General features: G+C 40.3%; 5 protein-coding genes and 1 non-coding gene across 8 annotated transcripts; 4 read left to right on the top strand and 2 right to left on the bottom strand.

The window, feature by feature from the left end:
- The first annotated feature begins 7,472 nt into the window (after positions 1-7,472).
- Positions 7,473-25,391, top strand: col1a1b (collagen, type I, alpha 1b). The gene is made up of 51 exons (XM_063893141.1): positions 7,473-7,703; positions 9,260-9,448; positions 9,962-9,987; positions 10,183-10,212; positions 10,958-11,050; positions 11,539-11,607; positions 11,720-11,764; positions 11,965-12,018; positions 12,373-12,426; positions 12,617-12,670; positions 13,068-13,121; positions 13,207-13,260; positions 13,380-13,424; positions 13,539-13,592; positions 13,688-13,732; positions 13,887-13,940; positions 15,048-15,146; positions 15,259-15,303; positions 15,390-15,488; positions 15,609-15,662; positions 15,740-15,847; positions 16,126-16,179; positions 16,634-16,732; positions 17,046-17,099; positions 17,217-17,315; positions 17,534-17,587; positions 17,702-17,755; positions 17,849-17,902; positions 17,996-18,049; positions 18,162-18,206; positions 18,311-18,409; positions 19,141-19,248; positions 19,800-19,907; positions 20,230-20,283; positions 20,401-20,454; positions 20,573-20,680; positions 20,820-20,873; positions 20,968-21,021; positions 21,113-21,274; positions 21,363-21,470; positions 21,665-21,772; positions 21,887-21,940; positions 22,051-22,158; positions 22,256-22,309; positions 22,423-22,530; positions 22,663-22,716; positions 23,385-23,492; positions 23,576-23,858; positions 23,951-24,141; positions 24,242-24,484; positions 24,834-25,391. The coding sequence occupies exons 1-51, from the start codon at positions 7,622-7,624 to the stop codon at positions 24,978-24,980; spliced, it is 4,341 nt and encodes a 1,446-aa protein (XP_063749211.1). The 5' UTR covers positions 7,473-7,621; the 3' UTR covers positions 24,981-25,391.
- Positions 25,392-27,294: 1,903 nt separating this feature from the next.
- Positions 27,295-35,152, bottom strand: sgca (sarcoglycan, alpha). The gene is made up of 12 exons (XM_063893026.1): positions 35,060-35,152; positions 32,262-32,408; positions 31,886-32,014; positions 31,628-31,782; positions 30,461-30,527; positions 30,176-30,374; positions 29,934-30,102; positions 28,812-29,020; positions 28,564-28,590; positions 27,762-27,941; positions 27,611-27,637; positions 27,295-27,484 (listed from the first exon to the last, which is right to left on the bottom strand). Exons 2-12 carry the CDS (start codon positions 32,296-32,298, stop codon positions 27,478-27,480), a joined length of 1,206 nt encoding a protein of 401 aa, XP_063749096.1. The 5' UTR covers positions 32,299-32,408; positions 35,060-35,152; the 3' UTR covers positions 27,295-27,477.
- LOC134870701 (neurabin-2-like) lies at positions 35,126-56,803 on the top strand. The gene is made up of 11 exons (XM_063893025.1): positions 35,126-35,190; positions 35,436-36,970; positions 46,281-46,413; positions 48,555-48,675; positions 48,974-49,078; positions 51,636-51,768; positions 53,340-53,492; positions 53,602-53,655; positions 54,272-54,501; positions 54,583-54,679; positions 55,375-56,803. Exons 2-11 carry the CDS (start codon positions 35,549-35,551, stop codon positions 55,423-55,425), a joined length of 2,499 nt encoding a protein of 832 aa, XP_063749095.1. The 5' UTR covers positions 35,126-35,190; positions 35,436-35,548; the 3' UTR covers positions 55,426-56,803.
- Positions 56,794-61,527, bottom strand: prdm9 (PR domain containing 9). 3 transcript variants are annotated; one of them, XM_063893022.1, is made up of 7 exons: positions 61,400-61,527; positions 60,912-61,021; positions 60,739-60,831; positions 60,220-60,497; positions 60,061-60,128; positions 59,453-59,643; positions 56,794-59,309 (listed from the first exon to the last, which is right to left on the bottom strand). In XM_063893022.1, exons 2-7 carry the CDS (start codon positions 61,006-61,008, stop codon positions 57,295-57,297), a joined length of 2,742 nt encoding a protein of 913 aa, XP_063749092.1. In that variant the 5' UTR covers positions 61,009-61,021; positions 61,400-61,527; the 3' UTR covers positions 56,794-57,294. The 3 variants fall into 3 exon arrangements, with proteins under 3 accessions (XP_063749092.1, XP_063749093.1, XP_063749091.1); XM_063893023.1 differs by having other exon boundaries at positions 61,107-61,522; XM_063893021.1 differs by having other exon boundaries at positions 60,912-61,522.
- Positions 61,528-61,757: 230 nt separating this feature from the next.
- trnag-ccc (transfer RNA glycine (anticodon CCC)) lies at positions 61,758-61,828 on the top strand. Its single transcript has one exon. It is a non-coding gene; the product is annotated as a tRNA-Gly (tRNA).
- A 924-nt stretch (positions 61,829-62,752) lies between these two features.
- Positions 62,753-70,626, top strand: fbxw10 (F-box and WD repeat domain containing 10). Its single transcript, XM_063893698.1, has 14 exons — positions 62,753-63,266; positions 63,844-64,005; positions 64,736-64,866; positions 65,040-65,158; positions 65,240-65,347; positions 65,422-65,625; positions 65,727-65,848; positions 66,517-66,671; positions 66,769-66,911; positions 67,347-67,505; positions 67,588-67,856; positions 68,214-68,752; positions 69,882-70,022; positions 70,480-70,626. Exons 1-14 carry the CDS (start codon positions 62,753-62,755, stop codon positions 70,624-70,626), a joined length of 2,913 nt encoding a protein of 970 aa, XP_063749768.1.
- Positions 70,627-128,052: the final 57,426 nt, after the last annotated feature.

Here is a 128,052-nt window from a genome sequence, read left to right as displayed (position 1 = left end):
CTCCCTCAGTTTGAGGTTACCTGCTGTCTATTCTCTTTTTCTTGTTGGTTCTCTAAAGATTATAGAGCCTTAATATGGATACTAAAAATCCCACTTTCCCTTATCCTTCTTCTTTTGTTTGTCCTTTCTTTTTCCTCTCTTATACCGAGCTGTACCTCCTACTTTCCCCTGGTCTGCTCACATGTGAGCATCTCTGTAGGCCACAGTATTTATGAGGGCTTGCAGAGGGGGCGGCAGGCAGGCAGCTGGAGTAATGACATTTCCAGACAGGATCTCTGAGTTCATTTCCACCATCATTCCTTACAAACACACTTTGTGTCATAGTCAGAGTTTAGCCTGAAATCATGGTTTTTAGATGCTATTTGTAACATAAAAGTTTACATCTGGTGGTGCTGAGAAGGGAATCAAATACATAGCGTATTACTTAAGATCTGAAAAACAACGTTTTTGTAGCTTTTAATTGTAATTATGGCTTCAGAAGATTCTTTATGTAGTGGTTGATCCTACAACCTTAAGGCATACTGATTTCAGGTAATAAAAAAACTAAAAACAAGGGATGAAAGTGGTTAAAGCCCTGACTAACTTTACCAGATGTGGGGAAAGAATGGCATCAAGTCACCCTGAAGAGACTGCAGGTCAACTGGAAAATGTGTTCGGGGAGAAACGGGAAGAAAAGACACCAAATGCATTCACTTAATTTCTCTTCAAAATGACTCAGTAAACACCTCATTGAGAGGTGATAATACCAGAAATTCAAGTTCATGATTCAAAGTTATTCCTGACATGTATCTTATTTGGAGATAAATAGATGAAAACTTCATCATGCCACTTTTTCCTTTTTTTTTGGTCTTCCATCCAGAATAGAATATTCCATCCCAACAAAAATGTGCTAAATCCCTTCTCTCTGCATTGTAACACACAACAGTTTGAGCTAATGTGGCTGTGAAATATGACACCATAGGCACAGTGAGGCTCCTTGGCTTTTGTCTTTTGGTCTCTGACGGTGTGCTAACATGTAGATAATCGACATAAAAGTCGTCAGATGTGGGGACACTGAGGGTTTCCTATGATAATAAAATCAGTGCCATGTCTAAGTTGTTTGTTCTGGAGTGTGTGAACATGATCTTTGGTCATGTTTTACAATTGAATCTAAACTACAGAAAAGAATACTCTCTGTTACAAAGGACTTTATTCATGCAATACTAAAAGAACCCTTCAGATAAACTTCTCACTATCCGGTATGCTCCCTTTCTGCCTTTCCCTGTTTTTAGTGCCACGCTTGCCAGCAGTCTTGCACATTATCTGAAGTCAGGGAAGGATCCAGTCATATTTTCCATCCACTCTCTGTGTCTGACTGGATGTCTGTGCTGTTTGGAGAAAAGAGAGCAGGCAGGGAGAAAAGAGGGAGGGATGGAGAGCTGGATTTGGTGGGGGGGGGGGGGGGGGGGGCTGGGACTGTGGAGAAATCCAGATACAGAGACGAGAAGAAAACCAGACTAAGAAATAGAGAAAAAGGCCTTTGCTGAAGTTGTGTTTTTCAGATAGAGATGGCTAACAGAGAGCTGTGGAGCACGGCAAATATCAAGTCCTGAAAAAAAACATGTGCCTTAAAGAGGAAATAAGTCACCTTTTAATCAAAAGATGCATCAAGCTTGGCATTGGATTGGCTGACAAAGGACGTGGTAATGTGATGGTAGCTTGGGGGTTTTTTTTTTGCTCCCCACCATTTTCTCTCACGCCTCAAAGGGGAGGTGATGTGCCATAATGGGTGGAGCTCATGAGGGGCTGGATTTGTTAGGGAGTCTAGCTCTAGTTTTAATAAACAGTTGATATGATTTCAATAGTTTGGCATCCAGTAACCCTTAGTAATAAACTCCTTGAAGGAATTCTTTACCGTGGTACTTTTGATAGGATATTATTGTACTGTCGGATTCACAATGGATGGTTGTGCCAAAATGTGTTAGTTGATGTTACTGGGTCACCTGTATTTCTTATCAAATGTTTAAAAAAAAGTTGTAAGTGTGGAATCACAAACTTAAGTAGTAGTTTGACATTTTTGGAAGAATTGTTTCTTACCATTTCCATGTCTGTTGATGACATACAGTATGAAGCTAGATATCAGGATGCAGTTAGCTTAGCTTAGTTTAAAGCAAAAAGACTAAAAAAGTTAAGCTGAATTCCACTTCCACTATCTGACAAAAAACGTTTTAGTTAATTCAGGAAAAAATAACTGACCCTACAAACGTAATGGAAAATGCAGTTCTATTGTGTGTGAAGGTAAGAGACTTAATTCCCCCACATGACCCCCAATAAAACAATAACTTGTTGGTTTGTATCATATTGGAACCAGGTTCAACTTACGCTCCAGCCACCAATCTTCTGCTAGTGCAGGAAATGACTGTCATGAATGTAAATGATTGCTGTAGTGGTGAGAGTGGTGCTCAGGGCATGCACCAACCCCAACCTCCAGACTAAAGAGACAAAAGTCGGGCCTTTATGAGATGATTGCAGTTCACATAGGGCTCTGCCTGAAGTAACATTCAGAAGTGGGCTGAAGCCTTCACCCTGTAATTGAGCATTTACCCATAACGCCGCGTGGAAGTCTCTCTCTTTTTTTTTTACTGATGCTATACTGCTTTGAATGAACTTGAAATGTCTGGCCCAGAGCAGTAGGTTTTATTTTTCACAGAGACGACTGCTGTAGTCACACTAGTTATTTAGTCGTCTGTACACGTACACGGCAGGCTGTGAATGATCTCTGCTGGCGATCTGAATTTTAGCAAGTAAATTAACTCATATCAGGTTCATTAAATGAGCGTGGCAGTGCCTTGTCATGACTCAGGATAATGACTTTATTTTAAAGATTTTACTTGCGGTTTTCCATCACAATAGAAATTCAGACAGGACATAGTTAGGGAGAATGAAGGAGAGCAAGGGGAATGACATGCAATAAAGTTCCCTATATGGGATTGAACCATCACAGTATGGGATGCATCCTAACCACTGGGGTACCAGGACACCCCAATGGAAAGTTGCTTTTTAAGGGATTTAATTTGAAAACAGTTAAAAGTTTAATTTGAAAACACCTAAAATAGTGTGTGAACGTCTGAACTGATACAGTGTTTCACAAAATATTAAGCGTTTATTCTGTTATTGTAGTTGGCTTGTCACTATACAACTTCACCCACAGAATGATCTCTCTCCTGACAGATGTGATTGCATAAAAAGGATGAAGCAGAAATTCATTTCACCCTGATACTAAAGATACACTTATCATTTTGGAAAACTGGTTAAGATAAACATTATTACAGTTTTGTAATACACCTGAAAACAGCCATTTAGAATTTAAAGACACACCGTGCAGTGACTGATTTTATTTGCGATACTGTACAATTTTCCTCATCATACCCTGTAATCTGTCTGACGCAGGTGGGACTACAATGGGCTTCTAGTCAAACAAAGCAGGAAAAACCCATAATTGAAAATCACTTAAGAATATCATAATGGCCTGGAAAAGGGTTCAACAGTAAGTGATAGTAACCTTATCGCCAAAAGGCTACAACATAGTGTGTTAAAGTGACAGTTTAAAAAAACGAAAGAAATGATTAATGCACCTTAAATAAGATTTAAGAAACAATGAGCCATCACCAAGTGATATAAATAAGTGAGAGGGAGACAGAGAGATGGTTTGGCTTTGTTAGAGTTTGGAGCAGCAGAGGCTCAGAGACATACAAGTAGAAACACGTGGACAAGGCCAGGCAGATGCAACGTGTTGCTGGCTACAGCTCAGAGGCTTGCTGGGGAATGCACAGTTTTGGCCTTTTTAGTTACTGTGCAAGCACTGCCTCATCTCAATCCTGCATGTAAACCTACTGGTGCATAAGAAGCCTCCTCAAAATTGTGAGGTTTACAGCCGATTCCCTCATGTGAAGTGATCCAAATAGAGTCAGTTTAAGACATGTTGGAAATGAGCGCTAAATGAGGTTCTGCACCACTATTAACAAACCCGTTACCCTCTCAAAAGGCTTCTGTTAATTAATGCTTCTCCCAGGTGGGACTGTCAGGTTTCATTGTAGAAAACAGTGACTCATTCTCATTAAAAGGACAAAAGTTGTGAACATTTGCAGCATGAACTGTGAAGGCACCTTTCCCCAGATCCCGTTACATCTCATGCCCACATACTTCCACAAGCTGCATAGAGAGAACCCTGAAAAATGTCCTTGTAAACAAGTATAATGTCAATAAAGATCTTCTGATTCTGCCAATGACAAACTGAATTTCAAGCCTGCCCAGATATTACCTAAGCTGGTGATGATTAAAATTGTGGATTTGTTCTCTTAAGTAAATGAACCTGAAAGCTAAGATGTGTTGTTGCTAAAATATGCAAAATATCTTGTCCAACAGTTAGAAAACATGTAGCTCCAAGCAGGTTGGATATTTGAATGCAACTGAAAAGCTATAAACTCCTTCTGAGCGCTTCCACCCAAACCACCAGTCTGAACTCTGAGAGACTCGCCACAAAAAAATATATTATAGATTGCAGCAGCTCCAAACACCAGAAAATTACCAGTTCTATTTAAACACTGTCCTGTGAGCTTCGGCTTGATTTCAGTCATGGAAAGTCACTGAGAAAGTACTGCTCAAAGAACTGATTCATTTTGGGATCAAAGATTTATTTTAACTGCATTTTGTTCTACTTTCAGAAAAAGGATGACATTAAAGAGAATAAAACCAAAAGTGTTTTTATTGTGTGAGGAAATGTTTTGTTATTGTTGGTTTAAATCACAGAGACACAGCACAGGCACAAGTCTTATCACAGGGGTTTCCTCTTAGACCAACAACAGGACCCTGTGAAACAGGAGACCTGTGATAACTGTGTAACTTTAACAATTTACCCTCTCCTTACTCTTTTTTCTCTTATCCAAAGTCACTGAAATGGGTGTGTCTTATTTTGAAGATGCACTTGTGGCAGTTTATATCACTTTATTGCTGGATTATGCATGTCCTGAAAATCATGGCTTTTAACAATCTATTTCACTGCATCCCTGCAACAGCCATCATTGCCACACATTTATCCTGCAATTGCCAAAGTAAGACATCCATCAGTGTCTTCTTGTATATTCAAAGTCACCAACAAACATAGCATAGCAGCCTTACTTTTTAAAGGAAGTAAGAAGATACAGTTTGACAAAAATCTCTTACAATTTAAAATATATATATTGTTCATACATAGTTGTGCTGCTCTAGCAGTGTGTGTTGATTTTTACAATATCAGAAATTATTAGCATCCCCATGCTCAGAAAAGGTAATGCTCTTGCAGGCTACACAAGAGCATGACATACATTGTTTGCATATACTGTAACACCAACACCTAGCAGAAAATAGGGAGAACATAAGGAAAGAGTCACTGGAATGGACATGGACAGCTGTCAGTCTGTTTGGCATGTGCTTTAGGAGACATGCAGCTTTTTATAAGGAAAGGAACAGATGCCAAAATAAAACCTGTTTGCAAACAAAGTAACTAACCAAACAAAAATGCCTAGCAAACGATTCATTTTCCCTGCATCTGATTAATAAAGCTTCCATGAGAATTGCACCAATGGTAAATGGAATTTATAAATATGTTCTGGGTTATTTTGTGTTGCTTTTCTATCAGTAAGTGATAATAATTTGGGAAACATCCTTCCACTCATTGCTAGCATAGTGATAATTCAAACTAGCTAACATGAAGCTAGTATGTAGCGAGGACCTTGTAAACTTATTTTTTAATTAATTTTTTTAAAGAATTTTGATTCTTCCTTTAACCTGCTAGCATAAACATCGGAGTTAGTTTTGAAGATGTTTTGGGATATTTAAGGAACATTTACAATCAAAAGTCTTGATTATTTCGGAAAACATGATTCTTATTTCTATTACCAAAATGTCCTACTAACAAGACAAGCATTGTTAGCTAGTAGAACATTGTACCTACTCCTTTTCTTCCTTTTTACCATTGTCTTTATTTTTTCTCAAAAAAGTTTGAGAATTGTTTTCATTTTTTGGTGCAAAACAGGACAGTCATGGGGCTGACAATTCATTTCAAGATATTGTAAATGCATGATCACAGGGAAAGTTCAAACTGTACTATTTCTATAAACTCTTGGTTTTCTTTTTCTCAAAAGGAAACAATGTCTATTTCAGAATTTTAAAAATCCACTGAACCATAAAAACCAAAAAATGTCTATTCTACAAATGGCTTATTTCCACTGCTTGATCATAAGCCTAACGTGCATTTGTGCTCTTGATAATTGTCTGCGACTGTGAACAAGAGAGTTTGCATGTCACAAAAGAAAAAGACAACAGCAGAGCAATTGAAAGGTCGAACTGGGCCACACTGTAGTTGTAGAATTTGCAACGTGTCCACAGTTCAACCAGACTGCTTTGTGGATCTGCCACATTTTCTTCTCTCCCTCCTCCCTCCCTGTCTCTACCATCATGGGTTGGCCATGCCTCTTTTGGAAAAGGTGGATTTCAACACAGGTTGTTGTACCTAATGTGGTTATTTTGGATTCTGGATTACTGTTTACTTTTGTCTGAAACTGAAATGAAAACCCATATTTTCGACAACTTCATTTAATTTATATGAGCAGTAAAAATGGTAGAGAAAGGGTTGGGATGCATAATGGGGGGTGTGTGTGTGTGGGGGGGGAGGGTTAATTTCGACTTCATGCTTTTTCTTTAAACAAAGAAAACATGTACACCTTGGTACTATGTGTTCATATGTAAATGTGCAACGTTTAAACTGCAGTTCCTTGCAGGTGCTTGATAATTGTCATACTTATAATAACGAAACCAAGACTCCCTCACAAGAATCCTTAAGGGAAAAAAAACTCACAAAATATTGTACAGACAAAATAGTTAGTTAGTAACTTACATACATCTTCAAATTATTTGGTTATGTTTAGATTTACATCAGGTTTGCCCTGCGTGCGTAAATTGCGCACGAAATACACCATTCTAATCCCATCCATTCTTCTTTAAATAAACTGAGCCCTTGTCGTCTTCAATGGTATACACTTAAAGAAAAATCATTGGTATACAACTGAAAATCGATCCAATCTTCAGCTGCCTAGCATATCCGTAATACATGGAGGCCATAATGAAGTCTAAACTGCAAAACCATCCAGTGTCCAGTATGTTAAGTCAGATCAGCAACACAATGTCTCCGAAAAGACAAAACACCCCAAACAAAAGCCTCAATTAAGAAAGTCCATGAAGAAGCAGGAGATGGTAAAAACACGTCTGAACGGTGGTGAGCCGGCGCGTAAATGGTGAGTGTCCTGATCATCCACGTTTGAGCTGAAACGTGAACTTGTTTGACATGTTTTAAGACGGCCCCTCTCTCTGATGAAGGAGGGACTCTTGACTTGAACATGTACAAGTTATCTGGTGGCCCAGGACCTCCCCAAAAGTTTCTGGCATATAAAAGCCAAGCTAACTCATTTGTTTAGGCAGTAGGGAGTTTCTGCTAGGGTCGGGATTGGAGTTACGCACAAGGACCCTACCCTGTATGAGTGGTGTCTGAGGAGAAAAAAAGGATTCCCCCTGTGTCGCAAAGAATCTACATGTCTAATATTTAGACATGTTCAGCTTTGTGGATATTCGGTTAGCGCTGTTGCTCAGCGCCACAGTGCTTCTGGCGAGAGGACAAGGCGAGGATGATAGTAAGTATCACTTTCAAACATTGATTTGAGTTGATATGGGACTGTGGCACCCTGAGGATGTGGAGAGCTCGCAAGGATGCTGGAACTGAACTCCCTCGGTATAATACCTGACTCCAGTGCGCAGTGATTGTGAAAGTTGTTACACAGTGAGGCGCGCTTTTGGGAGATTTGGAACTTTTATAGAACTTTTATTTTATTTTTTGCTGCTCTCAGTGACGTGCAGATATATTCTCGCTTATGTGCGTCCGTGCACTGGAGCGCAAAACCTTATAGGAGCAGCTGCAGTATCTCCGATGGCAATGACAGGACATAACGTTCAAAGACAGCTTGAGAAGAGCAGAAGAATTCAATATTTACAAAAAATGGCAAATACATTGGAGGGCATGTTAATTGCATTTAGTTTGTAAAGAAGTTTCTGAAAACTTTGCATCCCAGTTCACAGAGATATGTCAGTAGATTCTACCACTTTATTTTAGTAGTTTAACGTTAAGCTTTAAAAGTGAGTAGATAAAGTTTTTTTTAATTGGAAACCAAACCTGATGGAGATTTTTTTTGTTGTTGTTGTTTTAAAGTTAAACTTTTGCACCACTTCTCCATAAAAGTGTCAGACTGAAATAGACAAGTTATTTTTCCAAGTTTATTCACAAAAATGGTTTGGTTCGCTGAAAAAAAAGACAATGGAAAAAATTGCCTCAGTCTGACGTCGACGGTGAAAAAAAGTCTAGACATCAATTAATCACCAAAGCAGGGCAGGGTGCGGAAGATCTGCTTTCGTAGTTAAACAGCTCCACTCAGTGGCGAACTGTGGAACTGTGCATCCACCTTCCAAAACTCGGTCATCCACCTCCAAAGCCCAACCACATCCAGCTTGAAATGTGAATAAGCAAAATATAGTTTTCCACTCAGTATTTGAGGAGAATCTTGTGCTTAATCTGATCAGTAATGTTTTCAAGGCACTTTAGCTACATTGGTTTAGTTGCAATACTAAGGCCTGTATTTTTACATTTACCAGGCCCAACACAACTTAGACCTTCACTGATATTATACTCATTCAGAGGCTCTATTTATGCTCTCAAATCAATCACTGGACACCACATTTCATTTTTTAGTTTACCTCATTAAGAGCCTTTTCCTATGACTTAATGGAGAAATTCTCTTGCAAAAACGACACACATAGAGCAATGGATTATAAAAATGTAACAAGGTTGCTGCCAAAAAAGGCAATATGCCTGAAGGCCCAAGCTTTAAGTTACAGTCTCTAATAAAGAGAACAATACCGGTCTCCAATTATTATACCATATCATTATAACTTCAATAATATGATGTTTTTAAGGCAGAGTTTGGTGTCTGATATAAGCCTTCTGGGGCACATCTGCCTCCCATATGATGCACACCCATGCAGGTGTAGCCATGGCGCAAATACACCTTACTAGCACATTGTGCACAATTCAGTTTTCCGATGTCATACTTAATTTGGGACATTTATTCAACACAATTTTTGCTCACTTTTTCGCTTGTCTAACCTCACCAATCTCATTGTGGCTTTCTCCTTTCAGGCTCATTTGGCAGCTGCACATTAGAAGGACAGTTGTACAATGACAAGGATGTATGGAAACCAGAGCCCTGCCAGATCTGCGTTTGCGATAGTGGCACCGTCATGTGCGATGAGGTGATCTGTGAGGACACATCCGACTGCACCGATCCCATCATCCCTGATGGAGAGTGCTGCCCTATCTGCCCCGATGGTACTTCACCTTCATCCTCCTCAACAATTCTGTGGTCAATTAGCTTTTTGGCGCCATCTAGTGCCTTTTTCCTCATCTCTGCCAACCGCTGGAAATGAGGCCCTAATGAGGCCTGCCTGTGCTTTAAAAGGATTTTAATTCAGAAAATAATCGCTTTGGATTTTACATTTTGTGCATTTCTTTTGCAATATACATTCCTTTGATGATGGATGTTACCTGCTCTGTTGCAAAATATGGCAATGTAAATGTAATTTACAATCATGCCATGCTGTGCAGTGTCACTGCAGGGTGAAAAATATGTGACATCACCCAAAGCAACATTTAAATCTCCGACCAGAGAGCATATCTAGAATCAAATGCTTTTGTTTAAGTGATTTTATGAAACGCTATATTTTAGCTCCCAGCCTGGACCTTAAACATTTACAACATATTGGGAATGTTAAAAGGTTTGAGTGTATCTCTCTTGAATGTTCAAGAGACATTGACATTTTTTTTTCTCTGTTGGTTCTGTAGAAACCGAGGACACATCTACACCTCAGGTATTTGTCCCTTAAACTTCGTTTTATATTTAAAAAATCATTTTAGTCCCCGACCCATATTTCACATTGGCATCTGTTTGTAGATGCTGGCATGGGTCAGTTAAGCTTGTCATTTGTGTTCTAGATGCATTTGTTTTTTACAGCCTGGATGAATCATTGCAGCATAGCCTGACTTCCCTTTTTCTATTTCTATAGCCAGGAAACCAGGGTCCCAAAGGAGACGAGGTAGGTTCCATTTTACTCTTACTGTCACAATGCAAGGGACTTTATCATCGCAAATGACAGCCGTGTGTTCTAGAGTTGCATATATTTCCCAGATGGACACACTGATTTTGCACAAGAAAACGTATAATTGATATTCTTGATTTTGATTCTTAGATGAATTTGACCCAATCTGAATGAATCGCTGTAAGAGTCAGTGTGTTGTATTATTTTGGCTTATTCAGTACAAATCATGCACCATTACTGCATGTGGATTATAAGGTTGATCAATTACTTAAACGTTAAAATAAACACCATGTTTTCTTACTCATTCCCAACAAACACAAAGCTTTCTATGACATGATTGCCAGTGATGACCTTTAATAATTAGGTCACAAGGTCAACAGGTCATCAAAAGTTGAAAGGTCACACAACAGAAACTGTATTGAGTTGAATAATATAATATTAAATAATGGAATGAGTAATTATTATTATTGCATAAAACTATTTTAAACATTTTTGATATATGGTTGAAAATCAGAATTTTGTTTTCAAGGGGAAACGATTATCACTTAAAAGATATTTGAACAAATCACAAGATTGAAACATTTTAAATTCTCAACATAGATAATTATTTCCTAGAAAAGACAGATCTATTTTGGTTATGAGAAATTATTTTCTCCTAGACAGGTTGATATTGAATTACATTGAAGAAAAAGGATAAATAAAGATTAGTGCTTACTGAGTGTGTCATCCTCTCTTTCTACAGGGTCCAGTTGGTCCTCCTGGCAACGATGGACTTGATGGACAGCCTGGTGTTCCCGGCCCTCCCGGCCCCCCTGGCCCCCCTGGCCTTGGCGGAGTAAGTGCCTCCATGTCACAACACCTAGGAAGTGTCAGATTGCGTTTTAAAGATGACTCGATCGTGTTTACAAATGAGATTCCACTTAAAACATATTCATTGTAGTCTATCCCTCCTTTTCATGCTGTAATCCATTATTTCTGTATCAGTTCCACCAATGATTTCAATTTGCTCGAGGAGAACATATCAGCAGGGGAGTGTATGTGCTTGAGAGCAACATCTCCTCCATGTTTGTTTCAGCACTGGCAGTGCAGACAGCTCCTTGATCCTAAGGTTTAAATGGACAATATCTAGTGTTGAACTGAACACTTTAGCATTAATGACATTTTAAAAAGGTGTTTTCTCCAATAGATCCATACTCCACTGCTAAAAATAGAAATCTTTATAGTGCATGGTATTCAAAGTAACTTTTCCGGTGTGATGTTTTTGTGCTATATTACCTCCAAATCTCAGATGCTAATTTCTCTCCTTCTCTTCTCCCCTTACAGAACCTCCGTCCTCAGATGAGCTATGTTGACCACTCCAAATCCAGCGGCCCACCTGTCCCTGGCCCCATGGTATGAAGGCCCTTTCTCAATGGAATTCCCTAAATCTAATCTAATCTAATCTCCTTTTTTGACAAAATAATCAAAATAATCTAATGAAATGTTTGTTCATCTTTATCAACAGGGTCCTATGGGTCCTCGTGGTCCTTCTGGATCCCCTGGCTCCTCTGTAAGTGTTACTTTATCAGTTCAGATGATCATTTTGACAATATACTTCCTAATATTGCATTAGCTTTAAGCCTAAACCTGGCCTGTTACTTGCATCCAGTTTTTCTCAGATCAGATATGTGACACTGCATCTAAGATAAATACGTAAAGCTAATTTAAAGAAGACGTTTGGTTGAGCCTGTTTTTTTTGTTGTCCTCCAGGGTCCTCAGGGTTTCAATGGTCCCCCAGGAGAGCCCGGTGAGCCCGGAGCTTCTGTGAGTATACAAAATGTTCTACAAAGAAAATTCTCTTGATTTGCCTAAACTCTTTCCCCTTTAATGATGTACTACACATTTTATTAGTTTTAAACTCAATGGGGACACCAAATAATCTGCAAGACCTTTTATAAACGACACAAATCATCGATTCCCTGTTACTTCCTGTGTTCCACTTCCTGGTGTATTCACTGACCCACTGACACACATTTGCACACATCACTTTTTTCTCTCAGATAAATCCCTCCCCAGCCCTTCTTCTTTCTGCTTAATGACATAATTGATATTTATATACTCACTTGAAATAGTCAACATTTATTTGGAGCTAATGCAGTCATTCGTTGTGGTTTTCAGGGTGCCATGGGTCCTCGTGGTCCCGCCGGACCCCTCGGAAAGAACGGAGATGATGTAAGTGATTTATTGATTTTTTACATCCCTTTCTTCTGTGCAGTTATATTCAGGTATAACCAAATCATTTTGATATATGTCATAAATACAACTTTGTAATTCAGTAACTGTGTAAAGGATACATTCATGGTCAATTAGAGGTGATACATTCACACAATGACGTGCACTAACCCTCTTTTGTCTTCAACAGGGTGAGCCCGGCAAAGCTGGTCGCCCCGGTGAGCGTGGAGCCGCTGGCCCTCAGGTGAGCAAAGAGTCCAACATTAATCATAATAAACTTTATTTATATAACACATGGTTAATAAAGGGGGTCATAGGCACCTAAAAGAACAAGACAAACAATTCAAATTAAGATCAAATTCAATGGAATAGAATGAAAAAATGAAAATTAAGACAATGAGAAAAACTCTTATTTAATGAACATTTGTTTTTAAAAGGGGACATGCAGGCATTTATGTAAAACCTGTTGGTAAGAATGTTTATGATAACACTTTTTTTTCAATGAGCCCTTTTTTAGTTTCATTTTAAAATATTTGGTTTGAAAACTCTATTAGCATTAAATTTAAGTTATCATCCATGTTACAGTTACATGCTGTTTCTAAAACATACCTATTAACATATCTCTTGTTTTTCTCTTCCAGGGTGCTCGTGGATTCCCCGGAACCGCTGGACTTCCCGGCATCAAGGGACACAGAGTGAGTTTAGAAGGACATTAAAAACAAAAAAATATAAAACATAATAAGTTGCAATAAGAGTGACTAACCCGGATGTTGTGCGCAGGGATTCAGCGGTCTGGATGGAGCTAAGGGAGACGGTGGACCCGCTGGCCCCAAGGTAAGAGAGCATGACGTGCAGAAACTCACTTAAGCTTAGGAATTTGATCATAAACAAACGATTCAATCACAAGATACAATTCTCTCACAGCTCATTCTTCCTTCTGAATTTGTCTACAGGGAGAGTCTGGTTCAGCTGGTGAGAACGGTATCCCCGGTGCCATGGTACGTTTTTCTCTCATGTCAATCAATTTATCAACAAATACCTGACTTTCACTTGTTGATATGTACAAAAAGAAGTTAAACTGTCATGCTAATGTTGTTGTTGTTTTTTTCTAGGGCGCTCGTGGTCTTCCTGGTGAGAGAGGTCGCCCTGGAGCTCCTGGACCTTCTGTAAGAAAGGCTATTCCTGTAATGCTGTTATAGTGGTTGATACAACATCTGAACGACTTTGATCTAATCTCCTCTTTCTTCTCCCTCATCTGCAGGGTGCTCGTGGTAATGATGGAAACACTGGTGCTGCTGGTCCCCCTGTAAGTATTATTTTAATCCTACTTGGAAAGGTGATATCACCCATGTAAAACTGTGTGGTGACATCAAAGCCTAGTGCCATATTGAAGGTTACCATGAACTCTGTAATAATCATTCCATCAAATTAACAGAAGTCTTTGTTTCTTTATTTCTCAGGGACCTACCGGACCTGCTGGTTCTCCTGGTTTCCCCGGTGGTGCTGGTGCTAAGGTAAAAAAACAAATGTTTTATCCAAAATAAGATTGACCAAACACAGGCAGTCTAGTAGGCCCGCTAGTTGTAAGATCCTTGGAGTAGCTTCAACTTTAAAATAGCAGCTATTGCTAGGTTCTTCAGGCGGGGACACAATTTTACCTCGTTACCCCTCACCTCAGCTGTTTCAATAATCCCTTATCTCTACTAGTGGGAAAACAATAGACATTAAAAACCTGTATGCATTACGCACTGCTGCCCCACTTGTTCTGTAAAAGATGTTAGTTTATGGTGTTTCCTGAATGCTAATTCCAAAAATAAACACACAATTAAACTCTCCATTCCACATCATTATCCGTTACCCAGCTTGGTTATGGATAATGAAAACATTTCGCCAAATACTCGATACGCCAGGTGAACACTGTAGCCACCAGATGGCATCAGTAGACTTCTAATGGCTGCATCGCTCCATCAGTGAAGGAGCTATTACAAAATCCTGCAGCTGACACCTATTGTGAAGTCACACACACACACACACACACACACACACACACACACACACACACACACACACACACACACACACACACACACACACACACACACACACACACACACACACACACACACACACACACACACACACACACACACACACACACCAGGGTTATTTTCAGACTTCACTAGGTTATGACAACAGAAGATTCAAAGCACATTCAATACACCAATCTCCAATTAGTGTGGCACCGTTTAAAATTTAAACTCTTACTGAAAGTTGTATTATTTTGTAGAAATGACACACCATTGCATTCCCTTTGCTTCATGCTTCATTAAATTGTGCTCATAGTTTCTCCAAAATTCTACTTTTTTACAAACTAAAGGGAAAACATCACTTATTTGGCGGAGTTATTTATTTCCAACTAGGGTAAACAAACTAGAACCAAAGGCAATTAGCTAGGTTTCATTTACTTAACTCTATATGTAATATAATGTATAGATAATCTGAACGATGATGTTGTTGATATGCCAACATGGATTACTTGTTTATGATTTATAATTGAGTAATTAGGAGACTTACAATATTCAAGTTGCAGGTTACTGAGACATTGTTACTTTCCTCCACAGGGAGAGACTGGCCCTGCTGGTGGACGTGGAAATGAGGGACCCCAGGGAGCCCGTGGTGAGGCTGGTAACCCCGGACCTTCTGGACCCGCTGGAGCTGCTGTGAGTGGATAACCTGGACTTTCATTGGCTCAATGTCCAATCATTTACTCATGGCAAGGACCAAAATGCTAAATGCAACTCAATGCTTAACACATTTGATCTCTTCCGACAGGGTGCCCCCGGATCTGATGGCTCTGCTGGTGGTAAGGGTTCTCCTGTAAGTATCATACTCACCCATCACGTTCATGCTGCTTGTATCCTGCTTACTGAATGTTCTGACACCCCTTACCTTTGATCTCGTAGGGTGCTGCTGGTATTGCTGGTGCTCCTGGTTTCCCCGGCGCTCGTGGTCCTGCTGGATCTCAGGGTGCTGTCGGTGCTCCCGGTCCCAAGGGTAACAACGTGAGTAGACGATTGATTTTGTTAACTTTGGTATCAACACACACTTATGCGCTGCAATATTCTTAAGAAGACATTTATCTGTGAATAAAAATCTTAAAATGTGTGTATTTCTGCCAACAGGGTGACCACGGTCCTACTGGTTCTAAGGGAGAGCCTGGTGTGAAGGGAGAGCCTGTAAGTTCCAAAATACATACTATTCTGGGTGATTATAAAAAAATAAGGGTATCTAATGACCTTACTTTCTTTTTCAGGGCCCCGCTGGAGTTCAGGGACTTCCTGGTGCCTCTGGTGAGGAAGGCAAGAGAGGAGGACGTGGAGAGCCCGGTGGTGCTGGAGCCCGTGGACCCAATGGAGAGCGTGTATGTTACTACCTCTTACACATAAACTTCTGTAGTGCCATCTAGGAGAGAAATACACTTTTTAACATCTTAATTCTAATTCTAAATTCTAATTTCCATTTCCATTGTATGATAATACCTCTGGAGAATCACTCATGTTAGTGAAGCAACAATACAACCCTGTTATCAGTGTTTTTAGAAATCCTTCTTTACATTTTACAGTATGTTAAATTCCCAGGGGGGTTGAGCATTTACACCACGGTTACTGACATGGTTGGTGTGTCTGTTTTTTCCTTCAGGGTGCCCCTGGTGCTCGTGGTTTCCCTGGTGCTGATGGAGGTGCTGGTGGCAAGGTGAGTCCCTCAAAATAATTCCTCAAAAAATGTCAGGAATAAGTTTCTCAAACTTGATTCTGGTTTAGCTTGCTTACACCTAAATCATCAGAAACAATCACTGACATAAGCGCATATTTATTTGTATCAGTTGTTAATGAAAACTATGACTCAATATGCTTGTAACTAAACTTTTTTTTTCAATGACTAACGTAAGAAGTTGACAAGACAGCAAAAACATAACTAAACGCTAACAGGGACAAAAAAAAGTGACTCAAATAAAAAAAAAACAAGTGTATGTATCTTAGTTTTCTTCAAGGCAGCAATTCGGTTAAAGTTTTACTAAGATAAAACAAAAATGACTTGACATTTATCCAACTAACTATGACTGAATCAATAAACTGAAGATAATTTAGCTCACAAACTTGTCCCACCTGAGCAGATTTCTCCTGACTGTTTCCCATTTGTATGACAGGGAGGCCCCGGTGAGCGTGGTGCCAACGGCCCAGCTGGACCTCAGGGAGCCACCGGTGAGTCTGGTATCCCCGGTGGTGCCGGCGCACCTGGACCCAAGGTGAGTTCTGCCAAATATTTCATCAGATGCAACATTTCTGTTAGGATCTCTTTAAGGAGACACACTACAGGCAAGAAAAATGGGTGATGTTGTCATCACTATTACAATTCCTGGTCATTTGAAGACAAAGTATTGCAAGCAAAGCATTATCTGATATCAAATCTAGATGAATATATCAGACCATGAAAAAGCACATTTTGCCTGTAGTGTCTCGCCTTTATCCTTTGGCTAAATAGCAAATTGGAAATCTCTCAGTATATGACTTGTACCTGCACTTTGTCTTCATACTCACTGAGCGGCCTTCTCTCTGCAGGGTATGACTGGTAGCCCCGGAACCCCTGGCCCCGATGGAAAAGCTGGACCAGCTGTAAGTATTGGCTTTATAGTTGAACATGTATATTTAATACATGAAGAAGAGCTGCAGCTTGTTATCGATTTATTTTTATAGGGGAGTTTTTTTCAGTAGTTTTCTGATGATCTTTAGGGTTCCCCCGGCCAAGATGGACGCACTGGACCTGCTGGTGCTACTGGATCCCGTGGACAGCCCGGAGTTATGGGATTCCCCGGACCAAAGGGAGTTGCTGTGAGTTAACGGACCGTTCATATTGTTTCTAATTGCATACTGAATTCAGGAAGTCCTTTCTTGCTAGATTGTCAATCCCTTTATTAATCTTAAAAATATCAAATGAAGAAAACTCAAATATGAGATAAGGATGAAATTGGTGATATATACATGAACAGGAAGTACTGATCTATAATCCCTTTAATTGATGTAAGTTTGGCTTGTGTTCATTTTAACAGGGTGAGAACGGTAAGCCCGGTGAGAGAGGACCCACTGGAGCCACTGGCGCCCTTGTAAGTACTTGTATAATGTAAATGCGAATCAAACTCCACTGGTGTTGAATATGAATAGAGAAGTGCAACATAAAAGCAGTTGGTAATTGTTTTGTGCGATGTTTTCGTTCACAGGGTGCTCCTGGCAAAGATGGTGATGTTGGTGCTCCTGGACCTTCTGGTGTTGCTGTATGTATCCTGTCTTTTAAACTTAATTCAGACAACAAAATATGTCACTGTTTGTAACATTTCTCACCATTGGCTTGGCTTCTTTCTGTTCAGGGACCTGCTGGAGAGAAGGGAGAGGGTGGACCCGCCGGACCCTCTGGATTCCAGGTAGGTTTGAGTGTCTCAGAATGCTAAATATCTGATTTGTGCTTAAAGTTTAATTGTTAACCTTAAAATCCTTTACCTTTCCTCCTTGTGCAGGGTCTTCCTGGACCCCAAGGTGCTACTGGTGAGACTGGCAAGCCTGGTGAGCAGGTAAGAGTCACAATGCCTGAATCTTTCAAGTATCCTAACTTGTTTCTGCTTGTAAGGTCATTTCCTGGTGTCATGTGGGAGATTCATTAAGTAAATGTTCCCTTTTGTTCAGGGTGGTCCTGGTGAGGCTGGACCCAGCGGCCCATCTGGACCAAGAGTGAGTACATTCTGCATTTAAAAATATTTTCATCATCCATGAGGAAAAATGTAATTAATCTGGTCCAAACTGGTGATGACCAATGTGTCCCCTCTCCCCTTTAGGGTGACAGAGGTTTCCCCGGTGAGCGCGGTGCCCCTGGCGGTGCTGGCCCAACTGGAAGCCGTGGTGCTCCTGGCCCTGCTGGTAACGATGGAGCCAAGGTAGAGTAAAATAAACAAACATCAAATGATGAAGTTTATTGTTCTAGGGGGTAGTATTTTCTCATAAGGGTCATTCAGACTCAGCTGTGATCAAAAGTATGATTAAAAGTGGCCCGGTGTATGTGGCCTTAGTATGTTCAACACTCTTCATAACCATATTCATACATATTTACTGCTGAGATGAATCCATTTTCTAGCACATAAACATGTACAGACTGACATAAGAATGGAATACTGTTTTATTTTTCATTGGTATTGTGCCCTAACTCTTGTCTACACTCTAATGTGCGAATCGGTTTACATTTAAGGGATAGGTTTGCTGTTCTTCAACCCAGACCTCATTTTAATTTAGCTTTAAATCACTGTAAATCAGAAAATCAGCCGCCTGGTAGGGTAGAATCTAAAAAGCATCAGAAAACCTGAAGCAAAGAGCAAAATTAAATAAAGGAAAGCAAAGATTTCAGTCCTCTTTAAAAATATAGCATACTACATATGCAGACATTGATTAAAGTATGTTAGATGTAAAAAGGGAGATCAGATGACTTGAATTGAATTAGGTCTGGGTTAAAAAAAACATATACAAAGTCATCCTTTATTTTTCTTAGCTTAACTGACGTACAATCATACACACATTCACCTGCTGTCCACTCTGCATTGTACATTTGAGTGGTGGGTTTGTATCTGATGCATATAATTGATAACAATGCGTATATTCCTGTGTGTGTGTGCAGGGAGAGCCTGGTGCTGGTGGTGCCCCCGGCGGTATGGGATCCCCCGGTATGCAGGGAATGCCCGGTGAGCGTGGTTCTTCTGGTCTCCCTGGTGCCAAGGGCGAGAGAGTAAGTATCACACCTGTCCTGTTTGTCCCTTAAAAAACTGTAACATCTTTTTTAACTCAAGGAAACTATTTTTATTATGCCAAAGGCTAATAGTAAACCATTTTAGTCACTGGCCAATGTAGTTTTTCAGAACTTGAGGGAGGGTAGAACTTATTGTGTTAAATTCAGTTATTTTATCTGATATATAATTGATTGCTCAAGCTTTGATTGTCCTAGAGAGGGGTTCATTTAGCTGAATAGATAGCACCTGCTTTTCTAAGCAAGAATATCTTAGTTGAAGTCTTGGGATAGGAAGGAAGGTCACAGTATTAGGTAAATGAAGAAAATTGTTATGGAATTTCACAATACTTTCCAATGCTTAACTTAGTCAAGTATCAGGTATTTTCTTTTAAATGTATGCAGCTGTCACAGTGTTACATTTCCCTGATAAATAGCCAAAAGTGGCAAATCTGTCTTAATTGATCAGCCAAATAAGTGGTTGTAACATCTCTCTCTAACATAATTGATGAAGACATAATAACAAGAGACTTTAATACATTTAATCTCTTCAGGGTGATGCTGGAGCCAAGGGAGGTGATGGTTCCGCTGGCAAAGACGGCATGCGCGGTATGACTGGTGCTATTGGAGTTCCTGGACCCCATGGTGCTCAGGGTGAGAAGGTGAGACCATGTTAACTTATTTTATTCTTAGTGATCCAAGTTATTTTTCTTTGCTTGATTCTTTTCTGTTATCATCTACCTATACTATCCCATAGGAATACGATATGATATGGGGTTTATTTTTTAGGAAATGTTCATTGAAGCAATCATTATTATCTGAAATACTATAAAGAATGAAAGCAAGCTGTAGGTCTTTTCTGTTCTGTTTTTGCTAACTCATTTGGCGATTTTCCCTTAAATGTGGTTCATGTCAACATCTGTTTTTACATGATAAAAGTGTTTAGGATGCTGACCTGACCTTCCTATTCTCCTCTGGTTGTAGGGTGAGCCTGGCGCTGTTGGAGTTGCTGGACCTACCGGACCTCGTGGTGCCCCTGTAAGTACAACTGAGTAGAAAACAAACACAAGATAACATTTTTATTATTGGACTTGAGGAAACTCATTGTACATTTAGATGCAAAAATGATCTTATATATCTTCTTTCCTTTACCAGGGTGAGCGTGGAGAGACTGGACCTTCTGGACCCGCTGGATTCGCTGGACCTCCTGTAAGAATCTCACATTACATTTGACATCAAAAGTGATATTGTTCTACAAATTTAACAAAATTTGAGATTAAAGCTGGCTGGTGTTGTAAGTGTTTTTTCTCTTACCCTCCAACCACAGGGTGCTGATGGTCAGCCTGGTGCCAAGGGAGAGTCTGGTGACTCTGGACCCAAGGGAGACGGTGGTGCTCCTGGACCCGCTGGACCCGTCGGTGGTGCTGGACCTCAGGTATGTCACATAAAACATATAAATAAAAGTTCAGTATCTTCTATTCTATTTTTGATTGTTATTTTTATGAATGGAAATCTTTAAAAAGAAATCCCAGACCTAATATGAAATGCGCTTCATTGTTGTATTATGTCCACAGGGACCTTCTGGACCCACTGGACCTAAAGGTGCTCGTGGTGGTGCTGGACCCCCTGTAAGTGTCCCATCAACATGACATTTGGTAGATTTATACGTGTGATAATGAAGGTGATGTTTTGAGCCTCTGTTGTTTCTTTGTGTGTATGTAGGGTGCTACTGGCTTCCCCGGACCTGCTGGAAGAGTTGGACCCCCTGGCCCCTCTGTAGGTTTCATATAACCAACATATCCATTAGTCTGTTGTATATCACCTACAGTACATCATTCACTGACCTGAATCCTCTGCATGTCTTCAGGGAGCTAGTGGACCCCCTGGACCCATGGGACCCCTTGGCAAAGATGGAGCAAGAGGAGGTCGTGGTGAGACCGGCCCCGCTGGTCGCCCCGGTGAGGCTGGAGCTACTGGACCCCAAGGACTTTCTGGAGAGAAGGGATCTGTTGGCTCTGATGGTGCCCCTGTAAGTGCTCTGAAATAAATGAATAAAACGACAGTGATTTTTTCTCCACGATGTGTCTGCTAACTGATCACTGTGTCTTCCTGCACAGGGTCCCTCTGGTATCCCCGGACCCCAAGGTGTTGTTGGACAGCGCGGTATTGTAGGTCTTCCTGGACAGCGTGGAGAGCGTGGTTTCTCTGGTCTGCCCGGAACATCTGTAAGTATTCACCATCACTGTGCATACTGTTAAATAAGCACAAATATCAATAAAATATATTCTATCTTATCCAATTAGAGCTGCAACCATAGTTCACTAATTGATAAGTCGAGAGACAGAAAAATCTATCATGCAAAATGTAAAGAAAAGTACGGTTTTAAGCCAGAGAACTGACCTCTCCTGTTTTTCTTCAGGGCGAGCCCGGAAAGCAGGGACCTGCTGGTCTTCATGGTGAGCGTGGACCCCCCGGACCTGCTGGACCCCCTGGTCTGACCGGTCCTACTGGAGAAGCTGGACGTGAGGTACTATGAAGCAGCAGGGTGTCACACCTACAGATTCACATATTCGTTGTTGGTGAATGATTTCTGTAATACTTGATGAATATTGAATTGACCATCCTTGCTGCTCTTCCACAGGGATCTGCCGGACACGATGGTGCTCCTGGTCGTGATGGAGCTGCTGGCCCCAAGGTAACCCACCCTCTGAGAACTCACTTCCATCATACCCAACCTTCTGATTTGACTTTCTTGGCCCCAAAATTGGCTGCTTTCATTGTTTAACTGGAGATAACTTGCTATAGGGAGACCGTGGAGAGTCTGGTATGTCTGGACCCCCAGGACCCCCTGGTGCTCCTGGAGCCCCTGGAGCTGTTGGCCCCTCTGGCAAATCTGGTGACCGTGGAGAGTCTGTAAGTCTACTTCCTGCTTATTTTGAATATTTTTAACAAAACTGGTTTTAGAGAATTTTTTTTACCTGATCTTCTTCTACGCTCTCTTCTCTCTCAGGGAGCTGCTGGTTCTCCCGGCCCTGCTGGCCCTGCTGGTGTCCGTGGCCCCGCTGTACGTACATCATCACATTACAAGCATCATTTATACACATTGATTTGAGATACTGCTCCGACTCAGGCGTATGAACCTTAGACGGCATCTTCACCTACTGTTCTTCCATATAGGGACCCGCTGGTGCAAAGGGAGACAGAGGAGAGGCTGGTGAGGCAGGAGATAGAGGACACAAGGGACACAGAGGATTCACCGGCATGCAGGGTCTGCCCGGCACCTCCGTGAGTGACTGTTTCTAAGTGTACACCAGACTGCATCCAACAAATCTAACTTTTGTCAATTTTATATTTAAACATTCTTTCTGAAATGCATAACTGATAATATCTGATACTTACATCTTCTTCTGCCTCTAGGGAGGATCTGGAGAGAGAGGACCTGCTGGTGCTTCTGGACCTGCTGGACCCAGAGTAAGTTCACTTGCAAAAATCAATCAATCAATCAATCAATCAATCAATCAATCAATCAATCAATCAATCAATCAATCAATCAATCAATCAATCAATCAATCAATCAATCAAACAAACAACCATAAAAAGCCATGTAACTTCCAATGTGATACCTTAATTAGTCTTTGCTTAAACATTAAAACCATTGACAGGACTTTATGTGTTATAATAACTTCTAATTACTTCACTCATTCGTCAGTTTTATACATCAAAACTGTTAGGAACTTTTAGGATATGATAATAGATCTATTGTTTTATTTCGCCCTCATTTAACCCGGTTAGTCCAATTGAGATCAAAGATAGACCTGGCCAACAACACAGTGTTTTAATAATTAAAACACATATATCTGAGTTACATTTGCACAGACAGCCTTGACTCAATTTATTTTACCACAGGGTTAAACTCATTTAGGGTTGCTATATTTTTATGTTCAAGCTCAGTCTGTAGGTTGCTCTATGCAGTTGGCAGAGAAAATCAAAGAAAGTATTTTTTCCCAAATTTCTCCGTACAACATATCACCGTAATCAATGACAGGTAAAAAGGTAGACATCACCAGTTTAACACAAAAAGAAAAACCAGACTTAGATGTGTTCTCTCATTAACTGATCATGTGGATATTGCTCCTTAGGGACCTTCTGGATCTAACGGCTCCCCTGGTAAGGATGGCATGAACGGTCTGCCTGGACCCATCGGACCCCCTGGACCTCGCGGTCGCAATGGAGAGATGGGACCTTCCGTAAGTTGCTCTACCATCTTTTTTCTAAGCAAAAGCTTTTCTATGAATCCCCTGTTTGTAAACCTTGTTGTGTCTTCGTACAGGGACCCCCCGGACCTCCCGGAGCCGCTGGACCTCCCGGACCTCCCGGCAGTGGAATCAACTTCATCAGCGAGCCTTTTCAGGAGAAGGCACCCGATCCCTTCCGCGGCGGCCACTACCGCGCTGATGACCCCAACATGATGCGCGATCGCGACATGGAGGTCGACACTACCCTCAAGACCCTGACCCAGAAGGTTGAGATCATCCGCAGCCCAGACGGTACCCAGAAGAGCCCAGTCCGCATGTGCCGTGACCTGAAGATGGCCCACCCCGAGTGGAAGAGCGGTAAGTGCAGAACAGAGCCCGATGCAGCTTCTGGAGATGGATAATAAGGACGAGCTCAGACTTAAAACCGTTTTTATGTTCTTCTGTTACAGACATGTTCTGGGTTGACCCCAACCAGGGATCCCCTCTGGATGCTATCAAGGTCCACTGCAACATGGAGACTGGCGAGACTTGCGTCTACCCCAGCGAGTCCAGCATCCCCATGAAGAACTGGTACCTCAGCAAGAACATCAGAGAGAAGAAGCATGTCTGGTTCAGCGAGTCCATGACCGGTGGATTCCAGGTAAGAAGAACTCAGAATCATCCTTGTGAACCGATCAGACCATTGGATATGTGTTTAAGTCATTGTGCGTTAAACCCATTCTCCTCCCTCCGCCACGCAGTTCCAGTATGGCAGCAATGGAGCTGATCCCGAGGATGTCAACATCCAGATGACCTTCATGCGCCTGATGTCCAACCAGGCCTCTCAGAACATGACATACCACTGCAAGAACAGCATTGCCTACATGGACTCCGCCACCGGCAACCTGAAGAAGGCTCTCCTTCTCCAGGGAACCAACGACGTTGAGATCAGAGCCGAGGGCAACAGCCGCTTCACATACAGCGTCAGCGAGGATGGCTGCACGGTGAGTTTGTCCCGGAGCTTGCATTTAGAATCAGAAACGTCCACACAGCAGGGAAATGTACAGTTGTACGACAATATAAAGATCAAACAAATACAGATACAAGGTATAAGAACAGTAGAAGGATTATAAGAGTTAGTGAACATATAAAAAGTGGTGATTTAGCAGCCAATATTAACATTATTACATTTTGTAGACACAGTAGACTTTGCAGTAGTTATTTCACAACAGTGTTGTTACAGTATTAAATAGTGAAATAACGACTAGCAATAATATTAAACTGAAAATTAATATGTGAAATGATCCATTAGAGACACAGTTTTTGATTTTTCCTCCTTGTCCTTCTCCACAGTCACACACTGGCTCATGGGGTAAGACAGTCATCGACTACAAGACATCAAAAACATCCCGCCTGCCCATCATTGACATTGCTCCTATGGATGTTGGTGCACCTGATCAGGAATTTGGCGTCGAAGTTGGCCCCGTCTGCTTCTTGTAAAAAGAAAGAAATATGGACATGACATTGTTGTTTTTTTTCTAGCAGTCATCTCTAAATCCCTTTTTCCTATGCATTCAAAACTCATTTGGCTACCATTGGCCCACATGCTTAAAAAACCACTCTACTGAAGACCATGTTTGTGTTTTTACAATCATGAGAAGTTTTTGGGACTGCTACTTCAACCAAAACCAACCACAAGGACACTTTAAAAAGAATCTTTTGTTTCCACTGGCAACAAGAAAATAATATATGCTTGTGTAAAATTTCCCCCTGGAGATTGAGAAAAAAAAAAGATCCACACACGCAATGAAACACAGGTGACTTTTGCCATTTTCTACCACTGCGGAAGGACATTGAAAACAACAAGTGATGTGTACCATTTTTCTGGTGTTAAATAAATTGTAAAAAGTGTGAAGTGTCTTCTTGTATTAAATTCTTAAAAGAAGCTCAGACAAAGACCAGCAAAAGAGCACCAAGAAGCTCACCTTCATTGCAAAACGTAGATGGCTACCTCAAAAACAAGAAATCACCAGCGTCTTTTTCTTAAATGAAAAGGGAATATTTTACACAAGTTTATCGTGGGGAAATCTAAAAAAACATTCAAAGGTGCTATAACCATTTCATTGAGGTCCAGATATTGGTGTTTGATGGTGAATCTCTCGCTGTCATACTGTAATTATTGCCACTAATGCCTGCAGAACCTTCGGTGCTAAATTGACTCATGTCTTGTTGTCCCTGCAGTGCGATTGTTTTCTTCTTAAGTGTTCTGGAAAGGTGATCACTGCAAATGTAATGCATGCAATCATGTCTTTGTAGAAAAAAAGCAAGTGACTCTGGTTCAATATCATTTCCCCTGCACATTTGTTCAGTGTTGATCCCTCTGTCTGTTTGCCCACTGTGGAAAACTCCTCTTCACTAAAAAAAAAAAAACAGCACACATTTCCCACCCTGTTGTTTATGTTGTTTGTTGATGTCTTTCGCGAAGGGTTTCTTAAAAAAGAATTTGAAGCAGACCCACTTTCATGGTTTAAAATAGAGATTCTGTACTTATTTTGTACATGTATAATAAATTGAGATGTTTTTAATTATTTTGGGTGCTGAAATAAAGCATGTGAAGTGGTCTACTCAGTGGCTGAGTTTTCACTGTCCTGATTTGCAACTGTTGTGAAACTGAAATCAGGTGTTCACATTTTGGGAAATAATTCATACACTGAAGCTGCATTGCACATTTTATAGTTGGAAACATGAATGCCACATTAAAAAAAAGTTCAAATAGGGATCAGGATCAACTGTTCCACAACAGTTGCACTGAGTACATTGCTATTAAGCAGCAGTGAAAACAATGCCAATATATAATAATCCAACCTGGCTTTTTCTTATCAATATACATACATTTGCTACTTTTGAATCTGAATTGATTTATGAATCTGAGCTAAAACATTATAAAATGACAAGACATGAATCCAATGCATTGAATGTCACCGTAGTTGTACACAAAAAATGAATAGTGAATTTGTATGAGATGGACAGAGGAGCTCATGCGCTTCTAACCAAAAATATTCCCATATTATATTAAGGTAAACCGGCGGCCTCTGCTGGATATTTAATGCAACAACTGTTGCTTTAATGGGAAGGTTTAAAACGGAATCAAAACAAGAAAACTACTGCTCAGTGCCCCCTGGTGGTTTTATATGTTCACGTTTCGCTGCCTAAACACCGAAAGCAGATAAAAGATGTCACCCTCTAAGAAAAGATCGAACAAATATTATTTTATAGCGAGTGATATAAAGATGATGTGAAAGCAATTGAGCAGTGGGTCTTAACCATTATGGAGTGTGACCCTTTAAAGCTATACAAACAAACGAAGGCAGCTCATGAACATACTCTTAATGAGCTGATAATCTGAGCTCAACCAAAGTTATCAGAGGGCCAAAGAGGTTGAACGCAGGGCCGGCAAAATAGGGGGGAAGAAAAAAAAGAGGTTCAAAATGTTTAACTTTTACAATTTTTCAATAAATATTTTTTAACTGATCGTATTATTAATAAATATTATATAACAACAACATAACTAGGCCTACAGTACATTGCATATAGCATTCGTACAGACTTTAAAAGGGGAATGATTAATAAGATATGCATGAATAAAAATATATATTTTTTAACCAGGTGACATAAGGTGAGATAGATTTTAAATCGATGGATCGACAATGCACCAAGTCTGTCTTATATACCACAGTAAGGTGCCCATTAGACAATATAAACACTTGTTGGGAAATAGTGGAAATCTCAGCCTTTGAAACAACAATGAAGAATGTGGCTTTTTACCTTGCTTTATTGGTAGTTAAAGATGGCGGAAAACAGAAAGTCATGAACAGAAAATAACAACTTTACAAACACCTATTTTAATTTAAGAAAACAAATAGATTTACCACTGCAAATATATAACCACAGACTGTATGATAACACTCAGTGTAACCAAGAGGCTTTATCCATGTTCTCATTTCCTGGAAAAACAAACAATGTGATGAGTCTATGTTCTTGAAATCATCCAAACATTTTCAAGAGAATTCATGAAATATAGAGCAGAATGAATGCAGTGTTGTAAGAGGAAGTCACTTGAGTGGTTTTACCTGGGCAGCGTGTCGCTGTATGGATCACTATGAAAACAAGAGAACAAAAAATAAATCAGCAAAACTGAGTCATCAATATAGACAGCAGTGATAATTATGGAAACAGTATGCTGGTAATGACAATAATAGCATCAGTGGGTGTGGTCCTTACTGCTGGGCCATGATGAGGGGGATGCTGGGGCTGTCAGACCGCAGCAGGGGGGCCCGGTCCAAAGTGCGGCTGTTGAACATGGGCAGTGTGGACAGAGGTGGAGCAGAACTGCGTAGTCCCGCCATGTTCCTCAGCTCGTCAGTGTTCCCGTGGATGGTGTGGTGGTGGTACAGCTGAATCCTGCAGCAAACAGAACAAGACTTACAGCATCATGTGCTTTTTCAAAAAAAAGTATCCACTAATAATATGTCTTTCACAAAAAGTGATTATAGATTGAAAGTCAGAGTGGATAGGTGAGTTTTGAGGGCTTTTTGGAAGGATGGAAGTGTGTTGTCCTTTACGATGTGATTGTCGAGGGAGTTCTAGAGGGAGGGGGAGGCTGTAGCGAAGGCCCTGTCAACCGGAGCTTAATCCTGATGAGCTGCAGTAGATTAGCGTCAGCAGACCTGAGGCGATGGGTATAGGGGTATGCTGTTGGATAGGGTCACAGAGGTAAAGGGGGGCGACGTTGTTGATGGCTTTGTAGATGGTCGTGGAGGATAGGGGTGATGTGTTTGGAGAATCGGGTGGGGGTAAGCAAGCGGGCAGCGGAGTTTTGACATATTGTAGTTTATTGAGGACGTATGCTGGTGAACCATAAAGCATGCTGTTCCAGAAGGACCACATACCCATGGTTAGCACCTTATCGCGTGAAGGACTGTAGTCATAGAACGAATGGATCATTGGTTAGATGATCCATGTATAAGAGCACTCTGTAAAGTCTGTATTAGCATCAATCAGAGAAAAGAGGCAATTTACTTACTGGTCTGTTTTTGCATTCCTCTTCGTACTATGAGAAAAACAGAAAAATGTCACCTCTGTGTCACAGAGTATCAGGATCAATCAAGAGCCTGCCTTAAAGGGTCAGTTCACCTACAAAACAGAAATGTGTCTATTCCCCCATAGTGGTTTATATTGCACTGGTATGGCTGCATGAATGTCCACAAGGAGAACGTTATATGTATATTATTATATATATTTTGTTTCAACAGAATGGAGATTGATGCATACACTCCCTCTCGTCTGCCGAACATGATGTAGGCCAGCAGGAGACACAGGATGATGGCGAGGATCAGTGGCACGATCACTGTCACGATGTAGTCCGGAAAGAAGTCTCTGCTCGGGGGCGACTCGGGAGGGTTGAAGTCTCCTCCGTCTTCCAGAATCCCAGAGCCCAGTGGGGGAGCCGGTGGAGCTGTTGCCTGCTTAGTAAGATCAAACTGCGGGTGAAGAAAAAGGGAAACGTCTAAATGACTCTTTTGGACATGATATTGATTGATTGGTAATGTTTTTTTTTCAATCAGAAAGTAAAATATTATATGGTTCCTGGTGCCGTAGTAAATTGTAATGGGAATATTATACTATTATCTGGTGTTTTATAGATCAGACAATTATTCAATAAAGAAATAACGTTATTGCAGCACCAAATAGTTCAGTACCTCTCCAGTGGGTTACAAGATGAATATGAGGAGTTGTGGTATAAAAAACACAATGTTCCTCTTATTTCCTTTTTTGTAAAATACTGGAGGGATGTACATCTTCAGACCTTAACATATACAATTCAAATGTTTACAGTTTAGCAATCAGAAAAACTTTTACCTACAATCTACATTTTACCGGGATTCATCGCCTAATGTGACATGGTTCACATGTTTGAATAATAATAATAATAATAATAATAATACATTTTACTTGTAGGCGCCTTTCATAACACCCGAGGACACTTTACAATTCATAAAATATTCTAAAAAAGGTATAAAACAATAAAACCAGACAAAAAGAAAAAATTGCTTATATTTTCTTTTAAATGGTGAAAAAAAATTCTAAACGATGAATACATTTGATAGATTTTAAGAGGTCCAAGTTAACAAGTATATATTTTATCATACTAAAAAATCAAAATGGGGGAAAAAAAAGGATTTAAAATACTTTTTGGTATTTCTTACTCCCTTAATCCTACTGTCACTCCCTAGAAATAACAACAAATATTTCCAAACTAATCCTAAATCTGTGACATTTAAAGAGAATTACTTTTGCTTACAAGTTTACCATATCAAGTCTCTATACAACTGGATTGCTAATTCAGATTCATCATATTTTTAATTAATTGACACTTGTCTTTTCAGGCCTCACCAGCTCCGTCTTGCACCAGGTGATGCAGTTGCTGGGAATGCTGCAGAAGTTACATTCTCCGGGGACCTTGACCTTGGACCCGGCCGTGCACTGCTGTTCATGCTCTGTTGTCAGCACCCTCAGGAGACAATCTGAGAAATACTGTTTCGAGGCCACCTTCACATACACACTGAAACACATTTATGAACACAGTTATTATGAAGCTTCAACGTACAGCCTGTCATTTAAATCGATTTGTTTACCCTTCAAAGTGTCCTGCAAGCGGGAGGGGAACTCTACCGCCGCGGTCCAGGGCGTTTGTGATGTTGATTATTTCCAACTCCTCCGTGTCCCACAGCTTTTGTAGATCATGCTTTATCTCGTCCTGAACAGAAGAGGGCAGCACCTTCTCAATCTCCCTCAGCTTGAGGAAGAACTCTGCTTGATAGGGCAGCATCTCCTCTGTTAGAAAGAGCAGTGAGGTAGACATGTCATTATTACACTCCCTTGATTAACTGTCTATGCTCTATCATTTAAATGTCCATTACCTGCAGTGGCTTTGATCACCAGTATGTGTCTGGCTGCTTCATAGCTCCGTTTATTAATGGCATAGATCTGTCAGAAAAGAGAGAGTATTACCAACGGCAGATCATAGTTATCATTCTTCATATTTTAAACTATTGATTTTTCTTTTTATTAAAGTGCATTCCTGAAGATATTTTGTTTCTATATTTTACTGCATCTGCAATCAATTTCCTACATTTTCCATCGATCATGGTTTGTTGACGGGCAGGTTTTCACATTCAGGTAATTTGCTATGATGTATTAATTCAAAAGGTTAACATATGAAAAAAAGAATTAAAGCAATTATTGCATAAATCTAGAAATATAAATACAAAAGGAAAAAAAAGGAGCTTTGATGCAAGAGACATAAATATAGCATAAAATAAAAAATAAAATGACATATGAAAATAAAGTTATATAATGCCACATCCCTCTTGAGTTTGTCTTACTAGTAGTAATATATAATGTGGAAAAACACTGAGAAACCTGTTGATGTCTGGCTTTAGGTTCTTTGACAATAAAAATAACACTTTTGAAATTTTTAAAAAATATATAAAGTGTTCTCAGTGAATTACATGTATAAATAAACTTTCAATGGGATGGGATATTACATTTGAAGACTGTGTTATATTTGTATTTGTAACATCAGACTGTAAATATATTATGAGTGATTATGACTAAAGATATATACATTATTTAAAGGCGCCTGTGTCATTTGTTCATGCATTTTTGAAAAGGGCTGCAGTTTGTAAATTTAAGGAGTATTTTTTATATAGAGAGTTGTTGTTTACATCCAAAATGTTGCATGTTTTCCATCTTTAATACATTCTGTTTGAATGAAATACAAGTTGCTTGTCCGAAATGTGTTGTCTCTTTCTTCTTCAAAGATGTGTGTCTCCATGAATTGTTTAAAAGTTGGATCAAAACGACAGCATTACAGAAACGAAGCTTTTGCCCTGAGGGTCTGACAGCAGAACCTGACATTTAACACGGATGTTTCAGAAAGCTTCTTATAATTCAGATTTGTCCCCACTGTTATCATTGTTTGGCCCTCTATGTACTGAACAACAAACACAAAAATGTAAGAATAAAGAATAGTAAAAAGGAAAATCAAGCCACAGATGTCATATGCAGCAGATAACACTTCATACCTCAATTATAGTTTTTCCTGGAGCAGTTGGCGTGCCGTACAGGAATCCATTATCGTAGGGATGCCTCTGGGTGAAGCGCAGCCACTCTGGGAGGTCTGGGAAATTCTTCTGGTTGCACTTAAAAAACATTACCGGGTCATCGTACAAGCGGCCAGCTTTATGACAAACAAAAGGGAGTAGAGGGTTGAGGAACATGCAATTAGGAAAATCGACATCTTGTATAAAGATGATAAAAGAGTGAATAAATATGATTCTTACCAAAGAGTTTTGACAAAGGTTCAAAGTCATTCTGGAAAGTCTCTCTCAGCAGCTCGAATGTAAATAACTTCCCCACAGGAATAGTAACTTTGATCTCTGCATTTGTCTCCAACAAACTGACGGCACAAACTGTGAGGATGTGTGAAAAAAACAAAGAGCACCAAAAGATTTATCTGAATGGTCAAGCAAAACCCTGAATTGACATTAAAATATGAAAACACACACCGTCTGATGTTGTAGTCTATCAGTTAAAGACCTACTATACTTGACTGATGAAATCAGGACAAAATGTCATCAGGGTCAAATAACACTAAAAAACTGGCTTTCCAGAGTTGGTATAATACACCAGGTTATAATATTTTAGGAATAAACTTGCCTGTTAAACAGAGGAGCCAGCTCCTGCAGCCTGCCATCTTGTTTGGGCCTGTGATTGACAGGGCCAAGCGGAGAGGGGCTTGGTCACAGCAGAAGATATGTCAGATCTATTTTTGCCTCACTCACCTCATAACATCCGGGGAGATGTCTGTGAATGTGAGTGTGTGTGGGACAAATAAAGAGCCATATTATTAACTCTGGTGATACACAACCACCGGAGATACTTTAGGCATGATGTTTCAATGTTTAAAACACATAAGTGCATTTACTCAAGTACTTGCATATAATATGAAGACTCTTTACTTGAGTATTTTTCTTTATTGGTATTTTATAATTGTACTAGCTACACTTCAAAGGGAAATATTGTTTGCCAAATTCTTTGACTAAATCTATCTGATGACTATAGTTACCATTACTTTTTAGATTAGGTTTGCACCAACAGAACATGTGATAAAGAAATGAAATATAGACAACAGTATACAAAGAAGTTAAGCTGAGCTCTAGATCCGTGACATTATATTTTGGTTTACATGTAATGCATCAAACAATGAAAAGCAACTAAATAATAATAATATCTCAGAGTGTGGTTAAATTCTGGCCAACATACAAAAACCATCACAACAACAGTAACTACAACGTGTATTCAGTAACAAAATATAACATAAGTGATATATTAGCAAGTTGCAATCTACTGTATGTATAGTTTGTTGTTTTTTTAACTTTATATATTGAGGGAATGGTTTCATTTTTTTATACAATGTAAAGACCAGCTTATGTAGAGATAAAAATGTGTTACGTTATTTGTTTGTTTCTTTACTATCATTGGAGTGAAAATGTAAAATGTCACTTACAATATGGATATCTTAAATTTTCAAGGTAGTTTTCTGGCAAATCCACCTAAAGGGACGGGCCATTGATCTCTTTCTCTAAAGTAGTAGCCTACATACAGAATAAAGACACAAAGAGACGAAAAAAATACAAACACACGCAAAACAGCTGCAAAAAGACTCAAATACACTGAAAACTAAGGAAAGGAGCAAAAAAATAAATAAATAAATAAATAAAAAGGAGACACAAAATCACTAGAAAGAGATCCAAAACTATCATAAGAGTAACACATAGCAACTACACTGATAAGAAAAAATGCCTTAAAGAGACATGAAACACCTATAAAACCACACAACATGACTACAGAAAGAAAGAACTATAACAAATAACTACAAGACAAAAAATAACTAAAATAGGATATTATCGAATAAGTGAAAAAGTGAAACAGAACAACAGCAAAGAGACAAAAACAATTGATTTTTAAATTTATTTATGAAGCCTATCCAAGAGCCCATTGTCTGATAATCCACCCATGGTTATAGGGACATGGTATTCTGACAGAAAACCTTCACAAGTTTAGAGAAGAAAATCCCGATTGTTGCAAAACCAATATTGCAAAGAAGAAGGATTTGTTTTTATGCAAGATTTCCTTGTGTAGTTATGACGTGAACACTTGTTTTTGAAGGCTAGCTAGATGGCACTACTGCCTTACTGAAAAGTCATGTACATCCTGTTTGACAGCACTTCAGTATTTTCAGGCAATCATTCTCTACTTACTTCTATCCCTAACCCAACCCAACTTCTGTAAGAAAAAGGACATAATATGATAAAAGGGAAAGTGGAGGAGAGCTTTGAAAAAGTGTTTCTCATGTTATTTTCTATGTGTGAAACTGCTGCATGAATGTGTCAGAAAATCAGCCTCTGTAGACAATTTAGAAACTGACACGACAGGTGTAAACTCAAAACCAAAACGGGAAATGCTTTGTCTAGCTTCAGTGACAATGTTTAATGTATCTATCAGCACAGATGCAGAATGCAGGAAGCAACAGTGTCCTGCATGTAACGGATGTGTTATTGGTCACGGAGGTTTGACGTGATTGAAGTTTACTGGGTCCTAATGCCAGTATTTTTCTCTGACAGCCATATCCACCTTAGTAGTTTAATATAACAGGAGCAGCTAAAGACTTTTAAGGATTTGTAAGCATTGTAAAAGTTAGCCACAAAGTGTCCCTAACCATGATGTTTTCTAACAAAGTAGTTATGTTGCCTACATCTAAGAAGCTGGACATGTTAATGACTGAGATTTGCTTTCTATTATTTCTCCTTTTACGTATTTAAATTAACTATTCAACTGTTTATTTTTCAGTTAAAAGTATGTTGAACCATTTATTCACAAGCAGACCTGTGTTACCTTTACCCTTTACACTAATTATCAATTACGTTTAGCTTTTTCAATAAGTTATTCATCATTTTTAGCTAATTCAATATTTTGTCCATTACTTTAAGCGGTTTAAGCCATTTATCCAATACTTTAAGCTAGCTAGCCCATATTCAAGATTTCATGATTTTACATAATAAAATGTACAGCCTTCAACTTTTGTAAGAAAGATTAAAATGTTATACTTAACTGGGACGTATTTCGATTCAACGTTTTATTTATTTATTTAATGATCGACTGTTGATAATGTTGATGATAACTTCCTTAACCTATTTTATCCGTTAGCCTTAGATAGCTTAGCTACATTCACTAATCTAACGGTTTAGAAATCTCTACTGTCTTTCTAACTAATTTTAAGATGCTTTTAATGTTACATTATTGCACCTAACTTAATACATGAATGCTTATGTTTCATACTACCATAGTTTCTAAATTTGCAAATAAACTGACCTAATTTACTTGCTATTTTCCATGTCACGGTTACCCCTTCGATATCACTGATTTGCCACTAGAACATGTTTCTATAGCAGTACCTGACGTGCACTAGGACCCAGCGGCTCCCTGCTCCATGCAGCAGCGCTGCCGCTGCGAGAGGAGGACCAGAAATCTGCAGCTCACGGAGTGAAGAGATCAAAATGATGCTGCCTGTAAAAAGGGATTAAACGTAAGCAATCTGTCGTCAACTGCGGTAAATCCGCAGCTCATTACTGTTCCTCTTTTCTGTGCAAATATTTGTTTATATGACAAATGCATTTATCGTTGGGGGTTTACATTGTGGTAACGGCAAGCCAGCTAATGACAGATGCATCGTGCTCACTTTCTCCTTTGCATTGGACGAGAATTGCAGCGGATGCAAGCAGGCCTTTAATACGATCTGTTGTTTTTGTTTCTCCCCATCTGCCCGTGTAGTCTGGGCGCCACCTTGCTCAGATCGGCTGCTGGTGGATAACACAGATTTGCCACCGGGGGTTGAGAAAGGAGACATGCCGTCGCTGAGCATCCGTTGCGACGCCTGAGTGACCATGATGAAGACAGAATCCACCTCCAAGAGCACCGGCTCTGGCTCCACGCTCAGGAGCCCATCCCCGCACAGGAACGCGTACGAAGCGGGGATGCAGGCCCTGAAGCCCGTCAAAGACAATGCTGCCAACGGGGACATGCAGGATTGCCCCCGAGGGCGCAGGTACGGTTCCAACGTTCACCGTATCAAAAACATGTTCCAGCAAATGACGACCACATCATCAGCCGATGCGGAGGGAGAGGAGTGCGTCAGGAGCACCGACACATCCGTGCGCCTCTCCCTCCCCAGAGCCGGGAGCCTAAACGAGAACGTGGACCACAGCGCGCTGCTGAAGCTCGGGTCCACCGTGTCTGAACGCGTGAGCAAGTTCGACATCACAAAACCGGAGAATGGGCACCCCAGGGCCTCATCACCAAGCTACTCGAAGCTGCAGGAGACCCGCCGCATCTTCGAGCAGCAGCAGGAGAGGCAGCAGCTTGAGAGGCAGATGCAAGAGAAGCTGCAGCAGCAGGAGATGCAGCAGCAGCAGGAGATGCAGCAGCAGCAGCAGCAGGAGAAGCAGCAGCAGCAGGAGAAGCTGGCCACCACCAGGGTCCTGCTGAAGTCAGAAAAGCCCCCAGGCTACCAGGAAAGCAGGTTGGAAATGATGGCTCGTTTCAACGGCAGCACAGAGTCCCTGGACAGCCTGGACTGCAGCGAGGCTGTGTCCCCTACAGTCAGCCAGCTCAGTGCAGTGTTTGAACGGGCAGCCGAGCTCCGAAACAACCTACACCGCCTCTCATCTACCCCACCACTCCCCTCTCGGGGGGTCAGTGCCAAGGTGGGTGTGTTGAACTCCAAAATAATCACAAAGAGGGTTTGTGCCTTTGCAGCAGGCAGCAAGGAGGAAGATGCAAGCAATCAAATGGGCCAAGAGGGGCCTCCAAGGGGAACCAGGGGGAGGGCAATACCTCCATCTGATAGTATAAATGGGGGCCAAAGCACACAAAACACTGAACTTTACAGTACTGTAGGAGAGCAACATGAGCAGAGAGAAAAGACAGTTTCAGATGCAGGTGTTGAGGTCAAACCTGAGGAACACTATGGGGCCAATAAAGGGCCTAACAGCACAACACTGCCTGGTGACATCCACATCTCTGTGGAGAACGGAGACACCACTGCTGAGAAGCAAAGCTCTGGAAAGGGCGGTGAGACGGAGGAGGAAGACAGGACACTGGACCAGTCGGGGCGTGACTCTGTGGACATCAGTACCTACAGCGCGGTGGGGGAGGACTTTGGAGGAAGCCAGGTGGATGAGGAGGAGGAAGAGGAGGAAGATGATAGCTATGAGCCAGAGTCCAGCTGTGCAGAGATTACTGGGTTGCCTGCGGAGGAGGACCCGCCCCCTTCAAGGAAGATCCGATTTAGCATAGATCCCATCAAGGTGAGAAAATATGCAGTGGCAAAACATGAAGGTGATATCTCTGACTGTACCAAAGGAGGCTCCTCTAAATAGGCATAGGTGCTGATTTCTGTCTAAATTCTGTGTTCGGTTTCACCCAGTGTGTTGAGAGGCTTGTGTGACTTGACCTTAAAGTTTATCTACCCTGGTACAGCCATAGTCAGCGGCGCTGTCAGCTGTTTTAATGAACTCACTCAGCCCCTGCCGGTGTCAGAATGATGCTGACATTTAGATTTTACCCTGTTTCAACACGGGGCTTTGCACACTACCAACAGCCCTCTTCCCTCTGCAGTAGCCTAACTAATGAACGGTCCTGCATTCCTACTGTGCAGCTGACATGGGCCCCAAAAGATCTGCCATGTAGATACTTATCTGAAATGCTGTGGGAGCTGCTGCTTCTGTAAATAATTGCTGGGGGAGTAGGATCAAAGAGGCCTGAATAATTATTCCTGTTTTAAAGAAGTGGATACTCTGCTGTGGCCAATGCAAGGTCAGCGGGAATGTCCATGGGGAGCTGGGTGAGGAATGGAGTGGTTTTGTGTGTGCGTGTGAGAAAGAGAGGGAGGGAGTGAGAAAAGAGGCTGCGATCTCCTCTTGGAAGATGAGAGAGGAGGATAGAGAGGAGAATGAGGGTGGTGGAGTTGATTTTAAAGTGTCTCTCCATGTCTTGGGGCTGGTGTAATGATCTTGAGAGGAGCATCAGATCCTCTCCTGCTCTGTCTCGCTGCTCTGCTCTGCCTTGAGGTCTAAGGCATACAGAGGCTCTGCCAGCTAAAGTGTGCACTGACAGTGTGCATCACAAACATTCCCTCACGCAGAAGGCCATTTCAGCGACTACGGGCTCCTGTAGCATATCAGGACCAGTCAAGTCGAAAGTTGCTACTGCTTTCTCCTCATGGCTGCACATCGGGCCAGGAGAGCCTAGTTGAGAGAGCTGATATTTAGAAAAGGGATAAACAAGAAATTGTATTTTTTATCATCATAGCATATTTTTATGTTTTATTGGTGCCCTTTGTTTTCTTTCAATGTTCATTTTGAAGTTAATTTCTTTTTTCTTATTTTTTGCAATTCAACAAGCAATTTATCACATTTTATCTGAACAGTGAAAGCAGCAGCAGAAGGTTACGGTTATAATATCTGTTTATTTATCACATTGTATTATTGTTATAGCTGTATTCAACAATGTTATTGTATATTTTCCTCATACCTTATTTAAATACTATCAGGCCTAAACATATACACTTTTGGCGTCAATACCTCATATTAGGTTTTAAAAGGGGATAAGCAGGGATTGCCAACTGTAAGATGGGAAAATGTAAACCACTTTCATCTCTTTATGGTAAACATGAAGATACGCCCAAAGCTGGTTAGCTTAGCTTAGCACAAGGACTTAAAACAGGGGTTAACAGCTAGCCTACGTAAGAAAACTTGCTCCCAGTGTCTCTAAAGTTCTAAACCTGATTCCTAAAGTCTTTAACTACTCCTCTTCATATCTGACTAGTTCAACTCAGATTGCAGTAATGGTAAAGAGTGCGACAGTTGGTGGGGGCAATGCAGGAAATGTAACAACAATGTTGTTGTAAATGCAATGTTACATGGATGTAAACATTGCAGTTCACAAAATGTTTTAAATAATCTGCTCTGTTTTTATACGTCTGGCCTCAAGGACACAAAATGCTCACTCTAAACAGAACTCTACATATATTAAATACAACTTGTACCTTTAAATAATACTTAGGTATTAAGCAAAAAAACACCTTAATTAAGAAAAAAAGGGAAGCATCTAAAGCATTTGAGCACAGCAATTTCTATGAGTGCATCTGCCAACAGACGTAAACACCAACATTTTTTTTCGCTAAGCCAATATTGATCTCTCTACCCAAGCTGGATGGAAGCAAACCGTTTTTGCCATTTTGAAAATCCCACGAATCCCTTATGATTAGGCATCAGCTTAGCGTGTCTATCATGCAATTTTACTGCCTGAATGAGAAAGACAAAAGCAGACTTCTATCATATTATTTAATCCTCATGAGATCAAAGACGGTGCGCAGGAGGAAGTATTATGTGATAAAGAAGTCATAACTCATAAGCTTTGATAAACAGGCTGAATTAGATTTCGGACCCTGCAGTCATCTTGGCAGAATAACCTCCTACTGAGTCCTTTCACACTGTATCAGTGTGGCCTTTGTTATGGAGATTGATGCAGGGGTGGATGATAGTTGGAGGCGGGTTGGCCAGGTCAAATGGGAGGGGCGTTATTTTTCTGTTCAAATGTCATGCGTCTGTATAGCTACAAGTCACATTGCAAGCCCTAAACAGGAAGTGCCCATGTATGCTGCATATTTCCCCTATATGCAACCATTCAGCTTTCGGCCACAATCAAGTCTTGTTGTTGTGGCGATGGCGGTTGGACGTCTGGGCGCATGTCTCTTGTCTTTGTCCCCGTTTTACACTACACACTCTTGTCTGTCTGTGTGTCTGTCTGTCTGTCTGTCTGTCTGTCTGTCTGTCTGTCTGTCTGTCTGTCTGTCCTCTCACACTGTCAGAAATAGCAGTTCTGCATCGGGTAGAGTTCATACTAGATCTTTTGTTTGCTCCTTCTGACACTCCTTCCCTCGCTCCTTCTTTTCTCCCTTTCGCTCTTTGTCACCAGTCTCCTACTGTTAGTAAAAATAGCAGCATTGTTATCGTCACAGACTTGCCTCGCTTTTCAGGGCCGCCTCCTTTTTTTTTTCTCGAAAACACAGGAAGCTGCCTTTCATGCCTTATTTATTTGTTTCTCTTGTTTGTTTTGGCTCCCTCATTCTACCTCACAACTGTATCAACATTGTAGTGTGTGCTTTTTAATTATTGATCCTATTGTAAGAGGAACGTTTTTTTTAAAGAGGCGTAAAAATAGGATAATCTCCACTGGATTTACGCTGTGTTCCCCTCCAAACCAGGAATAATCAGATTTATTTTTCATGCTGCAGAATCACCTTGCTCACTCATCGCCTAGCCTAGCCTTACGCTTTTTATCCTCCACACACACACACTTTCTCTTGGATTTCTGCTGCCTACGCAACTCTGAACATTACTGCCAGCCTGCTCAAAGAACACCTATGATTTTGCTTCACACTGTATCATTAACACAAACAAACTGTTCTTATATGGTAATAAACTGAGGGCTTTGAATTTTAAAAAACATAGAAGGAAGAAAAGCATTTTTAAGCACAGACACAATGTAGAGGTTGGCTCACACACAACCTTTGGTGACTTATGTTCACCACTCAGCCCAGGGAGGGGCAATACATCACCATATGTCAAGGTATCCTCAAACTGTCTATTACTTAGACACAGCAGGCTTGCAGCATTTCATACAGTGCATTACTCACAGTCAGGAGGGGTGGGAGACCAGACGGATTATCAGCAAGGTCACTCTGCCCCACTTCCCAGTCCTGCAGTGGTGGTGGGTTGCAAGCATTGACTGTTACTGTGACATGCCGTGTTATGCAACGTCTGAGCATCCATCCTGCCATTATCTTGCCAAGCTTAAAACCAACAACAGACACAGGGCCTACAGAGATCTGTCATCTGTTTGTATTAGGTTACTAGTCCTACAGCAGAGACAATGCTTTGTCTATCCTCAGGGGATGAATAAAAAGATGATGCTGATATTATTTAGTTTTTGTTATTGTCAGTAAATGTACTTAAATAAATGATAAGACCAACACCAACAATGTGTTAGTTGTTATATAACTTGTTTTAAATGAAGTCGCAAATATATGGTTTCAGTGTACAAAAACAGCTGGAAAATGTCTTGAAACATTGCATCTTGAGTAAATAGTGTATTTGTTAGGGAGTTTTTGTAAATAAATATATGTTTGTTTCTGAAAAAACGATTTTTAATGGGGATGGTTGACAATAATAAAATGCAGGTTACAACCTAAACCTTTAAAATTACAGCAACAGAAGACGAAGACCTTTTTAGAATGGTATAAATCAAACTTTTGCAAAATACTGTTAAATAATTAAATAGGAAATAAAAAACGATATATTATATGATTCCCTATACCTGTGCTTGGATGTGATTATGTGCAAAGCATTTTATAATATATGTAAATATACAGGATATTAAATATTAACATAAAATGTAAATAGAACACATAATACTGTTACATAAATAAAAAGCTTTAGTATGGTGGCACAGAGCAACCAAACTAAACATATGTTATATAGACATACGTTATAATAATAATGTAACAAACAATACATGTTAAAAATAATAATTTACTTGCTGTATCTTGCCACATACTTTATTGCTATTCAGTTGTTGACGTTACTCTCGTGCTGCTGTGTTTCTCCCCGGGGTCAGCACTAAGCTCAAACATGAATACTGACCGATAACTTGCCTGCCAAAACACACAGCTCTGGTGCCACGCAACCGTTACCATGACAAACCTTCCATATCCATATTATTGGCTGGAGAGTAGTCCATGGCAATCGCCGCCAGGATCATGACTATACATTCTGTCTGCGTGCTGCACATATGGGATCTGGATTAACCTCGAGTTTTAGGAGGATTTACAAGCAATTACCTGCAATTTCTGAACATGTTTAATTTGTGGTAGTTGGGGAAGCGATTAATAGCCGTGTTATCAAACTGGGAAAGTGCCTGTCACTTTAATTACATTATTGACTTATAGTGCGATGTAAGGACACAATCTTGATCCTTTTTTGACCTCAATATCGCCCCTGTTGTGCTGTCTGGTTGTTTGTTTACATAAGAATGTCACCAAGATATCTGCTAACAAGAGGCCAGAAATAACTGAAACGTTTACCCTTTCATTATAAGACTCTGGCATATTTGTTTAATTTTAACAGAATAAATTTACGTTTTTTTTTCCAATTTCAATGATACTATACTTAAGACTGAATCTCTCCCTTAACAGGTGTATTTGCATTATTATACAATTATATTATCATAATATCAGTGGCATATTTTCTTAAAATTACAATAATATCATTGATCACAATTTTTTCTGGGACAACAAAAGCAGTTTGAATTTAAAAAATGATTCATTGTATTTATGAGAATTAAAGTTGGACGTATAGACTGTCAGTAAAGCTCACATTCCCAACAGCAGTTTGAATAATAGGGGCAATAAAAATGATGGCAAGATGGGTGCCACAGTATGTGGACAGACAGAATGGAAACACGCTATTTCTGTTGTTCAGAAATCCAACGGCACCTCCTCCACACATCCTATTGGCCAAAATTAGATGTGTTTTTGGAGAGTGAAGAGGGGAAAGAAACACAGCAGTTGACATGCTGCTGTGGGCAGTGGGGGAAGGGGGGGAGGCGGGGGTACAGAGTTTAACCAACAGTGTTACCCAATCGTATTGTAGCCAGAGGGCCGGCACCAGGGAACCACACTGCAGGAGAGCAGCTCTGTCATTTAGCCATCTCTCTGTCACGACATTGTTAAATGGTAGTTAGGACTGACTGAGTTATTTTTATACCCCTTTACAGTCCCAAGTGGGTGCTCAGTAGAGACACAAACACAAGCTTTTAGCTGGTGAGCTAGCTAGCTAGCTAGCTTCCCAAAGAGCTTTTGTAGGACATCCCAAGCGGCTGGTAAGCAGAGGGAGGGAAGGAGGGAGGGAGGGAGTTTCCTGGCCATCTGTTAGCTCCTCTGACCTACTATCTGCCACAACTGGAACAGCGTGCTTCTCCGGTCCTTCCCATCGACCCCCCCTCCCCACCAAATACCCTGCTTTTAATCCCAATGTTTATCTTCCAAAGATAGCCACCTCAACGTTCAAGGAGTTCATCTTCTACTTTACATACTTAAGAGGAGGTTTGGGTGAGAGGTTGCCTTGTGCAGGATCTCATTAGTCTGTCTGCCCTGCGTGGGATCATGGAGGAGGGGGAAAATCTTCTGCCAGGAAATGAACGTGTTAATTCTGTGTCAGCGAGGGCTAGTTGTAGCCTGCATCATGGCACTGCTCCTGAACTTGCCCAAGGCTGGAGGTCACAACACACATCCGATCATGGGTGTGTTTTTTTCCTCCTAAGTGCCACGTTAAACGCTGCTGCACGTTTGATCTTCGGCAGCATCGTGGGCGTAAAATGAGGGCACCACTAGCCACCAGCTGTGGCCTCTTGAGCTTTAAAGTCAAGGAGTGAGACAGTGCAGCGTGAGAGTGAAACAGTAGGCAGTGCTCTGTTGTTGTTTTATGTTCTGTTACTTATGCTACAAACAGTGTATTTTGTGTGTCTGTAATCCACATTCTGCTAATCCCTCTAAATACGAAGGTAACCTAAATCAAAAGCCATTAGACTGCAGTGCGGCTCTCATGCTATCTGTCATCTGAATACGTTAGGTCCAATTTGCTTTACTTGATTCAAAGTGTAAACTAAAATCAGTGTTGCAACAAATAATTACTTGCATTTTACATGAAAGTGCTTTTTTGACAAAATGGTAAGAATGCACATCATTTAGTAGATTCCATGTCTGCAAAGTGCTTGTTCTGTCTGATTAAAACTTGCTAAATATAAAATAAATAAATGATTAATCCATAAATGTAAACAAATCTGTAAATTCAGCCATTAGTTCAAGAAAGGAGGAAGCATATTTCTCAAGATGGAAAAATAGCCCTAACTACACTACTTGATAAATTGACCAATAGTAAGCTATTTAAATTCTACTATATATTTTTATTTTTTAGATATTTTATGGGGGCTTTTTGCCTTTAATTGGATAGGACAGTGGAGAGTGATAGGAAAGTGGGAGAGAGAGTCGGGATGGGATCCGGAAAGGACCACGGGTCGGGAATTGAACCCGGGTCGCCGGTGTACGGTGCAGGTGCCCCAGCCAGTTGCGCCACGGCCAGGGCCGATATTTTTTGATTAATGGAATGAAATTCCTGCTTGGAAATGTTTTTCAACCCCAGATTAGTGCTGCAACTAACGATACTTTCTAGAATAATTGAAAAATTGTTTAGCCGATTAAATGTCAGAAAATAGTCCCTTCCCAGTTTCTCAATATCCAAGGTCTCCTGTTTTGTCAGTTAAAATCCTAAAGATTATCAGCTTAATATTAAAAAAAACTGAGGAAAGCAGCAAGTCAGCATATTTGTGGGCAAAAAAACAGCTTCTTTATAGATTTTTGCATGAAAAAATTACATTATAGTATTACAAATGTCAATTTAGGCCATCATACACATTATTTTAGGCCGAGTTTAGTAAGCAACTCATTTTCGGTCATAATAAGTAGACAAGGGGTCCCTATCTATCTAAGACCCCTTGGTCTAATCAATGTAGCTTTATCCCAGATAAATCTAAATCAGCAGGTCATTTCGACCCCATCATCGTTTGTGTGAACATGCAGTGTCGTGATTTGGCTCAAAGGCGATAACATTTTAAGTCCTATTCTTATGCGTTAGTAAGGCTTAAGAGTAGGACGTGCTTGTACAGTGTTCTATGATGCATGGACATAACAATGATGCTGAATAAATTGGAGAGGGGAGGGGCTGCTTACATTTCAAAGGCACTGTCAAAACTGACAGGCTCTTTACTGTGGGGTTGCCAGGGAGATGTGGCCCATGTGACTGAAGAGGTTAGCAAATGAAGCTACGAAGTGCTACTTTGTAACACAGATGGACAGACTAAACAGCGGAGAGAGAAGAAGTGAGAAAAAGTAAACAAAGACCCAAGAAAGGAGTGTTAAGTGTTACAGCAGAGAGAACGAATGACTGTGGAGGGGAATCTTGATAAAACAAATGGAATAAAGTGTGAAAATAAAAGTCTGGCTCAGAATTAGTGTGGCTAGCAGAGCATGCAAGGTGGTGCATGCATAATCGCCCTGGAAGACTGAGAGAGGGCCTTTTAAAGATTCAGCTTACTCTGTGTGTGTGTGTGTGTGTGTGTGTGTGTGTGTGTGTGTGTGTGTGTGTGTGTGTGTGTGTGTGTGTGTGTGTGTGTGTGTGTGTGTGTGTGTGTGTGTGTGTGAGCAGCTGCAGAAGGCCCTCCATTAGCATGCTGGAGGTGGTTATGTAAACTGTCATGCTGGTGGTGGGAAACAGAGGGCTCTGTCTTCATGAGAGCAACTTCAGTAGTTGTGATGGATTTCCCCCCCAGTGTGTTTGCTACACATTACGGCTGTGAAGCGATACAGCTCGGGGGCCTCCAGGAAATACTGTGGCTGTCTCAGTTGAAGTGGTCGATACATTTGAATTGCATTATGTCTGCATTAACAGTGGCGGTCAGATATTATCAAAAGAATGTATCTGGCTCGTCTTTCTCAGGAGCATTCACGTCCAAGCCCTCTCAGCACTTGGTGATGATGATCTGCAGTCATTTATATATTATTTATCGTAAATATCTTAATAGCCATTCATCTATGAAATAACTATTTTGGTAATCTATTCATTGTAACCAAGTAAATATTCATGCAAAAAATGCTTTTCAAGCATTTCAAATATCGAAATGTACTGCTTTCCTCTGATTTTATATCAAATTAATGGAAATATCTTTGGCTTTTGGACTGAAATATTAATCAATTTATCAAAAAAGACATGCCGCCTTTACATAAATACTGTCTCTAATATATGAACAGATGTATATATATTAAAAAAAAACAGTTAAATTTGCAGTGGGTTTGGTTTTAATCACACACACACACACACACACACACACACACACACACACACACACACACACACACACACACACACACACACACACACACACACACACACACACACACACACACACACACACACACGTGATTTCACATTCACCACGCTCTTGACAGTTTTCAGTAGCAGTTACTCATTTTGGAGTGCATGCAAGAAGAACAGTGTAGTAGCATGAAACAGCAAAAAGCAACCATGGCCGCAAAGAAAAGAAAGGTTCTTCATATTGTAGATGTCGTGGTTAGATGTCAAGGAGTCATGTAACCACAGGGCTAACACTCATTGACCTTTGGACAGTGCAAAAACACCACAGAGAGGATCACTTATCATCAAGGGGTGGGGGGGTTGGGGTTCATTCAAAGATAGTTTAACATTTAGGGAAATGTGCTACTTTGCTTTGTGAAAGTGAAGCTACAGCTAGCATCGGTTAGCTAAGCTAATGTCTCCTTAAAGTAGTAGTATGAGATGTGTTGATCTTGTCATTAAACTTTCTGGAAAAAAATATTTATTATAACAAGGATTTTACAATCTATCCCATTTTCCGGGACACCCTTACACCCTTTGAGCAAAGTGGTTTAAGAGTCTGATGGAGCGTTTATGTCTCCTCATGCAGGTTTTTGCCACTTACCCCAATGAGGACTACGACAGGCGTAATGAAGACGTTGATCCGATGGCAGCGTCTGCAGAGTACGAGCTGGAGAAGAGGGTGGAGAGGTTGGACCTGTTCCCCGCAGAGCTGGAGAAAGGTAAAGAACATTATAAAGTTTCTCTTTATCCAGTGCTACCTATTGTGTACAGGATTTGATGATTTTTTAAAGCATTTATTCAACCTGCTTGAGGCACCAGGAGGGTGGTTTGCATGAAATTGGAAGGCGAGAAATTTGAAATCCGTGGAAGCTGAATTTAAAATGATTATGGTTATGTGATAAACCTCCTGAACACTTGGATTTGTAATTTCTGTTTTTCTTTGAAGCCAAAGGAATAAAAAGCGCCTACATTTTTTGTATTACTTATGTAAAAGATTCTTCACTGACTGCCTTCTGCCAGCCACCCCATTTCCTCCAGCCACGCTTCCCTCAACATCCCTTCAACATTATGCTGCATTAATATATTTATAGAAGAATATATTTAGAATGATGTGCAGGCCAGGTTACACAGGATATGTGGCCATCTTCTATATAAACAATGGGCTGTTGTATGTACAAATTAACCACTCTGCACATTACCTCAGGCAGGAAACCTTGGTGTTATCACTGATCTAACTTTCACATAAAGAGTTAAACTGAAGTGCTTTGTCATAACAAGAGTCCTGGAGATGAATAGAAGCTAGTGCAGGCTTTTATTTCAGCTATAAATATATATCAGCAACATGCAGAATGCTGGTGTCAGTGCAAAGAAAAGACATCAAAGATAGATATCTGCGGTGAAGCTGCTGCATGCCGTTTAAGAACTCTGGACAGCTGTAAATAACCAGAAGCTGTAATTATTAGCCAACTGTTATATATGCTTGATTTAGAAATATTCAGTTTTCTGCACTTGATGAGGTAATAGAAGTCATTTACACTACTATATCAATATTTAATAAATGGTTAATTCCACACTAAAATGTAGTTCTACACCAATATGCACTTCTTAAAGGTGCCATTGAATGGAAAACTGTATTTACCTTGGCATAGTTGAATAAGGAAAGTTTGGTGCATTGAACTGACATACCGTGAACCTCAAACACCATTGTTTCCTCCTTCACGTGGAAATCATGAATATGCATATCATAACGGTAAAACGGGTAAATTACAACAATCCCTGTGTGTGACGTAACACACGGTAGTCCAGCCCCAACATTTGCATACACCAGCCGCTGGAAACACTAACGCTAACACTTACCACTCCATAACGTTGCTCTCCAATCTCCGACCAACTGGCTGTTCTTCAAATTCATCGGTTTCCTCCTCCGATAAAGGCTCAAACGTGTAAGGTTGGATGCCAATAGCCTCCATGGTCCTTCTCTCACAGTTTCGCAAACTTCACTTACTTCTGTGGGCTCTGAGGCAGCCATGGATTGCTCCTTGTAAACCAGCCAATCAGAGCAGAGCTCGTCATAATTATTTAAATAAGGCAATTCAGCTCGTTTCATCCTAGGACCAAATCATAGAGTTATAAAGGGGCCTGTAAAACTGCATCTGGACATTTTTTGGATCAACCAAAGTTATATACCTTCTTTGTAGACATCAGAGAACAATTTGAAATACCAGATAGATGCATTCTATGGCACCTTTAAAAATGTGTATGCACAACTATTCCTCCTGCCGTGAGATAAGCATCTACTTGACAAATATGACAATATAGCAAAACCTAGTATTAATTAATAGACATTTCAAATGTTTTTCAAAATGTTTGATATACTGAATGGTATTTCTTTACAGCCCATAGATTGTAATCCCACAAAATACATTTATAGCTTATTTCCAGTTACAATGGAGGGTCCGCTGACAGTTGATAGCAGTAGTGTACTAATTAATGCAGTAATGCGCTTACAAAGGCAGGGATTAAGTCAACTGCGAGCTAGCAATTATGGATGTAAACATTGCAAGGTTTAAAATGGCTTTGTAAATGTTTTATGAGGAAGGAAATGCATTGTCGGGCCTCAAGGACACACACAATGCATTTGGTGTGCAACACTGTAAATGTTTACAACTTTGTCTGTTTACGAGAAAACTCAACAGGCAACTTTAATTTGACCACACCTGTGGGAAAGGGAAGGGGGCTCTTTAACTTCTCCACCCAAATGTATTGGTTCATGGTTGAAATGGACTAAAACAAACAACTTATTGAAAGCTGTGGATTACAGCCGCAGTGTGGTAACAGCGGGTCTTTTTTTCTCTTTTAGATGGTGAGGGTCTGGGCATCAGTATCATCGGCATGGGTGCAGGGGCTGACATGGGCCTGGAGAAGCTGGGCATCTTTGTGAAGACAGTCACGGATGGAGGAGCAGCACACAGGGATGGCAGGTATGTTAAATCATGATTAATTCACCTTGGATCACCCTGATTCCTTCACATAAGAGGCAAACTGCAAAGGCCTATGCAAACCAAATTTCAATCTGAGGTCGGTTTAGTTGTAGTATTTTATTTCTTGCTTTATTAGCCTATTTATCTTTCTGATTCCTGCCAACTGCAAAAACGTATTGCTGCCAAAAACAAGGGCTCATAAATGGAGTGTTGCTTGTGTAGGCTGTCATCAAAAGATGATGAGCAAAGGCCACAAATGTGCTTTTACTGAAAATTCTCCCTTGACTGCCTCCTCCAGGATCCAGGTGAACGATCTGATTGTGGAGGTGGACGGGACCAGCTTGGTGGGAGTCACCCAGAACTTTGCTGCCTCAGTACTCAGGAACACCGCAGGAACCGTCAAGTAAGTCCCAACTGAAATATTTTTGATGTGTCAGCTAATTGAAATGTAACCTAATGAATACCATTAAAAGACCACGTCCTTCACATGTCATCTAGCGTCATAATTACTGCATATCTTGCGTTTTATTTTTCCTGTACTTTTATTTATTACTAAAAAGACCACCAAAACTTAAAAGGGACAGCTCAAAGATACATATTTTTCCTCTTACCTGTAGTGCAATATGTCAATTTAGATTGTTTTGGTGTGTCTTCCCACACTTCCTTATAATGGAACTTCATGGCCTTAGGTGTTCAAAGTGCCAATAAGTAACCAAAAAGGTGAAAAACGGCAATGTATTTATCCAGAAATCATAACCCAGATACTCAAAAACGTCCACAGATCTGTTGTGATAAGAGTCATGGGGGTACTATTTCCCTCCATCGAACTACACCCGCCAATGAGGTGTAATTTGGTTGCTGTTGAGTTTTTGAAATGTATTTTTATTGCACTTGAGCACAACAAGCTAAGTGTCATTTTTCACAAGGCAAGTTCATTGCCAGGTACGTTTCCACATACAAGGAATTTGCTTTAGTGTCTGTGGTGCGAACATAAACAATCGAAGAAAAGTGAAGGGCTGTGCAGACGTGTGTGCAAAATGTAGTGGGAGAATGGAGAGAAGAAAGAACGAAAGTATCACTACCTGGTATTTTAGGGGAACTGTGCCTTTAAGACAATCCCACAAGACTGGGCTATACTGTTTAGAGTTATTTAGTAAACACTCACATGGTGAACTAAAATCGACATGTTAGCAAGTGGCTTATATTAATCTCAAAGCAATTTTCAGAGATTGTTTAGTTTTACAGGCTCTGTCAAGCCGCAACCAGGACATGCATCTCGTTGCACTTTTCTCGCTGTAACATCAGATTTCTTGCTCAGAGAGATGGTTTCCTCCTGATATATGTAAATATACCCACACAGCCAGTCTTACGCGCAGGACTGACTTCTACCACATCCTGCTCATTCAGCTCACCAGACTGTAGATTTATATCTCGAGTCTCACAGGGTCGTGATTATACCCTTCAAGCTTCTTTCTGAGACATCCTGAATACGAGCCAAAGAATCCTCCACAGAAAACACAGTTATCAGGAACAAATACACTCTTCATCAGAGGTATCATTTCAAAATGCCAGAGGGGTATTTGTAGCCGAGCTCTTTGGCGTTTTGGAGGAACTGACTGTTCCCTACGTGCTCCTTTTGTCACCTAGGTTCATTCATTATTCAGGGGTTTAGTGGTCAGTGCTGCTTTTGTTAGTGTGTGTGACTTCTGAGATCAGAGACTTCCATAGATAGCTCATACATTATGGATCTGCTGAAGTGATGGCACTAGTGCTCAGACCTATTCATAAAAAGCGTCAGGCATGCCGACAGAGAGACAGGGACAGGAAGTGCGTTGGTGAGCGTTTAATTACCCATTAGCAGCGCTGAAATTGAAAGGCTGCAGCGGCTGGCTTAATAACTGTCTGTGGCTCTGTCGTGATTTACAGTGTTATTTCCTGTGTCGCTGTTTACACCCCGGCTTTAATTGGACAGAGATTCATGAGCCTCGATCAGGAAACGTATAGCCTCCGTAATGAAGTGCACAATGACCTGAAGGAGAGGCAGAGAGGAGCGTTTGATTTTAATCATAGAAGGCCGACTCCATAGAGACCGCCTTTGTTCGCCTATAAACAGGAAGACATTTTCTGTCATCAGAGAGCCGGCATGATCCTCACTGCATTAACACATGACATTATACCGTCTGAAGAGGCTGTAAGAAGTCTGTTATATATGAAAAGTACTTTCTTGTTCCTTGTAGGGCAGGTGTTTGTGCTCCTTAAGTCATAAAAAGAAGATCATTTTTCATTTAAAGACTGATCCTGTTGGAGCAATCACAGAACTTCACAAAAATGTGTCTATTATTATAACGTCACGACTTTTGTAAGTAATTACTCCAGAAAGTCTCAAACAAAATGCTGCATTTTTCACTCGAATGTTAGAAAAAGTGAGCATATTAGACTTATTTTAACTTTTAAACATTAGCTTACTCTGTCTTTAAGAATAGATTTTATAAATCCTTTCAAGGCCCTGTCCCATATCTCCGAGCTGCTCTTCCTTATGGCTGAAAGCAACGCCAGAGCCTCAGGCAAAACCCTGTTACTTGTTTCAAAGTCACGGCTAAAGGTGACTGCTGCTTTGCTGTAGAGCGCCCATAGTTTGGAATGCCCTGCCTAAGAATATCAGACTTGCTGACTCGGTGCCCCATTTAAAATCCCTCGTGAAAACACACGCTGCTTTTCATTCTTGATTCCGATTTGTTTATATGTAATGTGTTCTTTTAATTTTCCGTTTAGTTGTTGCTTTCTGCAATTCTTGTGACACTCTTACCCTTATCTCTCTCATAATTTGCTCTCTTTTTAATTATGTTCATCCCTCTGAATTTGAAAAGCGCTTTATACACAAAAGACTACGTCAGTTAAGCGAGCGTCTTCAAACAGGTCCGAGCTGTTTGGTCCTGACTGAGCTGATTGTGAACCCCCAGGTTTGTGATTGGTCGAGAAAAGCCGGGGGAACAGAGCGAGGTGGCTCAGCTCATCCAGCAGACGCTGGAGCAGGAGCGCTGGCAGAGGGAGATGATGGAGCAGCGCTACAACCAATACATGGACGAACAAGAGGTCAGTCCTTATAAGTATTCCTTGAGCAGGGTGGCGCAGTGAAGTGAAGGTGTACTGATTACTAATCAAGATTCCATTCCTCCTCTCCACCTTTTATGAGCAAGTACACACTCTCTTCTGTCATCACTAGAATTAAGTGGAGGATGTAGGCTAGTTACGAGAAAATGACAATGTAGAACTCTTTCAAAGCTCAGGTAAGCCATCTTAACTAACAGGATGATTCCCAGTTTAAGAACAAAAGACCTCTGAATGTATTAATCAACATTTTAAGTCATCAAGCATCAACAAAAGCATCTCTAAATAAGTTTTTGGGCTGTACCGTATACATTTTGTAGAGCACAGATGTCTGTCCTACTATTTTATGACTTTATTACCCTTAAGCAAAACAGGAAAAAAGAGCCACCATTTTTTTCACCGCAGTTAAAATATTGTTTATGGAAGACTAAGCACCAACAAATAGGGGTAAAACTGAGTATTTCTTTAGATAGGTCCTTTTTTGACTTAACAACTAAAATCTAGTTCTATAAATAGTATACTACTAATAATATCACTGTAGACCAACCGTTGTCTACAACTGTGAAGAAAAAACAGCTTTAAATGAATGAATAAACATGCAAATGTAAAAAAGTAAAAGCATCTCTTCTACTGAAAGTCAACGTAATGAATGAAGCCTCAAAGCCTTGAAACTATTGGGTGCTGCCCTTCAGAGCTCATACATCCTTTTCAACCTTTCTGACACAAATACTTCCTCAAAAATGAAAAACAAGTTGCAATCATTCATGGCTCTGTTAGCACTTGGTTCCCCTTTTAGGATTATTCAATGTATCCCATGAACAGAAGTGACCCTCTCTGTGAGGCTGTGCTTTACGTGCCTCTGGCCAGAAGCCTCACTATTGTGTCCAACGTGCAGCATCAGTCCCATCAGACGATAAGCTCTGCTCTGAAATGAGGGCAAATCGGGATCCGAAAATCTCTGACCCCGGATGTCCTTTGCTTTGTTAATCTCATGAGTCTCTTCTGATTTTGTTTTACATAAACTATAAGGTCATGGAGTTCTTACAGATCATATGCAACTGTACTTTCATTAGAACAGAGAGGAAGTTTCCCCATTCATGCCACTGTGGTGCAGCTGTTACTTGAAAAGCTCTATGTTGTGTAACCGAAAGTGAAATCTGATCTTTGGAGCGGTGCACCACCTAGAGGCTGTCTGGTGTCATAGCACAGACACATGCTTTTAAAGACACCATGAAATGACTATTTTCCACTTTTTTTTACTGTTTTAAGGGGCATTTTATGCATTTTTAGACAGTTAAGTGAGAAATACTTTAATTCCAATAATTTCAGCTCCTAGAAATGAGTGCCCCATGGGTAAAACTATTTAAAACATGTCAAAGAAGACATATTCTACTTATTTACATGTTCATATTTTTATTTTGTTCCTCTAGTGTGACCTGTTTACATGCTCTTATGTTCAGAAAGGTTTTTATTTTTCTCATACCGCCTGTGCCCTTTAAACTGTAATTACTTCTTTGTGTGTGAATGGGATCCTAACCTCAACACGTCCCCTTCAGGGCGGTGAATATGGCACAGATGAGGAGGAGGACGACGATGAGGAGGTGAGCCCGCCGTATCCCAGCGCCATCGAGGTGTTCGACCTGGCAGAGAACGAGGACATGTCGCCCCTGGAGACAGACCCTGAGAAACTAGCACATAAATACAAAGAGGTAAGACATGAGCTCCCTTAATCAGAGCATTTTCTGTGTTTTCACAGTTTATTTTTCTCGTAATGTGTCTAACACTAACATGTATTTCAAATCTGTCCTCGCTGTAAAGCTCCAAATAAAGCATGCGGTGACCCAGGCCGAGATCCAGCAGCTGAAAAGAAAGGTGACTTCTTCATTTATGTTTTAAAAGATGAAGAGAAGCAGTTGTGGATTCAGTAAAAAGGGGTGTTAACTTCAGGAACTACTCCATGATGAATAAAAAAAGCTAGGTGACAAATTATGGCAAGAGTTAAGTGTGATTATGATTATAGAGTTTATGTTTCATAAAGCTAAACTATAGATAAAGATGAAGACTTTTGCATGCTTAACTTATAAAATAAACACCAATCTTTTTTATCAATTCTCTTCAATAAAATGAAGGTCGAGTAAGACAAAAAAACAAATGCTTTGCCTTTTATATACATCCAGTTTGTAGGTGAGGCTAGCTGCCTCCCTAATTTGTAATTAATTAGCAACTGTAAATAAAAATTGTACATAAAACAACATGTTAAACTGATATTTTGTGTATTTAAGTGCTTTATACAACTTTGATTTTGTGTGTAAGATAATTAATGTCTAGTTTTACCTTTTGTAGACAAAAAACACATTTTAAAATATATTTTTAGAAGTTTAGATTCCATGTTGGAACATGAATGGATTTTTCCCCCCACACCTACAAAGACGCATTTCTTATTTTAAGGATCTTTTAATTGAAATGGATGCTTCACCTTTCTCTGCAGCTGCACCACGCGGAGCAGGACAAGCAGCGCTGGCGTATGGATAAGGCCCAGCTGGAGCAGACGCTGCAGGAGAACAAGGAGCGTATGGATAAGCTGGAGGGATACTGGATGGAGGCTCAGAGCCTGTGCCAGGCGGTGGACGAGCACCTGAAGGAGACGCAGGCGCAGTATCAGGCTCTGGAGCGCAAGTACAGCAAAGCCAAGCGCCTCATCAAGGAGTATCAGCAGAAGTAAGACAGCATGAGACCATAAATATACAAACAGCTGAGAGATGTTACAGTAGAGTCTGATGCTGTGACGTCCTCAAACAGGGAGATCGAGTACCTAAAGAAGGAGACGCAGCGCTGTGCACAGGTTGGAGCTGAGGCCTCTCTACTGAAGGAGGAGTCCGGACAACTTCAGGAGCAGGTACAGCACAGGAGCTCACCCAGGAACAACCTGCTAAAACTTCAAATATTCAGATGATGTTGGTATTCTTCGTCTTTTGTAGGTTTTGTGCTAGAAGAACCTTTGAAACCATTTTTCTACCGTTATAATAATATCGTATAATAACATATATTTCAATTTATTTATGCATTGCACTTTTATCCAAAGTTACAGTGTTTAATAAGATAAATATATAAATATCCACCAATGACACAACAAATAAAGTTATACAATGTTGAGCAAACAGTCAAATATTAGAAAAAAAAAAAATACAATTATACAAATATTCATTCAAATAAAAGTTGAGAATGCTTTTCTGTTCAGAGGTTTTAAAATGGGACATAGCAGATAAGTAAGCCCACAAACTGTACAAAAATAAATAAAGATTGCAGTAATTTGTATAAACTATTGCCATGTTTAGAGATAATAGGTTAATAAAAATAGGAAAATAAAAGCCTGTCACATTTATAATATTTACAATGAATTATTTACAAATATTGATTGTTCTATAAAGTGGGAGTTTGTGTTTTTAGCAGAAGTTGTTGATCTCTCCATTTTAAGTTGGAACACTTAAAATATAAATAAGACCATCATTTGAAAATGGAAGAGCGTAGTTCTTGGTAATGCATTCAGACCTTACTTCATAAACATACTGCATGTTCCTCTGTCCTCTGCAGGTGGCTGACCTGGAGTGCCGGGTGGAGGAGCTGAAATCTGAACCTTTATAAACGCCTTTTGTCCGTTACCTATCTCAGAGCGCAGAACTCCGCCAGAGGAAGGGGAGAGAGAGTGGTATTGTTCTGGCAATGACCTGCAGGGTATTTTCTCGAGCTTGGTTTCCGGTCGCATACTGTATATATGTGTCCTCAGGCTTCTGCCACTTAAACCTTTTAACCATGTTTTTCTGTTTTATGGGAACTGAAGAACAGCTTTATCATCACAAATACAGACTCTGTTGAGCTCTAGGTGTACTGTTCCCTTTTTATTTCCGAAGTTCAGTATTTAATCCATCATTTGTGGTTTTGTGACAGACCAAGCTGTTGCTTTAATTGCCAAAAAACAAAATCCCTTTCTTTCTTTCGCCTAGTTTTGTGATCTTTTTTTTGTACAGATGTGATACTGTGTGGTTTTAACAATCAGTTTGGTTTGTAAAAAATTCAAATATGTGTATAACATTTTAACATAATATAAACTAATGAGATTGAGGGTTGTTGTATATTTTACATGATGGTGTGTAAATTGGAGATTGCACTGAAGGAGACGTCAACAAGGTGCTTCACTGGAGCGGATCGACAACGCGGGAACAATGTTTTGAGGTGTCTTTGGAATTGTACAAACTGTAAACCCAACCTTCGTAGGGGTCTTGTCGTCACTTAACCTTGAGAACCACCTGCTGCCTACCTTTCAGAAGTGTTGTGTATTTTTTACACATTAAGACTCAGTAACGAGCGTTCAATCCTCCGGTTTCAACCCCTCGATTCTTTCAGAAAAAAAAAAGGACCACAGAAACAAGCCTCCACAACTGCTGTGCCACAAAATGGATCTCTTTCTCCCTTAAAAATGGATGTTGTCAAGGAACTTGTGTAACTGGTATTAGTTAGGACTACTGATATAAGAAACTATACTGGACTGGGATGTTAAAGAAGTCGTTACCAGCAGCAAAGTTAGATTTAAATAGCTAGTGTCTCGAACCAGCAGCTGCACTTGACACCGCTGTGTGTAGCACAGGAAAACACTGCCAGGTTTATCCCTGTTTTCAATTTACGCACAGTTTAAAATTGAGTCTACTTGTGTTGACTGTCATACCAGTATGTTTGTATAGTTCAGGTAAGACTGAAGTATTTTCATTTTACTTAATATTTATAATATAGTCAAGTGGGAAATATGAGCTAACAGAACAGAAACTGACAAAGGCAATGTTCAATGGACAGTCAAACTGTGTCATTAAAAACATGTAGACCTGGATGACTACAAAAACAAATTTAAAGATTAATGAATTGAAAAAAACAGGCATGTTATGAGAATTTTCATAATATTAAGGCTTGTACAGTGCACATGCTTTGCATTGTATGTTTTGTGGAATAAATGGTCAAAAGTGATGAACAAGTTTGTGTTTTTATTTTTGTTTTAAAGCAAGCTGACATTGAGAGACAATAAGCATTTGTGTCAGGCTGGTAATCTCCTTTACTTACTTTGCTTTCTACTTTCAAAAAACAACAAAAATACTTTTCAAATAAAGGTAAATGTTTTTTGTTATGTTATGCTTTAGCATTAAACAAACTTAATTTAAAATAAAGTTACGTACTGGACCTAGAAAAAAATCTATCAAGTTCAATTACGTTTTCAATGGAAAAAATTAAAAGGCATATTTGGGATTTTTTGGAAGTGGGGTTGTGAGAGTTACTCATTTATAGATAAACTAGAAAGATGTTTTAAGGTGGGCCTTAATAGGTGGCTTAAATATACTTTGATGCCGCCACACCACAGCTTAGCTTCCGTCTACTATAGGTAATACACTGATCAGGTATAGTTACTTCTTACAACCCAACTTCAAAAGAAGCCAAACTATCCCTTAAATCTTCACCCTCAACATGTGACTACAAGTGCATCTTCTGATGGTGTCTCCTGAGGTGATAATTCCTGGAGAAGCTCTTCCCGCACTGGGTGCATTTGAACATCCTCTGTCCCAAATGAAGCAGCTGGTGAGCTTTGAGACTCTGCGGGCGGCTGAAACTTTTACAACACTCGGAGCAGCTGTGGGGCCTGACCCCCGTGTGCTTCCTCTCGTGTCGCTTCAGGTCTCCGGACTGCCGGAAGCTCTCCCCACAGTGTGTGCACAAGTACGGCTTCTCCCCCGTGTGAGTCCTGACGTGCACGTTGAGTTGGCCGGTGTAGGAGAAGCTCTTGCTGCAGTGAGGGCAGCTGAACGGCTTCTCGCCCGTGTGGACGCGCTGGTGTTGCTTGAGACCGTAGTGGTTCGTGAAGCCCTTCCCGCAGTCCGTGCACAAGTACAGCACCTTCACCTGCTGGAAGCATGCGTGCGCTTTTAAAGCTTTGGCACTTGTACAGCTCTTCCCACAATGGGGGCATACATATTCCTTTTCCCCCTTCTCTTCCTCTTCCTCCAACTGAAATGCAAGGCTGTCGGAATCACAGTGGGCCAAATACTCCACTGGGTGATGCCTCTTGACGTGTTTGATAAGGTAGCTCTTCATGGTGAAGGAGAACTGACAGTAGGTGCACGGGAAAGGCTCTGACGTGCAGTGATACTTCATGCAGGTGTTGCTCTTGCGATGCTGTTTCAGGTTACTAGAGGAAGAGAAGGATTTGCCACAGCGGTCACAGTCGTACGATTTTGTATTTGAATGCACCGTCAGCTTGTGTCTCTTCAGAAGGCCGGACGTTTTGAATGTTGCCTCGCACTGACCACATTTGAGCTCTTTTAAAGCGCACTTGTGTGCCTTAAGATCATCCGGGTTTCGGTATGTGCATTTACAGCGATGGCAGCTGAACCATTTGTATTTTTCTAACTCTCCATTTGTGGCTTCTGGGGCCTCCGAATCGTCTGAGGTCCTCTCCGTCTGCACGGGGCTGGTTAATGGCTTCTTGCAGATGGCTGCCCTTCGTTTTGGAGCTATGAGTTTGGTTATAGCTGAAATTTTGGATCTGGCTCCAAGTCGCTGAGGTCTCTGGCGTTTTTGGACTGATTTAACGGTTTCAGCCACTGACGGCGAAGGAGTGAAGTCTGGATCATGGCTCTGATCATCCTCTTGGTTTTCCATTGTGGTCTCCTCTGAGTGATGCTCAGTTATGTGCAGCTGAAGGTCGTCCACAGAGGAAACAGTCAGGGAGCACTCAGCACAGCTAAAGGGCATGGTAGAAGACTCATCAGGAGCCTCTTTTAGTTTTTCCCCGCTCTTGCTTTCTTGTTTCTGATGACCCCGCAGGTGCCTGGTGAGGTCGTTGTACTGTCCGAAACACTTCTGACACAACTTGCAGACGTACGGACGTAACTTTTCATGGCCAGCCATCTTATGATTCTTTGGGGATTCTTCATTTGTGAAACCTTTACCGCAGTCTGAAGAATTTGACTGGAAAGTGTTCTCAGTTACATCCGTAGCTTCTTGTACATTCTCACTAACATTCATGTCTGTTGTCTCTTCAACTATCGACGGCTCTGCTGTGTTTAAAACTTTCTTCTCACTGCTGTTCTGATTAGGAACAATGTTGGTGCCTTTTATCACCGCCCGCTTCCTGTGAACTAGCTGGTGTCTGATTAAGCCAGAAGCTTGGCTAAAACTCCGCCTGCACTGTGTGCAGCAGTAGGGACGTTTGTTTGAGTGGACGCAAAGCTTGTGCCTCCTAAGGTGAGGTATTTGCTTGAAAATCTTTCCGCAATCGCCGCATGTCTTCGACTTAACAGTATCAACACAAACCATCATCAGTGAGTCATTATAGGAAGATGGATTTTCAGGCTCAGCAGGCGGTTTGCAGTCTTCCTCAGGCTGAAGGTGGAAGCTCTCTGTATGTAGCTGGAGAAAGGACTCTGTAGTGAAGGACAGCTGACAGTGGGAGCATGAGAAGATCTGAGACGTCACAGAAGTGCTACTCTCTAAAATAAAGAAGAAAAAAAACATAAATTGACAAACTTTTGATTTAGGGTTCGGTCCCAATAAAAAGTATGGCATTGTAAGATTGTTTTAGTAAAAAAATAAAACACCACATTTTTCTCAAGTAAAGTGTTAATAAACGTACCTGTTGCATTCAGCTTCATAACCCACACCTGAGTCCAAGATTCACTGAAACGGTCGAGAAATTTGCTGCTGGGCCACACCATGAGCTCCTCTCCAGGGTGTATGGTGCGACAGCAGTGATAAAGGATGCTGCCTTTGTACTGGACAGCCAGCAAATTTGTCTCGTCTTTATTCCGAGCAAAGTTGACGTACCTGTGTAGGACAAAAGAGATGAATAAAAACATGGACAGATTTTCAGACATACCATGATCTGTTGTGTGAAGGGATCAATCAAATAGATACTAGCAAAACAGACATAAATCTATGACTGTATTGTTTGTGGTCGTGATGCATTGTGGGTAACTGAGGCATCATTTTCTACAAACAAGAAACCATGGAATAAAAAATATCGAAAAAAATCACGATGTCTTTGATATTTGATACATTAAGTTAGATATTTACTTCCTAGGCAGTCTGTCCGGAGCATAGATGATATTGATATTATTGAATGCTACATTTGAGGAATAATCTTTTAAAGGAATTCTCACATTGAAAGTGAAACAAAATAAAATAAATAATCATTGTTTTTCCAAAATAATATAAATAAAATAGCAGAATTCACTACATTACCTCATCCAGTTTGAGTGTGTATCTCTGGCAGCATCAATGTACTCGTATTCTTCTTTTTCTTTGTAAATCTGCAGAACATTTAAGTCTGTTATAAGACAAAACACATATAAAAAGAACCACATTTAAAAATACTCAGAGCAGGATAATATCCACGCTTACCTCCCAGGAGAAGTCACTTGCCATGGCATTTTCTCTTGTTGTCACTTCCCCCTCAAATGGTCCAAAATGCATTCCCGGAGACACTATTTGGCCATGATTTATGACCCCTACGCCTGCACCGGGAATACTAGATCTGCCGATCGTCAGGCCATAGGGCAGAGAGAGGAGGGCCCTCTGGGGGAGACCAGTACTCGTAGGGAAGTCCAGAATAAAAGATGGGCCATTAAGGGTGGCGGGGTCACTCGGTTCCTGGAAGAGAGGCAGGCACTCCTCACAATCTGGAAAACAGAAGAAAATAGTTACTCAACTTTATGCTTACAAGCATACTGTAAAATAATTGTTGAACAAATGTAAAATGTCAAAAAATGACTTCAATAAGCTGAGGCTGAAAACAGCATTGTGTGGCAATCGTTTAGAATAACTAGTAGACTAACCGTTGAAGCTTCAGTTTGAGTGACTTATTTAGTATAAAAAGTAGAAACTTTGAGTGAATGTAAGAGAAAAGGGTCTCTTTCTTACAAAAGCCACCATCAGCCTCCGGGTTATCTCCATGTATCACAGTGTCCAGTAGCTTCTGTATAGGCGTTTCTGCTGGCTCTAAAACCGGTAACACTGGAAGAAAAATGCACTCATTAAAAAACGTCTTATATATTCAAACAAGTGTTTACAAAGGTCAACGTCAAACGTTTTACCTGACGGTGTGTTGTTTTCAGGGGGTAGGCACTCCTCTGTTATCACTACCTCCTCGGTTGTCTCTACCCACCCCACAGCGGTGCTCTTGTCCGACATGAATGCCCACTCTCTGGAGAGTTGATAGAAACTATTCATGTTGCTCACAAAAATACATATTAACACAAAGTAAATACATAACTTAGACGCTAACTTACAGCAACAGATGGGCAGCCTACGTTAGCGCGCTAGCATAGTTTGCTAAATAAATTCCTTGAAACAATTTAGCTTGATCGAATTACATTTTATACAGACGGGACAGTAGTCCTGATTAACAGTGAAAAGAAGGCTAACAACGTATGGTTGATAAGACAGAATGAGCATAGCCATACAATAATTAGTAGCTGCTGTGTTGCTATCCCAGATAAATCAACAAGATGAAAACTAGCATTACGATATAATACGTCATAGAGTAGTTTCCAAAAGCATCTGCATAGACCTTTGTACCTACACTTATCACAACGGATTTATTCTTCCTAATGTTTTCAGAACTAGCTGCTGTTCAAACTGCTGTTTTAGCTCTTAGCTAATGTTACCGTTTCGGACCGTTAATAGAACCATAACTATCCGAGGTCAATGCTACCCCGGAAGTAAATCAATCACACTTTCAACATAAAGTTATGTTTTTACGTTAGTAAAGAAAGGTGTCAAAATAAATCAAATGTACTTAGTTGCTGTTTATTTACTATCGCACGTGAACAGTATTTTGTTATATATCCATATTTGGCACTAAATATACGTTACTTAAAGCGATTACTCATATGTTTTCGAGTGCTATATCTACTCTTTGACAGAACAGCTTTGTATCGGCGCCGCTAGTGTAGTGGTATCATGCAAGATTCCCATTCTTGCGACCCGGGTTCGATTCCCGGGCGGCGCACGTCTTTTCTTGCCGAGAACACATTTCTTATAATTGCCATAGTTGCAAGTATGGCTACATACAGTTGTAATGATTAATAAAAGCAGGGGTACAGAAATAACTTATCTTAGGTAAGATCACATTATTATAAGTTAGGTTAATATGGTCTTATTTACTGCTGCAAACTCATATTACACTATATCACACGATACCATACTTTACTACTATACCATCGTGCATTTAATATTATAGGCTATGCTATTTTGCTAGACTATATCATATTATCTTATACATGCTATTATTACATTGCGACTTTCATTCCATCCCATACTATACTGTACCATATTATAATATTAAATAATAGTTTTATTACAATATTCTATATAATGACCTGTTGTATTATTTAATAGATTGCTATATTTACATATTCAAACACTTAGTGACAGTATCTAAGTATTTAGTATTTAGTTTGGTGTACGCTGTTTACATTTACAACACCTTTTGACTGTGCTGCTATTAATAACACCAGCGTTACTTTTTATCTCCCTACTTTTCTTTGTATAGCTTATTTTTTACTATAGTATTATGAGTTTTATAAACGTCTTATAATCAGTATTATTCATAGTTTCTACTTTCTCTATTTATGTGTAGTTATTGCATTTTGAGCATCAGCTCCCTGCTGGCGCGTGGAACTTGTTGCCAAGGCAACCTCTTGAATGATGTTTAAAGATGCTCAATTTCAGGAGTTACAAAAACAACTGTTGCGTGGCAACAACGTAGTTATTGCATTTTGAGCATCAGCTCCCTGCTGGCGCGTGGAACTTGTTGCCAAGGCAACCTCTTGAATGATGTTTAAAGATGCTCAATTTCAGGAGTTACAAAAACAACTGTTGCGTGGCAACAACGTAGCCAACGGAGAGCACCACAAACTATTATAGCGTCAAGATGAAGTCCGTTAAATTTGCTACAAGTGTCACTGCATGCGATCTGGACTGTGAAAAGGCAGAGGCATGTCTCTCCATGTGCGGGATGTGTCCATTTTGCGCTTTTGCCCCCATGCCCCCTGCCTCCACCCGGTGCTTGTGGACCGTGTCGGATGAATTCAAGAGGAGGTTCTTGGTGGAGCTGCTGTTACGATGCAGAAACATCCAAGTGTTGGAAAGCATCCAGAGTGTGTTAGGTGTTACATCGTGGACTTTACTCACGTACGCCAGGTCAAGGAGCCCGACCTCAGGGGAGGATTTCCCCTGTGGCGGTTCAGGCCGTGCGCTTCATGGGAGACCACTCGGGATGGACCTGCATGAGATCTGGGACTGGTTCACCAAAAGCCCGGACTGGATCAAATCCCGCTACCTTTGCCGGCTTTTCTCACTCTGTGACACGGAACTACTGCGCATGTTGTCTAATTTAACCAGCGTGCTTCTGGTCAGGCAAAAACGAGGTTTTCTACAATATAATGGTAAAAAACAACATGTTTAATTTACTTATTATTGCAACTCCTAAACTGCAATTTCCCCGGTCTACCGCTAGAGGCCAGTAAAATGCATACATACAGCTGCACAGTTCAGTTTTTTTCATTTCGTTTTTTATTATTATATGCACAACAATAACTGTTAAGCTGTCTTGTGCATTGGACATATTGAATCTAAGGCTCCCCTCAAAATGCCTGTTAAATATTTTCAATAAAAAAGTAGAGCATGAGAATCTAAATAAATATTTAGGGTTTAACTATCAACATAAATTAATATAAAAAAGTAATATACATTTGGTCTGTAGAGTACTTTAAATTGCTAAATAGAATTTTGACAGGGACGTATACAGTTAATATGAATTATCTAAAGTACGTTAACATACATCATACAATGAAGTGTCATTAAGCAATTGCGTTGTTTCATTACTGATAATTCACTTCATGTATAATCATAAAGGCATAATGGTTATGTATATTATATTTATATATTTGCTCCAAAATATTTGTCATTGTTTATTTGAATTAAATACTTCTTACCATTTGATAATCTTTTGCTCCTTCTCAGTGAGGAGTTTTAGTAGCAGTCAGCATGATTGGGACAGTGATGAAGACTCGGTGGACCCCGCTCTCATGGTGGTGCCCGGATCCTCAAAGTCTGTGTCTGGAGTCAGCCGGTATCGAGACTTCATCAGCTGCCTACCTGTTGATCTGTCCAAGAGGATATTAGGTAAGTCAACACATGAGTAACACAAATGAAATGAAAGGCAGTACTTTGGTTACCATCAACTTACAGGTTGCAATGTTAGCAAGCTGCTAGCTTTGTGTTCTTGACATATTTCAATTATTTAAATCTTTTCTGGTATGTTATTTTTATAGAATATAATATTATACATGTAGCATATGTAGTTGACTATGTGACTTTTAACTGGACATAATGACATTATTACTCATTAAAGACGAAACAAACCAAATAAAATAGCACAAAATACAGGAGCAGGCATCAAGATTAGTAAAACATATGAAATGAAGATAGAAAGAATGCCAGAAAACTAATCAGAATAAAAAGATATGTAGAACTAACAAAAGCAATCTGCCAAATGTTGAAGATGAAAGGATATGACATTTTAAGTTCTTAAGGCTGGTAGAAAGCTGGTAAGGAAGACAATGAGTTCAGTGTTATGTTAAGTGAGTGTCAGAGTTTGTAGAGATCAGCAAAGTGAGTCTCTATGGTGGTGCAAACAAGTTGCTAAACAACGCTCTTGTTAAATGCACCCTATTCAAGTGGGTCGCCCTTGTTGCAAGAAAAACAAATCCCAGTGAGCGCTGTCTGCGGGTAAAAAAGGAACAATATCACATACAAACAAAGTAATGACAATTAACTTAACATTTGATACTTCCTGTAAGTGATATTTTACATACATGCAGACATTTTACTGTATACATTTTTATTCCACCAGGTCTGTTAGATGAGATTTCTCTGAGGCGCTGCCAGAAGGTTTGCCCATCCTGGCAGCACCTCGCAAAGGAAACCATGGAGGAAATCAAGTTCAGAGGACACTTTCAGGATCAAATTAAGGCAATGATGAAGGTGGAGCATGTGTATGTTTACATATAAATACTTAATTGTGCATACAGGATTTGTTTTTGGAAAGTTTTTGCTGATAATGATAAAAGCAAAACCTCTTTTAATGTAAAAATTGTGGCATGTTCTTTTTTAATTTAAACTCACAATGGCAGTTATGTTTTTTCTTTACGTTCTAGAGGGGTAAAGGTATGAATAAAGTCAGCTCCACTTACGCCAACATCGTTGAAGTTCCTGTACCGATCAAGAATGATGATAAAGTGACTATTCATGCTAGTGTCCAAAAGGTAAATAAATGATCAACATAGCTTCATAGGTCTAATTTGTTCGTACCAGAAATCGATTTGAGGATAAACACTTTTGAAATTTGTTTTTAACAGGTCAAGCCATTTGAAGCTGCTTATGCCAATATCAAAGCCAATATGGTGCCGATGGAGGAGCGAAATGTTTACTGTGGTGCATATTTCACCACGGTGCTGCTGGACAAGTAAGTGTGTTCAGTTAGTTTTCCTAAAACCTGCTCATTGGAATGAAACATGACTTGTTTGTGCTTGGGTTCAGAGAGGACCCTCATCGGGTGGTGGACTACAGAGGTGGATTGTTTATGGCGACGGGCTCCAAGGACCGCGTGGTGCATCTGCTTCATGTGGCGGCAGTAACAAAGGTGGTGTCGGTGATGAAGGGCCATGTGGGCAGCATCCGGGCGGTGCTGCTGTGCGAGGACAGAGAGCTGCTCATCACTGCCAGCTGCGACGCCAGCATCAGGTGAGGAGGAGGAGGAGGAGGAGGAGGAGGAGGAGGAGGAGGAGGAGGCTTGATGATGATACAATCTGCCCTGTGACTGACAGAGATTTGATTATGTGTAGGTGTTGGTGTTTGAAGACAGACACGTGTGTGATGATGCTGTATGGTCACACTGGCACTGTTCACTGCCTGGATGTCCACGGCGATCGTCTTGTCTCAGGAGCTAAAGACTGTTTCGTAAAAGGTAAGCAGCATTTAAAGGAGGCATATCATTGTTACATAGGATTCAGTAAATCATAGCTTAAAATGAAAAGCTTGCCCTATGGTTATTCCATCACATCTTCTATCAAATACCTTATTTTTAAGAAATAAATATTTATCAATGACCCGTTCCAAGAAGTAAGTTTACTGAGTTATCTTGATAATGTATACTCATGCAGAAACAAACACTACTGTTTGAAATGCATTATTGTTGGCTTTGTTTTTTTATGCAATCATGTTTTGTATAATTAGCATTTGGATTCACAGACAATTACAAGAACATACTGTATTTTTTTATATTTTGAAACTCAGATTTTAACTTAACTTAAAACTTTTTCACTGATATGTTTGGTTTGGAAATTTGGATTTTCTATGTTGTACTTTTATTTAACTTTTTAATCTATTTTTATCAATCACTCCCCTGATGCTTTACCGATGGTTTTTCTCACATACAGTATTTTCCTAAATAACCGTGGGGTTTTCTTTGGGAGTTTTTCCTTGTTTGCTGTGAGGGTCTAAGGGCAGAGGGTTTTATCTTCTGTTCAAACTCTAAAGCCCTGCTTAGACAAATGTGTGATATTGGGCTATATGATATACAGTTCACTTATATACAGTATGTAAGTGAGCTAAACTTCACTCCCACCCTGCCAGTGTGGAGTCTACACACAGGGAAGATTTTTGAGGATTTTATTTTCAAGCACGCAAGCCCTGTTCACTGTGTGAGGATCAACACGAGAACGGTGTTCAGCAGCTGTGATCGGGGATTTGTCAAAATATGGGACATGGAGAACGCATCGCTGCTGAGGGTGAGACTTATTAGTGGAGTAACATATTAACCTTTGTCAAACTGTATTTCAGCAACAATTGGTAATATATTTGCCTTTTGTTCTTTTCTATATTTAGGTGATTGATGGCCACAAAAGCTCAGTGAGGTGCCTGTTCTTCGACGAATGGCATTTTTTATCTGGAGACACGAGCGGGCAGGTCATGGCCTGGAGTTTAAACTGTGAGGTTAAAGAGTGTCTTATGACCTTCCCCCACCCAAAGTAAGCAAGAAACTTACCCATGAAGTGGTTTTAACATTTTCACTTTAAATAATATAGGAATACACTGTCTAAAGTATATTTTGCTATTTGATTGCTGTTTCAATTTGAGTATTCTCAGGGCTGAACGATTTGGAAAAAGTACAATTGCTATTATTTTGACTATTCCTATTGCTGAATGATTCACAATATAAAAGGGGACTGGTCATGTTTGCATTATATTTCAAATTGGTATTGATAAATATATTAAAACAATCACGGTTTGAGATCCCTATCAAAGATTCTTCTCTTAAGTCGGAAGAGTATGTTTTGTATGCCAGTTTTATTATGAAACAAATTTGCCTTAATAAATAGGGCACCTCCTGCAAATTCCAATTAATTGTCCTACTATCAAACACAGTTATATTCTAATAAACCTAATTCTTGATTTTTCTGCAGGGAGGTAAAATCTATGACTCTTGTTTACCTGCGTGTCATTACTGGCTGTGTGGATGGAAAGATTCGAATATTTAATTTCCTCACCGGAGATTGCCTGAGAGAGATCACGGCAGAGGCTGAAACAGGCCGAATACTGTCTCTGCACTACCATGACCACCAGTGAGTCAGATGTTTGTTTTTATTAGTGTGTTGTCTGATGTAACATTTGTCTCTAATCATTTCTCTCTGCTACCTGCATTAGAATATTAGTGAACGCGACGTCAAGTGTGAAGCTGTACCAGTTTGCCAAAGTTTTCTGGGAATACACAGAGTCAGCTGAGGGAGGCAAGGGCGATGCTGGGACTCAGGATGGTTTGGTTTCTGAGAACCCGGCAGCCTCGCTGAGAAAGCTTCCCCTCACCTCTGCCGGGTCAGATCACACAGCACAGAAGAACAAGAAGAAGTCAGACAGAGCTGAGCGGCTTTACCACACCCGCTTACTGCCTTCCACCACTACATACCGAGCACAAGGTAAGCACACTCAAGGATCATTGTTTATAACAGGCATGTGTGTAAAATAAATAAAGAAATAATGAAATGCTAGGCGAGGTGGTAATACTGAGAGAAAAAAGTAGGACATTTCCCAGATTACAGTAGTATATTTCCCAACCAAAAATTAAATCAAATGAACTAGAAATAAATCAGATAAAGTCTGAGAATATAATAAAACTAACCCTAACCCTATATTACCGCCCTCTTTCAGCTCTGTACTTACTTTTTTCCAGTACCTTGAATGGCACTAAGATGCCACTGTCCTCAAGCATGTGACAAAAATACTGGAGATACTGTTTAAAGATCAGATTTTTAACAGCAACTTTTCCTTTAAAGCCAGAGATCGCTGTGAGACTAACCCGTCCGTGATGCTGAGTGAGAAGGCAACGAGTGACCGGATGAAGAGGAGGGGGCTTCATCATCCTCTGACCCGCGACTCCATCCTCCTAAAAGTCAATGCCATCCAGAAGGCGCAGTGCAGGGATGAAGTCAGCATCAACATGGAGTGCAACGCCCGGCTGCGAGATTCCTGGGGCTTCGACACGTCTCAGTATTCTCAGCTTTGGGACAGCCTTCAGGATGTTCATCTCAGGAGGGCTAAAACCTGCGTTCCAACTTTAAAGAGAGATGTCAGTCAAAATATGACCAACAAGATCCAAGGCAGAGCCATCTCCACCGCCCCTGACACCACAAGGAGACGCCCTACCTGTTTATGTCCTAAAAAAGCACAGCCCCACAGTGCTGACACATTTAAGCGAGCAGGTGGATTCAGTGCCAAAGAGGGGCCACAGGCTCCTGAGTGCACGCTCATGAGATCACTGGCTACTCCAGAGCGCTCCAAGAAAACTGGCACCAGCTTGCCCAGGATTAGCCTTGTGAGTCCATTCAGAGAGCAGGGAGGGCTCAGGCTGATCAAAGTGAAGAAAACTTGGAAATTGTAGGGCCAAAAAGGATCTGATGCAGAACTGTGAGCAAAAAGTGTCCAACAGATGCTAATGTATTATTATTATTATAATGATTTAATGTGTCAGCAGAACTCTATCCCCACCGCACGCTGGGTGTTCTGGACATCTTTGTTAGTTTTCATATTTTTAAACATTATGTTTCCTTAAAGCTCCACTAGGGGTCAGTATTGTATCACCTCTGGCTGTAACAGGACCCTTAATTATTACATATTTTTTTACTTTTATTCTATTTTACTCTATTTAGATTCCATCCATTTGTAGTTTCATTATTTACCAGCAGTAAGTTTGTATTTTTAGAACTTTTATTTAAAGATGAATGAATAAATGAATGTATTTTCTGTTTATATATGTAGTTAATGTGAATAAAAGCATGGCGAAACACATTTTTATGCATATTTTATGTAGTCTGCATCTTTAGTTTGATTGCATCCACATTTGTTAAATACATGGTAGGATTTTCACCTTTAAACAATTTTGAGACTTTTCCCCCCATATTAATAGATCTTTTTTGTAATCAACTCTACAAAAATAGCTGTTTAAGCTTTTGTTTCTCAGATTCCAACTTGTATCATAAACTATGCTTGCCTCTTAACACCTGCTGTGTTTTGTTTTACATAAAGGTTATACATCCACGCTTTTATTTGTTTGATGGGTTATCCTGAAAAACACTCCTTCTTTGATCAAGCAACAAAAAATCTTTGAGGATTTTTTCCTTCTGCCATGCTTCAGAAAGATGAGTGAAGTCTTCAGAGTGAGGAGTCCGTCCCATCCAGAGAGACCTTTTCACCCTGCCACCTGCCCTCTAGCCCCGCTGCCTGGAGGGCATCATTAGGGGCGAGGAGGTTGAAGATCAGGGAGAAGGTCCTCTGCTTTGACAGCAGCAGCACAACAGCTGGGCACCCGTGAATAACAAAGGCTTATGAGCAGAACTGACTGGCTAAGACGTCCCACTTTGGAGAATCCCTCTTTCAGGAGCTGCTAATTAATTTGGTCTGGAGAAAACCGGGGATAATGGTCTCCCCCTTTTTTCTTATTGCAGTGTGACGTAGGCAGACAATGCAAACCCCTCCTGGCACCCCGAGCTGGGCTTAGCTTCACCATGCAGCACAGCTCCCCCATTGTTTCATCAGGTATGGAGTCTCTTGTCCCGGACTGGCGAGCTGCGGGGGGGATAACAAGCGTAAAATCAAAGCAAAGTTCGAAAAGGGAAAGTCTTCATAGAGGAATGCTCTTAGACCTTCTGCTCCCTTGAGCAGGCCAAAGGGTTGCTGGGGAGCTGAGGGTACAGGTTTATTTATGCATGAGGAGAAGCCTGAAAGAAATGACAGTTAACCCTCTCTCCATGAAAGAGTGTTTTAAGGGTTGGAGGCGACACAGCCAAGTCATTATGACCTGGGTGACCTTTGCTCTACATCGATCTCCATACCCAAAGGGGCATATTTGCATCATAGTTGATTTGTCAAAATAATTTTCCTAATTTTTGTCATGCGGTGACAGCATCAGGTTTGAAACCCTTAACTCGATTTTGACTGAAAGCCTCTTTCCAGGCCATGTCCGTCTGAGCCAGGCATGGCAAAGACTCTGATTAACCAAATCTTAATCTGTTTTATTATTTTTTCTCTGTATTTGCATGTCAGTCAGACTGGTGGCTGACTTCCCTGGAGCTGTCCAGATATCACACCGTTACCAGGTTTAACGAGAGTCATATTAGACGCGAAAGCTCACTGAATATGCGAATCACACCATTCTCCTGGGGAACGACTTGGGATAAGAACAGTGTCTAACCCCCCCCCCCCCTCCCCCATATTATGGAAAATCTACTCTTGACACCGCTTTTAAAATACAGCAATATTTCCCACTGTATACCAGAGACCACTTGAGAGCTGAAGCTTAAACACGGATCATAACAAACAACAGAGCAGTGACATCAACACATGGGAGCGACGACAAGTTCCTTAATCTAAGAACTGCTTTAAACGCAAGACCACGCGGCCAGAAGTGTTTCCCAAAAGTCCCCTGTTAGGATTCAGTAACAAGATCCATATGCCTTTCTGACCTCATTTGCAGATAGCGATCATAAGCGAAAGGGGATACAGCCAGAACGAAGGGAGGCAATTAACAGGAACACCATTACTGAGATACAGGACTGATTAACATCCACATCCAGCCGAGCCAAATAGATAAGAGGGAATCTGATTGCTCATTGATTGGTGCCTCTGCAGGCGGGCAGGTTCTTGTTTTGTGGAGTTGGACCTCGTCGCATTCAAGGGCCCTTTGATTGAGCCAGAAAGAGCAAAACCACTGTGACCACACATCATGAAGATGATCAAAGAAGCTGACTTTTACTTATTCGTGTTCAAAACTAACCCCAAACAGATGATTTTTGATTCACAGATGGCTCAGTACTAACACTTGTCAAAGACAGAGCTGATATGGGCTGTGGAGGTGACACCTGAATTGATGTAAAAAATGCCAAGTTCCATATAAAGAGCTATTGTGTAATCGGACTGGATTTTTTTCTCCCGCTCTTGATTTTGTTCATGATTCACTTTTTTCCTCATTTGTGAATTCACTGATTGTACCTTGTGACCATCTGTTTTTACAGCGTGACATATGGAGTGTGTTTGGATAATTGCAAAGAGATTACTTTCTATCTGGAAGACCTATTCCATACAAAAGACCTATGGAAAAACAAACAAACAAAATCAAACACCGGGGCTTTGCCACCAGAGGCTATGGCATATATTACATGTAAAGTTGGATGGTTCTGTGCCATTAAGAGACAGCAATGACTTTTGAGTGTTTGTCCTCTGGGTGGCCCACTAGACCTGTTCATAGACGTTCAGTGGCCAGTGTTGAATCATCCATGGGTTGGCAGTTTGACTTTCATCTCTTCTGTGTGTTTTTGTAAAGATTATGTCCAGCTTTAACCAAATGACCTCACAATAATTAGTAATAATCTTGTAACTAATGTAAAATACCGCCTTTCTCTCAGCTCCATAACTATAATTAAATGCTCTTAAAAGGAATAAGAGAGGAATTTCACTGCAGTCTGAAACTGCTTTAATAACAGGCTTTAAAATCCATTGGAATATGGCATTTATTAGGATTTTCATGGCATGTCAGTGTGAATGTGTCTCAGTGCATCACTATTAAACCAGAGAGAAGGGTGTCATGGATTGACCTGTGGTCTCAATGGCCCCCAGTCTTCACAGAGCAGCTCCAGACACATGTAGGCGACAGTGTTAAGTGTCATAATTTCACTATTTTCTCAGACATAAATGCGGAGACGTAGGTGTCATAGGTCAACTGCATAAAACTTCCCTAGTTAGAGGTCAGTAGACGCATATCGTCTGAGTGGATCGGGGGGGTTGGTGGTGGTGGCACCTTGAAACAAAAAGGCAATTCACAGGCGAAAAAAATAAATTACGACATCTGACTCTACTTCCTGACACAAAACGAACAGAAAATTAATTGTAACACTGGACTACAAAGGCCTGCATGCACCACAGAAGAAGAAACACTTAAGTGGGCTCAATGCAGCGGAGGATTAGTGGCTCTATATCCGATTGTATTCTTCTAGATATCTCGAAGAGACATTTAAAAGCATTTTTCTGCTTTGTCACATACAGCAAGTAAGTTACCCGCTACAATACCACATCCATGACAAGTGTTTCTATTTAACGCTTAGCTACACACCGACAGTACGAGAGAGACTTCAGGACCGCTAATGGGCATCTTTATCAGCGCTTTTCTCATAGTTTGAGTCATGCACTTAATCACAGTCTGACATACTATTTTGCTCATGTCGAGTACAGATGTTTACCCTCTGTGAATCCTGATACCAGCAGAGCTCTTGCTGTTTGGAGAAGTCCTGTTTCCTGATAAGAAAAACGGACCCCCATTGCTTGTGGGCTAAGCAATTGCACATGCATGCACATACATACAAGTAGGGATATTTTGCAGCTTGAATTTTTGAACTGGATGCTGCTGGTGAATTTTTGTTGTTAGAAAAATTAGTCATTCACTTTGCATTAGTCAAGAAGGTACATTATTGGGCCCAATAGTCTTCCCCGGAGGTTATACCCTCTCCAAACTTCAACTTCACTTTACTTAATCCCTAAAATACTAAAAAAATGTTCAAAAAGGCTCATTTCTCTTTACCCTGCAGCTGGATTCACTATCTTTAACCCACCCTATAACAGTCACAACATTAGCCACTTTCCAGACACGATAATTTGACTGCTGTTTGTACAGTCAATACTCTCTGGGGTTCTGACTCTCTCTCCTCGCATGACCCTGGCCTAGGAAGTACCTTTTTTGGAGCCGTGGAGAACCATCGGGGGTCCTAGCTTAAATATTTCACAGCTCAGCGGGATCCATCGCATGTTGATACAAGTGCTGCGAAATAACACACAGCCAGGTTGAATCATGCCATTTCTGTTTTTCATTTAGTTGTCATGTGCTGGATCTTTTTTTACGGGACCTGGGGATAAATTCTGACCCATATTAGCAGCAGATGTTTTGGGTCATGGAGTGGAGCATCTTATGTGATTTTTCCCAGGGGCCCATGTGGTGAGAGGAGTATCAGTCATGGACACCAAAGGGGCAGTTGTAGGAGCAAGATGAGCGTTTAGGAACCTAAGAAATTGTTACTGGAAAAGAGCCAGTTTACTCCGTGACCGGTCAATAATCAGCAGGAGGGAAAGGTGAAAGACAAAATTGATCCGTCCTAAAAAACTGTCTCCTTATGCGCACACATTTCAGGCTAAAACACATAGCACACCTCAAGCTGAAACGTCAAAAGTTATTTATTTAAATTTGAAACGTTTTTCAGGTGTGTTTCAGCCAAATAGTCTGCACGTGTCATGATATCACATTAAACAGAATCCCTAACTTCACAACACCTGTAAAGGTAATAAGGAAATGCTGGTGTAAAATTGTTTACATATAATCAGTGTTTTTAGTGCTACCTCTAGCAAGCTTTCGAGCACTTAACAGCTTTTTCTCTTTGTCTTAGAAAGTTATCTTTTAAGGACAGTTCGTAATATGCTTCTTCTCTGTACTCCCTTCTATAGCACATGGGGAAAAGCTAGCAAGGCTACAAAATGCTAGCCTACTAATGCCTTCAGCACAATGGTTGTAGCAGTCTGTCAAGAGTCACCTTTTTTTAAACTTTTTGACAGAGCGAGGCTTCGAGTTTACCTCTTTCCAGCCATCCTAAGTTAGCTTTATATTCAGCAGATATAGATTACCTAACACGCATATCCACATTTTCAAAATATGGGAATATCTAACCGTCAATTAATCTTTTACTCAGAGCAGAAACTCTGACCTTCAAAAAGGAGTCATAATGCAATAGATTCACACGATATTATTCATAAACAAAACTTATACCGGTACCACTGTGCCAAAGATGTGTCAGTGTCTGGATGAATCATCTCAGCTTATTGAATTCTCTATTGGTACAAGACATCTGCACCTTTGTGGTGCGTTTAATTTTAACATGTTCAGTATTCTGGTTCCCTGATAGGTCTCTCCTCTCTTGGCATTCCACGATTCATTGAATCCTACAGCCTCTCACCCTGCCCACCCCCAGTCTACAGCTGTTAAAACACCCCATATTATTCTCATAATTGTTTCAGTGTGTAGGCTGTTATTTTAATGTGCCAAGCTGGATGAGTCAGGAATTGAAAAGTGCTGCAGTACGACAGGCAAGTACTTTCTGACTGCTGACATTCTTCAGTGCATTGCCACATTATTTTATTTCTTATTATTATACTTCTTGCCTGAGTTGTTGCATTATTATCATGTAATTATTATTTGAATTTGGTAGTTAAAACAAATAAAACCTGTTTGGTAATTGACCCAAAAGACATTCCGTTCAGGCTTAATGGATGATACGACTCTTCGTAACATTTGGGTTCGCTATGTTTAACATTTCTGTAATATTTCTTCTTCACATCCTTCCAACTGCAATAAGACACAATGTGATACATCTGTTTGGCACCGACTGACATGTCTGATATGCATCTTATAAAGTGTGAAATGGATATGGAGTTGACATGAACACGGGCAACGTTCCCCAAGAAATCATGGTGATTTTGCCGACTGATATGAATGAACAGATTCTCCAAAATACACATGTGTATTTTTTTTGTTGATTAAATAAAAGGTTGTGTTATACCTCACACTTCTTGGGATCCAGTGTTTAAAAAAATATTTCCATTTTGCTAGTGAATAATAAGTTTTGTCCAAAAATCTCTTCCTTTTTAGTGAGCGCTCTCTCTGGCTGCTGGTCACGTGCTATTTACGTTCAGGTTTTTTTTGTTACATGTTTAAAAAGGTGTTTATGAGACTTTATAATTAAATGAGAATTACTGCTTATACCAGACAACTCTTGGCCATTACTCATAAATGTGTTTGCCAGTAACTTTTCTTTTTTCTTTCTCTAGAGAACCATGACTCTTTGGTTTTGGCTACTTTCTCAACCCGTTGGTGTTTTATGTAACTTCCCCCTGTAGACTTTTAGTAATTACAACCCAACTTTTTCCTACAACCTCTGCTAACAGCTGTGAGGAAATTAATTTGAATCCAATGTGTAAAAGAGGAGATAAAAAACATACACAAAAGGCCGCTGTCAAGCAGTGCAAGTTGGAGAATGTATAGTTCTCGTTGGGAAAAGCTCTACAAGGTGAGATAAAGAATGTAACTGATCCTCATGCAGCTGCAGCTTTTTACAGTTACGAGTGTTTAAAAGGTGCTCTGCCGAGGCGTTCGGCTTAGTGCGCTGTTTTTCTTCAACAATAAACGAATGAATTAAGAAGACATTGCTGGAGTCGTCTTTCCCACACAATATCTCACAGTTCGCAGGGCACAATGAAGGTGTGATGGATAGGACCGTTATTTAGTTACAGCTCCTCTCATAGGCTGTGAAAAAGTGGAATTTCATGTTTAGTGGTTGCAATGGAAAGTTGGCTGGTTTGTTATATGGTGGTGTTCCACGCAAACGGTCTAAACAACATGCTGCAGAGAGGTAGCGATAAATCATAAAATTAAAGTTAGAGGAAGAATAAAGGGTATCACTTGCTATCTTTTGGCTGATGAAATCAAAGTTACCAAGTTCAACCTCCAAACACCAAACCACTGCATATATACGGAAGCCTGAGATCATGATACATGTTGGAAATGTCAGCCCACACTTTTTTGTCTGCAAGTGTCTAGGTTTTTGTACTGAGTGTTTTGATGTGGCTATATGAAAAGCCATCTTTCCTACAAGTTTGAAGCAACTTGAATGCATCAAATATGTTTTGAGTAAACTACTGTAGATTTCCTTATAAAGCACTAAGTAGAAATTACTTACTTTCTGTTCCAAACTGAGTGTCTTCGGACAATACAAAAGTAATGACTTTCAAAATTGAAATTGATTTGTAAAATCATGAAAACATGTATACATATATATATATATATATATATATATATATATATAATATTATAGCTATTTCAGTGCTGTCCGATGGAAGTATCAGCTCTGATTCAATAGTTCTGGTCTCCTTTGTCTGGGTTTGAAGATTAGATATGAAAAAAGTGTTCTTTTAAAATCTACTGTAAACTCTAAGGTTTGTGATGGTCCATTGATCATTGATAGTTTTCTTGCAATGAGATAACATATTTTTTAGATGTTCTACATAAAAAGTTTAGCTAAGATTTTAAAATAACATAGTTGGCAATGTTATACCATCAACCGACAATTTAGTTGTCACTTGCTGACAAAAGAGAAAAGAACAGAAAATATAAAAATAGCCACTTTGTTTCATTTGAAAAGAAATGCATTTTGTTGACGGCAAAACAAAAATCTTGAGTACATATTTGTGTTTAGCATTGAATAGAGAGCAAAGATACACACTTATAACTTCTAGAAATCTAGGTCTGTTTATTGAACGTTTCTACTTCTTCTTCCTATGAGCTATTTCCTCACTTGAACAGGTGTCTTCTTTCACTTTTGTTTTTCACATTCTTTGGAAATGCCAGAATCAGCACATTTTAATATCACTGTGTCGTGACTGTGAAGGTTGGTGGTGGTGGAAGAGTTGGACGGCCATCTTGAGTGCAGTAAATTGGATGTAAAATTGAGTCTATTAGATGGTGCACAATTCCTGTGTCAGCAACAGAAAACCAGATGTTTTTGCAGACTTGTGGACTTTTTTAAAACTTGATTAAAGACTCCATGCCATTAAAAATGTAGATTTTTTTTCCCGTGCCAACAAATAACAATTTGAGTGTTTTTAAAATCTCAAAATACAAGCTTAAACTGTAAAAAACATTTTAGGAGAAGTGCTGAGTCTCATTAATTCCAGTTTCATGGCGAGCCTTGCAAGAGTTACACTTTCCTTTAGTGTCACATACAAATATATAATACTCACACAGCTACACATTCAGATCAATGGCACACATCAGGGATGGCCGCTCCTTTTCACTAATCTGAAATGAAACCAAACCTCAAAGTGCAACAGTGGAGACGAATGTTTTGAAAAAGGGGTGAGTCACACTCAAATCCATCGGAACTGCTCTCCATGGCTAATTAAAATAAACCAGTGGCCTGCAATCAGAGATCCAGTTGGCACAGAACATATAAACAGCGCGTTGCCTTAAAGGGAGAACCCATGATTCTTAGGAACCAAAACAGTGGCGGGTGTCCCAGGCTGGTTAGAGTGAAAGTGCCGGGCTGGACGACAGCACAAAGGCCACATCTGGGATCACTGTGTTGTGAAAAACACTTGGGAGATGTCGAGATATCCACGCAAAAACAGGCGCCTGCAATATTACTCAAAACATGCATGTGAATAATTTTAGTGGCCTCCACTCAGTTTAGTGTTCATTTCTGGAATCGTCTCTCAAGTGGCATGAAGTCGTGAAGGCGGATCTTGGCATCGCGGTTGATCTGTCCCGAATGGGCTTAACCGTCAACGTGACAGTAGGTGAAAACAAATACCCCTCGAATCTCATGTTAGGTTAAGTTTTCCCACATGGAAAGAAATACATTCCAGGAATCTGCTGGCATGGTTGAACCATCAAACCTGAGATTTGGGAAGCGAATGTGATACTGTAAACTGTCCTATCTTCTCCGCATTCCACAGTTATGTGGGTTGCAATGAACATCATTGTCCATAGGGGCTTTCATGGAAATGATCACAAGTTACCGCTTTGTCTTTTCACAGTTTATCCATTTGTTGCTATTCTTTAGGCATACCTGCAAATATTCATTTAAGCACGGAATATACACTGAAAGAAAAAAATATTCATAGGGCATTCCCAGACAAGGTTTTGGCTTGTTCTCAATCCTCCCCTGATCTATTTGCTGTTTTTGGTCCAAGCTTTATTGAACTAACTTTGTATACCTGGCTCACACCCTCTTCATCCTCCGCAACAATAACACAGCCATGCCAGGAAGTTCCTGTTCGCAGTGTTCAAGCTCTGCCAATGTTGAGGGGAACATGGCAAGCCCTTGGATTCTCCTCAAGAACATTGATGTGATGTCTGCGGTTTTCATTCGCTATGAGAAGGAAGAGTGCCACATCCACCTCTTGTTCCATTGTCAACATTGTGCTTGTTCCCGAGGGTTCGACGGAAGGACGAGATGTTAGTTTTGGGAAAAAAACGTTTTGTTTATCAGTTTGGCGTGCCACATATGCCATTCACTTCCATATTGCTCTGCAAATAATGTGACCTTGCAGGAAAGCCAACAGAAATAAAACTCAAAGCTTTAATTATTTTCTATGTTCTTATCATTTTAACATTTATTTTAACGTTGCCCACTGGCATTTCATCATTCGAGTGGTTCAAACCCGCAGGCAAAAAATAACACATATCAAACCACACTGTGCAATATACAAGACCAGAGTGAAGGATAAGAATCACTTGTCATGCCCATTCTGATAAGTAAACAATCTGCTGTAGGTCAGTGGCTACAGCACTTGCACATATAAACATGTTCGTGATGATGAAAAAGGTGCTAACAGGGCCTAAGGCATAAGAAGAGAGTACATGTTTGCAGCGGGCAGGTCATGGACTTGTATGTAGTGGAAGATGAAAGAATGAGATGGTGTGTAAAGCCTTAAAGGGTACATACACTAAAACCATTGGTCTTTGTCCAATCAAAAGCACGGAAAAGTGACTCATGAACTTGCTGTCAATTACCAGAATTTAATTTCCCCATGATATATATGATGCAGGGTGACTGTTGCCGAAAATGTACATTTTGTTTATCTGTAAAACATCTGTGAATGGGACTATAAGAGGTAATAATGTATCATTCCTTTTTGGACCAAATAATCAAAAAAACATGCTTCAACTAGAGATGATGCAGTGCCATATATGTAGAAGGCTGGCTGGTAAAGGATTTTAAAATCTTAATATATTTAAAAAACTTGGGAAACCATTATGAGAGATTTTAAATATGTAAATCACACAGGCAATTCAATCAATAAGCAGGACCGCACACTTTGCATTAACACAAAATAACTCAAAAATAAATGAGCAGTGCGCAATACCTCAGTTAATGCTAACGCTACAAAATGGGAGACCTCAGATAAAAAGACTCCATGACCTTTTACAATTTCATTTCTAGTCAACCTTAGCTTGGCTTATTAGCACGTTAGCATGGTTTACAAGTCTGTTAGCTAAAATGACAAAAATACAAATGAGCAGCGTCCAGTTGGTGACGCTACCTGATGAGCTTCTTCATATTGACTATTCAGGTTTCTGCTGAATGTTTCATTGCTGTTCCTGTTAAACTACAATAATTCAAGGTTAATATTGATTAGAAATGGTCATGGATCCGATCTTGGGCTGAAAATCTGTTCAGACATGTTTCTTATAGGAACACCCTGCAGCGATTGTTGGGAGGTTTGAATTATCCTCAGTGTAAGGCCAGCAAACACATCTTTAACCTCTATTCATTGATGCAGTCACTTCTATGACCTGGATCTGAAGGTCTCAAATGGCAATTTATTATTTTAGGCTCCCCTGCTGCCTACTTTCCAGCCAGTTCACAAACAGAACCACGATCCCTTTCTGGTGAAACAACCCCTTAAGGTGAAGCAAAGAGCAAAGCAAACCATAAAATCAGCCGTATAAAAGGAAATTATATCTGCAGAACCACAAAGTGGTGAATGGCCGCATGATAAAGGAGCCAATGAAAACATAGATAGGTGCCATGGCAACATGGCCTTTTAACAGCACAAACAAACAAACAGCAGGAGCGGGAAAAGAGAGGGTTGAGAGTGAATGCCAATTAAATGATTTTCTAATGCAGTTCCCTGCAATGACAACAGACAGTCAAGTTCCTTAAACTGCTTTTGTTGGCATTGCTCTGAGTGGAATGAATTGATAATGTGCACGTCTCACCATTTCAGAACGTAAAAAGGGATGTGGACGGGGAAAAGTATGCACCAAAGAGATGCAAGAGATCCTGTTTCCAGCTGTGCTTGAATTCACGTGGGAGCACCGGGATTAGAAGTTGTTAGCAGTGTGAGTGAAGGAAAGGCTGACCTGGCACGTTCAGAGGAAGATGATCCGCTATAGTATGAAAAACAACAACTCAGGTCTTCAGTTAGACATCTTTTGCTTCTCTCAAATATATTTTAAAGCTTTGTAAATTCTGATTTGGGCCTCACACACAGCATCCTCAAGTTAAGCAAATGTTCTGTGTAAATATGAGCCTTTGAAGTACAAACAGAGCCCTGGAGAGAAAACATGAAGTAGAGTTAGTATACTTTAATCTTACTGTGAGATATCGCCTCCTTATCGGCAACCAAGAAGTTAGTTAAAAACAGTCAATTATACATTTTGTAAGGCGTTTTGTGGCTTTTCACTTGCTCTTGAATATCCTGATTAACATAAACAATCAATCTGATTTCTAATCAATGTTTTTCAAGTCTGTGTCTTTGCAAGTTAACTTCAAAATAGGTAAGAAAAATTGGATAAAATCCGACAGGGAGAAAGAACTTTCCTCAACGTATCAGCTAATTAGAGTAAGTGATGATCCAGAGCAAGGAATCAATCCAAAAAACAACAGTTTATGCTTTAATTATTCAGCTTTATTTAAGTACTGTTAAAATTCCATGCCCTTCTCTAATAACATCATAAATATAACTTTTCATTGGCTGGATTCAATAATGACTGAATTCTATTGGATTCAATATTTTGTATGTTGCTGTACAACAACAACAACAACAACATGGATTTGGATTGGATTCGGATTAGTTTAGTAGGATGTTTTTTGGAAAAACTAAGAGTTATAGGAAAGATATATACCACTCTTGGGTCTTAGTAATAGATTTCTCGTGCTACAGCTCAGTTAGCTTAGCTTAGCATACCACTAACTAATCAAAACATTAGCTCCTCTGCATCTCAAAAATAATCTTGTAGTTGAATTACCTTAACATCCTCAGTTCTCGGTTTTACACTTCGGCTTTTGTATTGATTAAAACAGTGGAAGGAGGATTTAGTTACCTTTAGACACTGTATGCTAAACGTAGCTAAGCTAATTGACTGCTGGCTCTGTCACATTGAGTCGTATACATTTTCCAGAGCCAAGAGAGCATATAGGTATTTTTGATAAAATATTGAACTACTGATTTACCATCACCACATTATCTAGAATTCAGTCAACCGACTTAATTCAGTAACTTGTCATATGTTACCGTAAGCTTGTGAGGGACATATCACGTCTTAAGCCACCTGTGCACACGAAAAAAATATAATTCTATATATTCTAAATTAGGATTATATGGCAGAAAGAGCTTTTGAATGGGACTCTGTGTACCTCTGAAGTCTTGAACTGGATTCTTAGCGTTGGTCGAGGGTCTTTTTCCCGCCGTGTACCCCCACAAAGGTTTATCCCTCCACTTATCATTCCTCAGCCATCAGCAGCTCCACAGTGTAGCGACACCAGAGCCCTTCGCTTAATACAGTGCACACATGGTGATGACAACAACCACTGATGAATAGGGCTGCGGGCCATGGAGATTAATGGAAAACCCATTAAGCCTCTAATTCATGTTGCATGTTTGTTTTCGTTGTCGTACAAATTACACTATCTGATTCTTTTTACCAGTATTACATATTTTCATAGAGCGGCATTAAGCCTTCTGGTTGGTGTACCTTATGTATCTAAGCGTCTCAGTCCAGAGCTAACTATATAAAAGGCCTTAAAGTGTTGAAGACATTTTGGCCATCGCTGAAAAACAAGACGTCAACGTGCACTTCTCTTCTCTGTCACTGTCTCTCTCTCTCTGTAAAAGTCTAAGCGAGTGAGGAGACTTTCAGACTCCTAACACTGTGGCAGAGATCCAAAAGGACTGCTGTGACCATAAACTCCTCTGGCTCAACTAAAAGGATAGATAACCCTGTCTTTTAATAGCATGCAGAAAGTCGACAGAAGAATCAGTGCCAAGTAGATGCATAAAGAGACAGGAAGGGCAGTTTAACTTTTAGCTTGTCTCGGTCACCTCGCACAGAGACAAAGTGAGAATGAGGAGAGACAGAAAGTTTGAAACAGAGGAAAAAGGCAGTTTTTTACTTGGAGGTCAGGCACAAATTGAGTGGACATTATTTAGTATTCAACAGGAATGTTGTTTGGCAACGTTGATAGGTGCTAAGGAGATTTTAAACACTTTCAATTTGTGACTCTTAAGGGGTAATTTCCAGGTGTGCCTATAAAAGTCACTGTAAAATATGCTTGGGTAAAATGTGTCATTCCCACCAGGAAAAGGTTCAAAGAATCCTTTATGGATACTGCTCAACAGACACACTGAACTGCCTTAAGATTAACAAGGGATAAAGGCAGAGTTTGAATTTGTTTTATATCATTTGTATATTCAGTTCGTACATGTGAAGCCATGCCATCTCCTCATGAAGTGGTACGAGACAGTGCCACATTTGATGTAGCTACTCAGGGCATGGACACATTTTGAACATTGTGGGATCAAGTAATTTAAGACATTGGTGAGCTGTTGTGTGACCATCCCAGATCAATTCAATATAAGAACAAAAGGGATGTGCGGAGGTTTCTCTCAAGTCATTTTAAAGGTTGTCATTAAAACATATATTATTATCATGACAACGTAATGAGCACCAGAGAAATGGCTCGGCGACTGTTTTTTTTTCTCCCAGTCTTTTTTTTTTTTGCCAAAGAGTGCGGTCGGATGGCGAGCAGTCCAGCATCACTGAGCCTGGGGTTTGTTTGGTTTGACTTATTTATCATGGAAACCGCTAAAGGGCGAACTGTCTACACTGGGTGACAGAGAGGGGCCATGGGGTCATGAGGTCAAAGCCCCGACACCATACAGGTCCTAATGTGACATCTTAGTAATGCTCTGCATACAGATACAACGGACCATTTATATTTTGGTAATGCAACATTCAAAGAAATTCCTCTGAATGAGCATCATATTTCCACCCCTACCTTACCCCATATTGAGCCGAATCAGATTGTATCCTCAACTTGAAAAAATCCAATACAAATCCAATATACAAGCCTGTGTGACTCTAAAATGTTGATGTATGAGGGAAATATGCCTCATTAAATGTTATGGTCGTCCCACGGATGACTGACTGGTCATCACTCAACGCTGCGTGTCGTTCAAATACCTCGTGACTCAAAATGTCACGCATTGTTGACATTCTACAATGGCCAATGTTCATATTCATCAAGTAGATGTCACCATTCAACACAATACTGCATCCAAAATATTGGGCCCAGTTCTCCATGGTACAACAGCTGGACCTTTTTTTTTGTTGCAGATTCTCTAGGCAGAGTGGTGGGTCCTGACAATGAGACAAAGAATTTACCTTGTAAGGAGGACCAGACTTCTCCCATCACAGCATGTCTGCCGGTGACATGTGAGATGAATGGCACTACTGGCTGGCCAGCGCTGGGTGTCAAAGACAAATTAGGGCCCAGCCCACCAATCAGAAACAAGACGCCTCTGTCGTCCACCGGGCAGTGGGGGAGTGAGTAATTTGTTACAGGTTTGAATATATCACCAGGATTGAAGTGAATGTAAGTGGAGTAAAAGCACAGGTACATATGAACTGCAGTGAGCTCATTGTGTATATTCACCATGCCGTGGGAAGGAAATGGGAACCATTTTTTTTTACCATTAAAAAGGAAATTGAAAAATTCAACAAGTCAACTGAGAATCAGGTGGTGGTACATTGTGTTCCCAGGAATTTCGTGCCAGTCACAACTCGATACACGGAGATTAGGAATCTCATGGCACACGTTGGGCTTTAGTTTCACAAACTTATACAAAGTCCTCGTAAAAGCTCAGCTTATAGGCACGTAAATGAGGATGAGTCTTTGCAGGAGTATGGTCACATCCCACTCTGTAATGATGTGTGTATTCCAGAGGACATTTATTACTCTCCGTAATGGATTGTGGTCCCTTAAAGATTCCCTAACTGTTCCTCTTTGCTGCCAAGCAGATTTCGTTTGGCACTGACATTTTCTCTTGAGAGCAGTCCAGTTTCAATTAAGTGCTACGGCCTGTTCCGAATGCCTCCTTTCACCTTTTTTCAACTATTTTTGACTTGATGTTATTCATATTCGAAGACCTCATTCGAAGAGCAAAAACATTACTTTGTCTAACAAGGGTCTCAATCTGAAATAATATTTACTCTGTATTGATTCAGAAATACAAATGCTCCCCAATCCACATTAAATTACTCAAAATGTCTCTCACTTAAACAAAGACCTGTTCTATTCACTCATTTGTGCAGCAGCTCAAGGCCAAACACCCACTTTACTCTAACAAAAATGCACCTTTGCACATGCTTACATGCAAGTACAGTATGTTAAAACACATATACACACTGAATGCAAAGGCCATTCATCAGTTTGTTTATATCAATAATTTCACATAATTACACCTCTGTTTTGTCAGGGTCTGTGGAGTTGGAGAGTAAATGCTTGCTCTTGGCCCAGAGTTATATTTCTCATTCCAGTAGGGGGGAAGTGAGAAATGAAGGGTTCATGAATAATGCCCCTTGCCTTTGGCGTAACAAGGACAAGATTAATCCCCTCGCACAAACACCAAGTCCTTTTTCTGATTAATTTCACATATATAATTCAGTAATTGCAATGCAAGGACAGTTGGATATACAGCTAATGAGATTTACACATGCTCTTTGGACCCAGGTCTCGCTCAGCTGTAAATACTCCTTGCATTGTGAATAAGTGATCGCGCCTCATTCAACAACGGAATGTTTTTGCTAATTTTTTCCATTTCCTCCGAGGACCTATTTTACAGCTGAATATTGAAATGATACAAAAGGTGTATTTTGTTATTAAAATCAGTGGTAAGGTCTAGTGATATGTTAATATGGTTTTACTGTCAATAAAAACTACATTTTTAGCAAATTTAGCAAAAAAGTTTTAGGAAATGACTGAGCCTGAAATAATAATCTCTATATTTTTTTGTTGTTTTAAAGATGTACGTTCAATATGAACCAATGGGATTGGAGCAGAATGCCAAGGACATGATAGAGAATTCTACAGGTATTGACCGTTTTGGTCGATCGGTCACGATACAATTAAACTATTTTGAAGTATATAATGAATTCCAAAGATTGTAAAGATGTTCATGCTTATGACTTGTAAGCATTCATTTCATTGGTCATGTTAGGGTTCAATTTCACGATCTTACTGGTAATCTGGTAATTCTGACACTATTCCAACACTATGCCAAACTGAGTAAAGGGCTGTTTTAATATCTGTTTTATATTTTCGATTGACTATTCAAACTTTGATTATTCCAGTTCAACTGCAATTAGACATTTAGACTAATTGAAAACAAAGCATGTTAGGTGTTAAACAGAAAAAAACTATCTCACACACCTTCTTGGCATTGATCACTCGCACATTCCTGTCAAAGTAGATGTGTTTTTATTTCCATGCTCCAGCAGAAGACAGGGAAGTGAGGGGAGAGGCGGTTTAAATGACCATGACCAGAACCATACACCGTATCTTTGACTTTTATTGCCTCGCACATCATTTCAAAACAGTCCAAAAGGTTGTCTCTATAGACACTTGAACCAGTTGAGCGGGCTCTCGTCTCCTGCTCTGCTTAACACCGCGCTTTGGTTCGGTCCAAACATGGATTTCATTCCCCCTTTCTGTCTCTCTCACAGAATAATGCCTTTGTAGTCACTCCCTTCCAACCGCGCACACCCTTCATCATCCAATATTTAATATGTACCAAGTGACAAGCCAAGGAAATAACCAAGAATGTAACACACTAGTTATTGGCCCCGAGAAGCAATATACAGGTCAAACGATTGGACACTTTTCCGAGCTGCGGCCCAACATACGATAAGTAATCATGTCTTTAATAGAGCATAATAATGTGAGGAATGTCATTGTCAAATTCACAAGACCGTAACAAGAAACTCGGTTTCTTCTATTATCCCAAAGGGACCCCATAAGTGCCAAAGTGCATTTTTACCAGCACAAAGTGAGAAAGCCAAACCTACTGACTCAAAAATAGAGTGTGTAACAGAAATGTGAAATCCATCACCTCATTGCCCAAGCCTTTGTGCGGGCTTACGGGTGAGCGGTGTTAATGGTGGCATGTTCTCATCTCACACGTCTGGTTCACGTGATCAAACAGCTCATTACTCTACTGTTTCCAAAAGGGACGGAAAAAAAGGCCTCATAACTAAACTCATAACATGTCCAAGTGAGACGAGCAATCTGGGATCTAAATGTAAGGAAATGTTTCTTAATCCAAAATACAAGATTAAAACTTCCATTATAATACTCTCAAATATATAAATCATTGTGCTATAACATCCGATGTATTTCCTGGTATGTCATTTGGTATTAATTATAAAGAAAAACGTTTTGGTAGAATTCCATTTATCAACAAAAAAGTTCAACCGAACATACAAACATTTTAACTTTCTCAACAAAAAAAGCATACTATCTTCATTCATTAAAAATTGAAGTTTTAAACAATAAATAAATAATGGATGAATATTTACTTGGGTTTGAAATGTGCTTGTATTTCCATAAATTATAATTTTTCCATAGTAACTGTTCAGAACCCTTCTAGAGCTGTTACCCAAAAGTTATTTTTTTAAAGTTGAATAAAATAAAACCATCATGGTGGCATCGGTCTGATGGAGCAATGTGCACATAACAAATCAGAAAGGTTGTAAACAAGTGTAGCCAGATATCTAAAAAACACTGTATTTGGAGCTTCAGTGAATAATGGAGGTCAACAGAAAATGATAGCACCCAAATAATCATTCAATGCACAGGCATCCGAGACTGGACAAATACGGTAAGTCGATAAAACCATAAACATGTTTTCTCCCAAAAAAGGTTGCCAAGTGCTGTCTTGTTAACCTGTATGATTGACTGACTACTCGTGTTCTTACCCTGTCTGATTCTTTGTAGCAGTATTGCCACATTTTAGCAATTAACTTGACAAGCACAATGTTATCAATGTTATGGCCCAACCTATAAAAGTCAGGCAGAAGTTCTCATAAACCTGAATGGCGACATGTGTGCAGTTTATGATGTTGAACTGTACGTCATGACTCAACTCGAGAAATCAGCCTGGACAGAGAGAGGCAGGAAGGGGTGAAACAGTGAAGGAGAAAAAGTCAATGTTGTATATATCAAGTTAGAGATCTTCTTTTGGCATTCTACTCGCCAGCAAACATTCAAATTAAAATGTGTTCATGTGGCATGAGAACTAGACAGACTGAGAAAGACAACAAAGGAGTCAGAGAGATTAGACATTTCCAGGAAATTTAATTATATCTCACTTACATCCGTAAACACATCTGTGGACATCACTTTCCCGCTCTGGACCGCTCTTTACGAGAGAAAAATACCACATTTGATGGTGATGCAGAATTTGGTCAGAGGCGAGAGTGGTTTGGAGGAAATGGTCTATGTTAGCTCGTCCTCATTGACTTCTTTTGTGACTCAGTGCCCTGCTGAACGAAAGCTCGTTTTTAGGAGAAGACACATCATTAGCTTAACGTGGGGATGGATATGCGCCACGGCATAAGAGGAGAATACGTCAAGGCATGATGGACCACACATGTTGCGCCTGACCTGCAGCGCACAGCATGTAGAGCAGCAGCAACCCTTTTGTCTCCACGTTTTCACTCCTCTCCTCATCTTCAAAATGCCCTTCCCCAATGCCCTTTGCAGCAGACAAAAACTAATGGGATTCAGAGGACAACTGCAGCAGGCGTGATAGACAGAGATTTATATAGAGGGATGAGTGGGAGAGTGATGGAGTTGTCTGCAGCAAATCCAGTCCCCACATCTGTCCAGTTCTACTTGGCAGCACTTCTGAGCAATTCAGCTGGGAGAGAGATATGCAGGTGTTTTTTTTCACAAACAGATGCATCAAGCTAAGCCGAGCCAGGCAGCAGACGGACGGCAGTGTCAGATGCGTGAAAAGAAAAATGTTTTGTTCCGGCCCAAGCTGTGCATTTGGGAGAAACGTGCTTTCAGAAAAGTGGTTGTTTTGGATTTTTTATTTGTCAAAACAGCCCATCCCCTTTGTTTTGCCTTTACAGAGGAGCTGAGTCACCTGAAGGCCTTGGGAACGGAGAAAACCCTTTCCAGATGTATTATATTTTTGCTTAATTGAAATAAACAAATATAATTGCTGAAATACTCGATAACATGCATATTCAACAAGTTAACCAAACTAAATTACAAAAGGTTCTCACTGCTGTCAGGGTTCCTGCCATTATTTCAAGGCCCACCAGGTCTAAGTTGACTCCCTATCAGGCATGGGGGTTATTTAACCAATATATATATAATATTATGTATTATATATAATATATTTTGCTTTTAGAAATGCCGAAAGATGCTATTTAACAAAAGATATAGCGGTGCGAACGTATAAAGCGGTATTATCTAATGAGTTTCAAATTTTTTGTTAACACAAGTACAAGTATAATTACAAGTATTAGCTTAGGCCTTCGTTATACTCACAACTAAGTTTTCAATAGTGTATAATCACCTCCAACTAAGAATTCTTGCGTTTTCATTAACTCAGAATGTGGCTACAGAGTACCGGCAACCAAACATTCAACAGATTCCTGTGACACTTTAACTTCAGCATGCTTCCCAGGTGCAAACAAATGTATATTAGTTGCACTTTACCGCTATACGGTGTAAATTGGGGAGCTATGATGGTCATGTCCAAAAAGTCACCAACAAAAAACCTTTCGGCAATTTTTGTAAAATTTTGGCAGTTTGGCGTTTTTAAAAAGTGAGGTTAGCAAACTTATCTGTAGTCTGCTCGTCATTATTGAGATTGCGTTAGTTTGTACTATCATCATAGACCTGAAACCCTTTTATCTAAATTATCTTATTTTAACTTCTCAGCTGAGGCCATGAAATGGATGGAGTCCTATCTTATTAACAGGAAACAGAGTGTACATATAGGTAATTCTTATTCATCATATCTGGACTGTAATATTGGTGTACCCCAGGGGTCAGTACTGGGCCCTATCTTGTTTAGCTTGTACATTAACGACTTACCTTCAGTTTGTCCCTCTGTTAATATACAGATGTATGCAGATGATACCGTTCTTTATGTGCATTCCAAAAACAAGCAACAGGCTGCAGCAAAACTAACTGAAACACTGGTACATGTTTCTGACTGGCTAGAAAGGTCATATCTACATCTTAACATTAATAAAACAGTCTGTATGTTCTTTTCTAAGAGATCCTCAAGTGCACCACAGGCTGATGTCTATATTAAAGGAGAAAAGCTCATGGTTGTGTCTGATTTTAAATACCTTGGCATCATCCTAGATTCTAACTTAACTTTTAAAAAGCATGTTAAAAAGGTGGCTAATACCATCAGATATAATCTGGCTAATTTTAGACATATAAGGCCATACTTAACAACAGAGGCAGCTAAACTTTTTATGCATGCCATGATCTTTTCTCACATATCATACTGCTACACAAGCTGGTCCCAAGCAAACATGACAACTCTTAAACCAATAGAAACCCTCTATAAGCAAACTTTAAAAACACTAGATCAAAAACCTATCAGTTACCACCACTGTCATATCATTACAAAATATAATTTATTTAGCTTTGACAGTTTTTTACATTATCTAGATGCCTGTCTTATTTTTAAAATATTACATGGGCTTGCACCTCCTCCACTGGATGAATTTGTTCAACAGAAGAGCAGCAGTGGCAGGGCAACTAGGGCAGCCACCAGGGGAGACTGTGTTGTACAGTACAGACATAGTAAATTTAGCCAAACAGTCTTCTCAGTTCGGGCCTCAAATTATTGGAACTGCCTTCCACACAAAATCAGAGACAGCACCAGCTATCAGTTATTTAAAACAACACTTAAGAGATGGATTAAAAACAATCAAAACTGCACTCATTAATAGCTGTCTTAATTCATTATAGGCCATTTGAATTTATTCTGTCTTTACTCTTTTGTAATGTGTAAGTTGATGATGTGTTGACCTGCCGGGGGACTACGGACGAAAATTAGCTTTGGCTAACTCCGGCACATTTACGTTTTTAGTGTATGTTTACATTGAGAATGTTAATTAATGTGCACTGTCCCTTTTCAAATAAACAAATAAAAAATAAATTAAAAAAAACTGCAACTGAGCTTTGGGCTTTCAAGTTGCAATGTGGGTAAATGTAGGCATCAGGTTATGCCGAGGAAGATGAACATTATGAGTCCTACCATGATATAGGAGCGCAGTAAAATAAAAATATCTGCAGTAAATATTAAACTGAGTTTTTCTTGAGTGTTTATTTATAATTCAGTAGTCTTACATTTCAAAAGCTTAAATGGACCCCAGAAAAACAAACATGTGTTAAGCACATTGACTTTTAGACGCACTGAAAGCTGAATAAATAGTTAGAGGATATATTAAAAATAACAATTTCCCAGCACTTCACACCCTCACTTGGCATGCTCCTTGAAGCACTGTATGTCCAAAACACAGACTACCTTTGTTCTTTAACAATGCTTCCTGCCCACTTAATGTGGAGGCCACGACCCAGCGAGATGCTCTGCTCCATCCTCTGTTCTCCAGCTGGGTTATAGTGGGAAGTCATGTTACTGCTTCATACACGGACATGGCTCGACGGCGGGAGAGGAAGCAGGAAATGTTTGCCATAGCAGGGCTGCTTTGTACCCTATGGGAGATAATGGGAGGCGTGCAGAGAGGCAGGGATGTTCCCCGGGCCATGTTCCACATCAGCACATTTCACTGTCTGGACAGGAAGCAGCCTTTCCTGCCCTTTATAATCCTACAAAATCAGTCCTGTTTTAAATTCACAGTATAAAAAGGTACCATTTGGCGCACTGACAAAGTAATTTGTTGTCATAGAAACTAGTGCGGATAAAACCTTAATGAACCAATAAAAAGAGGTCAGGGTTTCATTATCCTCCACCTGTGTCACTGACAGAAACATGGATGCGTAATGAATGATAAATTCAGTTTGTATTCACCAGATTACACCTTGCCCTGATCCCGTTCTTGCCTCAACAGATTTGCCACACGGAGCTTGCGATACAAGTGTAATCCTTGCTCTGATCTCATCAGTTCTGCAGCAACGAGAAACAAATCAAATAGACAAAACAGCTGCATCCCAAACGGGTTTGTGCATGTGCTTGTGGCAGGCTGAGTATGCTATGGTCTTCCTCCAGGAGAGATTGCATTTTATGAACATCCATTAGTGCTGAGAGTAAGCAAACACAAGTGTTACTGTATCAACTCACATTTTCATCAGACCACGAGATGTAGATCACTTGAAAGATATATAATAAGAATAATGGCTGTTTTCTAGTGTCTGCTCTACGTGTTTAGCGTATACATTATTATCTCTAAATCTTCAAGTAATTGGGGGTAATTAGATTTCTTTAAATGATGACAGTTTAGTTCTTGAATGCTTTGTATATTTACTGTCAGCGACACGCAGGTCTTGTCTAAACAAGGCTGTTGGGCAATTGCTCATTTGCTGTTTTTTTTCACTGCTCCATGTCTTTTATAGCCTAAAGCGAGAGATAGAATAGATTAATAGCTCTGCAAAACCACCACAGCTTTTAAATCAGGAATGTAGTGAAAAACATTTTTTTTTTAATTGGACTTGTTTTCGTTCTGGTGAATGACTGCATTTTAAATTATGAAGAGTTTAACACATTTATTTAAAGGAATGTTTTTGTTTTTTTAGTGTCAGCCTGGAGAAATATTAGCTAATTTATGAAGCTCCGCCCATCAACTCTGCAAAATTCAGAGGTCAAGGCCCGATATTCCAAAAACATAAATGTCCTAATAAGATATCTGGAGTATATGGGTTTAGGAGAATCACCTCTTTCTTGATTGTCATTTTAGGTCATAGGTACCTATTCTCCTTTTATGAAGAGGCTTTTAGTTTTGGTCAAATGAACAAATATTTTCTATCAAAAATGTACCTTCACTTTCCACGTCTACACAATATATTGATCATGACTGTTACTCAAGGAAAGGTGGACACCTGAACTAACTCTTAACACTTTTAGACTATTGCAAACTGGCAGTATTAAGGTTAAGGTTAGGGTTGGATTGTGTTTTAGAGTCCAAGTTTAGCAAATGCAGCTAGGACTTTGGATGATTCTTCAACTAATCAGTAGTTAGTTTCCAATAAAAAGAAAAGTAGACATCCAGAATGAATACCTTCATTATAGGAACTTCTGGTATCACTCAAGAGCATATCTCTAACACCTCATTTGCACTTTCAAAGCGTGGTAACACAAGCATCTTAACCGACTACATATCCCACCCATGGACAGCGATATGTTGACTAATGGAAAAAACACAGTCTCTACACAAGGGGACAAAGAGAGCCGATATTCTGGTAGTTGAAGGGACTCAATTTTAATTAGCGCCCCGGAGTCTCTGCGCTGTAATAAAAACTCCCAAGAAGGTGGAAAATCACATTGTACCATTCACAGAGATAAGTGATTTTCCAGTCTCTGGCTCAGAACAAAAATAGGGTATGTGTTGGAGCTCCACTTAATGTTTATCTGGCCCACAGCCACAGCTTTACTATACTGTGTTGTCTAGACGTAGGCATTGCAACACAGATGTTTACAGCCTTTGACCTGTGCTTGCTTTTTCTTAGGGTTAACCACTAGAGCATAATGGACACCTTCAGTATAATGTTCTAGGGACTTCTTCTTGAGCCCAATGGTTCTTGTAAATGGGAACATTTTAGTGTTGGTGCATCCTGATGCCAACACAGAGGTTTCTGAAATTGCAAGGCGTATGTATTGAATGTGCCTCGATGACCACGAAGGCATGAAGGGACGCCCACCTTGATGAATTGCCCCAGTGTCGCATTGAAATTCTTCTGCCAGCGCTCTCCTGCCACGGTCTGAGCAGGAGCGTGATGAATGCCCCTTCATGTCACAGACGTAAGTGCTCCCATAGATTACTGCAACACATCGGACACCGCCTGACACAAATGTGTTTCGATGACGGCTCATCTTTCTTCCCACTCATGTCTCTCTTTTTTTTTTTTCTTGCCACAATATGCCAAGGATCTTTGGACAAACAGGTTAAAAATATCATCCAATCACAGTGTTGTTTGGGAAGATAGATTGATCGGGCGAGGCAGGGGAAAGGAATGAATTCTTCAGCGGTAGGTTTTGTAATTTTGAGCTCAGTGAAGGACAGCCAGAGAGTGAAGATCTAACGGTGTACATAAAACACGGCCAACTTGTTTTAACAAAGTTGTCTCTCAAGTCATATCTGGCTCTGCGGCATCAAACGCACCGCCCAAGCCTCCTTGTCATCGACTCAACGGGATTAGGCCATCACAGCTCTTCCTCGCCACATCAAAACAGATGATGCAAAGAGAACGTCTTGACTTGTCAGCACAGAATAGCTGAGGAACATTTGTTCACACCCATCGGTTGAAAATAAATAGACACAACCCTTCTGATCATTTGGAAGAGATCTTTGACGGTGGTATGATAAGCATGCACTCTCTAGGCTGATGTCTTGGCGGTTATGTCACAACATCTTCACTCCAGAGGTGTTTTAGAAAAAATATGGCGTACTGGGGGTCAACTTTCTTTATCTGTGTAACGTGGTTTTTTACTCTTTAGGTCCGTAGCAATTAACACCAATGCAAGAAGTGATCATAAAGCCACAGATTGTGGCCGATTCTTTCAACAAAGACAAATATTGGACCCATTTTTTACAAGCCCAATATCTTACAAACAATCGCACACTAAAACGGCAACTTCCGAAAGACAAACCAGAAGGTAATTAAGTTTGTTCTTGACCTATTTGTCAAGTTCCGGGAACCCAATTTCATCGTCAACAAAGCTTACTAATTGTATTAATGCTAAACATGTTTGTTAGCTTTATAAATATCTTAGTGATAGTTGGTGAAAAACAACAACATATTAGCTCACCTGCATTACAGAATAGTATTTCAAACCAATGGCACTGACAGAATATCTTTGTTCACTCCAACCAAACCTCCCAGCTGCAGACCGTGTACAACTAAATGCCCCGGGGCGGCATCTACCTCTGTGCAGCTGGAAGCCATTTATCCGACTTCAGACTTGTGATAGAGTAACAAGGGTACCACAGGATCGTGACATCGGCTGACCTCTGATTGCTCTGACCCGCTAAGACCTGACCACGACTTTTTAACTATGAGCGACTCAGACACAGACAGCAGAGGCTTTAAATCAATGTCTGGGTTAAGAAGTCACTTCAGTAGCCGGTGGTTACACCGTAAGTCAAATCAGTGTTTAAATGTGTATATGTAAACAGTAAAAAAAAGTCTACTGATGGGTAAAAAGTGCTAATGGAAACAGGGTATAAGTAAGTCACACATTTGCGTTTGGGATTTAGGGGGCACATATTAACAATTCTGTACAGTAAGATCTTTTTTAATTACCTGGCACATAATTACAAGGTAGACAGGGGACCGACAGCAGGAGAAGCGTCTCTTCACAACTGCTAACTCAGAGCTCATGTCCCCAGCAACTACAGTACCTTTGATCTTTGACTTGCCTAGTGTTTTTCACTGTAAGTTATTACTTAGTTTTAAAGGTCTGTTAGTTTTATTGCGTGTTGCTTAAACAGTTTTTGGCAGGGCAAAATGGAGAAAATCATGCATCCGGATACTTTGGATTAAAAAAGTCAAAGGCAATATTGTGACAATATTTTGGGGTTGACCGTAAGTGCTCATATATATTTACACAAATAGTTTTTTATAAATAATGCTTAGTAATGTGTATATAATGGCAAAGTGGGTGATGGTGAGTAATGAGCTAGAACAGTATGGTTAATTTAGAAAATTGCATCACATTACTGCAATGCAGCCTTTCAAACCAGGAAAAGACACGTATGCAATGTAACTATATCAGAAATATAAGACGATATCTTGTTAAATATCACAATATTGAGGCTATATTGATTTATTGCCCAGCCTTAAATTAAAATTATATATTTTTAAATCCTATTATGTTATATTTAAATGAATGTTACCATAACTAAGTAATAACACAAAATCCCTGCAATATAATATTACTGTAACAAGTTCTTTTCAAGTCATTTTAGTAATATTAAGTCCCTCTTATAAGCAAAGTTATTACTAATGTATTCTTTACTTTGTCATCTTTCCCTTTGCCTGAATACGTTCCCAAGTTAATATTTCTTGATACCATGTGTATACTAAATAATTTCACATAATTTAAAGGCTTAGAACTACATAACCAAATACTGTACAACAGCATGTTCAGGTCATTGCTTCATCTATGATAGTATCTCTCATATGTTATTGCATATAATATTTAATTATGATTCTTACAACTTTACAAAGTAGCACCAAAAACTAGTTATTGTGTAACATCCATATAGCAGCATGAGATGGGGCCCACCCAGCACGGGACCCGGCCCAGAAACATATCAGCATGACAAAGCAGGAGGCTGAATTACAGCACACATCCTATTGCTGTTAATTACAGTGGGAGGGGGAGGTCTGTTGTAATTACAAAGAAGGGCTGACAAAGCCAACGCAGCCCAGAGAGAAGAGGGAGAGCGAGGCCTCCCTCCTCCTCACTCTGCGGTTTGGTTTTAATGAAGACCCACTGACTTCTCCCCAACCTGGAGGCGTGCGCGGTGGGCTGCCGGTGCTACCGTTTTCCAGTAAGCCAGCAACACACTGCCCAATTTAAAAACTGATTATTACCTCAGTTTAGCCGTGGCAGCTGTTTTTTCGAGACTGTGGTCTGAATTGTTGTGTGCAATATACATAGAGGTCATGGTGGACTGTCAGGGTTTTTGCCAAGTGTGCAAAGGTTTACCATTACAGATCTGTCATCCAAACATATATTTGAATATATTCCAAACTGTGTACTTGTATTTTGAGCTAAATAGTGACTGAAATAGTTTCACTGTCTACCACGGAAGTAGTAAATCCTTCTAGATTTTGAGTTTTACCCAGATGGCTGAACAAATGATCAATCACAACAGACCTTTTTTTTTAATGATCCTTGTTCGCTTGTTAGCTACAAAATCCTCACCCTCTCTCAGATTAATAGGTCCTCTTTCTACAGTTTTTCTTAGAACCTCAGTTAGTTAGCTAAGGCTTTTGTTTAATTACGTAAATATTTATCCACCTCAACAAGTGGTCATATATTTGGCGTTTTTTCCACAAAACAAATGAATTTTGTCGGGAGAATTGGATATATAAGCCTGATTTTAAATGGTTGATTATTGCTGGGGGTAACGTAGTGTAAGGATTAGATCAGTAGTGCAGCAGAACTTTTTTTGGCAGCTTCAATCTTTTCAATCCTCATCTTCTCTCTTTGCAGGCCTTTATCTTTCTTTACAAACCTCTCAGTCTTTCTGTCTATCAGTGGGACATCGACGCTCTTCATCTTCAGTGTGGGAGCTTTGTGATAGGGGTTAATGGATCAGCCAGGATGAAGCATTGTGTCCCGTTGTTGGAGATTGCCATTTGTTTTGTGTGGGATCAATGAGGAGATCCAGAGTTGAAGCCTGCTGGAGATGATGGATTAATGTTTCAACACAAAACCATTAGAAAGCATCAGTGGGAAAACACATCACATCACAGCATCGACTCTGCCTTAATTTGACATTTTCTTGAGCAAAATATTTATTTTCTTTGAGCCCAAAGGGGACCCTTTGGATTTTACGACACTTTTATGTATGTGGCAAATTGAAGTAAAACAACAACAGACGTTAATTCAAATCATGGTGGATTTGATGATGGCAGGAGTGGGATGGAATCCATATTCCTTAATGGTTTCTGCACCCTGTGGGACTTAATAAAGAATATTTCCCCACGAAACAGCGCCTATAAGCGGACATTCACTCATGGTGGAACTGATGGACTCGATATCAGCAGCCCTCCTGAATCTAATCCCCTGGCCTGGAGGTTAGACAGCTGTAGGACACAAACCACACTAATTAATTGCTCGAGTTGAAATGTTATATCCAGTTGTTAACATTTCCCTTCAGGGTTCTGGTTTGAATGTTTTCCCTAGTGTAACATTTGGCTTTTGAAGGGAAAATCTGGTAGTTGTCCAGACTAAACGATTAGCCGCCGGCTTTTTTTGATAGTTGATAAATCATTAAAGTAAACGGAGAAGTCCTGCTTTTCTCTGTTTTATATATTAATCTGAGTACCTTCAGGTTTTGGGCAGTTTAAAACGTCACATTGGATGGATATTTTGAACTATTTTGTTACTATAAAATACAAATAAACCCTAAACACGTTTTTTAAAAGCACAGTTAACAGTATTTTGTCAGTAGCCGATTTTAAACAAACATAAAACACTGTGTCTAATCGTGTTTAAAAACATCCTTTTGAGCTTTGTGTGACGCTAGCTATTTTTTATTTACAGTACAATATTTACTGTGTTTCTGGGATTCCTCTTGGATCCGTGCTCATGACCCGTCCTTTGTTTTAAGTCTTAACATGTTTTTTGGGGGGGGAATCTTTCCTAATGTGCCTTTTAAGACACAATAAATAGTGCGCTCACATTTCTAAATTCTCCACACAGGTGGGGAGTAAATGTAATCATAACCATTCTCATAATGGAGAAAAATATGAGACTAAAACCAAGGTTAACAAATCCAATAATTTTAAATTGGTTCCATCCAGACAGTTTTTCCCTTCATCCCAAGTGTAAATCAAATAATTGGTTCCTCAGCTCTCAGATTTTCTCTGTGCTGCCAACATGTGAACAGACCTCCTCACAGATAGCTACTGGGTCCAGGCCTCTTCCAATAGGATGGCCCTCTCCCACCTGTTCCCTATTCTAGATGGCCCGAGCTCGGCCCAGCTGTCTGACAGAGGCTGCAAAGTTATCAGGTCATGTGAGAACCGTGTCATACGAAGCCAAAATCAAAGAAACGGGGCCAATGCTTTTCAGTCCTCTGGGTTCCTCCGTGTGGGATTTGACACACCCTGGGACAGCCGGATTTCCTAAAGCTGCCGTGCAGAATCGGGATCCGCGTGGGGCGATGGATCAGGGGATCGGAGCTCCTTCACTTTGTTTATTTTATTTTGCCTTGCATCATTATCTCATGGATGGAAGAGGCTTGAGTTTAATTTGACGTGCAGTGATGAGTTGCTGCTTTTCTTCCCTCTCACGCAATCAGCTGTCCATACTTTACAACGCATATATCATATTTGAACGCCCGGTTGCCTCTCCTCTGCTCCTTACCTCCTGTTTCCCCTCTAGAGTTTTACTCACATATATCAATTTAGAGCACTTCATACTAGTTATGAAGTTGGGCTTCCTGCCATCACCTTGTAAAGCTCTGATTGAGTATTGCTGTTCTCTCACCTCAGCCTGCCCCTTGTTAGGTAAAGTGAATGTTACTAATGCTGGGCGTGGGCTAATGCTTTCTTTTACAAGCCTAATAAGAATAATGGCTCGTCATAAATTCTGAGTCATCCTGATCTTATGAGACAGGCTGTAAATGAGTTATGAATTATATCTCTGCTGGCAGCCCACTTACTGTATGATGGTGAAAGCACACTCTGAAAATAAGGCTGCAGGGCCAGGTTCACAGGACTGCTTGATATTCTCTACAAATTAAAAGTACCCTGAGCTTTCCTTCTTTCTTTCTAACACTATTTGAGGCACGCAAATGACATTGCGTTTGATTAATTCACACAAGCACCTGCACACACATCCTCTACTTACGCTATGTGGTGGATAAATTCTGCCAAGCTGAGGCGTGACGCCAAACGAGAGGAGTTGAAGCAAATAAATATTGTTGTAATTGCGAGGGCATGCTGCTTTCAGCATGGAGAAATCCCAGAATAACATGAATTGAGTCTGACTGTGGTTAGGTCACCGGACCAAAGCCAAGTGGATTAAGGGCTCAGACAGAACAGATGAATTATCTGATTGTACAGAAGTCATTAAACACAACCCAAAGAGGACATCCATTTCTTTTCAATTAGCTGGTGCTGATCTATATAATGTGAGTGAAGGCAAGTGGTGTTTTTTTATCAGGACATTCGGTTTAAGTGAGTATGATTGAGGAGTTGTTACAGTAATCGAGAAGTCATCTGATTTTCAAACCAAAACCGTGGAACAATTTGTAACAGCGCAGGAAAGAAGTAGTTGTTTGACATTTTCAGTAGTGGCAATTAGAGTGCGGCTAATGCTGAGTGTAGTTTTGTTGTTTGACTTGGCTGAGTCAACGTCTCCCTAGAATGGCAAGAGTCCTAGACATGGGATATTAGTGCTCAACACCTACTTTTTTACTCATTGCTTGGTTGGATTGCTATGCCATCTGTGGCTGGCGAGAGGTGGGATTTGTCAGCGTTGCTTAAAAAGGTCTTGCTCACATGATTGGCAAAACAGTCCAATTCAAATACTGTCACAAGTGATTTAACATTGGAGAGTGACTTTTGATGTTAGGCATGATAAAGATTTCAACGTACATGAAGAGTGAGTACAACATACCAAAATAATTCCTCCAATCTTATCCTATTCTGCTGAGGTTCATGAGTGATATTAGGAAAGAAAAAATACACATCTCCAGGCAATGTGGAGTTGTGGTCTTGTCTAGTATATAATGAGGATTGCTTGGTGGGTAACAAACGTATTGGCAGAGCAGCAAACGGATGATCGAGCATGGCACTGAACCCTGGGCAGCAGGAGGCCATAACGATTTCCTCAAAATTCTTCCGAATCTTAGCTCATGACTGCAAATAGTGCACTTACACTGCCCAAACAGGGGAAGTGTATTTGTGCAGTCTGCTTAGTACATTTTGGAGAAGATAGTTTTGAATATACAATGTTTTTCACTTACAACTAGACATTTTTAGATGTATTCGCCTTATTCACCTGGCGGCCATTTTGAAACTCGAACGAGGCTGAGGGGTACACAAACCCGGAAGTTTGACTCCGACGCATACGATCTATGGAAGATTCAGCAGCACCAGCAATGGAAACTCCAGTGTGGACCACCAACCTTTCTTGTTTGCCAGAATTAACAATTCAAAATGTGGAGCAGTGGGCCAGTACCGATTGCTCCACACACACACACACATACACTGAGTGTGCAGTGAACCTTCCTCAACCCTGGATACACTGCTCCAAGAACTGAGCAACTCTTATCTTATGAATGTTAATACATAGCTTACCTTATCACTTACCTGATAGTTATACTGTCATTATACTATCATTGTCAATAAGCAATAGCAACATGCACCTAGCGCTGTCTGGCTTTGCTAATTTGAAACAAGATAATACTGTATTTGAGTAGATATCAATGAGGCTTATGTGATATTACATCAACTAGAGATAACATGTTAATGAGATAAAATCAACATGTTATTTTCAGTCAGACAGGGAAAGGTACATCGTTGATAAAACTCATAATGAACATTTAGCAAGCTGGTTTAAACTGTGGCACTGCTCTGCGAACTGAGCAGTTTGCCCACTTAGCACTATGATACCTGTATGTTGTACGGTGACTCATTTTTCCGCACCGAGGGAAAAGACCTAGCCCTCACAAATATGTGTGTTGGGCTCCTATTAACTGTCAATTAAATACATGTTAAGTTTTAAATAAAATCAAACATAGTACAGTCAACAACTCCATATCACAGCTAAGCTTACTACCCCTAGCTGCTACACGCTAGCAGAAACTGAGGTAAATTAGCGTCCATTCTTACTTTCAATGTCGTGGATAAAACCTTCGATCCAGTTACTGTATCCTTTAATTAACACCGCCTGGGGGATGTTGCAGTCGGTACTGGCCCACTGCTCCACATTTTGAATTGTTAATTCTGGCAAACAAGAAAGGTTGGTGGTCCACACTGGAGTTTCCATTGCTGGTGCTGCTGAATCTTCCATAGATCGTATGCGTCGGAGTCAAACTTCCGGGTTTGTGTACCCCTCAGCCTCGTTCGAGTTTCAAAATGGCCGCCAGGTGAATAAGGCGAATTACTTAATATCCTTTTTTCTACCCTTCTTTTTTTAGACATCTGCCTGAGATTTGTTTAATTCCTAGGTGCAATGGAGGTTAATGGAATTGCATCACGGGGTGTTCAAAATTAGAAAAAGTAATACCCTTAAACACTGAATCGCGTCTTCCCAAAATCACCAATAATCCAGTGGCGAAGGTGTCAGCTGTTTTTAACGAAAAATTACTTTCTTCTTAAACTCTGTTCTCTAAAAAACTGCTGTGGATTATTCAGAACGCAGACACAAGAACACTGTATTTCTTTTCCCCTTATAAAAACTGATTTAAAAAAAATACATTTCTAAATATTCCTTGAACACAATACACACAATGTATCACTGTAAGAGCAAATTATTTTTAAGAAAACACAAGATAAAATGTATTGCAAATGTAAAAATAATACTGGAGGAAGATAGATATCCATATTAAAGTGAAACCACTTGTGAAAACACAACTCTCAGCTGGGTATTGACCCGTCCTCAGTCAATTTAATACTTTCCCTATCATAATTTAACTGTAGTGTTCCTTTGCAGAAGACATTTGACTGAATTCTATTTTATTGGTGGCAGCAAAAACAGACAGAAGACAGATATCTTAAGTTCTGGGATAAATAGCAAGCTGCATTGAATGATTTTGCTTAATTTATACAACACAAATACACATAACAATTTTCAAATGAACAATTATGAGTCATTACTTGATAATAAATAGGTAAATAACGACAAACCAAAGAACACAAACTGATCAAAAAGGGCTTAAGCCTTAGATGATTCCACCTACCCTTTTTACATTCATTATTATGTAATATTATTATTAAATACACAGATGAAGAAATTAATTGTCAACAGACTTTTCCCATCTAATCTGATATAAAAAAAACATGTATGTTTGTCAGAGTAGCTTTCAGACACAAGTCCGCTCAACATGTAAATAAATAACTCTGTCTCCAGCCAGTAATACCACGGTACACAGTTCCTTTGCTGCTTTTAGGGGAATTCCCACACAGGAACCAAGAGGGACGGCGAGACAACAAAGGCCAACTCCTAATAGGCATGTAATGAAATCAAGGATCTCCAGGGCCCATCCAGCTCCAGTGCTACCCGTCCCTGGAGGTCTCCATAACAGGCTAAGCTACCCGTCCATCCATCCTCACAGTTCAGAGGGTAAACTAGCCAGAGACATCGGACACTGGCTCGCTGCAAGATTCCAGTCTGATGCAGGCTCTTGAGAGAAGAACAGACAAGGGTTAAATTCAGGCCATTCTCCCCTAACGTTGAAGAGTGGCCTTTGATTGCCCCCCATCCATGTGTGGTGTGCTGCTGAAGGGGAACCCGACACTGACGTTGTTATTGAAGTGCTGCAGGAGGGGCTGATAACTGGTCTCATCAGATCCTCATGCAGATCCAGAGTACAGGCTGTCTCTCAGCCCCTATAAAAGACAGTGGCAGGTGTGTGACAGATCTGGGCATTAAAGGACATTTGGGACCCCCCAGAGATGACAGCCTCTTGGCCCGTCTCAAGAAATGATTAGGGGCCTGGCTGTTGGGGATGCCCAACCATGTCTAAGCCTCTGTCTTCCAATGCATTTTTTTCCGTATGCTGATTTCGAGAAGCTGCAGAAACAATTAGGTTCATCAGATTTCCCATCCTTTTGGGAGAGGAAAACCAAGAGGTGGCAGGTGGCCAACTAAAGCTAGGCAGATTAAAATATAGCCTCATGAAAGCGTGTAGATTGATATCCCAAAGCAGAAGTCTTAAGTTTGTTCCAGAGAGGTTATGTGAACAAGGGCTAAGACACAAGACAGAATCCATCCTTTACGTTGTTTGTTAAAACCTAAGTATCATGAACCTAGTCTGACGGGGTTTAGCAACCTCCATCATTGGTGACTGAAAGTTTGTTAATTTAGCTGTAACATAAAACAACTACTAAAAGGACATTCCACAAATTGTATTGATGCAATAACTTGGATATCAAAATCATAAACATTGCTTGTTTACATCCAGATTCGTAGTGAACTGAACATAGGTTTGAACTAGGGATGTCCCAAATTGATCTTAAAGTTTGGGTCGATGAAGGCATTTTTAACTGATCTGTATCGGCTATATTGAGCTATTGAGATCCTGTTTTATGTCAGCTGGCACACGGGTGTTTTTACTTATGAAGCTTTGACGCAGAGCAACCACAGCCATGGCCAACTGTCCACTGTCTGTCTCCCCTCCAATGCACTAACTTTGATTTTAATGACATTAATGGAGTTGAAGTAGTTACTGTGCAGCTGTCATATCTATCCAAAATAGAGGTAACGGATTGGGACCCGGTATTGGCAGATACTCAATAACAAAATGGCTCGAAATGGTTGCATCGGGACATTGCTAGTCTGAATGGTGAGATACAGTGAGGCACAAAAGTTGGGTCAAAGACCGAAATGCATTCTTAAAAGAATACAAAACTTTGCACTTAATCAAATATAATCTATTTGAATCAGTCAGCACCTGCATTTACTGGATGTTGGATGTTTATATTTGTCTGAACTTTGTTTTTAACTTTGCTTGGTTTTAATTGCATCCATTTTAATATCTTTCATTTGCTTCCAAGTCTTACAATTTGCTGTTATGAGTGTTATTATGATTATTATAACCAGTTATGCTAAGGAGTGCCAAGGGGATGCTAAATAGGGATGGTGAAGATTGGAGTGGGTGGGGTCGAAATACAAGGGGAATGGATCCTTAAATCTCCAAGTCGACCACAAGTGGCATCATTGTCATCACCTTGTTCTGATTTCATTTCATCTCTCGGCGCCACCACTGCAGGCAATATCTGGGTATTGAGTTACAAGAGGCCCACCTCTTTATTATTTTCATGGGAACTCAAGGACAGGCAGTCGTGAGCAGAGACGAGAGGGGTATTTATATGAATGCATATAATGTTGTGTTCTCAGTACTCAGGGACATTTAGCGCCTATCTTTGAATAGCATCAGAGGCTTTCAGCTCGACAGAGTCATTAATATCGGAAGGGTTTATGTGTTTCATATTGCCTCCATGCCAGCTGGGACCGCATGCCTGATGAGCTGGCTAGCATTGTGGAGGATGCACCATTCTTTTTCATAGCCTCTTTCACAGAGTGAGCTCAGCACGTCCAGAGAATATCACTTTGTCTCCATAAAAGGTCAAGCCAGTGTCCAAAAGCAGCCACACATTGATCATTTGGTCCGATATCCTGGCTCGCTGTAATAGACTTTATTTTTGAGAAAACAACTCTTGCTGCCGTAGATTTGATTCCATCTGAATGTGCATTACTCTCTGGTGGGGCAAAGTGCATGAGATGTGTCTGATCGGTTTAATATCACCGAGTTGTGAATTGCCATGTGTAGCCATGGAGGATTAAGACAGGGCTACGAACAGAGAGGGAACATTGGTTGGAGAAAGTAGTGAACTGTTGGCAGGTTAGCAGGATTTCGAAGCAGACGATGTGGCAAATTTGACCAGAGGAGGCAAGAAAAATCTTGTAAAAGCATAAAGGTTCCAGAAACTGGCAGCCATGATGATTAGATATACTAATCAACCTGCTAAATGTAAACCATCAACCCTATGAACAAATGTGTGTTGACACTGCTTCAAACAGATGTTTCTCTGTGTGTAATGGAACACTTTTCACATCATTCCCGTACCGTTACCACAAGTCATTTCACTGATTCCTGGGAAAGCTGAGACATGAGATTGCGTTTGATCCAAAGGTTTCTCCATCCTGGAGGGTGAGTGATGTGACAAGCTCAGCATCTGTAATCCTTGGCTGTTTTTGTTTGAAAATTCACACGTAGCGTGTCCATCACACATGAGGGCAGAAATCCCTGACTTTTAGTCAGACGGATATTGGAATTCTCCTCACTTTTTGTGTGAGGGAAATATAAACTATAAAGATAATGCAGCTATTGTCTCGAGTGTCTGGATAGTGTTCATTTTCCAAAGGATCTAGATGATTTTTGGAAACAGAATCTAAACCTGGATCATCTGGGTGGTGCATTTTTCATTACATAAATTGAAAGTTTGGCTTGAAAGAGCTGGCATTGCTAGGAAACACACTGTTTCAGATATAAGACTATTTTCCTTTTTTTTTTTTTACCACAAATAGTGTAAGCTGTTAACCGCTAGCCATATAAACTGTCTGTCCTTTTTACAACAATCAGTATTCGGGAGGACCCGATAGGCTTGTATTCCACTCTTGAAGTGGAAAGTAGTTTCCCTAGCTTGCTAATGTTAGCACTGTTAAAACTAAAGCAGCTAAAACCTTTGCACCTGTTATCTGCACAATGTCAATATTCAACTAAAGAAAGTATAAAAGTATAGATGTGTCCTTGCACCAAGAGTACAGTAGCCAGAACAATGGCAAAATTCATTTTCATGCCACCAACTACTGGTCCTAACAGAAGAAGCATTTCGTAAAAACCTAAGGAAATAATTCAAACCTGACAGAGAAAAAACCTATGTTAGTGCTCTCTATGTGACCCCCTTTACAAATATTCTTCAGTTACATCCTTTTCCTTAAATTAAATATGGCAAATGAGTGCTGATTTTTGCAAATTTTTGTAAGGACATTTGCATTTGTATGATCTAATTCAAATTTTTCAAATATTAAAAGGAGCACTAAGGCACACTTTTAGCTTTGCATCAGGGATGCATTCCACTCCTTGCCGATGCTTTGAGAATTGCTGTTTTTCTTTTTTTTTTGCAGATTTAGCAGCCTCCAAAACCATGCAATTCTTTTTCGAATTCGCCCCTGCTGCAGTTACCCCTAAATTATATAAAAAAGAATAGGTTGTAGCTTCCATTCCATTATCTGTTCTTTTAGGGGTTCTGAATTGCTGATGGCAAATAACTAGACTGTCAAAATGTACAGCATTTGGTCATCCTGCCACATTCAGAATCTGTGTGCTACATAGAGAACAGTATAAAGAAACAGTAACAGGGTGGAAGTAGGTACAACTTGAGTCACGGAAGTGGCTGAAAAATGGCGAACAACTTCAGTCAAAGAGTTTGTTAACTACCTGTAAAAAAGTACCAGAGTTACCACTGGAGAAAAGGAAATAGAATTTTAAAATCCTCTGTTAGTACACAGTAGTACACAATTGTAGCTTCGACTTAAGCTTAAACAAAAATGTTAAACAGTAATGACGCATTAAAGCCTACAATGGTCCTCCATTTGAATACAGATGAAGAATTAAAATGCAGGTGCTGAATAACATCCTACAGGGTCTGACCAGAACTAATGCCCCATAGGTCGGTTACCACGCAGCGCTGAAGCAGCTGCCAGCATGCCCTAGCAACAAGTACCGCCAACCCTTCGCTGGCGGGAGAGTGACTCACAGTCCATGTATCCCAGCATGCTTTGCCACTGTGGTTCCCTTCACCCCCTGCCCTTCCATAATGGCAGCATGGAGAGATGAAAAGGACCATGTGACATGAGCGGACACAGTCGCCCCGGCCTCATGCTGCTCGCTGCCTTTTCAAACATGGCTCACATGGAGAGCGCGAAGACACGGGGCAGCTTGGGCAACAAGAGTCAACACCATCGCCCCGAACAGAAGTCGTGTTCTTTTTTTCATCACTACAAAGGGTTTGTGCATGCCGTTGACATACCTGCATTTTTTTTATAGATGTATTCATTTCCCTGCCTGTTTTCATTTTCCACTTCAGTGGTGCAGAATAATGCAGCTTCATTTCAGGAATCAAAACAGATTGTTGGAGAAGTTACTGACCAGAACAAATGAGAAAAGCATGAAAAGCAATCTGTTGTGGCGCACACTTTAACCTTTATGGTGCTAACAGTTTAGCCAGTAGCATTTATTGTGTGAAAAAGCACCATCTGTGCTCGGTGCCAACAAACCGCCACACCTCGGTCATCATTCCTACAGATCCTCTGTATGGTGACGGTAATGGGACTTTAAATCAGTACCTCGCACCCTAAGGGTTCATTACAAGGTGACAGATCATTGTGGGGCTGGCTCTGTGATGACAACAAGTGGCAGTGGGGGGGGGGAGGGGGGGCTGGAGAAAGTGAGGCAGATGGTTCGGAGAGATGACAATGGTGCCATTTCACAGCGTATCCTCCACCTGTGGTGTGACGGAGGCGGCTGTCGGGGGCTTTTGATACCCGCTGAGATGAATGCAATGGATGAACATATCTCTCACTGACAGCCTCCGTATCATCGCTGATTGAGTTGTCTAGACGCCCACAACAGAGAGCTTTGAAAACAAACTTTCAGATGCATTGCTCAACTTTTGGTGAAATAAAAAAGTTGTGGAAAGGGTTCTTTGAAATACAAGAAAATGTGAGGTTGGCATTAAAAATTAAAGTTGGAAGAGAAAAAAAGACTTTCCTTTTGTAGGCTGATAAGGGTTTGAATATGTTTGAGTCCTGGTTTATAGAAACTTTATTTCCCTACACCAAAACACCTCATGATTCCTTAATGTTCTCCATTAAATCCATTTACACATAAACCGCAATCATCGCAAGATTCCGAACGTCCCTGATGAAAACAAATGCAACTACCAAAGAATATGCACAGAATATATGATGGAACGTATCACATCAAATCAACAAAATGACTTTAATGTAGAGGTTCAAAATATGCCAGCATGAAGAAAACATCTACACGATTCTTCTGAGCAACACATGAAACATTTCTCCATGTGAGCATGTGTTACACTGGTGAGCAGAAAAATAATAAAAAGCCAGACAAGTTGTTTAAAGAGAGAGCAGGTGGCTCCTAGTTCAAAGAGTGCAGGGATGAGGTTGTGTTTTCTTTTCTCCAGCAGAGAGACTTTTTTCCCCCTTTGCTCTTTCTTCCCAAGGGGGTCTCGAGTCCTCCTCCCCTGTCTGCCAACTTCAGAGTTGCATTATTATCAGCAAAGTGCTTTTAAATCCGCTTCTGCTCAACACCAGGATGTCTTCTGCATGCTAATCCTCAGGGATACGGATCCGTCACTTCTCCGTGGTTCTCTCATGCCTGGCGTGCCTGAGACAGCTGGGAAAACAGTCTCTGCTCGTCGGTCTGCTCGTACAATGGGGATCTCGAGCCACCACAGCGCTGCTCAGCCGCAGAGCTCTTTACAGTAGTGCGCTGTGTAGTGCAGAAAGAACAACATGGGCTTTTCTGTAAAATCGAGGGGATGCACGGATCTGTCATGGGTAAATGTTGTTGTTTGGATCAGAAACGGTGTTTCCACAACTTATATTGCTAAAGTGAAATAACAATCCCATGTTGTGCTTACGACATACTCAAGAAGGTCACGGCTCTTGGGCTAAAGATTGCAACAAAAAAAAGGTTGTTTTGTGAAAATGTACCTACATTGGGTAGAAACATCACAAACATAAAGTCTTAAGAGGGCTTTGATACCAGTGTGAGTTTACTTGGCATGCATTCAATTGCATTTTTTATGGTATGTAGCACAAACCGACCCCACTGAGGTTTTGTGGATATTTCAGCATATTAAAAATGTACCATTGCTGTCTAGACATTGCAAGGAACCCCATGCTGTCCTGTTGAGCTGGTTTATGTTCCAGCGCTAGATTTTTACCTCCGCCAAGAAGGTTGTGTTTTTGGCCTGACTTATCTGCCCGTTTATCTGTTGAGTGAAAGCACTGCCATGAATAAAACTCCGGGCCCCTACTTTAAAGAAAATTGCTGGAAGGGTGAAACATGGGTCAAGGAAGATCGACTAAAATGAATGAAGATTAATTTATTTATTTACTTGACATTGAAAAATAGGGAAAATTTGCCGCTTTCTTGTGATTAACAGACTATTCCAATGAAAGCCCCCCTAAAGTCGGAACAACTCAGACACAAATATCAATGTGCTGTTTAATTACTCTTCTACAACTTCTTTGTAATACACAATTTGGTTCCGTATTACAACTTAAAGCTTACAAACATATAGCTTTAAAGAATCTCTTTCCAACTTGGGATATCTGACCCTCCTAGGAGGACACATGAATGCAACATTGGCCTTGGATGAGTTCTGCGCTCTCCGGTCATTTTATTCATTACTAAATACATTTCTATGATTTTGTATCACTTTGAATAAATGGTTCTCTTGCTTGCACACAAGTAACTTTTAGTTGAATCCAACTTTTATGTCATCTGATGTACTTTACCTTAAAAAGTTTAGTTGAAACGAAGCCACATGAGTTCAAAGTGCTAATCTCTTCAGGACTTTTGAGAAGTGAACAGCATCACTGAGACTGAGGCTTATTTTCCCGAGTATGGAGCGGATGAGAGAGAGAGAGAGAGGGAGGGAGAGAGAGAGGGAGGGAGAGGGTGAGGAGCTACAAGCTGCAGAGAGGAAGAGAGTGGGGGGGATAAATATAGAGAACAGTGATAAAGAGGTAATCATCTCCACTCAAAGCATATTTTATCCAGTGGGGTTATTAGGAGGATGGAGATGAGTCAAATCCACACAGACGTCTCTCTCGCTCTCTCTTTCCCTCCCTCCCCCCCTCTCTCTCTCTCTGTGTATTTACCCACTTTTGATCCTCTCTCCTCCTCATCTCCACGTCCGACCTGCTTTGGCAAGGCGCCCTGCTCGCCGGTTCTCAACCATTCACGGCAATTTCAATGTTTCACTGATTCACGCTAATAGCTGATGAATGGGCCGGTACGCAATACATACAGAATGAGCAATGGGTTTTAATTAAAAGTTTCACTAGAGCTTCCTCTCTCCCTCTCTTCTGTCATTTATCACATTTGTTCTGTATCGGCTCTTTGAGGCTCACACACTAGAATGGAGATGCTGCTATATAGTTTCCAAAGATAGGGGGCAGTGTTCTCAAAGGTAAAATGCCATCAGAAGCAGCCGTTAACAGTGGACTTGAGAACTATTGAAGACCTTTAAAATGAAGGTGGTAACATTGACATTTAAACTATGGAAGTGTCAATTGTGATTATTTTTCATCGGTAGCAACATTCAAATTAACAGCATGTTTTGCAGATAACATTGAAGTGTTTAAATAAGATAAAATAAGAATGACTTTATTAATCCCAAACTGGGAAATGTTTGTGTTGCAGCAGCATAATACAAAACAAAGCATAGCAAATAATTAAAAATAAAAAGAAGAAATAAGCAATGCTGAAGTGTAGACATCTCAAACAGGAAATACAAATAAAAATACAAATAAACTGGGATTACAGAAAAGATATATATACAGTTGATTATAAGTAATCTATAAACTGTCAGTCAAGCAAACACTATTGAAAAGGGAGATGCAGCAACAGGCTGGAATATGGAATTTAGTGAGATGATACAGACTTGAACACAAATAACACATTTAAAGTGTATTGTTATGAATGAAATAACATTAAACAACTATAACATTGACTACTTTTCCTCAGCCTCTGCACGAAACATCTGTACAATAGATTTCCCAGATCTACTAGCACATTTTCTCAGCTTATTCTCACTTTAACTCACCCCACTTTTGTCTTTCCCTTGGTTCTTTCTGTTTAGTTAGCAGACAGACCAGTGTCTCCCTCCTTATTCAGCGGCATCCTGAAGATGTATCTGTGTGCCTACTTCATCATGACAGGAATAGCTCTTAATAATGAAAGATTGATGTGAAGTAAGCTTGTCATTACATGCTGCAGTAGACAATTAGGTGCCTCCAAACACACAGCCCTCTGATTTTCTCCTCTTTCTCTCTCTCCTCTTGCTCCCAAGTTTCTCGCTTTTTTTTCTCTCAACTGACAAAGTTGCTGAAGTCATTTGCTTAAATTTGTTTTGTTTTGGGTCTAAAGGGACAATGCAACAAGCCCGTGATTCATTCAGTGAGCTGGTGACAAATAGCTGATGGGTTCCCTGCAGCAGGTTTTGCAAACTTTCCTTTTTTTCAGCAGGGACCAAACCTCATTAAAATAAATTACATTTCTGGTCATGTGGGGAAACAAACAGTCGTAAGCCCAGCTCACAGTTTAGGAAACACTCTCAAGTAAAACTTTTACAATAGGGATCATTAGACAAGCAGTTAAAGGAACAGTTGGACATTTCGGTGGAATAGGCTCATTTGCTTTCTTGCTTAAAGTAAGATAAAAGAAGTTTGATAGCACTATTACAGCTCTCTGTTCAACATTTAGCCGCAGCTAAGACACTGCTAGCTTAGCAGGAGTGTAACAGTAAGCAAAATTCACTGTTCGCAATGTTCACAACAATTCTAAATGTAATGATAAGGCACTCAATAATGTCATTTTGTCAATAAAAAATCAATATATAAAAGTAATAAATGGCGGAAATATCTGTAACGCAAATGTCATTCTGAATGAGATACCCACCTCCATCCATTTAGCTCAAGTTTGTTTATAGACAGGGCAGGCAAAATGGAATGAAACGCAAACATGAAGGTTTCAAGCACTTCAAGTCTTCAGGCAAGGCAAGGCAAGTTTATTTATATAGCACCTTTCAACACACGGAAATTCAAAGTGCTTTAAAAAAAAATGAAAGACATTAAGGAAAAATGCAGCAGAAACACATTATAAAATGGCATTTAAAATAAACACAACAGGTATAAAATACATGAATTAAAGTCACACTGCAGTGTGACATATCAACAGCTCAATCAAAAGCAGCATCAAAAAGATAAGTCTTCAGTTTGAGTTTGTTCCAGATAGTTGGGGCATAATAGCTAACCCTGCTTCTCCATGTTTAGTTCTGACTCTTGGGACACAGAGCAGACCTGTCCCAGAAGAACCATATGCTTCAATTCGGTATGTACTGCGAGTGTTGTCGAATAAGTATGCTGCGGTAAACAGTCTGCAGTTGGAGGTTGTTTTGATATGAAATTACTTTCCAGTTTGTTTTTGTTACTTTTTGCTAAAAGACACTTTCAGGTGATGCCATCGTAAATGTTATATTTGAAAAATATCAACAGATATTCAACAGATACATTAGCTGTAGACATAAGCATTCGTTTGGTCATAGTTTACAAATGTACATACCACCACAGCCCTGAAGAAAGTTGCAAATTGACAGAGCTTTATGTATAAAAAACATCAAGGCACATTGTTATTCAGTGAGCTTTGAGGTGCTAGATGGATGTCTTGCCTTTGAAGAGAGCCAGGACAGTTATGCTAAGCTAATTGGCTGCTAGCTGTAGGTTCAATTTAAAAAATGGTATGAATTATATAACATCCAGCAAAACCTTCCAAAACGTAAAATCATTCTTGGTAAATTCAGTGAATAAACAGCATTTTAAAACTCAGAAATGTACAACAGTGTTCTAACAGACACCAGCTGTTACATTGTCCTCCTCCAACACGCTTACAAACCTTCCACTGTTTAACCCACTTCTTCTCCAGGTGTTCCTATTGAAATCTCAGCTACCTCCCCTCACTCTATCAACCCCGGTGCTGGTGCGGCTGAGCCTGTGACAGAGCCTGAATGCATTCATAAACACTGGGAGGACTGACATCTCAATGGGCTGCTTATTCCCCCACTATCAGTTTACAGCCTATAATTACGGCCAATCATCTTGGATCAAGCATGTCTGCGTGAGCGGGCCAACGTAACATCTGCTGCCTCGGCCAGCAGGCCAAGAAGGACTTTTATACTGAAAGGTGAGCTAATTGTGGCTGGGGACGGGAGGAGGGAGTGTAATGTTAACAGGTACCAAAGGGTATTTAGAAACCTACACACAGGGGACGGACGAACAGGTGCCCTCAGGTATTTCTTATCTTCTTTATACCAGAGTAGAATTCTTATCTGCATTAAGAAATGCTCAAGGGCATAAGGATGAGTTATATTTGGAGTGCAATAAAGGAAATATTGGAACTCCGCTGCTTTAAAACCGACGGAAGTTCCTGAAGATCTCTATAAATAACATTGCCATTAGTTGTGAAGATGTTTGGAAGTTGTTCAAAAAGCTAATGTCAGTGTATGCTATTATTTTTGACGGATTTGGTCCAACTAAAACCAAATATGCTTTGTCTTGTGTAAAGGGAGACCAATATGCCCTGGATGACTGTAAGCCAAATGACTACTGGGACCCATTTAAAAAAGTTTACTTTGGTTTACAAATGTGAGAACATTTAACTGTTTTGTTTTTAGTCAGGCTATTAATCTTCTAGTGGACACAAGAAGAAGAGCTGCGTCAGACTGACTGGAAAAGTGTGATTGGCAGCTGGAAAGCCTATTTTGTGGGCTACGATGCAGGCTTTGGCTTATCTCGTATGCAAACCCCAGACCACAAGACAATGCTCCATACATAGAGCCTCAGCCCACCAACACCTAAATCTTAATGTCATTATTTAAACATGATGTTTTGCAGATGTGTCATGGGAGTTAGATGCTCCATTTGTCAAAAAACAGCATGATTTTTCTGCTTTCCATTCCAAAATGTGTTCTGGTGAGCCTGTTGTCTCCAAAGGGAGGAGCAATGATAGTAATCCACACTAATAAAAGATACTTTTTGTTAATGTGCTCTAACCGAACTCCATGTCTCTACATCCGCCTACACCCATCCCCGTTCTGTGTCTGCATAAACAACTTAATCAGACTCAGAAGCTTGTGGGCTGTGAAACAAGCCCCGGCCCTACTCCAGCTCTTCATAGCCATCAATCACTTTGTATGGACTCCAATGGAAAAGCAAACACTTACAAAGAAAATCACACCCAGCTCTGGGTTTAGCTTGCTCGTCTCTCTGCTGAACTCAGCACCACAGAGCTGGCAGCAGCACAACCAGCAGCCATAGAGACCAGATGCAAGAAATAAATTGACACCATTGGAGACTGATTTAGACAGCGGCAACCAAATGAATGCATCCCTACCGCAGACAACAAGACAGCAACATGAGCAGCCATGACACATGTCTAGAGCGCATAGGGATAATTATCCAGCTACTTATTGTGGGAATGCTGATCGAGAGAAAATGTTACCTTGTCCCTTCTTCACATTTATCACGATACAAAAGGCAACCAAACATCTTAGCATGTGGATAGCAAAAGGCTGAAGCATTGGTATTTTCCTCTTTAGCTACATTGCTGATTCAGATCAAACACTAAATAATAAACAGCCTTAGCAGGATTTCATGAATAAACATAATTTCAGCCAATCCTCAGAATATTTAGGGGATCTGGGATGCATCTCATACACAACAGCTTTCCACATAAAATGTTAAAAAAACAGATTTGACGCCAAAAGTCATACTAACGTAATCTTTTCACAAACAAACTTTTATCGCTTGGTTTAGTATTCTTGAGCTGGACTTGCCCCCAGACGAAGATTTTCCAACACTAACATTTTTAAGTAACCAAAAAGGAATCATTAAAAATTTGATGCTGAGGTATAGAAGTTACCTCATATTGATTAAATATGGACTTTTACTCCCTTTTTTTGCTAAATCAGCCTTTATTTAACCAAACGCCACAACAGCTTCGGACACAGTAATGGAGAGGTTGTTTATTGTCCAAGTAAGAGAGAGTTAAAGCCATTCATTCACTAAAAAATCCAAACAAATTATTATTGCCACATCACATTTTTCTCTGCAGCTTGGAAGGGTTTGCTATCGAGCTAACTTCATTAGAGGCGTACAGGCGTAAAGAGGGTGCCTATTAAGCAGATCCCTTGTCGCCTCTCCTTCTTTTTGTCCAGGCAACACCCTGTTTGACCTCGTGTTTAGTCTCAGAAGGGGGTCATTAAGGGCTTAAGCTGCAATGTAATGAAAATGTTGTGACAACAGCAAAGGGGTGAAGTAAAAACAGGCTTTGGGAGACAGCTGAGCCTCCACTCCAGGGACCAACAGGAGGGTTTAGAGGGAGGAAAATGATGGTTATCTGCAAACCCTTGAGACATTGATATTAGCCTTGAGACTCGTGGATGGACTTGATGATAACCCTGCTGAAAGCCTGTCATAGTGCAGGGTGTTGGCTCTGTCACAGGGAGGAGGTCAAGTCACGGGAGGTAGCTTAAAGAGGTCAGCACTCATAACAGTGGCTTATTAAATATGTGTGTAAAAGTGTCAAATCAAACATGGCGTGCTATCAGAACGCATACCGCCTCATAGAAGCAAAAATAATACGAGCAGGGGGAGGAGATCTCAGAGGAAATTTGATCAATTTGGCAACAGCGGTAATTCAATCCAATTCGAATAAAATAAATTTAAAGATCGTATTCATGCAGCTGGTTACGAGTTAGCAGACGCCTTTTCCCTTTGACTGCATTCATCATAATTCCGAGGCTTGTTGTTTTTCCACCGTATGGTTGCTGGCAAGTTGGATGTTACAAAAAATGAAGAGTAATGTGCTTTGTCCCGGCTCCTTTATCCTCGTGCAGAGGCTGCTTTTGCCACCGTTTGTTTCAATTCAATCCTTTTTTTTATACTGCTCCAAGCCAAAAGCACTTCCACATGCTGTACTAGAAATCCAAAGCTTGGTGCCAGAGCGAAAGTTAGCCTCAGTTTTGGACTGCAGCCTGCTCTAACCTCTCTGTTTTGGAGCAGCTGCACCACCCTGTACTTTTCAGTGAGAATAAACACCACAGGTATGCTGTACGCTGGCCACTGCAGCACTACACACACCCAATATATGTGCGTCAGAGCTGAAGAACATGACAGGAACTTACTGCTGTAGGGAAACGGATTTACTGTAAGTCACCTTGACTAAGTAAGAGCTGCATTTAAGTCTTTAATGACAAATTGATTGTATGCTATTAAATGGCAATTCAGAGATGATGCTTTATGCATAGGCTACAAAGTGAAAAACAACTGAATAAATCTTCTCTAAAGTTTTCCTGCAACAGTTTTCTTTCACATGAATAATATCGAATGAACTCCGGAAGCACCGTTGCTAATATCGCCTGTTAAATGTGCGTTTATCATATTCATCAAATGTCCGTCTAATGATTACAACATGGTTCCAATTGACATTTTGTTGCACTTTTCCTTTACACTGAATCACAGTAAATCTATTTCTCCTCGCCTTATTTATTATTTCAAAGATTGAAGTGCGACCGCATAGACGCGAGACTGACAGGCCGAGAAGCGAGCCGTGACTTGACAGACATCTCGGTTCATAATTGCAACATCCTATAGTAACCTAGACCGCTAGGTTAGCAACCACACACACAAGCACATGAGCAATATACAGGTTGATACAGCCACGGCTAACCACCAACAAACAAGCCTCCCAGCTGCCAGCATGGGAATCATGGCAGTGTGACATTGTTCAATGCCCCAGGCCAGATTCCCAGCAGCCCCTCTCCAATCTTTTCATCCATCCCTCCACGACGGCAGTCCCACCCCCCCATTCTCCTACTTTCCTCCTGTCTCATAAATGGGCTTTACCAGAAACAGACAGGGAGCCTGGAGGAGGGACAAAACTATTATCTCTTTCGCAGCAGCAGCTCATGCAGGAGCTCCAACAGCAGATAGGATTCTCCAACAAGCTGCTGTCCTCACTCAGATTGCTACCCAGCAGTCCTTGTTTCGCCTCTCTAACGTGTCCAACTATGGTGGTAGTTTGCAGACTTTTCCCTCCAGGGCACTAACAAACCCAAACTGATTTTCAAGGCTGTCCTGTGAGCATGTCTGACAAAATGTATCCTGTTGTAGACAAAAAAAGTGTTTGTTTTTTCCAGAAAAGTTTTGCACAACAAAAAAAGATCATGTTTAGTTTTGGTTTTGGTCATTTGGTTTCCAGCAGATCGTCTGATTTGTTCTGACACTACGCGTTCAGCATATCACTTAGATCAAATTATACCTGTTAGAAAATAGGGCGTGTTTGAGATCATCATCATCAACAAAAAGTTGAAGATCATATAAAGCAACGAAATCAAAATAGGGGAAATGGAAACTTTTGGATACGTTTCTCATTCTAATTCGTAGCAAAGAGCATTTGTATTCAGTTGGCTTGAAAGAGTTTGAAAATGTGTTATCACAACAACAATATTATCGTTTTTTCTTAGCCCCAACATTTGTTATACGGCAAATACTGTTCAAATTTGTCACACAACATGGAAACAGTTACGTTGAGGTACCACAACAATACCCAACAATGCAACTTGACAGCCAACACTGACAGCACAAAAGGCTTTATACAGCTTTTTTCGTATTGAAGTACTGTTAAAAAACCTATGACAGCTTTGGCCCTGCCTTCAAATGTGGACACTATGACAGGTAGTAACACTTTTAATGTTATCGGATGCATTAGCATTGTTGTGTTGTCATTGCATCCACAGCAGCCCTGCACTTACTTCTACCTGACAGACTCTTAGGTTCTGCCCCATTACACCCCCATTAACAGCCTACATCCAGACAGAATGGGTGCATTGCATGAGGGTGATTCAGGCCTGTTGTGCTCCTCTACAGGGTCTGAGGATCAACACCAGCAAACTGTGGAATGAAAATGCCTCATAACTTATTATTTTTGTTTTAATTGATGGGTTTTTAATATGAAACAGATCAACATAGTCTTATTTGTGGAAGCACAGGTGGCGAATGTGCAACACATCCATCATCTTTCCGCTCTCAAGCCACACAGATCAGCATATTAAAGAAAACATAGGTTCCCGGAAAGGCGCTATCGCATAAATGGGATGGCTTTTTTCCGGCAAGCTCCTAAGAATTGTAAACTAGATGTCTGGATTGTAATTTTCTTTTCACCGGAGAATCAATAGATTCTGCAGCGCTCCTGACTGAACCTGCTGAAGCGTGCTTCTCAGCCTAATGGACCCGCAAGTTCCCATCTGTTAGTGAAAGACATCTCAGCGGGTCCTCTCCCCTTGCTGCGTCCAGACACAGGATACCGAGCACACACAAAAATGTGATGACTTTTATTGAAATTCCAAGAGTTCGCTGGAAAACAAGTGTACATGGCCGTTAACCTTCCCCTGTGAGGAGCAGAAAAACACAAAATGTTACAACACGCTTTGTTTTCTTTTGTCGTGACCTTGCTGTGTCCAATTAAAATACACCTGTCTTTACTACAGTATCCTCTTTTTTATGGTCACATGACACCACTGCCCTGTATCAAGAAGCAGGATGAGTGGGTCTTTTGCCATGACTACCATTATAATCAAGCTGGCATACTTTTCATCACAGTTTTTTATTAAGGGTCATTTATACTGAATGGCTAATCGGCTCCAAAGCAAATTAAATTACTCAACACTTGCCAACAGCCTACCTATCGTCCAATCAGATCACAACACAACTGAGTCATCATACCCACAGGATCCTGACATGGACAAATATATTGATTTTACAATAACGTGTCATGTAATACAGATGAATTAAGACATTTTAACAGATTGGTGGGCTCATATTACTGACCGTGATGATTATGTTAGAGATGTTAGACATTTAAATGGTAATGTGTCTGCAAATAATCTGCATGAACTATCTATTAGCTGAGTAAATCATTGATGAGCGCAGCTTTATGATGAAGAACGGACTGAAGGATTGCCAATGTCAGGCCTAGCGAAGCGAAAGAGACTGTGTTGAACTTGCTTTGCGATGCAGGCCCCCTAGGTTGCACATTTGTTTTGGCATCTTTTCAAGCTCCATCAAACATTTAGGGAATTACCCCGAAAGGAATCTCAGGTAACAGAGCAATGCTGACAGTTCAGTATAATCTGACCCATTACGAGCTGTGATGCAACCGTGGCATAAGTCAGTCCTGTTGGATTCAGAGACGGCCTGTCGACGTTTGCTTATTTACCCAGGAGGCACCAAACTTAACCTGTCCGTCATCTTAAAGGAAACTTTGGAGCTGCTTTATTTCAGGTGGGTACCCTTTATACAATTTGTGTCCAATCCCTCAAATAAATGATGGACCTGGTAGATCTTTGAAGGTCTACAGCATTTATTTTCCTTTCACCTCCACAGAGCGGCCAAACCATCCCCGCATTTTCCTCTGAGCTGCATTAAAACCTCGCACCATGACACATTATAAAACACACTTTCTCAACAAGACGGAATATCCCTCTGTGATCAGACTAATGTGTTGTTGTCTGCTATTTTTTTTCCTCATCGCCTTCCAAGCCTCTCCCCTGTGTAAATTATGAATGCTTTCTCCCAGAGTATAGCTATTTAACTGAACATTTATAACATTAGCCAGACACACTGGAGCGTTATGCCATCAGTGACAGGGGGAGAGATTTGAAGGACGGAAACAGGAAACAGGAAACAGGAAAAAGGAGGCAGAGGGGACAGACAGGGAGACTTGGGAAACATGTTGCGGTCACTCATAAAATGGTGAAAGCGGGAAAGAAAACATGTTCCCCTCTAACCGCACAAGGCTTTGATGGCACTTGATGAACTCTTGTGTGTGGGCGTGGGCTCGAGACAGAAACAGGGAGGGGGAGAGAGGTAGGCACCACGAGGACTTTGGCTGAATTCATCATCCACATCAAGGTCCAAATCCAATGTGTTGTTTGGCGGCAGCTTTCATTCATCAGTCTGCTCTTAGCTGTGCTGACAAACCGACCTATCAACAGCTGGAGGAAAAATACTTTCTGCAAAAATCGGTTGAATTTTTCCCTTCACTCTTAACATATTTCTATCAGCTGTCATTAATTGTCAGACAGGGCACAAAAAAAGCACCATTTGCCATCAGAATAATGGTTTAATATGCAAGTGGCTAGTACATTTTCATCACTCACCAGCCAAAAACACAATGGGAATCTGTTGAGTGGCTGCTCAGATTTGCACCAGCCCTTTTTCCAATGGAAAAAGAGATAATTTTGCACCCGGCTGTCAAAGCTCTTACATTTGTTTTGTTCCTTGGACTGCAATACCTGTTATTCTGGAAAACACAGTGATGTTGAGTAGTAGAGGGCCTACACCCACATCTTAGTCACCTGCATTGTATGGTTGGGAGATGTAGGATAAAGCAGAGATTTGTGAATTAACCCTAAAGAAATTGATAATTGATACATTTGGGTAGGGCTGGGAAAAAATAATAGTCCTCGGATGTATTTGTTTTTGTTTCTGAAAGTGTAATTGATCAACAATTCATCCATAATCTACTGAGGGGACACAGCACACAAGAATGTTTATTTGATTTAGCAACATTACTACCAGTTCATGTGCACAGGCTTGGCATAGGAGAACTAAACATGCACAAGAGCAGAAAGTTAAAATGTAGCTACAGAACTACAAAAAACCACACCAAAAGAAAACCAACCAGAACTACAAACACACCCCATCAACAATTGTCCACTCTTGTCCTCCTACAATCTAAAAACGTTCTGCTCAAAGAGCAAAACAAAAAACGAGGCCAAAATTCAACAAACAAAACATTGCTAGACTCCAATGCCCCTTCACAGAGTCATATTCATTATTTTTGGTCACGGTATTTATTGTCATTCAAAGGCCATGGTGAGCATAAAGAAGCCTTTTGACTTACCATGAGTAGCTCTATAGTGTAGATGCTGCAAGCTTAAATTGAATAGGAGATGATTTCCATCCAAGAAAAGTCGGTATCCGAGATGCGTGAGGTCCAGTGGACGTGACGGTGACTGGCATGTCGACAGTTCCTGTTGTGTTAGCTTATCAGCTAACGTTAGCTAGTTAGCCACACTCTTGTTTTGTGCACTTCTTCCTTTCCTTACAATCGTGGTGAACTTAAATATTTCGATATTGGCGTTGAACTGTAAATCAAATTACTTAACAGCTGTTAATTGTCAATTTCGCCAGAATATTCTCAAACCCTGGAAACACTTGACAGCATCAAACACGCAGCTGTCATATTACTGCCCCGCCCACACTGATGTTCCAGACTTTTGATTGGTCAGAAAACACTACCGTCATCTCCAGAAATAATTACGTTTACAATCAAAATAAACATACAAACAAGGGGGAAATGGGGCTCAATCTTGGGTTAGGAACATGGTGCAGAAATTATATGTTTTAAAAGTATCCCAACAAAATCACATGTGAACGCCCCAGAGTCATCAAAAAATGTTTCACCAGAGTGAATGGAGGAATTTCTGTATTAATACTGTTAAAATGTTTTTAACTGGCATATATTTCACTCTATTTTATTAATCAAGTGATTCATTCAGTGAATTAGGCATACCGTAGAAATAAACTTGAATATGCGATACATCTTTCTTTTCGAACACTTGGCAGCAGCACAGCAAGCTGTAAACACAGTGTGGACATATTATCACCATAAAGTTGATATGGCGAATGTTTTAGCAAACACATGCCTATTTAAAGATCCAGTAGACGCACATCTACATTTGCACTTATTTGGAGTTGTGTTGTCTCCACCTGTTAAATCTTGAGTCCAATAATAACCTTCCTTTTTGCTTTCATTTGGTTTTTACCGATCCTGAGGAAAATATCTGGCTCTTTATTGGATCCATTATTAATACAAAACAAATATTGGTGATTGCAGCCTTAATATTGACAATAAAAAACAAACGTTGCTTCTCTTTGTGTGCTGCTTCAAAGGCCTCAGACATGACAGACTCCTCACCTCAGTTCTTCGATAAAATGAGACACAAAATCCAGATTATTTGAACAAAGCTCTGCAAACAGAGCAATGAATCAGCAAATAAGATAACCTGTCACAGATGTGCTGGTGGGCAGGTTTGATGGTCAATTAATTAGAGCCATAAAAAGCCACTTTAATGGAAGAGGGGGGACATTGTTGTAATGGGATCAACCTCAGTTGGTTAAATTACTTGAATTTGGTTTGTTAATCAGATTTGGGCGGGTCTGGCCATAGCATGGGTCTCCTACGCAACCTCTGCACTTGTCACAACTACTGCAAAGTGCCTGCATAACTTTTGATTTTGCCTGAGTCTCCTGTATCTACAGTAGGTAACCGATATTCTATTATTCCCCTCTGACCTTTAAATTTTGAACTATTCTTCGAGTAAACACAGTAATTAGGTTTCACGGCCCTCAGCTGAGCCTAATTGAAGATACTCAACTGAGAGCTCAATTGTGTAAGTGTGATTTAGTTAGTGCCTGACCTAATTAAAGTCCTGGAAATGACCTCCAAAGTTCTGTGTGGCATTAATCAGCTAAGACACCTCATCAGCCACTGGAGGAAGGTCTGCAAGAGCTTGCACCCACATGGCATTAAGTTGGTGTGTGTGTGTGTGTGTGTGTGTGTGTGTGTGTGTGTGTGTGTGTGTGTGTGTGTGTGTGTGTGTGTGTGTGTGTGTGTGTGTGTGTGTGTGTGTGTGTGTGACTGATTTCCTGGTCTTTAACCTCCGGCACAGCTCTGACAGGATCAGCCACAGTGAGGTCTATTGACAGCCCTAATCCTACCTCCGTGTTCAAAACCATTGCCTGCCACCATTCTGATACTGCACACGTTCCTCATTTCCCCCCCGACATGTGGTCCACACACAGGGACCAGGGTTGTTTTTAGAGTTACACCCCCATCATCCCCTCACTCCAGAGAGCAAACTGGTTTTTGCTCACCTCCTGCCCACCCTCTGCAAACGTTTGCCTGGATCTGCGGAGGTAATGCATGCGCGTTTTGATTAAAGCGCTCCCTTATGTTTTTTGGCTCGGAGCTGCTCAACCATTAACGCCTGTGCCATGAACAAATGGATTGTGTGCCGATGCCAGGGCCCTTCCTCTCAGCCTGCTCCGACTCTTCTCCATCCAGCTACATATTCAAAACTGCACCCTTTAATGCCTCTTAATGTTCTGCTTGCCTTCCCTTGACCTTCAAGTCCATATGTTCCCTTGGACAACTTTTGAAATATTTAACAGTTCTTTGCCCATTAGTGGATACTTCTTAAGTCTGAAATGGGTCCTCCATTTTAATGTTCAGGCACAAATGAATTCTAATGTCTTTTTTTTCGAAATTCTTTCTGAGACTGTACTCCCAAGAAGAAAGGCAGCATGGAAGGAGGAGGTAGTTGTTTCTAGTATCCAGTAGGACCAATGCATCAGTTTTTAGAAGAGTGCTTGAATAACATAAGTTCTAACACCCCCTTCAAACATCCATCATTTTTTGACAGTCTTTAAACTGTTGGGATTAGTTAAAGGAATATAGATCATTTTAAAAATAAAATATTATATGACATGTTGTACTTTGTATTTCTGTCCATTTGAGTTCCTGACACACCTCACAAACTCAATCTGTCAAAAGTTAAACCCAGAGAGGTTTGCCTTTTTGTACCTTCCAGAATCTCCTTTGTGCTCCGGTGCTCGGTGCAGTCGTTTTGTCTTATCACATTTTCACACAGTCCCCTCTGCAGCTTTGAGAATTTTGAAAGGCTGCTATTGTCCATAGTACTTGAAAAGAGAGAATGAGAGGAACGAGGCCTCAGAGAATCGCAGTACCATCAGTGTTAATGCAGGCTGCTGTGGAAAGCTGTGAGGCATGCCAAGGAAGCACTGGGCACCGCAAAGTAACGTACTACAGTGAAATTACATGTAGCTGTGTTAATGTGTGTGTGCACACGCATGTAGTTATTCGGTACTCAAAAGAAGCTAACACCTCGGCTGCTCTTTGCGGAATCGTGTCCAAAACCAAATCAGAAGCGGGGAGACATCAGCTTATACCACCGGTCGACACTTCATGAGCACTATTTCCATCCAACTGAGTGTACACATGATTTGTAGTTAACCACGATTGATGGAAACTTTCCTCGCGTTGCTTTTGCTCCAGGTAATCTCCTGTTTTCAACATGTTCGACCTGTCATCGCATTTTCCAGCTACAGCATACTGATGCCAGGCTTTCGCTCCTCTGGTGTTTGGGATTAGGGTTAAAGTGAGAAGAGCTAGATTGATGGGTATGATTTTTGATTTCATTGGCAGTGTTTCTACTACAGGGAGGAAAACAGCCAAGGAAAGTGAGAAATTGGAAAGAGTAGAGGAATAGAGATGATAAAGACAGGGTGAGAAAAAGAAACATTACATTTTCTTCTAGCAAACAGTACCTTCACATAACTTTTTTGATGTCTTTTATTTGCTTTCATGCATGACATATTCATACAGTATATGGGCACTGATAATATGTTATGTCATAGGAGACATGGAAAAATGGTGGTGAAAAGTTTCCACAGCTGCCTCATGCTGGGGCTGGACGAGGTGGATTGTGGCTACTCCGCAGGATCCACCATCAGTCATTAACTTCCACTGCCAATCATCTGCTTAGCTTTATTTTCTCTGCCAATCAAACACTTTATGTCCTGCTCTCATTCATATCTTTTTTTTCCTTCAAAATAAAGCTACAAGGACTGTTTTAGAACAGTTCTCAAAACCAATGGTTCCTTTCCACCCAACTGGTTGCAAGATAAATCCAAAGGGTGTTCTCTTGGCCATTACATCTACTATTAGCAATTATATTTATTATATGAAGATTCAACACATTCTCATGTAATTGTGAAAGGCATAAGGACATTTTGACTGATTATTCATGTATTGAAAGCAATTACAATTTGTCTTATTTAGAAAAAACTGTTCAAAATGAATGATTAAAGACTATTTAATAGTAGCATTCCTTATAAACATGATCACTAACTTTGAGTCGGCCATATGGAGAATCTGAAATATCTCAGTATCATATTGCAACAATATTGTGGGGTTGAATATACTGAAATGATTTAAATTTCTTTAGCAAAAAGAGATTTTTGATAAATGATCATGAGCATTTTGAATAAATCAATCAAGTGGGTAAGGGCAAATAATAGAACAGATACAATGAGGGCCACATTTACTTCTAATCAAATCCTTAGAGTGTAAAAAGTAAGATTAATGTAATAAATAATTATTCATATTGACATGGAACCAGTGCCACTATAAACCATCAATATCTTAAATGGAAACCAGCGACTAGAATATATGTCCTACCCATCTCTATACTTTGAATCTTATGTAGAAAATTCCCTACTAGCACAATGGCTTTAGGAAAGTGATGTGACCTCTTCTATTGTAAAGAAAGTTTTATAAGTAAATACCACCAATATCATGTACAATATTAAATATCATATTTGATGCTTAAATGCGTAAAGATAATGCTCAAATTGCACTGAGAAGATGCTCTGCTATTTAAAATGCTGAGACCAAATTAACTTTTGGGAGCAAACACATCTAAAACTTTGCAGCATTAATATTTCTGAGTCAGCACTAAAGGCTTTGCTCTTTTCCCGTAAGTATTTAGTAAGTTTAGTTATTGATTTTAAGAAGAGTGCTTTTTGCAGAAGCTGTATTGGAGAGGTCACAGTGACTGCTTCAGACCTGAGAGGTCACTGCTGACAAATTAGCCTGTTGATGGGTCAGTGACAGGGGTCATGAGCCTGCAGCAAGAGGTCACGGTTCAAGTTTGTGCAAACATAAACTCACCTTGTTGCTACAGCTAATTTCAGGAGCTGAGCTGGCTTCAGTCGTCTTACATATAGGCTACGTGCCCACGACAACGCTCTGAAGCAAAAACGCAGATGTCCGTTTTTCCCCTCCACAATTTATCTGCGTTTATCTGCGTTCTCACGAGCGTTTTGGGGGTGGATATCTGTCTATCCATGGGAACAGGGAAAACGTATAAAACTCATAATACTCGCAGTTTGCCGATGAAGTAAGCACGCCCCGGACGTAGGTGGCAGTAGCAACAATACACCACATCATTAACGAAGTTCTCCCACCACTCGGAGCTTCTCCCTGGCCTCGTCCACACTCGTCTCTCACTTCGTCGTGTCTCCTCCTCCGGTGCGTCAATAATGTCCAATATCCGTTGGTATCGTCTCCTATGGTCTAAATGACTCTCGGTAAAGAGTCTCGCCATTTGTTGGCCTGCATGCATACCATTCAACGCGGCTACTGCTACACGTTCATCCATGTTTATCAAAGGGCAGGCTCAAATTTGGCGCTAGAACGTCACTTCCAGATGCCTGTGCAAAAAAAAAACCTGTGCAAAAAACGCACTTCTGCGTTTTGAACTGTTCCTACGGCGACGAGAGACTGGAACGTTTTCAAGATCTCCACTTTGAGGGGCGTTTGCGTTTTCTCCGTTTTCAACTCCTAAAAACGCCGTCGCCGTGTGCACGATAGGCACATCTGTCGAAATGTTCTACGTTTATCTGTCGTTACCGTTGTCGTGGGCACGGGGCCATAGTATGTGATGAACAAAGACACCGCTAAAGAACAACAAAATGTCACTTTTTCAGAACCATTAAACTATAAAATCTCATACTTTACTAAATGTTCTTTACCTGATGCTAAATGTGAAAAGGAGCAACATATCTGTGATACATTTTCAACATTATTTGACTAAATTCTTAAAAAGCTGTACTGTAGGCCTATGTTTATTGTAATTAGCATTTTTTGCGTGCTAGCATGCTAAACTAAAACGTAAAACCTGGTTAGCTCTAAACTTGTTAAATATGGTGAATGGGCTGCATGTTTAGCTCACTTTTCTACATTAAGGGACAAATAAATTACATATTAGCATGTTAACATATTTGTTCCTGCGACGGTTCGCATGCTAATGTTAGCTTACAGCTAAAATAAAACAATTACTCATCCCCTTTACTTTCTGCACCTGTTGTCTCCTTTTTTGTCATCAAGTTACACCTTCATATTCCTGAATAAAAAAGGGTTGTAAGCCTTTGCTTGTCTTACTTTCTTAGATTGTAGTACATTTTGTAAATGAGGTTGTGCCAAAGAGAAAGCTGCTTAAAGCTTCCGCGCAGGCAGGCGGTGTGCAGATATTTTCTATAGCTCCATTACCTCCCTATTGATTGAAGGGCTGGATTTGATGTGTTAATCCGCTCTCCCTGGTGAAAGATTCCTGTCTATAGAGAGACACACACACACACACACACACACACACACACACACACACACACACACACACACACACACACACACACACACACACACACACACTCTCTCCTCTTGCGCTGACTGGAAAAAAAGTAATCAAGTGAGAATTCTACAAGGCTCCTCATTCACCTCGCAGTCTTCTGAAAGCCTTTGATCAAGAAGTGCTTAGGTTTCACATAAACGCTTGGATACCTTTCAGAGACCATGCTAAGCACACAGCTACTCGGGGGATTTAGCCTACTTTAATGCCTGTTTTCAGAGCTTTTCTGTGGTATTTGAGCCAACACGTTAGCTGAGATGCATGGCAAGCTATGAACCGCCACACAAGTCGATATCGCAGATGCCAACGAATGTGTGATTGTTGTGAAATATCCCCCAAATGTATTCTGTCAGCTCTTCTTGGTGTCATGGCTTTTTGCATTCAATCATGTGGAAAGGTGAGTTTTATAGCTAAGCGTCACAAATCATGTTTCCTCAATAGTATTATTTGAAATGAAGCAGCTTGCAGGTATTACACATATTAGTCAGTGATGCTGCATCCACATCCAAAAGTAGAGAAAATAAATCCATGCCATGCCTTTTTGTTAAGTTTACACACTTGAATTAAATACAGACAAATGAAATGTCCTATGTGTCAAATACGCTTCATTTCCAGCTATTCTGTGCCATCTTTTTGAGACAAGACATGTTTGTTTGGAAACACTCGCCTATTCTCGCATGTCCTGAGACACCATGGGTGAAATGAACCATTTTGAGATCTTATCAAAAAAACATGTTTGTGAGTTTGTCTGCATGTACACAATCCCTCTCTGACGTCTGAATTGTTTCTGTCTAAGACTGTTTGTCTCCCAGCCCGTCATCCCCGCTTCATGAATATGTGACTCTTT

The sequence above is a fragment of the Eleginops maclovinus genome, chromosome 10, assembly GCF_036324505.1.
Source record: "Eleginops maclovinus isolate JMC-PN-2008 ecotype Puerto Natales chromosome 10, JC_Emac_rtc_rv5, whole genome shotgun sequence".
NCBI lineage: Eukaryota > Metazoa > Chordata > Actinopteri > Perciformes > Eleginopidae > Eleginops > Eleginops maclovinus.
Note: the sequence above shows the minus strand (reverse complement) of the source record. Positions and strands in the feature narration are given on the sequence as shown.

Bases quoted from the DNA above. Each gene is read 5' to 3' on its own strand.
- col1a1b (XM_063893141.1), top strand. From the start codon at position 7,622: ATGTTCAGCTTTGTGGATATTCGGTTAGCGCTGTTGCTCAGCGCCACA. The intron at 21,022-21,112 runs GTAGGTTTCATA...GCATGTCTTCAG, and splicing joins TTGGACCCCCTGGCCCCTCT to GGAGCTAGTGGACCCCCTGG. The intron at 21,275-21,362 runs GTAAGTGCTCTG...CTTCCTGCACAG, and splicing joins TTGGCTCTGATGGTGCCCCT to GGTCCCTCTGGTATCCCCGG.
- sgca (XM_063893026.1), bottom strand. From the start codon at position 32,298: ATGGCAGGCTGCAGGAGCTGGCTCCTCTGTTTAACAG. The intron at 31,783-31,885 runs GTAAGAATCATA...TTTGTCATAAAG, and splicing joins ACCTTTGTCAAAACTCTTTG to CTGGCCGCTTGTACGATGAC. The intron at 27,942-28,563 runs GTAAGTAAATTG...TGTTTGCTGCAG, and splicing joins AGGAATGCAAAAACAGACCA to GATTCAGCTGTACCACCACC.
- LOC134870701 (XM_063893025.1), top strand. From the start codon at position 35,549: ATGATGAAGACAGAATCCACCTCCAAGAGCACCGGCTCTGGCTCCACG. The intron at 46,414-48,554 runs GTAAAGAACATT...TTTCTCTTTTAG, and splicing joins CCCCGCAGAGCTGGAGAAAG to ATGGTGAGGGTCTGGGCATC. The intron at 54,680-55,374 runs GTACAGCACAGG...TGTCCTCTGCAG, and splicing joins CCGGACAACTTCAGGAGCAG to GTGGCTGACCTGGAGTGCCG.
- prdm9 (XM_063893021.1), bottom strand. From the start codon at position 61,047: ATGAATAGTTTCTATCAACTCTCCAGAGAGTGGGCATTCATGTCGGAC. The intron at 60,129-60,219 runs GTAAGCGTGGAT...AATGTTCTGCAG, and splicing joins CAAGTGACTTCTCCTGGGAG to ATTTACAAAGAAAAAGAAGA. The intron at 59,310-59,452 runs GTACGTTTATTA...TCTTTATTTTAG, and splicing joins TATGAAGCTGAATGCAACAG to AGAGTAGCACTTCTGTGACG.
- fbxw10 (XM_063893698.1), top strand. From the start codon at position 62,753: ATGAAGTCCGTTAAATTTGCTACAAGTGTCACTGCATGCGATCTGGAC. The intron at 64,867-65,039 runs GTGGAGCATGTG...TTTACGTTCTAG, and splicing joins AAATTAAGGCAATGATGAAG to AGGGGTAAAGGTATGAATAA. The intron at 66,912-67,346 runs GTAAGCAAGAAA...ATTTTTCTGCAG, and splicing joins ATGACCTTCCCCCACCCAAA to GGAGGTAAAATCTATGACTC.